Source organism: Acanthochromis polyacanthus, chromosome 11, assembly GCF_021347895.1.
Source record: "Acanthochromis polyacanthus isolate Apoly-LR-REF ecotype Palm Island chromosome 11, KAUST_Apoly_ChrSc, whole genome shotgun sequence".
NCBI classification, from domain to species: Eukaryota; Metazoa; Chordata; class Actinopteri; family Pomacentridae; genus Acanthochromis; species Acanthochromis polyacanthus.
The window spans coordinates 30,125,897-30,245,877 of record NC_067123.1 but is presented as its reverse complement, the minus strand read 5'-3'; the positions used below and the strand labels follow the sequence as shown (position 1 = coordinate 30,245,877).

The following is a 119,981-nucleotide window of genomic DNA, read 5'->3' as shown; positions in this document are numbered from 1 at the left end:
CGCCTTTGTGTAAACTCAGCATCCAGCGTAGTAATGAGCACTCATGTAAAATGTAGCCGAGACATCGATAGTCAGAGCATGTTTTATATTTTAGATTCCTCAAAGTAGCCACCTTTTGCTTTGATTACTGCTTTATACACTCTTGGCATTCTCTCCATAAGCTTCATGAGGTACTCACCTGAAATGATTTTCCAACAGTCTTGAAGGAGTTCTCGGAGATGCTGAACACTTGTTGGCCCTTTTTGCCTTCACTCTGTGGTCCATCTCATCCAAACCATCTCAACTGGGTTTAGGTCATCTGACGCAGCACTCCATCACTCTCCTTCTTGGTCAAATAGCTCTTACACAGCCTGGAGGTGTGTTTGGGGTCACTGTCCTGTAGAAAAATAAATTATGGTCCATCTAAATGCAAATGGATGGAATGGCATGTCGATGCAGGATGCTGTGGTAGCCATGCTGGATAAGCGTGTCTTCAATTTGGAATAAATCCCCAACAGTGTCACCAGCAAAGCACCCCCACACCATCACACCTCCTCCTCCATGCTTCACAGTGGGAACCATGCATGTAGAGACCATCCGTTCACCTCTTCTGCGTCGCATAAAGACACGGCAGGTGGAACCAAAGATCTCAAATTTGGACTCATCAGATCAAAGCACAGATTTCCACTGGTCTAATGTCCATTCCTTGTGTTTCTTGGCCCAAACAAATCTCTTCTGCTTGTTGTTTTTCCTTAGTATTGGTTTCTTAGCAGCTATTTGACCATAAAGGCCTGATTCATGGAGTCTCCTCTGAAAAGTTGATGCAGAGATGTGTCTGCTACTAGAACTCTGTGTGGCATTTATCTGGGCTCTAGTCTGAGGTGCTGTTAACTTACGATTTGAGGCTGGAGAATCAGATGAATGTATCCTCAGCAGCAGAGGTGTTTCTTGGTCTTCCTTTCCTGGGGCGGTTCTCATGTGAGCCAGTTTCTTCGAAGCACTTAATGGTTTTTGCGACTGCATTTGGGATACATTCAAAGTTTCTGCAATTTTCTGCACTGAGTGACCTTCAGCTCTTAAAGTAATGACGGACTGTCATTTCTCTTTCCTTAGCTGATTGGTTCTTGTCATAATATGGATTCTAACAGTTGACAAATAGGGCTGTCAACTGTGTGCCAACCTGACTTCTGCACAACACAGCTGATGGTCCCAACCTCATTAAGAAGGCACGAAATTCCACAAATTAACTTTGACAAGGCACACCTGTGAAGTGAAAACCATTTCAGGTTGACTGGCTCATTGAGAGAATGCCAAGGGTTTACAAAGCAGTAATCAAAGCAAAGGGTGGCTATTTTGAGGAATCTAAAATATAGAACATATTTAGAGTTATTTCACAATTGTTTACTACATATTTCCATAAATCTAACAGTTTACTTACTGATAGTGAGAAAATGTTGACATGCTAACCTTAGACGTTGAACAAGATAAAGATGTTTGTAAATATCAGCATGTCTGTAGACTCTTATAGAAGTATTAATCCAGAGAGACACAGTGGTCACGTCACATACTTACACTGATCAGGTCTGTGGGTTGCAGGGTGGAGTTAGTACCAATCGGACTGAGATTTGGGGAGTTTATAAGTCGGGTCAACACCTTTGCTTTTTTTGACATTAGCAGATTTTGTGTTGACGGTGCGCCTTGTTCAGCTGGGGGAAGCTGCTGAGATGAGGCTTGTGCTTGATCTGCAATAATGTTTAAGTAAGTAGGTGGAAAGGTAACATCCACAGGAATGTCAGGGCTGAGTGTTTCACATCACAACATCACATTGTCATGAAATCATGCATGTCATTCCCTTCACCCCTCAGTGGTTTTAACCCTTTGATGCACAACAAGGGTCAAGAGATACTCATTTTCCACTGAATGTGGGTCACTTTTAACCCATGTTGTGCATCAATGGGTTAATGTGGCTGTTTGGTGTACATCGTGGCTTTGTTAAACGCATTTTAAGTCACACAGAAATCCTCTATACTTGGTTATTCTTTCTTTCAAGCAGAAATTTCACACATTCCAGGAATGTTCTGTACGAGAAAAAACACTTCCAATCACTCCAAGGTCAGATCAAATAATGTAATTCATTGTGAACAGATGCAGCTTCTGGTTGTGCTGGCTTGAGATCATATTAAATTTGTTACACATCTGTCTGGTTAAAGCAAGAGACAGGAGAACGTAAGAAAATGAAGAAGATCCTTGTGATTGATCCTTGTGTGTGAACAGAGTCAATGCCGATGGAGAGCACTGGAGCGGTTTCAAACCACTGCAGCTGAAAACAATCTATCACACTACAATCCCACAAGCAGAAGCCTGAAACTAGGTCAAAGTAGTACACAAGATACAAAATGTTGATTCTCTGACATTCTTTTATCTTGTCTTTCTCCTTTCTAACAAACAAAAAGTCACTCCATGGTTTTGCAACCTTGACCACATGGGACATAACCCAGTCTGAGATCTGTGCTGCATAAAACCCTCAGACACCCACCTGACTTGAAAACATTAACTTAATATGACCCCTGGGTGGAGCAGACCCAGACGGAGAATTTCTAATGTGTGTTTGTGCGTTTTGGTCCCTTAAGGACTGACCTTGACAGCAACATTACGACTTGAAGGTCCTCAAACAAAGAGGTCAAGAGGCGTTTTGTTACCTTTACAAACAAAGACAGCTTTAATGGAGTTAACAGTTGACATGCAGGAAGAAGGTTGTGTGTGTGCTGTGATGTTCCCCAGTAGGTAAAACACATGTGTAAATGCACACAAACACACAGTAAGTGGCTCACTACCTCAGGATGTCACTACATTATGAGGATCCTGTTACGCTCACTTACATGTGCCGTGCTACACTTCCCATTTGTGTGTCAACTTTTTCCTGTGTGTGTTGCTTTGTCTGTATGTGTGTTATTTAAAGGATCTTCAGCTCCCCTACCCCCACTAAAAGAGTCGGCTTTACTCTCATGTCAGCTAAATGAATTCCCCAGATAACTACTGGAAACCGGATAGCTGTACACAATATCTGGAAAGGGATGGCCACTTGCTGCCATATTGCTTACAAATATCAGATTACATATAATGTGTAGACTCTTCCCGCTGTGGGGGAGCCAGAGGTTACTTCAGGGCAAGTGGGGATTGTCACATGACCTACTTATTTGCCTAAACAGCACTTTCCAAGAGCTGCTTCCAGTAATATGGAGAGACAGAAATTGAAATTTTAACTTAAATGCATGAATGTTTCCATAATGAGCTGTTGGTGGAGATGTGATTAAAGGACACACAGCTGGATGTCAGTCACTGTTTCTCTCCACTTCCTGTTGTGTCTGTTAGCTGCAGTGTGTGTGTGACTGTAGATGTGTGTCTGTTTGCGCTGTTGTCTCAGCTGTGTTTGTGCGACTTGTGTTTTTTGTGTTTCTTCTTCTTTTTGTCCTCTCTGTCATGGCTGTGGTCGTGGCGCCTCCTCTTGGACTTACATTCGTTGCTGCTGCTGCTGCTGCTGTCGCTGTCTGACTCCTTTCGCTCCCTCTTCTTCTTTTTCTTCATTTTCTTTTCCTGGAGGACAAACACACGAGAGGGAAAATCGTTTAGAGCGGCAACACATGGAACCTCAAAAAAAAAAAGATGGCGCTATACACAAAAAGCTGACAATATGTTTCAATACCTCCAAACTTAAGTGCCACACAAGTAATTGTTTCCATTATATCAGCACAAAATCACACACAATACTTTTAAGCTGCAGCTGCAGACATGCAGTGTCAGACAGAGATGTGTGTGGGCTGATGTGTCAGACGTTTCAGCCAAGAAGTGGTGAAATAGATGGTGAGAGTCACAGTGGGCACTATCTGTCATCTTCACCTTCTTTTTCTTCTTTTTGTCTGAGTCTTTCTGTGGTGCAACTGTGGAGGTCGGCTGCTGCTGTGGCTCTTCATCGTCCTCTTCAGGCACAAGCGCGTACTGCAAGCCCGGAGCAGAGAAACAGTCCTTTGTAAAGTGACCTGAAAGGAGAAATGATAAATTAAAAACTGCTGCACTACTCAACAGAATCTTACATGAAATAAATCCAGCATCTTGTTTTTGTTGTTTCTAGATTTGGCAGCTGTAGTACTTGTGTTGTTGTCGTACCCTTGCACCCGCACTTTGAACACGTGGTGTTGAGCACAGCTTCCAGTGTGATCCTGTTGCCGGTTTGATCTCTAAACTGCTTACGTCTCCTTGCGTCCTGACTACAAACACACAAAAATTATTATAAAACACACCTGTGCCGGTGCACACATGCACAGTGAGACTGTGAGCACTTACTCTGCCATAACATTGTTGGGATCTAAGTCCCGCCCTGTTCCTTGATTGACAGATTTCATGGAGAAGGACAGCTTCACTTTGTCACCCTGAATCTGACGAGCAGAGGACAGAGCTGTAATCATCCTGCTTTGACAATGTATGTACATACAGCGCTCTGTGTGTGTGTGTGTGTGTGTTACCTCTCTCCCAATGACTTTAATCCACACCTGTTCCCCCACATCCACAATCTCTGAGGCACTCTCAACACGAGAGGCTGACATCTCGCTCACATGTACCAGACCTGCATGCATACGAGATAATGTATGTCTATATTGATATAATCATGTAAAAAACACATTAAATCTAAGGAGAAATCTCCTTAAAAAGATTAAAAGACACAAACTTACCTTTGTTTTGCTGATAAAGGAAACGCAGATACAAATATTCCTTATTTCTGGCAATTAGAAAGCTTTTATGACATACAAGAACATTAACTAGAATTAGCTGCATTAATTTCAAGTATATTTCTCATTGACCGACTCGCACTTTAATCCAGGTCCACCTTAAACAAATTATTTCGATTTAAAACACTTTCAAAGCTACTTCTGAAACATCAGTCAGTTCGCCCTCCAGTGGTGAAATTTAGCCGCTGGTGTTTAACTGAACATTTAGGTCAAGGGCAATTGTGCCACAGCCCCAATAAATCATTCCTCATTATCAAAGAGGTAACCTTAGAGTAAATATAGACAGACATCCCACTTCATCAACCTGTCCCACTTCTTAACAATCTTTCTTTATTCCAACCTCCGCCTTTAAGTCTTGTCTGAACATGCACATCTTGTTCCCTTTCTAGGAAATACTTTTCATTCATACATCTTCTATTCACCTGTATTCTGTGGGGAATTATTCTGCATTAACTGTATTAAAATGAAAATTTGATTGTGCAGCCAAAGTCAACATACTAAAAACACGGGTTTGTACTGTAATATTTACTCTTCCACATTGTTTGTTGCTTTGTTATGTGTTCAGAATTGGAGGATGCTCACTACCTTACTGTCCCTTAAACAAAAAAACAACTCTGATAATCATCCAACATCTTCTTGTAATAAGAGAAGCAATTCTGTATACATGATGAAATCCTACTCGAGTAACAATATGCAGCTTTGGTGCCATACAGTCTCTTCTCCTCAGTCTGGCTGAAGCAGCACTGTCATGGACCGAGACAGACAGTATAAACTAGTCTTTAGGAATGAATCCTGCATTCTCTGCACACATTCTGGGTTTTTCCTGTGATTGTACGCCTTCTAATTCTCTTTGTGCAATTCCTCGAGCCTCTGCTACTCACTTGTGGCTTTTTTAGCATTTGTTTTATTGCAAGTGCTTCAAGTTCTACCAACCTTCCTTCTTGTATCCTGGCAGTCTGACGAAGGCTCCGTAGGTTTGCACAGACACCACCTCTCCTTTAGCAATGCTGTAGAGTGGAGGCAGACCATCTAGCCCAGCCGGCTCTGTCTGTCGGCCATCACGGTCAGACATCTTCTCACAGAGGTAGATCACACATACGAATTATTGGATCTAGAAGACATGTTTCATTATTTGCAGTATCATAAAAATACAATGAACTACTTTTAACATCCAAGACTGTTTTTGTAGAGAGCCCAAAAATCATTGTTTGTGGTGCAAAGTAACTGAAAGCACACGGAAAAGTAGTTTGTATCTATACTGTACATTTTTACCACCATAAATTTAAACAGAATTTAAAAAAAAACATCTTTAACCTTGTTTTTATCACAAAAAAAAATACACTATCCTGGTGCTTTTCCAAACAGCTCCATATCTGCCATATTCCCTGAAAAAATAAACTCTTGGTTGGAAAAAAAAAGCATCTTTACAACAACCTTTTAGAAGTTAAATAATTTTAGCGAGGACAACAAACATGGTTATCAGTTCAGTCAGTGTTTTCGGGATACTACTTGGTTGCAAGGTCTTCATAACCATATATTAGGTTCCAAACAATTTGGGGGAAATATCTAATTGTGATTTCTCTAAGAGATTTTGGAAACTGCGGTATAATTTTAAAAATTGTTCTATATTCTAATACAAAGATCAGAACTTCAAAATACAAACTGCTTCCAATAGGTATTTATGATATTTTAATAGCACATGAGATAGAAAATTAATATCACAAAAGCTGTAACTGTGTTCATTTAAATAAACAAAACAATAACAATAAAAAACTCAACATTTCCAATAAGGAAATAACAGGACCTTTCTTTAAACATTCCCTAGCACTAAAATAGGTAGGTCATTCAAGAGCAGCATCCAAGTATTTCACAATTGAAAAAAATGCACAATGTATATCTTAAGTCGCAGTCTTTGCAATTCTACTACTTGCATTGTTTCAAATAGTGATTTTCATTTGACATAAATTCATCATCTTATATGTCATCTGGAATAATAATATATGGGCAAGCTACAAAAAAATTACATCCTCATTACGAGGGTCATAACATGAAGAATTGTTAGGTTAAACATATATAATTTTCAGTGGTTTCAGTATGCCTCTTTATACTTCTATATTAGCATCACTCAAAACATAAAAATCTTTCATCTCTCCAACCTTGCTGGCATGTTGCAGAGTCCTCACACTACCATGTGGCTGGGCTTGACTGGTATGAGATTCAGGAGGCATGAATGCATGCAGAATCTTTTGGACAGAACAAAAGCTGCAGAAAATTCACTATAGATCTACTGCAACCACAGTCTGTAGCTTTAACAGAGAAATTTGTTTGTATAGCAGCAAACAGGCTAACGTTAGCTAAATTACAGCATTATCTCTATTTAGAACATACTCGGTAACCGGACAATAACTTCAAAACAAGATGATTTCTCCGCCCTGATGTCTGTAAAGAACAGACGGTGCATAATGTAACATTAATTCAGAAGAAAATATAAAACATTATTACCTTTCGTATTAGCAGAGTTCAAGCCATTTACTTCCAGGGCAAACCACTCGGACAACAAAGAGAACACCCAATCACCGCAGCCAGAGCGAACTTCCACCAATCAGAATCCTCCTAGTGAGCGGAAGCATTTCAATCTCCATTCTTCTTCGTTGGTGCTATCTTACTGGAAGTCTCTCATGAAAGACGTTCATTCATTTTTGTAAATTTTAGCATTAAAGTTACACACTTTTGCCGTTTCCTGTCTACTAAACCGGGATGATTGAACCTAAGAAGAGGGTGGCGGACATGGCGGTGGTTCCCGCCGCCGTGAAGCGGCCCCGGACGGAGCTGGTGGCAGCGGCTCAGTCTCAGCAACTCGTGGCCACGGTACGTAGAGTAGCTGCCGTTACCCGGGGACGAAAGTTATCCCTGAAACTAGCAACCAAAACATGTATACACAACGATAAATAATATAAACCATCATTGTCGACTGCACAAGTGTGTCCTTAAAAGCATTAAATGGAGCCGGAAGTTGTTTCCAGGTTTATAAACTGTACTACCAATCGAATCGGAGCGCACCCCCTCGTAGGTTGGCCCGCTGTTCGATTGTTTACAAACATTTTGTCCCGAAGCCACATCTACTTGCCGGCCCCTGCCCTAAACAGTGACATTAACCGTGGCACCTCTGCTGGCATCTCCAGAGGCCACTGGAAATGCCACTGCGGCAGTGGCATCTCGCCCAAACAGTGGCATTAACCGTGGCACGGCGGCGGTGCCACAAAAAGTGTCACTGCACAGTGGCATTAACCGTGGCACCGCAAGTGTCACTGCTAGCTGCCAGTGCCACAAATCGGTCTTGCCCCTACTGAACTCTGCAGAAGTTCAGGAGAAGAAAATACTGTTTAGTGTTTAAATCACTTTCAACCACTTCTAGCTAGGACTAGGAAAGGTATTGCATTTCAAAATCTAATGTCTGACGTGTTAAGTTTTGATTTAGTTTTATAGTCATTCGCCACGTCTGATTTCTACCTCTAGCAAATGTGAACTCACAATAATAAACTTCTGACTGGGTTATTCCATCTCAAATCATCAGAGCACTCCTGCACATTCATCTCTGATTTGTTTCTAACTTTGTTATGATAAGCAAGGATATTTAAAATGGTATCTCTGGAATCTTTGTGCATATACAGATAACTGTAAAATGTCAGGCTGTTATCTTTAATAGTTCCCGAGATATTGTCATCCAAACATATTCACAAATTTCAGTGTGAGGAAAAATTGGACTGAAAGCAAGTTGACGGGCACTGTAAATAATTTGATTTTGTGTGTTTAAGTATATCTCTATAAATATCTGTAATTTTTGCAATTAAAAGTTCATGCCAGTTGAAGATTGTCGAGCAGAAATATTTTTAAAGATTTGATGGTTTTATAGATGGAATGACCCTGTTATCACGCAGTCCATTGCAATAAACATTGACTAAATATTTGACCTACGGTAAATAGACATTAACGTTACATAACTTAGCATTGGTCTATGCTGGCCAAACAGTGTACAGATGACACCTCAAACAATTTTTTTTTGTAAAATGTTCTACATTTTTTTTGTCCATATACCATATATAATGCTGAAATAAGGTCTTGTGATCGTGTTACGGCAACTGTTTTGTATTTATATTAGTCTTAACATTAGAGTCGGGTATTGAGAACTGATGTGTCTCCCATAGGGCCCTCCACGGAACTCCAGCCTGCAGGCTCCCATCATGTTGATGTCTGGCCATGAGGGTGAAGTTTACTGCTGCAAATTTCACCCCAATGGAGCCACGCTGGCCTCTTCAGGATTTGACAGGCTCATATGTAAGTTATTAACACTTTACAATTAAGCCACTGCAGCCAAAAGACGCATCTTTGCGTCAGTGACACGTCTTTGTTAAAAATGTATTCAGTCTCCCAGTGACTGTGAATAAGTTGATGTACTCTGTGTTTCTTTGCTGCAGTACTGTGGAATGTGTATGGAGATTGTGAGAATTACGCCACTCTGAAGGGCCACAGTGGAGCAGTGATGGAGCTGCATTACAACACAGATGGCAGGTAAAGACGATTGTCTGGGATGCTAAAGATTAGAGATGCATTTTGCCCTGTAAAATTTTCGTAAGCAGTTTTTTTTAAGTTGTAAATCAACGGACGGTTTGTTCTTTGGATCAAAAACTGATGTTGTGTAATTGAGTCTGTCTTGAAGACCTACATACAATACATTAGGTAATTATTGTTGATTCTTTCTGACTTTAAACCACTGAAGCACCAGTCAAAACTTCTATTTAATGTTATTTAGATAAAGTCTCTTGTCAAAGCAGTGAATCTGAGGTGGAATTTGTGAGCTTTAGTTCATAAATGTGTAACGTAATCAGCCACTCACCACTCATACTGCTGTAAACTGAACTATGAAGCAAACCTAATTGTTTATTTGAGCTTCTGTTCACCACGGAGAGCAACTGACATTTCCCATATGGTTACCAGCTGACTGAGATCATTTACAAGAGACTGCATCAAACCTCTGCTTCTTAATTGACGTTTTCATCCAGCATCTTGATAAAGGCATGCCCAACTGTGATTCCTTACTTTATGTTTCAGCGTCCTGTTCTCGGCAAGCACAGACAAGACTGTAGGTGTGTGGGACAGTGAAACGGGTGAGAGGATCAAGCGTCTGAAGGGACACACCTCCTTTGTTAACACCTGCTATCCAGCCCGCCGAGGGCCCCAGCTAGTGTGCACTGGCAGTGATGATGGGACAGTTAAGGTGAGATTTCCAGCAAAATGGTTGTATTTATATAGCACATTTATATAGGACATGGTTTAATTGATGTGTGGCTCGCAGAGTTGTTTTGATAGGGAAACTCACTTATGGGGCACAACTGTTTATATGGTTTACATGTGTGTCTATGACAGCTGTGGGACATCCGTAAGAAAGGAGCGATCCACACTTTCCAGAACACCTACCAGGTGCTGGCTGTGACATTCAATGACACCAGTGATCAGATCCTGTCTGGAGGCATCGACAACGACATCAAGGTAATAATATTGCACTTCAGAAAATCTTCTACATAAAAAGACAAAATAATAATATATGAAACTCAAATCAGTTGTTTGTTACACATGTTGAATTTAATTTGAACGAATAAATTATTGATGTATCATCAGTGCAATTATTGTAAAAGTTTATTCCATTAACAGTAATTCACAATATATTTTCCGAGGCACATTTTTGGAGAACTGCCAAGCAAAGACTTTACTCTGTGTCATTAAAATACATGTACATGATTGAAATTAGGTCCCTCATTTAGTTCTGTTGCTGGTAATTGACATCATTGGAGATGTCCAGATCGGACTGACTACATGGTCAGGAGAAAGTATGCTTAGTAGGATTTATTTTGGACATAAAATGTTGTATTCTACACATTTCAAATGGGCCTAAATGCAGTATTTAGTGGCTCATTTTCATTAGACTGTGAAGCTACCTCACTCTTCTGCTGCATCACAGATCTAGCTGTAACCCACTTTTGTGTACAAACTCTGCTGTAGAGTCCTCTGTGATTTTGTAGTGAGTTTATGCATGTCTGTTTTCTGACCCTCTGACTCCAACCACATTCATAACAATTTCTCTTTGCCCTCTGGATATGAATACACACCCGACAGTGACATAGCAGCTCATGCCTCCACTTTGCTCTCGATACTTCCTTGTGGTAAACCCTTGTCAGGAGCTATTGTTTGTGTTGTGCAGGTGTGGGACCTGAGGCAGAATAAGCTGATCTACAACATGCACGGCCACGGTGACTCAGTAACTGGACTCAGCCTGAGCTCTGAGGGATCGTACCTTCTCTCAAACTCCATGGACAACACAGGTAGTATTTCCTTTTATTCAGCTGTCAGCAGAGAATTTTCTGTAGAAGAAGCATTTTCTTGACTTATGCCTTTGTCTCTGTGCAGTGCGTATTTGGGATGTTCGACCGTTTGCGCCCAAGGAGAGATGTGTGAAGATTTTCCAGGGCAACGTTCATAACTTCGAGAAGGTAACATAAATACCTCTGTGACCCTTTTTATGATCAGTGGAACATGTGCTTTACTTGCAGTGAAGATGCTGACACTGCTTTTCACTGCTGTAAACGCCCAAACCAAGAGGCAACAAGCTTGAAATTGAAGCCAATGCAGAAGTGCTTTGAACCTTTATTCTTTCTAATAAGCAGCATGGGTTGTACAGAGCAGAAAATGACCCTAAATCTCATTTATTTTATGACCCCAGTAAACATTTTCCTAATGACTTTATGGTTTCAGTTGCTGGTTTCATGTCTCCTTCGATATAGCGTGATGTTTATTTTGTTGATGATAGTCACATTTAGAATAAACAGCAGGTAAAGCAGGATATGTTTTAGGGCGTGGCTGTTCCAACCTTTCATTCAAATATGGTCAAGAAGTTGGTGATGACCAATATGTCAAAACTTGCATCTTTGAAACAGTAACCAAAGCCAACAAGGGAACATCACAGTGCTTTCTTTTACACTCCATGCCCAGACTAACAGGTTTTAAATATCTCAGAAGACATTGCAAAGACACCAAACAATCACTTTTTGCAGAAAAAAATACTATATTAATTCTCTGACTCTTAAACCCACCGCTGATTTGCAAAGACATGTTATCTAAAAAAAATTTTAAAAAGCCAAAATCACATCATTTATCTAAGCCAGCAACTGTAAAAAACAACAAAAAAAAAAAAGATTGAAATAGCCTTCTCATTTTCAACTTTTCGATGGCCCTTAAACCATTCCAACCAAAATCTGAGCCTAAAATCATCTTTTAATCAATCAAAGTCACATTATTCTACATGTCTTGTTAAAAATAAACTGTTTAAGTCTCATTTTGTAAAAAACAAAAATTTTGTACTTTTTTATGCAGCTGTGAAGCCATTAGTGATTCAGCAGTGACCAGCAGTCACTTGCCAAAGTTCAACCACTTTGGGGGCTGAACTAGCATGAACTGCAGGCCGTGTTTTCACAGATAATAGAGGAGACAAGTGTGAAAGCAAATTATAGCTATATTATGTGGAGTCATCAATTTTTTTTCCAGTCTTGGCAAAAATGTCACATGTATTAATTTCCATTCATTTGTTTTTTGTTTGTTTTGTAAAAAAAAGATAATTTAAGAAATTCACTTTTTGAAAAAACAAAAAGCAAATTTATGGTTTTATAGCTTTGTCATACAATACAGAAGACATTTTTAAGTTCTCTCTGCTTCATTTCCATAGATGTGCAGGACTTTATATTGCTGTGTACAAATACCCAGAAGCTGCTTTGGGTTAAGATTGTTTATCTGCGCTTTAATCCTGTCAAACTTATTTAATTCAATATGTAAATTTGTACATAAGTGCATCCAGCTGCAGTCCTGCAGGCAGTATTTACATCTGGTTACTTGTTGTTCCTCATTCATCACATTCTGATAACAGCAGCTCACGTGTGGAATAGTTGTACATTAATGCCGCTTTTCTTCTTGTTTAGAATTTGCTGAGGTGCTCCTGGTCTACTGACGGCAGTAAGATAGCTGCAGGCTCAGCCGACAGGTGAGAAGCAGACACATACATACACAATAAATAAACAAACTGACACACATTATATTTATTGTATGAGAGGTTCTTGCAACAGTGATTTTGTACAGACAAACTACTGACTGGCTCCTGCTCCATTAACTTCTGTGATTCAGTGCAATCTCCGCTCAGTATTTCTGAAATGCAGCTTTTTCCAGTTGTTTACTACCAAAGTTAAATAAGGATCACCCACAGCATGTGGTATCAGAGGGTGAAACTTTTTATGTCTTAGAATTAAAAAAGACTTAAATACACCTTTATTGTCCATTATAGGGTAAATTATTACTAATGCGGTAACAGAAAACAATTAATAGAGTAATAATCATTTGTTAAATGACTAATTTTCTTCTCCCATAAAAATTGAGTGCTACAGAAGTGGCCTTACTTATACCATTATTGTAACTCAAGTCTCATTCATGCTCAGAAAATCCACTAACACTCTCCTTTAATGGCATTTTCTAATCGCCTCGCTGTAATCTCTGTGCTCAACTCACCCATAGACTTTAAATCCACTGCGTTCTGTGACTTGTGGAAAATGCGGTTCATTAAAATGATAAATAAACAATATTTTCTTTTTACTAAATCACTCCTATTTAGTCAGATTTGATGAACTGTGTCACACTAGATTAAGTAAGGTTATGTTTCAGAGCTGAATTTTCTGGTAACTTGCATTGTCATAAATATAAATACTATTAGGATGGTGTGGATTTTTTTTAATGTCTGAATCAGGGATCACTTCTGTTAACTATTTTGTCTGTGTGTGTAGATTTGTGTATATTTGGGACACCACATCTCGTAGAATCCTGTACAAGCTGCCGGGCCACGCCGGCTCCGTCAATGAAGTGGCCTTCCACCCAGAGGAGCCTATAGGTGAGTCAAACAGCTGCTTTAGTGTGAGGTAACACTCCGTATTACTTCTGTTGTTTACTTAAAGAACACCAGAAATAGCTAACTCCAAACTGAGAGTAAACAGTTCTCACAAAATGAGTGTAATCATCTTTTCGTCTTCCACACAGTGCTGTCGGGCTCCAGTGATAAACGTCTGTACATGGGAGAAATCCAGTAGTGTGTGTGTGTGTGTGTGTACACTTGATTGTGTGTATGTGTGAGTGTCCTGCCACGGATGGGTGGCGTTCGATGGTGGGTCAGGAGTCTCTGGAGTTTCAAATGCCTCTGCTTGTCTCAGAACCACCTCAGGATGTGTGTTTGAGGTTTATTACGCTCAGTCACAAGAACCTTCTACAATGACTTGTTTTTTATTCTGACATATTTCTTTTTAATAAACTTCAGTGTTCCATAAAAAAAGAACAGTTTGGTCACTGTGATGCTTTGCCGCATTTCAGACAAATTTTTGCTTGATCTGCTTCTGGTTTTATTCATGAAACTAACAAACAGGAAAACCATTAAATCAGGTTATATCTTTCACCCACTACTATTTAACCCTGTAAAACCCACTGTTACAGAAATAAAACATCAGTTTTTTATATATGTTACAGGCCAAATTAGAATTTAGGCAGATTTTAAATCCGCCTCGGCAGAATTAGAATTTTGATTTCGCCTATAGGCTAGATTGAAATTTGAAGGGTTTTGAATATGATATGCTCTGTTAATATAATTATTTGTTTTCCCTAACATTATGTACCTTGAAATTTGGTTTTACATACAAGGTAAATAATTACTTTAGAAGTAATGTCAACTTTTGTCCTCAACACTTGGCAAAATAAACAGGGAAAAGATTATGTTGTCAAAGTAGTTTCTGGGTTGTTTTTCATATACTGTATACCAAAATCCTGTTAGAGGGTTTAGGGTTAGGGTTATTCTTTCTAATATACACTCTATTGATATATCAAGATTGAAATCTGTACAACAACCATGGTAGGATTTTGATTTTGTCTAGGCGAAATCAAAATTCTAATTCTGCCTAGGCGGATTTAAAATCTGTCTCTATTTTTGTTTTATAGATTTTTCTCATTTTCTTCTATGTTTGCATATATATATACACACACACACACATACATATGTGGATTATTTTTGTTTATTTTTTAAAAATGTTTTGCTCATTTTTTTCTATATTTGGGTCATATAGACTAAAACAAAAAAAACTGTACCTTGATGCAACTACAGTTTTGACTGGTTTTAACTATGAGAGTGCAGAGTTCTAAATATAATCTGTTGAATCCAGCAACACCTGGACAGCTTGTTTTTAGAGGTTAACACAAGAAGTTGAGCTTTTATTGGAGGCAAAAAGTGAAATAGGACAACACTATTTATTTAATTTCTGCCAGTATGTTCAGAATGTTGGTGTAGATCTGTAATTTTCTGTCCTAATTCTCTAAGGATCTGTAAATAGTGGAATTTAAATAATTCAAACACACTATAAACTGCCTCTGGCCATTTATGCTACACTGCAGCTTTTCTTATTGGTTGCAGTTTTCTAATAAACTTTCTACAGCTCCTGAGAGACGCTGCAGTTTGCATATCTTTTAATGCTTGATTGTTTAACTGTTTTTGTATAGTTTATTTTTAAAAAATCTGACTACAAAAATGTGAAATTGACTCATTATTTTAACACCCTGCATTTATTTCTTTAAAAATGCAGCTTTATTTATATTTTGGGCCTCATGTTTTCCAGTGTGTGGTTTATTTTCTCTGTAGTTGTGTGTGAATTAGGTCAGACTAATTAGCATTTTTTAAGTTACAGCTGTTCCAGTTTTTTTCTTCAGTCTGATTACATAATAAACCTGGATTTATTGCATAAGTGGAGCTTTAATTTTAAGTAATTTCATCCGTTCCATCTCTGGGTTTTTTTTTAGTTTTGCTCTTTCGTATGCAAAGTTAGTTTAGCACATTTCAAACACAAGTAAATTAAACATTTTTAACACAAAACCACCAGTGGGGTAATAAAACAGGTGGTTAAGTGGGAATGGTGACATTCTTAAAGGATGAGGCTGGTAAGTGTATATTTTCATTAGCCAAATATAATCCCACGATTAGGGCCAAAACCATCAATGTGTACTCTGTCTCTCTGTGTTTCATCAGCTTCTCTGTAGCGCTCGGCCCCAAGGCTATTTCAGCAGTTTTATTTTTGAAAAAGGCTAAACAATCTCCCATGACAGCTGGACACTGTAGTTTTTAGCAAAGGTCACACTAGCAGCAGTAAATAGAGCATTTGTTGGGACTATTTTTAGCAGCGGATGGAGCGCTTTAATGAACGGATGGTTAGTCCATCATAATTAAATAATTTTGAGCTATGCACTGTAAGCATGATTCAAACACAGTCAGCTCAAAGTAGCAAATAAATGTCACCAAAAGAGATTGTTAATACTTTAGATGTGTATTATTTTCAATAAAATGCCCCAAATAAGGGCAAAAAACTGTTTTCTGTCTCTCAATATTTTCCAACAGCTTCTCAGCCCCAAGGCTATTTATTCTTGTTTTATATTTATGTATTTAAAGAATATTTTAGAATTTTGCGATATAGAAAGAAAATTAGGTTTAACTGTAGCAACTGTCAAACAAATGCAGCTGAAAATGCTTTACATAAGAAACTAGTAAACAAGTTAAAGGTGACCAAACCCCCACAAAAATGTTCTTTCAGAATGAATAAATTGAATTCTTATTACTTTGACTAGAATGCCATGCATTAGGTTATAACCATCAACATGTAGATATTCTGTCTCAATACTTTCCAACGGTTTCTCAGCCTCACGGCTATTTATTCTGCTTTTTCCTTTCTTTTCAAAAGTGAATTAATTTCCGACATTAGCCGGACACTTTAGTTTTGAACAAATGTCACTCCAGCTGCAATAAATAGCACATTTGTTGGCACTATTTCCAGCAGCGGATAGTTGGTTGGCCCATTTAAACTGAATATTTTTGAGTTTTTTATTATAGATAGCAAAGAAAACTTAGGTTGGGCACTTTTCAAACATAGTTAGTTTACATAATTCATGAACACAACAGTTAAAACTGACAACAGAACCTACTAACCAACAACATGGACTCGAACAACAGTTTAAGTATTTAAAAAAAAACCACAAGTCCAGCAGGGGAATGTGCTTTGGGCAAACTGCTTGATCAGTTTTATTATTTAAGAGTGAAGTGATGGTAGGACAGATAGCAGTAATTCTAACAAACCATAAAATAAAGCGTCTTGATGATTGTCATATAGGCGTGTGATAACAGCCGGAGCGGTCTTTATCTGTCTTTTAATCTCTGGTAGTTTTATGAACTGATATGAAGTTAGACGGGCTCGTGGTAGCTGAGATTAAACAATGCTGTTAATTGTACTAATTTCCGCTCTCCATAACCGCAGGCTGAGGAGCCGAGCAGCACCGCAGGGCCGGTGGAGGTTTGAGTCCGCCCTACCGGTGTGGTGAGGCGGTCACACTCCAGCTGCTCTCCCCTCAGTCTGCCTGGACCTCCTCACCCTGCGCGAGACCCCGTTTTCTTTTGTGATCCTCTCGAGCGCCTCGCGGTGTGCTGCTGCCGCTCGGTCGCGCGCACTCTCGCACGCGCATCTGCAGAATCCATGCAGCTCCTCCTTAAGGGGTCGCGCGGTGACTGAGAGCCCCCAGCCCCTCCTCTCCCTCTTCCCCCCCCCCCCCACCCCCCGGCTCCTCCTGCGCTCGCCCCGGCACCGATTGTTGACAAAAGACGGTGCGAGACGGAGCGAAGGAACCCAGAGCCCCGGTACCGATGAGCAGAACTCCACGTTAACTTGACTCCTCTTCCTGGAGGAGGACGGGATCCAGACGGCGGCGGCTGAGGGAGGACGAGGACTCTCCCGCTCCGAGAAAACCGTGAGTCACAACGGGCTGCTTTGTGTCCGATCGCATGTAGCCGAACGTTAGCAGCACTGCGGGGTCGGTCCCCTCCTCCCCGCCGCCCCCGTGTGATCCGGTATCATATGATGCTCATTTGTGTGTGTAGCCCGGGGCACGTTATGACAGCTTTCCGTCTCTCTTTGTGTCTTTGTGTGTCCCCTCTTCGGAAGGTGTGGCCGAGGTGATTCGGTGGTGGTCGGACCGCAGCAGGCCGGTGTGAAGTGGACCCACTCCTCCTCTTCCTCACCTCTCTCCTTCCTGAAAACCGCCCGTATTTACCGACTAAAGCAGGGGCCAAGATGGGTCAGTGGCTGTGAGAACCAGCGCCAGACCAGCGTCGCTGGAGGAGGCGGCGGCCTTGGCCAAGTCTATTCAGCCGGGAATGGTGTGAGCTGAGACGACCAGGCAGTCTGGATCTGACCGGGGATCCATCCTTCCCCCGGAGCCTCCGCGGCTCCAAGCCGCGTCCTGAGCCCTCCAAAATGGGGAAGTGCGACGGAAGATGCACGCTGCTGGTGATATGTTCACTGCAGTTGGTAAGTGTGCATGTTTGTGTGTGTGAGCACGACTTTACTCACTCACCAAGAAGATATAATTAGAGCACACTACACTTTGTAATCAGACATTTTTGCCCAGCCTTTCTGTACAGTCACTCTAAAAACAGCAGCTCTGAGCTGCAGCTGCTGGGGTCCATGTCACATTACAGGGAGAGTGTATGTCTTTGAAGCAGGGGCCACAGGGCAGGGGGCGCTTTGGTGTCAGGGTGGTCTATGTTTGTAAAGAGAAGGGTGATAGTTTAATTCAGGCAAAACCATGTGAATGTTAAGCACAGACAGGACAAGGAGGCCCTGTTCACCATCTGGTCTCCATTCTGGAGTTAAAGTTAGATGTTCTTTGTGCTCTCAGATAGCTTGAGACTACCCCTGTAAAATGTAATAAGTGTGTAATAAGAGTCGGCATCATCTGTTCCTGCAGTGATTGTGATGCAGGTAGAAACAGCAGCAGGGAGAGTGGGCTAGTAGTCGAAGCCATTGTTTGCTGGGCTGATGAGTTGTTGTGCAGCAGGGGGATTTGGCCCATAGATTCTCATTCGTTTGGCGGAGCTTTTTGGGGGTGCTCCTCTTTTTACAGTCTCTGGACTGGCTGGTGCTCCAGGCAGTTACCATGGAAACAACTGCGGCAGACCTGTGTATGTGTGTCCTTGTCACTGTCTGTGTGTGTGCGTGTATCTGGTGTGTGTGAAACCTTGATTACTTGTGTGTGTTGTGTTTCATTTGCATATGTGCTCACTTACGCGTGCTGGTTCTCTAATGTGCAAATGTGTGTGTATACATCTGACCCCTCCCCCCTGCCCCCCAGGTGGCAGCCCTCCAGAGGCAGGTGTTTGATTTTCTGGGCTACCAGTGGGCCCCTATTCTGGCCAACTTCCTGCACATCATGGCCGTCATCCTGGGCATGTTCGGCACCGTGCAGTTTCGCTTCAGATACCTCATCTTTGTGAGTATATCCATCGCATCCCACTGTGGTCACACTTCCTGTTTACTAACAGCTTTACTTAACCATGTGTGTAGTTACTTTCACACAAATACTGACCCCTGTTTCGCAGTATGCAGTTTGGCTGGTTCTCTGGGTGGGTTGGAACTCCTTCATCATCTGTTTCTACCTGGAGGTTGGAAACCTGTCTCAAGTAAGTTGTAGTATTTGTGCGACAAACAGCACTTTTGCGCTTTTTCTTTAGTACTGAAACAATAAGTCAATTCATAGCTTTGTCAGTCATTTAACAATCAATTAAACTTTCAAATGACTTCTGCACCTTTATGGTTTGTCTTGAACCAAAGCTGTGTTTACTTGCAACTTCTCATTATAGCCTGCATTTTGTCAGGCTGGTACCAGGTTATTGTAAAAGTAAACTCTTTGTGGCATTAATTATTGTTTTATTTTGGCATATTTTAGAGACCTGAGTAAGTATGTCTTTTCTGTAATTTTACCCCCAAATTTACCCAGCAGGTCCTTATTTAGGGACTGCTTTTGTCCAATATTCCGCATTTTTCTGATTATCAGTATTTTATTTGTTTGTTTATTTGACCAATTCATGATGAATGAATTCATAAATGTGCTACTTTGGCTCTGATGCATCCACTATGCTGAGACAAATCCCTATGTGATTGGGTACATGTCATGGGTAATAGCCGGTCATTACTGAGTGGTACATCTTTACTTAAACATGTGCAAAACATCACTAAACAAAGGCATTTTGAAAAAGTTTTGTGGTAGAGTTAATTGATTTTCATTTTCGCTGCAGATGTGTATTTGTTCCAAATATTGTTTTCCTTGACTACTAATAATCTGTATCATTATTTGTGCATTCATGCATGTGTATGTGTCTGTGTGTTATCAGGACAGAGACTTTCTCATGACTTTCAACACATCCCTTCATCGTTCGTGGTGGATGGAGCACGGTCCCGGTTGCCTGGTAACGCCAGTGCTGGACTCCCACATGGCCCCTGACGACCACCATGTCATCACCGTATCTGGGTGTCTCCTTGACTACCAGTACATTGAGGTGTTGAGTTCAGCCATTCAGGTCCTTTTGGCTGTACGTATCTTAACACTCAAGTAACTTTCTGTTGCATTGATTTTTGAACACCAGCACAGCACTGAAATTTTACAAACGCTGTATAAGACACAGTATTGTGCTGACCCTCCACAGTGCGCTAAAACATTTCTGTGAAATATCAGACAGATACTCTTAAGTCAGCAGTGACTCAGCTTATACAACAACAGTCATCTTATATCTGACCATCTCTTCTCCCCGACAGCTCTTTGGCTTCGTATACGCCTGCTACGTAAGCAAAGTCTTCCAGGACGACGAGGACAGCTGTGAGTGCTTTCGTCTTCCGCCTAAGAGCTTGTTGATTGTCTTCTAACGCCTTGTTTAGCTGATTAGGTTTACTTGTCATACTGCCGAAAGTGCTTTTGTATTAGAGATCCGTGGCTCTGGCTGTGAGTGATGCTATCGCCTCGTTTCCTCCTGCATGAGTCATGCCTAGCGTTATCTCTGCAAAGGATTCCCTCTGGGTGATCTGAGCTCTCCATCTGCGGGGAGTATTAGAGACGAAATTCCCGCCATGAGATTGTCCGTCTGTATGCTGGCTGGTACTTGTCTGTTGACTTGGGTGTGCCATCTGTGTGTCTGAATGATTTTTCCCGCGTGTGTTTTACTTGCAGTCAATAGAAGAAATTAGGTTCTGTAACAAGGAGCTTGATGAAGAGGAAGGCCATGCTGTGTCTGTGATAGCAGGCTGTCATAATCACATGCATGTGTTCACATAGTGGCAATGATGAAGTCCAACCAGTATTGATTTTTTAAGGCCTTTATCAGTCAAGCATCCCTTAAATTTGTTATTTTGACCAACCTATGTACAAAGTGAGACATTACACAGTGCAGAAAAGAAATTGTTAGCACATTTTAATGGAAAAACCTGCCTTTCTTGCTCCTTATCAGCTGACATACAGTATACACCGCATACCAGTATCTGTGCAATAAGCTAGTGACAGCCAAGGCTTTGACTTAGTTTTCTTAATCTGTCTTGCATGCTTTATTGCAAAACATGTGTAACGTGTTGTAAATTTAGCAAATCCCGGGGATATTTTCACTGTGCTTATATTTCATCTTAAAATATAATGCAATAATCCAACATTTCTGGAAAATATCTTGCCTCTGGAGAAAACAGTGTATCAATGTAGACAATCTGGACTGTTTTCTTTATCAACCGGTTTCTCGTACATTTGTTCCCCGAATTGATTGAAAAAGATTAGAACAATGCATCAGTGATACGGAGGCAATGACAGAGATGATGTATCGGGGGGATATATTGGTAATGCATCTCTGCAGATACTGATGTCACAGTAGGTTTGCAGTATTATGAAGCTACACTGAATATTTTAGATGATACAATCTGATGCCTTCAGGTATTAAAACACAATCTGTTCTCGAAAGACAACACTTGGAATGATGTCATCTCTTTTCTTTCTCTCTCTCTGAAGTTGACTTCATTGGTGGGTTCGACTCTTATGGCTACCAGCCTCCTCAGAAGTCCTCTCATCTGCAACTGCAGCCTCTTTACACGTGAGTAATAAATAAAACATCCTCCAAATTAATAAAATTTTAATGTCTTTATTTTTTGATCTTGTTGTTTGTCTTTAAAAGGGCACTCCAAGAGTTTGGTACTGCAATTTTATAAAGTTGGGCGACTCAAAAGAGACTCATTTTTAAAAAATCATTTTAATTTTCAAAGTAGCAGAGGTCAAAATGTCCTGACGAGATGCTGTATGGCAAACACTGGACCCTATATTGCCTAAAATACAACATAACAGCATCTTTGTCTAGTCTTTAAAACTCCAAATCTCCCATTTTATACCACAGTTTTTCTCTTTAAAAAGTTTCTCTGTAACTACTGATTATTTTCAATGCTGAGAAATGTGTTGATTGTATTCTTGATTAATTAGTTGGTTGTTTGGTCTACCAAATTCCAGAAAATGATGAAAAATGTTATTTTTTGGTTTTCCAAAGCCCAAAATAATGTCCTCAGATGACTCTTTTTGTTCACAACCCAAAGATATTCAGTTTCCTGTCATAAAGAAGTTAAGAAACTGGAAAATATTCAAATTTGAGAAGCTGGAATCATTGAATTTTGACTTTCTCATTCCCAAAAATATACTTCAACTGGTTAATTGATTGCCAAAATCAAAATATTTAGGAATAAGTTTAATAGTCATCAACTGATTGATTGATCATTGCAGCTGTAAAATGTTTACAAAGCTTCTTACACAGTCACCTAAAGATATTATGAAAGTGTTGATCAGTATGATGGCGAATAACTCAGCGTCATGAGTAAAATCGATGGCGCGTCCCTTTTATGTAGTCATATCAAAATGCAGTATATTGTATCATGAATGTCTGGCTGTAAATCCTCCTCATGTCCTCTCTGCATCCCAGGGCTGGTTAAACCGTTGCTAGCGCCCCCTTCAGGCCAAACCCTGATGGTGTCACTGTGGATGGAAAGTGGCGGTCGCCCTTGATTACACTCACTCTCTTTGTCACAGTTTACCTGAGGAATGGACTTAAAACCCCACCCAGAGGGACAGGTGTATGTGCGTGTGTGCATGTGTGATTGTGTCTGACAAATACAGCCCTGAATAAGAATGTACAGAGCTCAGGGAAGAAACCAGCATGCCAGATGGTGCGGTGAGATGAAGGAGACCCGGCGGAGGGCAGAGGAGATGCAGAGAACAAGAGCTGGGACACGTCTGTCAAATCACCGAAGACACAGTTCACTAAACTGCCAGCTCTTAACACTCCCATTCGCGCGCGTGTGTGTGTGTGTGTGTGTGTGTGTGTGTGTGTGTGTGTGTGTGTGTGTGTGTGTGTGTGTGTGTGTGTGTGTGTTTGTGTGTGTGTGTGTGTTTGTGTGTGTGTGTACTTGTGTAACTCCACAGGACTAGCTGGTGCTTTGTGGTTGCACCCTGGACTCTTACCACTTGGTGCCCCTGTGGATATTTTTCTTTTTTTTTGGGTGGGTGCTCCTGTGTGTGTGTGTGTGTGTGTGTGTGTGTGTGTGTGTGTGTGTGTGTGTGTGTGTGTGTGTGTGTGTGTGTGTGTGTGTGTGTGTGTGGGGATGTGGGGATGTGGGTGGGGTCACATAATAAAAAGAGGCACAGCTCGTACCTGTTGTCGTTTTAGAATGTGGTGATGTCGAACTAGAGCAGTCTTATGATTCCCGTTCCCAAAGCCATCTCTCCTTCCTGCCGTGCTATTAAAACCCACTGTTGACATTTAGGCTTTTCACCTCACAGCCCGGGCCTGTGGAGGTAATAAACCGGTGGCTGGTGGAGTGGAAAGGGCAAGGACAAGGCTGGTGATATATATGTTTATTACTGTCAAAAAATCCCATGAAAAGACCAAAACAGTCAATGTGTTGTCCTGTCTGTGGCACTTGAGCCCATTTGTTCTTTTTTATTTTTTAAAAAAGAACAAATTATTTCCTACAGCAGCTGGACACTGTGGTTTTTTAGCAAAGGTCACCCAGACAGATGTAGTGATTGTAAATTTACTGGGACTATTTTCAGCTACGGATATGCTGAAGTTTTGAGAAGCGGGCCGGTCGGTGTGTGCGATTGATTCAGAATAAACTACAATGTCCAAGTTTCCTGTAACAAAGGAGTGTCATCCAGTGCAACGGTTCGGCTGATGGATGGGTTTTTAATAGCTTTGGACAAAAATAGAGCGGTATTGCATAGAGGGAAAAGCTATATCAGGCTTTGGCTCTGGAGATGGTATCAATTCCTGATTGGTTTTGGTTTTTACATAAGATTTGATCACAGTTAAATAAAAAGAACAACAGAATATCACCAGCCTTATCCCTCAGAAAATCAAGTCAAATATCCAGGTTATTTTGTTTTCAGGTAAATAAATTCAGCCTGTTGTACATGTGCCACTTTTGATTAGGGATGCAGATGGCTTTGGGATCAGGCATTAGTGTGTCTATGGGGGTGGGTGGGAGCAGTGGGGATACTGTGCATGTAAATAACCAGCCAATGATTGTTTTGTTGGTTCCATTTAGAATAAAAGGGGGTTGCATTAGTGGGCGGGTGGGAGTCGGGGGAGTGGGTTGCACAGCAAAGTTTTACTTTGTACCTGTTTCTCTTGTTCTCTCTTTTTGCGTATCCTCACGCTACTTTGTTTTAACCCATCTGCAGCTAATATTCTCCATTATCATCTCACTAACGACATAGGCCCTGAAGCTCATTCGCTGCTCAGAGCATAGAGATAAAGGAGGATAAAGTGCGTACATAGTGAAACGCCCTGAGTGGTTTTTGTAGATGTAACTGGAGACGTGAAGAGGGAAGGAGGGAGACAGGTATGATGAAGACCTTATTGGGTGTAAGATGAAGTTTGAAATAATAAAAATACACTTTCTACATTAAATTCTGCTGTCATCTGTCACTGAGAGTGTCCGAAGGTTTATTAAATTGAATGCTTTCATTCCTTGATTACATATTAATATTGGGATTATGAGGTACAGTATTTTTGCCAGATTAGTTTAGAGGATTATAGAAATAATGCACTCTAGTGAGCTGATTTTCTACAGTGAGGATTAGTTTGTCAAACAATGTGATAAATGTCACAGAAAAACAGTAAAATATTACAAACAGCAGTGCAATATTCATGAAGGGAGTTCTTTTATCACTGCAGTGGTAAAGAGTGACCTTTTACTTCCATTAATTTTTAAGTGTTAAATTGATATTCTGCGGGGATGATGAAAATAATGTCATGATAAATCCATAGAAAGATCACATAGAAATAAAGTGCTTTTTGTTTAGAATTACAAAAAAAGTACCTGCAGTCCCTTTTGCCAAAATGTTATTCTGTGTTAATAATAACTAGCAAAGTATTGATCGAAATTTAAAATGTTAGATTACGATTTGGCATATTATCTGATAAAAGGGCAAAAAAGTGAACAAAACAGTACAACAAATAACCAGTAGTGGAAAGTAACTTTGTACATGTATTTATAATTTTCAATTACTTAAATTTTACTTCAGTATTTCTATTGCCTGCTACTTTATACTTGTATTTCACAACAATTCAGGGGCAAATATTGTCCCTTTCACACCACTACTATACATTTATTTGATAACTTTAGTTACCTTACAGATTCAATACAAAATATAACAAAATAGATCACAATGTAATATTCTGTGTTAATTAATGAATTCCCAATGGAAAATTCCCAAGCTATACCCAACAGATAACCCATGAGTCTATCCCAGCTTACTCGGGCGAAGACAGGGGACACCCTGGACAGGTCACCAGTCTGTCGCAGGGCTACATACATAGACGAACAATCCCACTCGCATTCACACCTACGGGCAATTTTAGAGTAATCAATTAACCTCAGCATGTTTTTGGACTGTGGGAGGAAGCCGGAGTGCCCGGAAGAAACCCACGCATGCTCAGGGAGAACATGCAAACTCCATGCAGAAAGATCCCAGGCCCACCCCCGGATTCGAACCAGGGATCGTTCTTGCTGCAAGGCGAAAGCGCTAACCACTACGCCGCTGAGCAGCCCCAATCCAGTTATATTAATCTGAAATGAGCCATTCTGAAGAAGGTGCATTTTACTTCTCGTACTCTAAGTACATTTGGATTTTATCTTGTGTGTAATTTCACTATAGTACACATTTAAATTCATGTGTATTTGTACACTCATTCGGATATATGTACTTTTACTGTAGCTCAAGATCTATGTCCTTCTTCCAACTTTGCAAGTGGCACATGCAAGTTTCAAATTTAGTATTTTAACGCTGCAAATGTGTTTAAGATGCAAAAAAATAGATTGGTCTTGTTTTATATACCTTGTATGTCTAAAAATAATATAAGACTTCATATGCATACTTCACAGATAAATAAATTTGTGTGTGTTTAGTTCAGGATGACTGGTCTATGCATATACAACAGTCCAAGGACTGTCCACATGGTTGCCATAGATTTTCATTAAGGGCAGCCATTATCTCCTGTATCCGCATTACGTCATACACACACCAGTTCAGGACAGTTTTCCTCCCGGTCTGCAGCCTCGGGGTCGCCGTTGGCACATTCCCAAAGGTCCGCTGGGGTATTTTGGTTTTGTGGGCCACACTCTCTCCACCCTGTTCACACCGACCGCTTACATTCCGGAGGTGTAACAGAGCGTCCAGCAGACACACACACACACTGGCCGTGTGGCGCAGCACGTTGCCATGGCTGCCAAGCACCCCGTTACCGTAGAGACCCCGGTACACTGTGGACAGCCCTCCGCGACAAAATCATATAATATCCCCGTATAATAATGTATAATATCGTCATTTTTGCACAATTTTACCACTAAATAGCATATATACAATTTTAAATATTTTTCTTGTGATATTGCAAATGTATGTTATTATAGCTCTTTTCACTTCCATTATACAGCGAATATCTGTTTACTTATTATATAGTTTTCTTCAGCTGAAAAACATGCGAATTAGGTCAAAACACAACCCCTGATAAAAACCCCACACAATACAAATACTCTACACACACATAACAAAGGGACCGGTCCGGTGTGACCCTCCCTCCTCTCCCGGTTGGCGCAATGAACCGTACGCTCTCGCTCATCCTTTCCCGTCATGCAGCGCTGTTGCCTGCTCCTCCGTCGAGCCGCCATGTTGTCGGAGTGAAAGCCTGGGGTGTCAGAGAGAAACTGGGGCCGAAATCCGCGACCATCCACCCTCTCCGCCGGTGAGTATCGCCTCGTCTCCGGTCGCGGTAGCACGGGACATGAGTTATCCACCTACCGGTGCCGGTATTGTCGCTCTGGCGGCTCTGAGAGCAGCTAAACGGGAGTATTTTTGCGAGGCTGTAGCGGCTGCCTCCCTTTCTGCTGCCTGCCTCCTTCCTCCCGTTGTGTCGGTCTTCCGCTCCAGACAGCTCTCGGGCCTTTGTTAGCATCCGCGTCACCGGGACCTGTGGGGCTCCGGACTCGGCAGACAGGTGGAGACCTCCGGGGGTTTATTAATAACATAATAATGATGTTAGGAGGCTGCTGCCGCCGTTAAAAACATTGCGTGAAGCCTGTGTTTAGCCACCGGTTCGCCCGGGCTGAGCTTGTGTCGGGAGGCCGTGTTATTGTTGGTAGACATAGGCAGTGGACCCTCCATAACAGATCCCAGGCTGGCGTGAGTGGCGGCAGATGCATGTATAGGAAACCCCCGGTAATTGTCACTACCGTTTTTCCATCACATATTGTGTTTGGTTTTGATGTGTCATGTCTGCTGGGGGAGAAGTGTCTGTCTGTGTTGAGACACCTAACGTTATCTCCTGCTAGCTGCAGGTTGCCTGCTCGTATTGTCACACCCCTGTCTGTGCCCGGTATGCGGTGGATTGATCCCCGGTATTGAATGATTAACCCAGTTAGACTATGGAACAGTGTGCCTGAGTTAAACTTGGAGCACACCGAGCCGTGTGCGCCTCTCTTAGGGGAATGGCCGTGCCGTGTGGTGGATTTCCGGGTGTTTCTCAGCCGGATTTCGAGCGCTAGCAGAGGAATAAAGAGCTAACATTTCCTTATTGCTGAATGAAGAGTGCAGCAGGAAAACAAAGGCAGCACTACACATGTGAACGATCAGTTGGCAGGCTGGTTTGTTTGTGTCTTATGGGACTGTTCAGTCGGTCAGCTCGTGGTTTTGTCTTTGTGCAGGGGGGTGTGTTGCATAGTGGTTACAGCAGAGAAAGCTGCATGTGTTTGAGGATTCATAGTGTCAGTGTCTGGCACAGGTAATTACTGTATATGGCTCAGTGTAAAAGGAACTGCTTGTAATTTCCTCATGGCCTGTAGGGACACTAATGTGAAACTGCTAATTTTAACAGAGATTAGAGATTGTTGGATAAGAGAGGCTGTAAAATACAAATTATATCCCTCTGACTGCTGCAAACCAAATGTTGCCCATGACCGCCAAACAACTTGCATATTTCTTGGGTTTACCACTTTGCACTTAATGACAATCTGCCCTTCAGTCATGACCCAAGTTGAATAAGAAGGTTCTTTTGAAAAAAGAAAGACCACCAGTTTGTTCATTTCTTGTCAGGCGAAGTCATTGACCTCCTCTGTGCTTGCCTGACTATTAAAGTCCCGCCATTTATGCAGTGCAGGTTTCAAAAGAGCACCTAACTTTGACCAACACAGTGTAGGCGGCTGTAGTTAATGACGCTATTAAACTTTATTGGGTTTGATTAAGTGGTGTGTCAAAGTTTTTATTAAAATAAATATATTGGATCTGATTGTAATTGTTGGACAGCAAATTGTAGTTTTATGACTTGATACATCACTGATTATATTTATGTTGCTACAGCATTACAACAAGGGGTTTGCATGCTTAAGACCAGACTTAGTTACCACTTTATTAGGTACACTTAAAGTCATGTAGTCAATACAGCAACCCGGCCCTAAATTGAACCTTTACAAAGGTGGTCATTTTTTGTGGGAGCTGTTATGAAGAGATGTGATTTCAAATTGTGGCCAATTTGGAGGCTGTAGATTGTAGTGCTGTGTACGTGTATTGTAATAAGTTTCTCTTTCCATTTTTCTACTTAAGGACCATCAGTTTGTCTTCACATCTTTGCAAATAAAGTCACTAACCCCCCTTGTGTAAATGGAACTTTATAGGTTCACTTATGCAGCTCAGTGTGTTGGAAAATGTGTTTAGTTAGCTTACACCAGTGCCATCTAATACAAGGATGTTGTTGTTTATGACACCGTTGAACTTGATTCTGTTGGATTAAGTAATGTTTATTATTTTAATAAAATAAATATATGGAATGGATAAAATATTGAACTCATACCACAAAAATTTTAAACCAAGACTGAACTTTGTGATCTTGAAAGTAGGATTTTATTGCACGACTCGTGTATGAAATGAGTGTACCCAATAAAATGACAACTGAATGTGTACTCTTGTGATGAGGCTGCACCCATGTGAACTTCTGTAGTGAGCAGCAGGATTGATCTGCCGCCACGTTGCACCCAAAGCCATGCTTTTTTGTGGTTTCATAGCAAACACATGTCTACAGAGAGAACACCTTGATCCAGAGAAGGCTAACTAATCAGTGACCTGTAGTATATTCAGATTACTGGGATGTTAGTCTGAATACTGGTTATGGGTGAGAAGTGTGTAGAAGTTTCACAGGTTTCCTGTTCTTTTGTCTTTGTGGTCCATGTGATGGCAGTTCATACAAGTCTTTGGTTTCAGTAAAAGTACAGAGTGGTGCAGTGAAGTTGACAGTATGTCACGCTGCTGCAGATAGGCAGGTCAACAGTTAACTCATCTGTTGCCAGGGTTGGCTTGTAAAGCGATTCTCTATTTTATATCTGTATCTGTTATCCCAGCTCTTGTTCTGATTATCGGCAATTAAGTAGCTTTAATAATGGGCTGCCACTTGGCCCCAAGACTGTTAGACCTACAGTATGATTAACATTGGTGCTGTCTCTTATGTGGCTGCAGTCCACAAACTTGAGCATGTACTGTACACCATTTTCAGGGGAGTCACAGATTTAATTAATGGCTGTTAAACTATTGAAGCGAGTTCTTGGTTCAACTTTTATGGTTATTGTGGCTTGTGGTGCTGTTGAATTGTACTGCGTTATACTGAGATGTGTTTCCAATGTTTGGCCTTACTGATTGGAATACAAATATATTTTGGCCTTCATGAAGGTAGTTTTTATTGCAGTGCAGTTGTTTGATTTAGCAAATAAACTGGCAGCCAAGTGTGGCTTTGCATGCAGTAGTCGATGTATTTTTGCATCTCTGTTGTGTTGTCAAATGTGGGAGGCTGCTCCTATTCTAAAATCACTGAATGAAATTTGGCTCCATTCAAATGTAAAAACATGACTTGGTTGTCTCATTAATGTAGGAATGATTTATGAAAAGAGCTACAGAACTGTGGCCCTGACTTCACAAAATAACACACAAATGATGAGATTTCTTTTACACTGTTTGTCTGCATCCACCTCTGTTTTTATAACCTTATATTGTTAATGTATAGAAAGTGGATCATAGTTTGTCTTTGTCAAAGTTTAATTGCTGTGAACTTTAGCTACTAAAGTACAAGTCAGCATGCTGGCATAAGACCTTAAATAAAAGTTCACTCTATAAGTGCTGTTGTTTGATATTGATTTTATTATTAAGACGTGATGCATCGCTGACTGTTTGCTGCTGCAACACAACAAAAGGAGGTTTGCATGCTGAAAACCAGATTCACCTACCAGTTTATTAGGTACGGTTCAACAAATGGAGTCAATGCAATGGTCCTTCATTAAATGTATCTTTACAAAAGTGTAATTTTTTGTGGAACCTGTTATAGAGAGGCGAGATGTGGGTTCAATATTGGGATCATTGTGGAGATTGTAGGTTGTGGTGCTGTGTAAGTGTATTGCAATAACCTTGTCACTTCTCATTTATGTACTTGGAGCAGATTTGCTTTTAATCTACAGCCTCCAATAAAAAATGAATATTAGAATCTGCATGATGGATTTATTGCAGGGGAATTGGTTTTTAGACTGCATTATTTTTAGGTAGGTACACCTTTTAAACTGTCACTTGTACTTGCAGTCCACAGGGCCTCTTATGAATAAATTCTGCATTAAACTGGTCAGAACTTATCAGACATTTTATTTGCTCAATGTCTTTACCCGGTATGCCATGGATTGTGTGTGACAGTTGTATCTCTCTCCGGACAGGCTGTGGTGGAATGAGCAGTGTGTGTGTGTTGAAGAGGAAAGCAGTGCTCTGGCAGGATTCATTCAGCCCCCACCATAGAAGTACATCTCCCAGCATGCCCGTGGTGCTGAGCAGCGGAGGACATGCCCCTCCAACTGGGCAGACCCCTCAGGCCACACCCCCCAGCCAGCAGGTAATACCCACCACCCTGACACCCTCACACCTTTTATTCATTCATGAACAGATGCATCTGTATATTAATGGAGTGTTTCCACTGTTGGGGCCAGGAGGGTTAGTTGCACTGAGCCTTGTTGTAAACAGACATGATGGGTAGAGCTGCAATGCACATATGGGTAAAGTTGTTTACATGAGCCGCTAATGAAGCTCAGCTAACTCTGTGATAAACACATTATAGTTAGTCAAACTTTCTCACAATAGAGGCATCATGCTGGTTCGCCAATGGAAATATCTTAGTGTGAAGCGGCAACAGCAGATGTTCAGTTTACTGTAGCAGTAACTTAACACAGATGCAGTACAACTGAAACAAACAATGAATGAAGAATACAGTAAGGCACACTGGAGTGAGACGAAATTCCAAACAACACAAATTAAGGCAGAACGTTTAAAAACAAAAAGTACTGTGAGCTTAACACAGAGAGAATGTACAAACAGAAATTTCTCTCTTGTATCCAGTTAGTATCCACAATTTAGACGTTGAGAATTAAACGGGCACAGGTTGGCTGTGTTTGGCCCAGCTACTTAACAGCATCATAGTTTGGCATGACACGGCATTGGTGCAGTGTGGTAACACAGACTACTAGAAACACTGTATTATAAGAAAATCTCAGTGACTATTTGGCCATTCAGTCAGTGTTTTTGGTTGTTATTCCACAGCTATCCTGGTGTTGATAATGCTGTTACATTCCCCTGATCTTGTGAGTCATTGAACTATCCCTGTGCTTTTAGTTGCATTATCATACAATAGTTAATGGCAAATTGTCGAAACATATTAACCCACTTAGTTCTGAGCAAGTTTAACGTGTTACCAAGCTTCTCATGATGTCAAAGTACTTAAAAAGGGTTCAAGTGGGCTGAACTCATGCATCAATTCAATAAAAAACAGCCAAACAATGATTACAGTGGGTACATTGGTAAGAGATGATGAATCTGTAAATGTCCATCTATTTAACTTTACTAATTAGACCCTCCAGAAAAACGCGGACAAAAATCCTTGATTATGCAGGCTAAAATCCTTGATTATGCGAATAAATATGCAGGGTTTTTATGCCATTTTATGCGGGGAAATTGCGGAGAGTTGCACAGTATGCGAATAGTTGTGAAATATGCAAAAATATGCACGATTCACCTGCCGTCTGGCTGCGGAGGGATGTGTCCTCTAATCAGACACTGGGACTGCTGCGGGGTTACTGGACTGACAGCTTGTGCTTTGGGAGGGGGAGAAGCTCACAGCAGCACCTGCTGCTTGTTGAGGACAGTAGCTGCAGAATGACCCGAGTTTTCCTGTCAGTCTCCAAAACGGCAGAAAAAGTCGTTAGATTTATGGCTAGTCGCTTTAGACAAAAAAAAAGTCGCTAGGACGCTTTGGAAAGTTGCTAGATTTAGCGAGAAATTCGCTAAGTTGGCAACACTGGCACCACGCTCCGCATCAGCTCGTGCTTCTAGTGTGTGTGTGTGTGTGTGTGTGTGTGTGTGAATGCGCGAACTGATGACGTCAGGCCGGGCGTCACATAAAAACTCGCTCACAACTCCATTTATATTGGTTATAGTTTTCTCATTTTATGCGGAAATTGTGAAATGAAGCGGGACCCACATATTTCTCTTTTTTTTTCGTGGAAATATGAGATTCTTGCGGGAATTATGCGCTGTTTTGCGGGGATTATGCAGCCTTTTGGGAAATAATTGACCCCCGCATAATCAGCGGCATTTTGGTGATTAATGCGGGAATTCATGCGATCGCATAATCGCGTTTTTCTGGAGGGTCTAACTAATAAGCAACTGTTAGCAGCTGTATTTGTCTCATTCAGCATATTACAACAATAGAAAGGGTGCAGTCTGAAATAACCAATAAAGGTATAGTATTCATTCCAAGCTTTTTGGTCTTTGTATTTGATTCAGAACAGCTCATGAAATTATTGGAGCCTTATCTTACTAGGCTAAAGGCTGTTGCAGCACGTTGGCTGTTATCTGCTAACCAAACGATGCTAGTGAGGTCAGCCCTGCTTATATAGCTAGCATTGCTGGTATAATTAACACAGGGCATAATCCAAACCGACAAGAGCCTACTTCATCACTTCGATCCTCTGTTTGACAGCATTATGGCTTCCAAATAGTAACTTCTATACACACAGTGGTAATATTGTTCTACAAAGTTTGTTCTGTTTCTGGAAATAAAGCACAAATACTGTGCCATCTTAATAGAGACACCCAAGGCTGGCTAGTGACAAAAATAATCAGAAAATAGAAGTGGATGTCCTTTTCCACACTGACTGCCGAGTCATGCTGGAACAAAGCAATAATGCTGCAGATATGAGACTTGCTTGGTCAAAAAGTATGTCTTCACTGAGCGACTGCTGGCTGTAATGTTCAATATTTAAGTTGATTATGAATATGTTTCTCATGTCTGGCCTTTTTAGAAGATTGTTTTGTGTTGTATTTGTGAAATGCAGATTAGATTTTTCTTGGGTTTTGTAATTATAACAGAGTAAAATTGACAATAAGTCAGTGACCTAAAAAAAGAATGAATACCTGCTTTCTTATTAGATAGTAAATATATTAAGTATTTGATGGGTGTGGCTTCCTAGACAAGAGCATTTTGCATATTCCTGTTTTGTATAATTGTAGTCTCTTTTTTTTGTACTGTCTGTTAGAAAAAATAGCTGATTGATGTTGAGCTCTGGTTAATTTGGCTGTCATCTCTTAATATTCATGTATATTAGTTTATCTACATATTGCAAATGAAAATACTAAGTCATTGATTTAGAAAATATTTGCTAGATTATAATAGTTGTAGACATAATGGAATTACAGTAATACTTAGTAGTCAGCTAGCAATAAGTCTGTCTTTGTGGTTGTTAGTTGTTCTTTGTTAGCAGTTATTAGTCTTTCCAGAGTTATGTACTTTGTGTGATAAAACTGATCTGTAGTGTCCTGTACTAGCTGAATGGTAAACCGTGGGGTCATCTGAAATGTGGTGCCTCATTCTGATACCATCCTGCACTGCGATAGGCCTGAAGAATGTGGTGCTTCTGCTTCGACGGTGTGCGATGTGCAGTGGTTGCATAGCAAAGGAAACATTTTAAGGTCCCGAGATAATGTCAAGTGATAGTAAACAGTTATTTCTTGATAACAAGGTTAGTATTTTTCATGACTAATCCTGAAGAAAACCTTGTAGGTTTTCTGATAAGTAGCAATTTAGTCTGACTGACATCGTGGTTATGTCTTACTGCACGCTTTGCGTGTACAGCGAATGACTAAGCCCAGCTGTTTCCAGTACATGTTGACTGGCAGTGTTTTGTGGGGAAGTTTGTGTTTACCCTCAAAATGAGTAAGAAGGGAAGGTAATTTAAGATTTTCTGTTGAAAAGAAATTCTGCCTCTTATTTTGAATTTTAGAAAATAGGATGTTTCCCTAAATACCTTGGTCCACATCATGTTTTGTTGATGATGCAGAGTTTTAAAAAATGCACATTGTGATAAACTGAACCTCCTCAGTATGTGGTTTTACGGTTGGAAAGATGTTTGAATGAATAGTGTTTAATTAACTAGCCGAAAACATCGGATTGTTTCCACATGTGAATTATTGTTTTGATTTTTTTTTAACCTCCTGCAGATGAATCACGTAACTATTGTGGCAGAGATGTTGAAGAACTTGTATCCACTACTTATTCTCCATTCAAATTAAAACAAAACACTTCTTCATTTTTGCACAGAGACTTGAGTCATCTTGCTGAAAACAATTAATAGAGAATTTTGTTGTGTTGTCAATGTTTACATTTTTATTTTTTCACCCATAATGTTTCTACTAGTATGGATATTTGACTTTTCAGTTGCAGATTTCTGATGTGTTTAATCCACACGTATTTGAACTCAGATATGTTCAAATCTGTGGGTGTGTGTATTTTCCTGATAATCAAGTCTATAAAACGCTTGTGAATAATTTAAATCCTGCCTATACTTTTATTTCTCCAGTAATATCAGTCTGTGTGTGCTTGTGTGTCTCTAAGGGTGTGGCGGGCGCTGGACGTTCCCAGGATGATGCCATGGTAGACTATTTCTTTCAGCGGCAGCATGGCGAACAGCCCGGCAAACATCGCTGGCCCACTGGAGACAACATCCATGATAGCCAGGTTAGTTAGTGCTGCACAAATGATGACCGATGCAGCTGTAAAAGCTTCCTTCAGACATTAAAATGAATACATTCTCTGCCTGCAAAATACCGTTGTTGCTAACATGGCATAACATATGTGATAAAGAGAGAGTCTTTATTAGTTTGACTTTCCTTTTCATAGCCACTCAATTACATAGCACAGGTTTTAATTGACACCATTTGAACAATCTTTTCAGTGCAGTTTTGGCTTTTGTAGTGTTGGGGGCAAATCATTTCTTAAGATAATTACTAATTAACTTTGGTAATTAAACTCACCTTTAATTACCAAATTATTATACCAAACATTATGTTATGTTTAATAAATTGGCTGAGTATGTCAGGCATTTTTCTAATTCTTTTTCTTGTCTTACTGGGGTCTCTGTCTGCAGGTGCGATCCATGGACGAGCTGAACCATGACTTCCAGGCTCTGGCTCTGGAGGGACGCGCCATGGGAGAGGTAAGACACAGAAGCTGATGGTCTATGTTGTCAAGAAGATGACTTTGTAGCTTCAGTGCCTGAGCTTTTTAAAGGAGTATTTGGGTTGTAGTTCCTCACAGTATGCCACCAAAGTTTTTTGATTTCGAAATGTAGATTTAAAAGACTACTTTTAATGAGGCCAGATGCAGTATGTCAACACTTGACATGAAAATGGCTTCCCTGTATTTTGTAGCTTGATTTAATGTGTGATTGATGACCTGAAAAGAGTCAAACTTGAAAAACAGGAATTCCAAGGAAAAGGGAAAGAGTTTATTGTTTACCGGAAGACTTTTCACGTGAACAGATTGTTTATCCAGAGTATGGAGGTCTGAAAGACAAGAAGAGACTGAGCAGAGGTGCTTTTCTAATTTAAGCTGATTGGACTGACTGGTGTGGGTATTTATTTGATGACACAGGTAATGTTGGGTCATAGCTTAACATGTTTGTGTTTCATGTTGATTGAATATAGTTTTGCTGCTTATGAGGTTTAAAAAATTTCATTACAGTTTCACAGCTCCTAAATTTTCAAGTCCTTGTGCAGCCAAGAGTTTTTGCCCCCTATTACCATAAAATAGTGGTCACATTAGAAATAAAGTATTTTTACAATGAAAAGGGTGCTGAGTGTAATATAGCGTGAAGGGAGAAACTTACCCACTGCTGATAAGAGGCCATAATCTCTTTAGAGTGCATACAGAAGTTAAAACTGTTCACACCCATTAATGCCATTTTAAGTATAGTTGTAAAAATAGTTGTTTCAGCCTGAATTGCTGCAGTGTGATATTTTGTTTTTGATTCACTCATACAGCTAGAATGGTCTGTACATGTTTGTTTGGGGTTCAGCCAGAGGTCAAAGTACTTTCCACAGATGTCTGTATTACTGGAAATTGCAATGAATCACTGACTGCTTGACACCAAAAATACGGACAAAGCAAAAGTGAAAACAATGTACAGGTTAACCTGTGAGAAAGCACCATTTTAATTACCTTTCTGCTCACATGGCTGGTTATAGAAGCTTACTATTTCTGTATAGCTAGCGATGGGTCCTGAAACATAGCATTAAACTACATGCCCTGAAGGTAAATACTGGAGGATCAATAACTTCTAATGCCATCCGTTCAGCTGCCAGTGGTGGAGATATTAGGAAAATAGATTTCCTATTTGTTATTGCTAAATAGATGTTATCGTGCACATATTGTCTCACCAATTTTGTGATGCGTTTCTGCTGTTCCACCCAGTTTGACTGCTGAGCTGCAGTTGACCTCTTGTTGCTTTTATGATGTTATGTGTTCCGTTAGCCTTCAGCCCTCATGCAGGGTTAACTGAATTATACAAACATGGGTTAAAAATTAAAAGTAACCATTAGCCAGCAGCTTGTTTACCTACAACTGGATTAGAAATTCAATCTGAAAATAATCTAGAGGTTATTCTTTGAACTGTCACTCACAAATTCGTTTGCAGGGCAGCTGTGGCTATTTGGGCACTGCAGGCAAACTCTTGAATCATTTACATCCTTTCACTGACTAAGTGTTTTTGTTGCAAGTCATAAAAGAATTGAAAACTTTTTTCTTAATCAAAGCTATGAATACTTCGTAGTAAGTATACTGTCAAAGAAAAAAATCTTGGATTACATATTTTTTTATTAAAAATAAAGAATAAAACAATTGATAAGAGGAAAATTTAAACAATGCTAATTATTTTCATAATTTGTTCGTAAAAATAACTCAAAAAAAAGATATGAATACTGTTAAAGTACCAAATTGATAAGCCAATTCTTATTTTGTCTCCTCTTTCAAATGCTTTCAGTATCCACACTGAAAGCATTTCAGTGTAACCACAATAACCTTCTCTTTTTTCCCTGTTTCTTCTCTCCTCTGTCTCTATAGCAGCTGCTAACTGGTAAGAAGTTCTGGGAGACAGACGACTCCGGGAAAGATGGACCAAAAGGGATCTTCCTGGACCAGTGGAGGGACAGTGCATGGGGCGCTTCAGGTAAATACCAGTCTGGAGATGTGTTTGTGACACAGTGGCAGACAGCAGGCTGTTATGAGTGCAGAAAAACTTGCAAAATATGGCAGTTTCTTTGCAAAAGCACATCACTAAATCTGCACAGTAGTCACTGTCTGAAGTTGGAAAATATATATTTAGATTCCTGCCAGAATCAAAAGATGGTGCCAAAGTGAAATCACTCTTATGTTCTTCCAGGTAGTGATGAGGTTTGAGATTTCTGCTGTATCAAGTTAACACATTGTAGTTATTTCTGTAGACGTGATGACAAAAGAAATGTCAGGGCATTTTTGAACCAGTCTGACACCACTTATGTACACACGTGGACAAAATTGTTGGTACCCTTCAGTTAAAGAAGGAAAAACCCACAATTCTCACTGAAATCACTTGAAACTCACAAAAGTAACAATAAATAAAAATTTATTGAAAATTAAATAATCAAAATCAGCCATCACTTTTGAATTGTTGATTAACATAATTATTTAAAAAAACAAACTAATGAAATAGGGCTGGACAAAAATGATGGTACCCATAACTTAATATTTTGTTGCACAACCTTTTGAGGCAATCACTGCAATTAAACGATTTCTGTATTTGTCAATGAGCGTTCTGCAGCTGTCAACAGGTATTTTGGCCCACTCCTCATGAGCAAACAGCTCCAGTTGTCTCAGGTTTGATGGGTGTCTTCTCCAAATGGCATGTTCAGCTCCTTCCACATATGTTCAATGGGATTCAGATCTGGGCTCATAGAAGGCCACTTTAGAATAGTCCAACGCTTTTCTCTCAGCCATTCTTGGGTGTTTTTGGCTGTGTGTTTTGGATCGTTGTCCTGTTGGAAGACCCATGACCTGCGACTGAGACCAAGCTTTCTGACACTAGGCAGCACATTTCTCTCCAGAATGCCTTGATAGTCTTCAGATTTCATCATACCTTGCACACTTTCAAGACACCCTGTGCCAGATGCAGCAAAGCAGCCCCAAAACATTACTGAGCCTCCTCCATGTTTCACCGTAGGGACAGTGTTCTTTTCTTCGTATGCTTGGTTTTTGAATCTATGAACATAGAGTTGATGTGCCTTACCAAAAAGCTCCAGTTTGGTCTCATCTGTCCAAAGGACATTCTCCCAGAAGCTTTGTGGCTTGTCAACATGCATTTTTGCAAATTCCAGTCTGGCTTTTTTATGAGTTTTTTTCAGCAGTGGTGTCCTCCTTGGTCGTCTCCCATGAAGTCCACTTTGGCTCAAACAACGACGAATGGTGCGATCTGACACTGATGTACCTTGGCCTTGGAGTTCACCTTTAATTTCTTTGGAGGTTGCTCTGGGCTCTTTGGATACAATTCCAACGATCCGTCTCTTCAATTTGTCATCAATTTTCCTCTTGCGGCCACGTCCAGGGAGGTTGGCTACTGTCCCGTGGGTCTTGAACTTCTGAATAATATGAGCCACTGTTGTCACAGGAACTTCAAGCTGTTTAGAGATGGTCTTATAGCCTTTACCTTTAAGATGTTTGTCTATCATTTTTTTTCGGATGTCCTGGGACAATTCTCTCCTTCGCTTTCTGTTGTCCATGTTCAGTGTGGTACACACCTTTTCACCAAACAGCAGGGTGACTACTTGTCTCCCTTTAAATAGGCAGATTGACTGATTATGAGTTTGGAAACACCTGTGATGTCAATTAAATGACACACCTGAGTTAATCATGTCACTCTGGTCAAATAGTTTTCAATCTTTTATAGAGGTACCATCATTTTTGTCCAGGCCTGTTTCATTAGTTTGTTTTTTTAAATAATTATGTTAATCAACAATTCAAAAGTAATGGCTGTTTTTGATTATTTAATTTTCAATAAATTTTTATTTATTGTTACTTTTGTGAGTTTCAAGTGATTTCAGTGAGAATTGTGGGTTTTTCCTTCTTTAACTGAGGGGTACCAACAATTTTGTCCACGTGTGTATCAGTTCAATTTGTGAAGAAAGTGAAAGTTTTAACATTGAATAGTGCATTACAGTACAAGATAAATTAAATTTCCATCAAGGTATTTGAACAGTTTGCTGATAACATAAAGCATAACCTTCTGAGCACAAAGCAGTTTCTGGGTGTTTTCTGCTCTTGTCACATTTTTACTTATAGTAGGTTCATTTTTCGTTGCAGTATAAACTCAACTAGGCTCCTGGTGTCAACGGCTGAACAAAATCTGTTGGAATGTGTAGGCATTCTCAGCAAATTGAAGAAGATACCATTTGCAACACTGCACAGATGAATATGCAGTTATTCCTGTGTGATCATCTAAGTGCTTGAGAAGTGTAAACAGAAGTACACTTCCCACCGTAGACTCATGTATTGGAAGTAGGGCTGCGCATTTATTCTAATATTATTCTCAATCAGGGTTTGGCTTCCCGCAATGAAATGAACCTGATCAGCTGCGATACTGACATTTAAAAAGTTCCCTGCTCTTGGAGAACTCTGCTGCATATCAAACTAAGCACCTTTAAAGCTAACTGCCAGCCACTGGGGAGCAACAGAGATGTTTTGGTTTCACTTTTGGAAAACTGTCATGCCGCGACAAATGCCAGCCTGCAGTGGCAACCTGTGCAAAATTTTCCTTCAAGTTGTGGCTGCAGTCCAGAGACGAGCAAGATGAAACTCGTATATCAGGATTTAAGGCAAGAATTTGAAGTTGTATGTGCAGCGTGTCAGTGCTGCAAAGCAACACAACCAACTTGTTCAACCAGATGAAAAAACACAACATACAGCAGTACGAAGGTGACAAAGAATCATTTCAGTATCGTTATCTCATCGAATTCCCACCCTTGTCCAGTGTCAATTTAGATATCCTAAACACCAATGCTCTGCAGTGTTCTATTGATTTAGTTTTAATTTAAAAAATTGGTTGCAGTTTATTTATATTTGCTTCTTGGGGGGTCCACTATGAATAATCAGAACCTGTCTTATTTTGATGCATAGATTTGCAGATTAGCAGGAATGTAACACAACATATGGACGAAAATGGTGCTGTTTAAATGTTAAAGTCAAATACAAATATAATGTCCCTAAAGCAGAGGCTAATACTATTAATTGTGATGATCATTTTCAGTCATAATCATGCAGCACTAGTTTGAAGCAGTCACATTTTAATAAGCTGCACATTTTGAGAATCATGCATAATGTTCTTTTGTGCATGAATGTTATTTATCACACCCTGTCCCCCTTATGACAGATCACTCGGTGTCTCAGCCAATCATGGTGTCCCGTCGACCAGGGCAAGGTTTCCATGGCGGAGGTGAAGTTGGGGTGGGCTCGGTGATGTCACCGCGGTCTGAGAGTGGAGGGTTAGGCGTTAGCATGGTAGAGTACGTTCTCTCCTCCTCGCCGGCTGACAAACTGGATTCCTGCCTCCGAAAAGGACCCTATGTAAGTGTGGAAATATTTTCTCTTTTCCTGTCCATAGGTGTTATCACAGCCTCTTTAGTCAGACACTTGAATTCTTCCCTCCATCTCAATTTTCCCATTCATGATAACTGTCGCTTTCTGTGTAAGTCTTTCAGCAAAAATCATTGCTGCCATAACCTCAACACACCCAGTCTGTCATTTTCTCCCGCTGTTTGTCCTCCGTTGAGAGGCGAGGAACCTTGTTGTCTGTCACCTTGTCCGTGTCAGTCTGACCTTCAGGCTCCTTACCTCCATGTGTTTGTCATTTATCACTGTCATGTCATGAGCACCCCTGCACTTCTGTTTTCTGTTGCATCAGTTATATTTCTTGTTTTTTCTCCTTCACACAGGGACAGAGGGATGGAGAGGTGGAGGAGGAGAAGAGGGAGAAGCCAAAGACGACATTTGAAGGAGAGAAACTAAAAGAGTTAACAGAAGGTGAATCTGATGTGATTAGCGACGTCATCAATCCTAATGGGCTGCCAGTGCAGAACGGCCTCGACGTCGACGTCAAAGAGTTTGGGTAGGACTCCGTGTGACACAAGGACACACACATACACCTCAGTAGAGAAAGGATTATGTTACTCTATAGACATCCTTTAGATGTAAACTGAACCTCTGCTTCTTTCTCGCCCCTGCAGTCGTCCCCCAGGCAACATGCCGGCTCCTGGCCCTGAGAGTGACCTGCTGGGAGGTCCTGGGGGTGTAGGGGCTGAGGGCTTGACACCCCTGGGAGGTGGTGGAGGCCCCAAACCTCCTGAGGACTTCTCTGGTGTGGAACAAGGTGGTGTTACCATGGACCCCATGGAATCGGTGATGGAGCCACTTCAGTTTGACTACAACTCTCAGATGCCCATGGACTCTGCACCCACTGTGGGCTTATTTGATTACACTAACCAGCAACAGGTAAGAGATACAGGCTTATATTCATTTGTCATTAGCTGTATGAGATTAGGCTCACGTGACATTAAACTATGACTCACCTGTCCTTATGCTGTTTGCAGCTGTTTCAGAGAAACAATGCCCTAGCAGTGCAGCAGTTAACAGCAGCCCAGCAACAGCAGTACGCATTGGCAGCTGCACAGCAGCCTCACATCGGTAAGAGTGTGTGTGTCTGTGTGTATGTTTGTGGATATACAGGGACATTTGTGCAAGAGACCTAAATACCAACAGCTTATTATTTGAGATATATTTTACATTTAGTTCACACATTTTCTCTCTGTCAATGTGCCCTAACTTGCATGAATTTAAGCTTCTTTTTTTACCTGTCTCATTTTTGTAGTGTTTATCATTCCTATCAGTTTAGGAACATTTTACCCTTGATGGGAAGGTAGTAAATCACTACATAGCACTTCACAGAGCTTTACAACAGAGTGAAAAGCACATCCATGGGATCTGATCATGATCTGAATCATAATTATATCCCCACAGAGTTGCTTGAACTTATGTGATCACAGGATTATTTATGCCTATCGTTTCCTGGAAGCCTGTCACTTCAGCTCAAGGCTAAAGGCTGGTTTGACACTTCTTTAAGGATGCCGGTTCAGTCTCTGCCGTTTTTCATCCACCATGCCGTCCTCTGTTTCCTAAGTAACTTAACAATCCAAGATGTGTAGTGCAACCAATGCATTATCTTTTGATGCATCACCACAAAGCATGCGGTTTGTATTTTCAATTGAGTTGGAAAGTTTTGAGGTCACAAATGTTCTTTTTTTATTTGCTTTATGTAGTATTTTATTTTGAAAACCAGCTAGCCCTGTCCAGTCAAATGTTTCTGTCTCAACAAATCTGTGTAACTCCTAAAACTGACGCTCTGACTTTTCATACCCAATTCATACCATCTTTAGCCAGCTGTATGAAGGTGGGAGTAGTCAGGCATCGTACATCTCATTCTCACTGTTTTCATTTGTTCCTCAAATATTTATGACCCTTTTCCTGAGTAAATCAAAATGCAACACTGGCAATATCTCCATGAATAGACTACCTGTAAAGCAACATTTTTCACTGCTTTTAAAGTATATCACATCTCCCCCTCTATCCTCTGAATGATCACCAGCTTTTTCCTGGGACTTCCAGTGCGGCTGTTTTGAAAAACTAATAAATACATTTGACTTAAGGCAGATGACACATCCTAAGAAATACTTTTGAGAGGCCATAACTCTGTCCTAATAATGGTTTTATAATAATATTTTTGTAACAGTTTATTATATACTAACGTTTTTCATTTTGGAAAAAATAGACAGAGTAGCTATATGCCTTGAGGAAGCATTGGTCGTGTACCAGTCTTAGAGATTTGCAGAGTATCTTTCCAGGTTTTTCATATGATGAAGCTTAAGTCCAGAAAGTTTGTTGAATTTACTTCATGTGTTATGTAAAACCCTTTGGGTCTGGCTCACCTTTCCCCTCCATGTGTCTTCCAGGTCTGGCCCCAGCATTTGTGCCCAATCCTTACATCATCAGTGCGGCTCCACCAGGGACAGACCCCTACGCAGCGGGACTAGCAGCAGCAGCTACACTCGGTGAGACGTGTGTTTGAAACACACCCACTGCTCAATTTAGATGCTGTTGATCATATACACTTAAACACAGTCAGCCTCTCTTACAGTTATTATGTGTATTTGTTTGTGTCTAGGGCCAGCAGTGATGCCTCCTCAGTACTACGGTGTGACCCCCTGGGGGGTCTATCCTGCCAACCTTTTCCAGCAGCAAGCTGCTGCAGCCAACAGCTCGGCCAATCAGCAGGCGGCAGGCCAGGGCCAGCAGAACCAACAGCAGGTCGGTCGGCTACACGCCAAAAATCTGATGCACTGATTGACCCTGGCTCAAGATGTTTCTGTCAGAACTCTTCTTATGTGCCAAATAAAATGTGCAGGCAGTCCTACTGCTGCCCAGGTTAAATCTATAGACAGAAAACCCTTTCCAGCTCACATAGATTCTCAGCCTTTGATGCTCTTAATGTCCTTGTCCTTCATACATATGTAGTTATAAACATGTGGTCTCATCCTGCCTGTTACATGCCACTATGTCTTAACACTGACAACATTAACTACAAGAGTCATGCATGATAAACTCAGAGTACTGTGTGACTTCAGTACAGCAGGTTTTGCATAAATTTGCAAATCGCTGAAGGCAATTCAAATGCATGTTTTCCTTAATTTGCAAAGGTGATGCGTGCCGGAGGAAGCCAGCGACCTTTGACCCCCAGCCAAGGTCAGCAGGGTCAACAGAATGACCAGCTGGTTGCAGCAGCAGCAGTCAACTCAGCCCTCGCCTTTGGCCAGGGGTTAGCAGCAGGAGTCCCTGGTGAGTGCAAAACTCAGCAAATAGGTTTTCCATTACTTTGGAAGCAGTGCCAACAAACCCAACGACATTCCCTGTTACAGCATGTCTTAGTTGTGAATCAACATGAAGGGAACAATATCAATTTAGGTCCACTCTCAATCTGTCTGCTGTCTCCGTTTCAGGGTACCCAGTCTTAGCGCCTGCAGCCTACTATGATCAGACAGGGGCCCTGGTGGTCAACACTGGGGCCAGGAGTGGCCCTGTCCGCCTCATGGCCCCTGCCTCTGTCATCATATCTCCTTCTGCAGCACAAGCAGGTAACACACTGTATTTGCGTTAAGCACATAGAAGACTTGTCTGTCTGTGTTATTCACTGTAGGCAGCAGGACAAAGAAGATTGTTATGTACACAAAACAGCAGATTACATATTGTGGCCTTAAAAACATGTTCTGAATGTTCCATTTAGCCAGAGCATGCAATTATGAGATTTCGAGGCTGTACCTTCAGGTCTGGGGTTAGATCAGTACAAGTGGTTCCCATGAGTCACTGTTGTTTAGTATCAGGGAAAGCTGGGTTTGCTTCAGTGTTGTTGTTGACTTAAAGCATTGTTGGGGAGCTACAACAGAACATACTTCTAAATTATTGTATTTGATGCACACACATTTATTCATCCTGACTGTTTTAAGATTATTTCCTCAGATTGGTTTGACAGGACACTTCATTTTACTCCAAGTTAAAACTCTGAAATTACTTTGACCTTTTACTGTACTCTTATCCTCCTCGTGCTTCTGTCTTCAGTTGCAGCAGCAGCAGCCTCTGCAGGTGGTGCCAACGGTGGTCTAGGTGGGGGTGCTAATGGTCCCTTCCGTGCCATGACATCCCAGCAGCCTCAGCAGCAGGGTGGCCCTGGTGGGGCTCTGGGAGGAAGCTCCTTCTATGGATCCTCGTCCCTCAGCTCCTCCTCCCAGAGCTCCTCTCTTTTCTCACAAGGCTCTGCCCAGCCTGGACCAGGGTCTGCCTCCCTGGGCTTCAGCCAGCCTGCCTCATCCTCCCTTGGTGCCACTCTCGGGGCCACTCTGGGAGGCTTTGGCACTGCAGGTAGGAGTACATCATTTTCACTCTGTCGTAGCTTCTGTTAAAATGTAGCTGTGTCAAGTTTAAACAAACAACACAGCAGGTGATTAATACTTAGATGCTGTGCTGAAATTCACATCTTTGTCTCCCTCTAGTGGCCAACTCGAGTGGTGGCAGCGGTTCCAGGCGGGACTCCCTGACAGGCAACAGTGAGCTGTACAAACGCACACCCTCCAGTCTCACCCCGATCGGCCACGGAGGCTTCTATAACGGCACCTTGGGCTTCAGTCCATCCCCTGGCCCTGTGGGCATGCCTCTACCCAATCAGGGGCCCTCCCATTCTCTCACTCCTCCACCCTCCCTGTCCAATCACAGCTCCTCATCCAACCTCAATCTTGGTGAGTCTCTCTTTGATTTTGGTGAGTGCTTACCAGTAGGGTGTTGTGTGCCTTGTTATTGCCCGTGAAATACCTGTTGTGATTTTATAGTTGGTTTTTAGCAGTTGGTTTAAGTTGGTTGATGTGTCGCTATTTATAAGAACATTGGTTGTGTTAAGTAAACATGTAAAACCTTCATGATTCAGACTTCTATAAGCTGAATTTATTTTTAGATTTACTAAGCTTTATGTACGTAATGGTTTTGAGCAGGACTTGAACCTATGTAGGGTTTTGATGTAGACAATGTTGGCAAATGTCCAGGCATGTAATAGCTCAGTATTTGGTGTAAACTGAACATTTTTGTACATTCCTGTTTTGTAATCTTATATCCTGTATATAGGATGTATGTAAATGGCATTTAGGCGCTTGAACTTTTTTAAAATTCAGATGTTAAACATGTCCTGTTTAGCTCAAAATCAGTTGCTGTTCAGTGATTTTTTTTTTCCCAAGCCAGAAGACGAAAATGTGACAGTAAACTTGTAAGGCAGCTTGTTTTGAAGATTTAATTACCCACCAAGGCTTCTGTTGCATCCTCTGTGTTTTTGCATGATTGACAGTTGGCAAAGTGGAATGTAATGCAAACAGTCAACTCAAGCCTGATGAAACAACAATCAGATAAACTGACAGCCAAGTTGAGGCTTCATTATCACCATGATCAATTGCTTACCTTTGGTTGTTTTCAAGTATTTGTAGGTGCACACTGTTCCAATATAAACTGCGATAAATGGTGTCTTTTAAAAGGGGGAAACTTAGCACCGGAATTCTCGGCTACACTGAGTACACACTCTAAGTGGCATATTTATAGTCTGTATAGGGTTTGACTCATTCTCCTCCAGCAAACATATGACAAGTGTTTAGTTACCACCTGGCTCACATGCTGCTTGAGAATGCTCCTTTATGTGCGTACGGATTTCTTTTACTTTTAAATATACAGCAGTTTTGACTCAGGTGTCATGAGCACTTTAATAACATCACCTACTGCAGTTGTATAATACATGAAACCTGCAACAGAACTCATAATTTTTCAATAAGGCTATATCAGAGAGGTCAGTAATTTTGAAATAATAGTATGTGGAGTCAATAAATTTAGTCGGGATATTGGACATTCTTTTTATGGGCAGCTTCATATTTTAGGCGGTGCTGCCATCCAGTGCTGTGTTTCTGTGCTGCAGAGCCCAAATATAATTTTCATAACACTGTCTGAAAATTTTAATACTGCAGTACCATCAATTAAGAAAAAAATCCATCTTAACTAATGCAATGAATCATCATTGCAGCAGTGTTTGATGTTGAGACAAAGATGGTTAAGTTCATGTATGTCTTGTTTTTGCTGCTATAGCACATTTATGTGTTTGTGTAGGACAAAACTATACTTTAAATGGTTTTCTTTGATATATGCATGACAGTGGTTTTATGTTGATAGTTTTTGCTCCTGGTCTTGTATTAACACGCAATTCAATATAATCTGGCAGCTTGTCTTGAGCCTGGTAATTATTTTGTTTTGTGACAATCACTCTCTATTCTCTCTGACACCTCAGGAGGCCTGACCAATGGCAGCGGGCGTTTCATCTCTGCAGCTCCAGGAGCGGAGGCCAAGTACCGCAGCGCCGCCAGCTCAGGCTCCTCCCTCTTCTCACCCAGCAGCCAGCTGTTCCCGTCGTCACGGCTACGCTACGGCATGTCAGACGTGATGCCATCGGGCCGTAGCCGCCTGCTGGAGGACTTCAGGAACAACCGCTACCCCAACTTGCAGCTCCGAGACATCGCCGGCCACATCATGGAGTTCAGCCAGGACCAGCACGGCAGCAGGTACGCAGCACCAAATCACTTCAGCTCCAAATATCACACAAAGCACTTATGAACTACCAGTGTCCTCCAAATCTGTCCCAACTCGATTAAAGAGCCTCTTAGACAAGTCAGAGAACATCGCAATAATGTCTGTCAATCCAGCATCAAAATTTGGCCGCTGAAGGCCCCAATATGCTGCAATAACAGCTGTCCTGTAGCTTAACTGAATATCACTTGGGAGGACATGGGTCCAATAAAATGCTAGTTGCAGTCTGTGTTTTACTGTACACTGTTAGTTTTTAGTTATTGTACAGTGAATGTGTGTTAAACTGTAATGAGGCTGCAGCTAATGATTATATGCATAGATTAATATGCCAGTTACTTTATTAATTAAATGTTTGTGGTGGATTATATTTCTGATATTCAGAAAGTCAGTTTCCATAAGCTGATGATGCTGTCTTCAATGTGCTTATTTTGCATGCCCAAGCGTTTACAAATTACAAGTAGCAAATCCTCACGAATGAGAAGCTGGAACTCTTAAACTTAACTGAATATTTAATTAATATTCTGCCAATCAACTTAACGACATTTTGGCTAGTCTTTTGATCAATGAACATCCATCATCCATCTGTGCCACTTTATTTTGAAAATTTAGTGTTACAGCCCTGCTACAGCTTTGTCTAATGCTCTAGTTGGTGAGTAAATGAGGGCCACATTCATCAAGTCTTAAAATCAGGTATTGGTGGATGTGTCCCACATTGTGTGAGTACAGCCATATTTCTGGTTGATGAGGCTTTTTTTCTCTCATAACTGACCATTGATTGCATGTGGGATGGAGTGAAACGTTGTGCTGTGTAGGAGCCTTAAGGCAGTTCTGGAAAACAACCCTGGACAAGTTGCCGGATCAGAGTTCATGTTTCTTTTTACGCTCAACAGATTCTGTGAACAGGCTGGATTTGTTGTTGAAAGGCCTCCGGACATTCCTGATTATCCTTCACTGACAGAACTATGCTTCCATATTTTAGGTTCATGGTTAGTTAATGCTGGTGAAGGCTATGAATAGCTAAGAGTGTGAAAACACAAGAAATGTGCAAGATATGGCCTCTTTTTTTGTGTTTTCTGATGCTTTAACCTGTACATCTAAATGACTTTTTTTTTAGTTTTAACAGTTAAGACCAAAGCATCATTGATCTGGCCCCATCTCTGCCCTGTTCTGTGATTCAATCCAGTGATGTGCTAGTTTGGAGACTGGGGGCCCTGGAGACCACTCTGGGGTCCTGGTTTCTGGGTCTGTTGGGGTTTAACCGGCCATGCCTCAGATGCAGACATTTCCACTGAAATAGTCTAAAAATACATCAAGACGTCCAGTCTGCACATTCCAGACATTTTCTTTCCTCAGTTTCTTCAGCATCTCTGTCCTCTTTATCTCTCTTTCGTCTGGCATCCATCACGTCACCTCACAGGCTGCTCGGTTCCTTCAACACCATTTTTTTTTCCCACTCTGAATTTCATCTCCTTTTGTCTGACTGTTCCCTCAGGTTAAGGATATAGGAGCAGCTGTCTCACTTTATTGCTCTGTCACTCTCTGATGTGTTTATTTGTCTTCAATTTCATCCAAACTTTCTAAATCCCCTTTATGTACTAAGTGGATTTTAAGAAAGTGGTCTGTATACTTTCTCATGAGGCTTTTATTGAACGAAAATAAAGAATAGGAAAACAAAACGAGTACAAAAGACGTCTGTCGAGCCTAATTTAAAAGATGTCTGCAGTCAATTTAATTCTTGTCCTCTTTGCCTCTTTAAGGTTTATCCAGTTGAAATTAGAGCGAGCAAGTTCAGCGGAGCGCCAGCTTGTCTTCAGTGAGATACTCCAGGCGGCCTACCAGCTCATGGTAGATGTCTTTGGAAATTACGTCATCCAGAAGTTCTTCGAGGTGCGTATGACAAGCTGATGTTTCTCACCAGTGAGAGTGTCATGTGTGATTTGAGCCAGCAACATTGAATACGTGGGAAAATCCCAAGTCAGTTATTCTCTAGAACTACACCAGTTAGTTTTTTAGGTCTGGATGTGTTAAATGAACTCCATTTTGTGGTTTATCATCAAATGGATTAGAGGAGTTATGAGCTTGTTTTGTGTTTTAGTTTGGCAGCCTGGACCAGAAGCTGGCTCTGGCAGAGAGGATCCGAGGTCATGTGCTGTCTCTGGCCCTGCAGATGTACGGCTGCAGGGTCATTCAGAAAGCCCTGGAGTTCATCCCCTCAGATCAGCAGGTCATTGTAAGTACACCTGTGTCCGCTCGAATGTGTGAGTGTAAACAACGGAAACAGACTGTACTTTTGCACTAAAATGACCTTAATTAAGCATCCTGTCATAGCCCTGCTGTGATTTGGTTTTTACTGAGAGAGAGAAAATGAGCAAAATATTCTAGTGTTCCAATTTCAAGCATATCTGCTACATATGCTCCTAATTCAGTTGTGAATGAGCATTTATATTCATAGATCACAACTTTTTATCCAGCAGAATGTCTCATCAATGAAGAGATGCACTTCTCGAGCTGAAATAGCATTTTTCATCTACTTTATTTTGTTGCTGTCTTGTCTAACAGCAGGTTTCTTACAAGCACTCTAGGCTAATGACACCACAGTTTATATGCAAATATTGAACTGCGGGTACTAAACTAAATCTATATTCATATCAACAGGAAATAATTTTGCTTAAATTAAATGTTTTTGGAAAAGGTAAGCTTTGTGTGTATGTGAGAAAGAAAGTTATCCATCTTTTCTTAATGGACCCTGGTAGATTTCTCCAGGGCACCTGTTAAAAACCCAGTGTTATTTGTTGGGCTGTGAGCCACAGTGAAAAATGACAGAGTGTTTGCAAAATGCCTTCAGGTAATATTTGATTCCTCATAAACAATTACATGTCCCTCTCCACACTCTGCCTCCCTCTTGCTTTGCTCTTTTTCTTCCTCCTCCTCCTCCTCCCTGCAGAGTGAGATGGTGCGGGAGCTGGACGGCCATGTGTTGAAGTGTGTGAAGGATCAGAACGGTAACCACGTGGTGCAGAAGTGCATTGAATGTGTCCAGCCTCACGCGCTGCACTTCATCATTGACGCCTTTAAGGGACAGGTAGGTCCCTCTGTGCTCGCTCAAAAAATATTTCCACTTTCAATCACTGACGCCTGCTGGTGCTTGGCTGACATCCACATACGCATTCACTGTCGCTGCCTTGAGGCAGCAAGCATATTGTCACCGCCAAAGTACATAGACACACATACTCAGTCCTTTTCAGGGACAGAGTACGTTGCCTTGGCAACAGAACCTCAGCCCAGTGGCAACAGCCATCTTCTACCCACTAGCTAAATGTTACATTAACATAAAGTGCTAAAAGACAGATTTTGACTATTTGTGCATTATCCTTTTGTTAAGTGCGCATGAAAGGGTTCAGTTTTGACAAGTCACTTAAGACGCTCTGACAGTAAATCTCACTGATGTGTGAGTGTTTAGCTTCTCGGGCATTTGCATGTTGTGTAACTGCATGTTTTCCTCTTGGTGGCTCAGATTTGTTTGTGCAACTGAAAGCATGTCAGGAATTTGTTTTTACCTTCCCTGCAGGGGTGGGCTGGGTGTGTGAAAGTATTCCTCTGATAATTTGGTTCTGCTTTTCAATGTGCACTCTCACCACAAGTGAGAGGTGTTTGAGTCAAAGTACATGACTGCCATGTTCACCTCACTGTTGCTGTGTGTTCGTCTATGAGACGACTGATAATGTATATTGCATGTGTCTCTCAGGTCTTTGCCCTCTCCACTCACCCTTATGGCTGCCGAGTCATCCAGCGCATTCTCGAACACTGCCTTCCTGAACAGACGCTGCCTATTCTCGAGGAGCTCCATCAACACACAGAGCAGCTAGTGCAGGTAATACATAAACATACAAACAAGAACTCTGTGCTGTCTGTTTTTACCAATCTTGACACCTCAAGTTGGCTCAAATGAAGCTCCTCTCAGAGCTTCCAGATTTTTGAAGTTGGCTGTGTTTGATGTGACGTCAGAGGCACCAGCTGTCCTCCTCACGTTTTAGTTAATGTGTCTCTGTGGCTTGTTTTATTTAGGACCAGTATGGCAACTATGTGATCCAGCACGTTTTGGAGCACGGTCGAGCTGAAGATAAGAGTAAAATAGTGGCTGAGATCAGAGGCAATGTACTGGGACTCAGCCAGCACAAGTTTGCCAGGTAAATTCCAGTGCAAACACACACACACACACACACACACACACACACACACACACACGTTTTGGTATCATCGTATTCCATCTTCTTCTGTAAGATAAGATTTAAGGTTTTCCTTTGGTTTCCTCTCCACTGCATCCAAACCTGGAGCTGAGTTTTTATTCTCTTCATATTTTTTTGAATGTTCTCCCACCATGCTACATTTCATGTGGGATGCCATGTTGTGACTCTGAATCTGTAGACACGTTTTTCAGAGCATAATTACTTCCGAGTTGTAAAGTAGAAGCTTCATAGTTCCATCACAGGTACCCCATATGGTGTAAATGATGTGAGTAGATTCTGGAACTTGTTTCTGCATACATTTGCACACTAATGAGGAGCAGCACATCTTCTGAAATTGCTTTTAACTGTAGGCAAACCGCTTCAAACTGGTTACAGGTATGTCGCATGCAAAGACCAACACATTGGTGTAAAACATGTTTATCAAAAAGCTAATTGTCTGAACTGAGCGGAAACAAAAGCGTTTTCTTGTGAACATGATAAACTATAACTACTAGTAGTTTTCTTATGAACTTGATGTGCCTCTGGTTAAATCCACCTCCTTCTGTCTGCAGTAATGTGGTGGAGAAGTGTGTGACCCACGCATCACGGGCAGAACGGGCAGTACTGATAGATGAAGTGTGCAGCCTGACTGAGGGCCCCCACAGTGCCTTATACACCATGATGAAGGACCAGTACGCCAACTACGTGGTGCAGAAGATGATTGATGTGGCCGAGCCAACGCAGCGCAAAATCGTAATGCATAAGGTTGGTGGAGGGGCAGGAGCTGTTGTACGTGTCGCATCAAAATGCTGGGATAAAGGATGTGGGGTCCAGACTTGTTCAAGTCCAAAGTTTATTGCAGTTGCTCACAAGCCTTGTGGTATTCAGCGAAATTCTCCATTATAATTTTGCCATTATAGTGGGCCAAACATTTGTGCAGATTCTGACCACCGAAGCTGAACCTGTAGAGCCTCTTTCAGGGCTGTTTTCATGGTAGAAAATACTCTGCAAACAAAGAAAAAGTCGCACATTCTAATATTTTGCTGGACTGCGTTTAGCTTCGAGTACAGCACACGTTTGCTGTGGCATCATTTCGATGAGCTTCTGCAGTGTCACAGCATTTATTTCTGTCCAAAGATACATTAATTTTTTTTGCCAAGATCTTATATTGATGATGGGAGAGTCGGACCGCTGCACAACGTCGTCTTCTCCAGAACATCCCATACATTCTCAGTGGGGCTGAGGTGTGGACTCAGTGGAGGCTGATCCATGTTTGAAAATGACGTCTCTTGCTTCCTGATCAACACTGTGAGCCTCAGGAATCCTGGCATCATCATCTGAGAATATGCCCATGCCATCAGGGAAGAAAACCTCAACTGATATAAAGGCCTGGTCATTCAGTATCTTCAGGTAGTCAGCTGACCTCATTCTTTAGGAACATAACGTTGCTGAACCTGACCAACCCCAGATCATAATCCTGACCCCTACAGGCTTGTAGGCACTTGTCATCACTTCATCTGCCTCTCTTCCTACTCTGATGTCCGCATCACTTTGGAACAGGGTAAATTTGGACTCATCATGCCACATGACCGATCACGTTTATTCATCGAAGATGATGGTTCACTGTTTTCCTTCCAGGTTTTAGTAATGCGTTGGAAGATTCTTAACCCGATTTTAGTAGTCTCAGAAATCTCCTTAGTTGTTTTCTTTACTTAACCAATAATTTGACCCGTCTGAGACAGCTTAACATCCTTTCTATGACTACAGGATGTCTTTCAATGTGGTTTAAGAAATGAGAAGCTCCTCACTAGGGCTGCAGCTAACGAAGCCTCGAGTAATCGTCCGAGCACGATACGTCATCAAAAGCGGAAGTGAGCGTGCAATGCAACAGAAATCGGTGTCCCACCGGAGTGCGGAACACAGACGGACATCGGCGCTGCATCGTGTATATATTATGTATGCACGATGCAGCGCAGATGTCCGCATTTAGATACAGCTGTATAATAAACGCTGACATCCGTGTTTACGATAGATCGCGGATGTCCGCGCTGTATCGTGCTCGGACGATTACTCGAGACTTCGTTAGCTGCAGCCCTACTCCTCACTGCATCAGCTAGAGTTAAATATATTGTTGCAGCTGAAGCGTATTCACAACTGCAGTAATTATGCAAAGAAAGGCTCTTACCTATTTGCTGAGCTAAATCCAGGTAGCGACTTTTTCTTTCTTTTCCTGAGGTACATCTCAGTGGCCCTGAAAAACTGCTGTTCAGGTCTCGACACTGACTGGTTAAATTCGTAGAGGACTGTGAGCACTATCTTTTTCTGCCATTTCAATGTCCTCATTAAGTAGCAGTGTTGTCCTGTCTTACATCGCCATCATCAAAGTAAAACTGACCACATAGTTTAACATAACAAACTTCTGGTGTTCTATTTCCTCAGTGCTCACAGAGCTGGAATTGCATCCAGCAGCTATTATTTGTTGTCGCTTTGGCGCCCTCAGAGCTGATGTCGCTGTCAAAGCTGTTGGATCCGACACTATATGGAAACAGAAGGATTGTACGGGCTGATTACAGGGCAGTTTCTGTAAAAGTTCATGCCAACGTGCACTGGAAAGCTGCCTACACAGTTTGTGTCATGCTGAGAGATGCTGTATAGACATGATTAGCTGTGATGGGCCTTTTTAAAATACAACATCTGAAGAGGAGAGTTTTCAGGCGTGCAGACGGGTCAGTGTCAGCTTTTGAATATTTTACTTAAATGGCATCCCAGAGACTGTATGTGCTCTTGAGTGCACTAAAGCCATTACGGTGCCATTGCTCTTCCACAAAAATATATATTTTAACAGAAAAATACTGTTAATCTAGTTTATTTACATAAACTACTGTTAAAGTGTTCAGGAACAATCGAAACACATCATGCATATCAAAAAGTAATTAAAATTGCTTATTATGACTCATAAATGGAAATGGAGCAGAGGTAAATAAATTAGTTCTTAAAATGAAATGAATGAGCTCTTCTCAGATTTGCAAATGTATCATCGCCGACTGGATTAATATTCAGTCTTAAATGACCGCTTGTTTCATCTTCGGCTGTTAAACCCCCAAAGACATCAGCAGGAGAAACAGACCTCCTCATTTGACTGCACATCAATCGATCTTCCTCTGGTCAATGGTGTCAATGGTTTCCAAGGCAACGCAGCAGAGACTGACTTAAATACAAATAAATGGGTGTTTGATGTTGGCAAAAAAGACACAGATTGCTCTGACAGTATGCGATTTCTGCACAAAGAAAGGGGAGAGGCAGAAAAAAAGAGTGTTGTGTATTGTGCGTCCGTCCATTTTTGACCAACCTTTGTGTTCCTGTGCAGATCCGGCCTCACATCTCCACCCTGAGGAAGTACACGTATGGAAAACACATTCTGGCCAAGCTGGAGAAGTACTACATGAAGAACGGCGTCGACCTGGGTCCCCTCTGTGGCCCTCCTAATGGCATCATGTAACCCCCCCACATGTCCCACCCTGAAATCATGTCTACCCCCGACCTGCCCCCACCCTTCGACTCACCTTCCTTATGCCATCCCCACCCCACCGTCCCCGTCTGACCCTTAAAGAAAGCACCCTGCTCACTTTTCCCCCTCCGAATCCTACCCACAGAGGACGTGGAGTTACCCCTGTACCACTGTTTCCATGACAACCCATCAGGAGGAGCCTGTTGCTACAGGCAGCCTTATTTTTTTTTTCTATTATGTCAACCCTTCCCCAGCCGAGCCCAGCCCCGCTGAACTGGGTGAAGGAGGGAAGGAGGGCAGGGGGTGGAGAGAGAGAGAGATCATTCACTCATCGCTTCACTCCCTCTTTTTTTTTTTTTTATTTCCTCTTTTTGTTGTTTCTGATAAACTCAAAAATCATTTCACTTTTTTGCTACTGCTGCACACACAATCCTGGTGTCCTCTCTCCTCCTCCCATCCTAGCTATTTACCACTATGAGATGGAATGAGTATTTAATTTGTCTGACGTCACAGAATCATAGACAAATCCACACACGCCATCAGCTAACCAGCAGACAGATCATTTAGCATGGGAGATTCGTTTTCTGGTCTTGCTTCTATAAATATAACGTGTATACTTGGTGTAGACCTTTGCATATATATATAAATATATATATAAAACTTTGTAGTTTTTCTGGTTTTTGATGTTGAATCTGTATCTATAATGTATCCTAGTAGTGACCACATACTTCTGACTGTATAATTGTACATTTGTAAACCCTTGTAATGTAAAAGTGCTTTACCACCCTTTTTGGTATGAGAAGAAAAAAAGAAAAAAAAGCTCACTCTGGAAAAAAAAACCCTGTGCATTTCAGTGTATATTCTCACTTCCTTGGTTGTGACATATGAGTTGTTGTATATTGTAAATTGTAATATCAAATTTTTGTTTTGAAAAGCCCTTTCTATACAGCGTAGTACTTGTACAAAGATTCGCCACGCTTGGTTTTATCTTTATCTTGTCACTGCTTAACTTAAGACGTCGATCTCCCACTGACTCCCAATTGGACACGTTCTGTTAGACTTAGTGGTGTCTTCTGGTTTATGTTTAAAGCTTTTTTTTTTTGTTTGACTTTTTGACCTTTTTTTAAGATCTTTTTATAGGATTGCTTTACCCCATGAAATGTGTCATGCGGTTGGGTATGCTGGCCGGGTGGGAGAATTAACTTTTACTCATTTAAACCCCACCGAAACCCCCTCAATTACCCATGACCGTTTTCAGGGGTAAACCCATGGATTGTACAGAGGAGATTCTTGTGTTTTTTGGCATTTCTCTAGTGCTGTAAGTGCTGTATCATACTGTCCATGTCCTTTTGGGTGAGAGAGGCAGCCCGCCACAGCGCGGTGTACATTTGGAGCAGCCTTGTGTATATTTACTACGAGCACACCTGTAACCATATGTGTATAGTTAACAGAACCTGTGTATGCTTATTGCCTGGGCAACTATTTTTTGTAACTCCTGTTGTAGATTGTCTCTAAACAATTGTGTGATCTTTATTTTGAAACCAAACTGAACAAAAAAAATCTTTGAAAATTGAACCGTCTCACGTGTGCGTCATTGTTTGCTGAAAAAACTCAAAATCTCACCAAGTCTGTCTTATTTTTAGTCGAAAGTCTCATCCTGATCGATTTAAGATAAATTGACTTCACAAGTGACATTTCAGCAAGATGGAGGGACTTTTTTTTTTTAAGACGGTGCGTCTTAAATATCTTGTTTCGTCAAACAATCTTGGAATTACCTTGTTTTAACCCTGATGTCGTCCTGCGGGTGAAATTGACCCATCTTATAGTTTAAAAATGTGGGAAAAAATATTTTCACAGTGAAAACGTTCACATTTTCAATTTGTTGGGGAAATGTTTGAACATTTTTTGATGGGGAAAAAATGTAAAAAGAAAATGTTTCTTTAAGGACATTTGGGGGAAAAAACAAAATCCAGTGAAATTTGCTGGATTTTGGTTGATTTTTATGTGAATGTTCTTAAAGAAAATAGAAGTTTTACTGATTTGTATGTCACCACTTTAGATATTTTAGGATTTTTTTGGAAGGTTTTACTCATTTTTTTTTTCATATTTACAAGAATTTTCTTGCCAAATTTGGGGGATTTTTTTAAAATAAAAGTTTTAAGGGAAACTTGTAAGGAATTATTGGAATTTTCTTCCGGAAGGTTTTGCAAATTTTCCAGAAATTTGGGGATTTTTTTGCTGATTTTTTTATTTTTTTTTGCAGACAAGGAAATAATATTTGTGATGCCCATAAAAGCAGACAGCAGGAGGGTTAATACATCTCAAATTAGGATGTTGCATGAAAGCAAAAATCTATTTTTGAGTGGAAAAACTGCTTTTTTTAAAAGCATATCTGGCTTATTTTGAGACACCTAAGCTTGACAATCCTGGTAAAATATAGCTTAAAATAAGTTTTCCAAGCAAAATGTAAGATCTCAAGATTCTAAATATATCTTATTTCAAGAAATCTCACCAAGCCATTTTCCACTTGTTCTCTTGGCATTTTTTTTTTAACTTATTTCAAGGTAAAAGTTCCTTGAAATAATTTTTTTTCCTTGTTTTGAGAGGGGCATTTTTTCCAGTGTATGTTTTATCCTCTTTTGCAGAGATGAAGGGACATCAGTATTTTCATTTTCTAATAGGCAGAAAACTGGATCTGTGCCATTGAGTCTGTTCCACTCATCTGAATGAGTGTGTCTGCAGTGATGAGACTGCTCAGCATGAGTCACAGAGGGGACCAGGGAGCCTGCTCCTGATGCTCCACTTTCTCCATAAATGCAACTGATTAATGAGGCTGGCACCTTAATATGGCACCGCTCTAACTGACAGCCAGCAATGCCGAACGGGGCCGACTGCACCCGCTAAAGAATAATTCAACTCGTGTACCGATAACAATGTGGCTATTATTTCTACTCCCTGGACTGACCATCCAGATAATTACATGATCACGATTGGAGGAGCAAGAGTGAAAAGTTTCTGGGGTAAAAGTAAACCCATGGCTGCCTCCATTCAGTAGCCTAATACACTGGTTTTGACATGTGTGACGGGAGATTATCAGGCTGCACTGCAGAGTTTAGCAGGTGTCTGTCAAAAATATCCATCTTGTGATCCTCCGGTTGCATCATTTCGAGAGACTCAAAAGACAAAACCTGTTCTCGCCTGTCCGGCTTTTACCCGAGCGGATGCAGCTGCGTTGGATGTTGCTTTGAAAACAAGTCAAGTTGGGTGTGATGCTGGTGGCGTTAATGCCGTGGCTTTGTGGATTTCTTAAAAGAGACCGTAACAAAAGCCTGAGAAGAGAAGTGGGGGTGCATTACCTGCGGTGTTCTTAAACCGTATGAAAGGTCTTCTAAGCTTTAGGCTGTGGGAAAGATCAGTTAGGATAAAAGTGAGCAGCTCCTCTGGACTCTGACACTAGTGTTGGGAAATACACCTGAAAGTACAAAGCTTTAAGGTGGACCCTGTATTACTGCTTATCCTGTCTACTACAGATGAATTTTCCAAGACACACATTCCCTTAATTTGTCGGTAATGGAGTCAAAAGAGGCACCTCTGCTCTGTTCTTTTAGCTTCCTTTAACCCTGTGTTGTCCTGCAGGTCAAAATTGACCCGTTTTAAAGTTTGAAAATGTGGAAAAAATATATAATTTCACAGTGAAACTTCTGATGTTCACATTTTCAACATTTTGGGAATTTTTTGAACATTTTTTGGTGCAAAAAAAGAAATGTTAAAAATGTTTCTTTAAGAACATTCACATGAATATCAACCAAAATCCAGTGAATTTTGCTGGATTTTGATTGATTTTGTTGTGAATGTTCTTAAACAAATATTAGAAGTTTTACTGATATGTATGTAATCATGTTAGATATTTTTTAGGATTTTTTGGATGATTTTTGTTCATTTTTTGAAAATATTTGCAAGCATTTTCTTCCCAAATTTGGGGGATATTTTTAAATAAAACTTTTAAGGAATCATAGGAATTTTCTTCCTTTTCAGAAATTTGGGGAATTTTTTGCTGAATTTTGGTATTTTTTCAGACAAGGAAATGAAGACAACAGGAGGGTTAAACTCTGCCATCTAGACAGGACTCTGCTGTTTGACTTACATGTAAAACTAATTCAGAACGCTGAAGCCAATGATCCTCTTGCCCTTATTTGGCTGATTTAGTCTCACTTCAAACAATATAAGAAACTTCTTTTAAGTCTAGTCCAGGGTGTCCCCTGCCTTCACCCGAGCCAGCTGGGATAGGCTCCAGCACCCCCCGCGACCCTAGTGAGGATAAAGTGGTGTACAGAGAATGGATGGATGGAAGAAGACTGCCCTGATGCCCCTTTTTCTACACATTTTCCTTCATGTTTGCTGGAGAAACCGACCCTCAGTCCCACCTGCTCCTTCTACTGCAGCTCGTCATCATCTGATTAATTACAATAAATCTAAAAATAATTACTCATCAGCTCATTAGGCAAATGAGAAGATTTACATCACCTCAATAAATTATCAAATCTTAAGAATATAATTAGCCATCAGCGCAAAAATAGATCCAACGTCATGCGCAAACTTGGCGATGATCTTATAAAACAGCAGCAAATGTATCACAGAAAGTCTTTGTAAGACTTTAAAAATGTTTTTTTAAATATCTTGTAAGGCATTATTGATCACGGATGTTGTATAAATAACCTGCTAAATCACTTGATGCACAGTTATGGATGAAACAGAAAGTCATAAGTTCATTATGCTGGCAAAAAAAACCACCCCAGTGGATACAAACCATGAGAAACTATGCTGATCATCCTAAAAGATATGCTGCTTTTTTGTCTCTTTTACTCCAAATGGGACCGTAACTGACCGGATTTACACCATGATGCATTCAAACAGTCTTGAAAGTAGACGACATCATCACAAACTTATTAAGAAAATGCTTACTGAGATAACAAATGAAGAAAGAAGCAGGCTAGTTTGCTTCAAAATTCCTTCTATAAACAGAGGTGTCGCCTCCTGCTGCTATTTTAAAGAATGAACATTTACAGTTCTTTCATGGTGGCTTCACTTTTCATCTGTTTTTATTTTAAACTGCCTATGGTCTATGTTAGTGTTATCTATTTCTTGAAAGTTCATAACAACAAAAAAAATAAGTTTGATTGCATGAACAAATCCCAGGTGTGCTTCTTCCCTGATTCATGAACAGACATCATATTCCTTCATAATGGAGCCCTTTCACCCTCTATCGCTCTCCTTGTTGGCTTCCGTGCAGGTCACCCTAGGCAAGATGCAGTCCTTTTTCATGTTTTTTTTTAATTTGTTGAGGATTTGGTGGAGGCTCTGCTTGTACCCGGCTGCAGACATCCCCCGCTGGATCCTCTCAAACACTGGCGTGGTCTGAAAGGCTCCCTCTACCTTCACTTGGATTTCAGCAGCACTGGGTCTACTCTTCAGACCACTGCTGCTTGGTTTTGTTGTCCATTTGTAGATGCTACACTGCACACCAACACAAACCTACTACACACTACCGCTGCTTTCTTTAAAAAAAAAAAAAAAGCAATCCTGTAGCCTAGCCGCACTAGACCCAGGTCTGAAGACACAAGGGTCTAGGAACTCTCGACAGGGAGGGAGGCGGGCTAAAAGGTTGTCTTTCAAATCACTCTGCTGCAATTGGGTAGGTATACAACCAATCAGCGCAACGAATAGGCTGACGTAGTTCCTAGAGCGCTGGAAATCAGAGGATGAGGTAGTTCAGTGAAGCCTTATTTAGACAGTCAATGGATGAAGCTCAAGCATATTACAGACATGTTAACAGAAAGATTATTCTGAGTCGGTGCTAATGGAGCTCAACGACTGTTGTCGTTTTTGTTGTCGACCCTGGCAGAGAATTAAATTCGTTGCCGTGGGTTGTCTAGCGTGGCTAGGCTAGTTCTTTCCGGTTGTTTCTGTCAGAATCGTCGCTCCTCTGTCGTCACTTAGTTACGCCCGCCTTCTGACTCTACACTTCATGGTGATTCATCGGCCAGTTTTAGGAGCATCCAACCTCGAGACTTACCGAGGGTAACTAGACCCACCCTGGCAGAGAATTAAATTTGTTGCCGTGGGTTGTCTAGCGCGGCTAGGCTAGCAATCCTGCATTTTCACCGTTGATCATTGGTTACCAACTCCTCCAGCCCGTGACGTACTCGGTTCATAACTCTGGCCCAGCAAAGTGTTGGTGCCTGAAAAGCACCACTTTTTGGAGCCTGGAGTTGGTGCTTAGTTGGTGGAAACACAAAGAACTGGTGCCAAATCAGGCACTGGCTCCGAACTAGTACTGGAACCAGCTTGGTGGTCTCGCCACCTTGGTTGGCGCATGCAGACATGTACTACTGGACTCCACAGCATCCAGCAGGGAGCAGAGGTTGCTCTTGATGGAGTGAGATCTTGCAGTAAAAGCAACAACAATCCTGTTTCCCCAAACACCTCACCTACCTCGAGTGATGACATGAATGAGGGATTTTGGACGGAGCGAAAAATGGATTCTCTCAAAAAGCAAAAGTGTCACCTTACCTCCTAGTCTGGGCCATTTTCGGTCCCATGCTGCTCGCATCATGAGCTCAGAGCAAGAAATATTAACTATAAGCTTGAATTTTGTTGGGTTTTGATATTTTATTTGAAGTCATGGTTAAAGCAAGCCAGCAAAATCTGCTAAGCTCCAGTTATATTTGTAAAATTGGGGGAAAAAATGAAAATAAATGCAACGTTCTTTCTCTCATTGGAGCGAGTGCTGAGCGATGTGTGGCTGTAGCGGTGTGAAATTTGAGATGAGCTTTGAGCGTTATCGAACCGAGCGCCATGGAGGGCCTATGAACACTGAGGTCTGATGGACTTCACATTGAGGTCGAAATGAGGTTTTCCAGCTTGTGTGCAGCAGCTGGCTCTGGATTTGCCTTGCTCTTTTTATTGAAATGTTGACTTATTTGTATTCATGCATGCAAAAAACATGCTGTCGTTGCCAAAAAGGCTTTCACTTATGAGGAGATTGACTTTTTTGTGAATCGGTGTGCTAAATTGTAGTAAATAAAGTAGTTCAATTAATAGTAAAGTGGCTAAATTCAAATTAAGCCTCTTCTCTGCTAGCCTTCATAAAAACAGCCCATTAAAAATGATTATAATTATTGATATCGACTGAAATGAGCACTTAATCGTGATAAGTTCTGTACCATTTTTGACATTTTGAACAGTCATTATTTTTCCAGCCTGGCTGTCGAGCAGGTAGCTACAGTGCAGGGTTGCTAGGCGACACAAGTAGGCTACAGCCCCAGTATGGTGTGACATTACTGTTCTTGTTTAGGTAGGCCCAGGTGTGAGGTCACAGTGACCCAGCCAATCACAGCGCGGCGCCGCAGCTGAGCGCTAAAGGTGTGCGTGAAGAAATGGCGTGCATCCGAGCGGAGGCACCTGAGCGCAAAACAAAAGGCAGCGAGCCAAGAGCAGCAGCAGCATCAGCCACGACTGCCCGGTGTGTGTGCGTAAAGCTGGCTGTGGGGCTGCGGGTGTCTAACCGAGCTGCAGGGGGCATCCTCGCCCTTGCTCGCGTATTGGAGATTCCCCCTCACCTCCCCTCCAATCCTAAACCAACCAGTCTCTCTTTAACACACACATATATTCGCTCTCACACACCCCTCCTCCTGCCAAACTCCCAGGCCAGGCAGCGTCGCCATACGGAACATCCTGCCCTCAGCGGAGAGGGGGAGGAGAGAGAGAGCGAGAGAGCCTGAGAGTGTGTAGAGCGAGAGAGAGAGAGAAGGGGGGAGAGAGCCCGAGAGTGTATTGGGAGAGAAGAGAGAGAGACGAGGTCTGGCGTCTCCTGGTAGTAAATTATCAGGTTTCGAGCACAAAAACTCGGAGAGAAGAAGGAGAGGAGGCCTCGTGGAAAGCTCACTGCTCCACTGGTGACCGGGACCGGCAGCAGCGCGTAAAGCCGTGGATTAAAAAAAAAAAAAGAACCCGACGAGAAGGACGGATGGTCGTGCAGACGGGCGACGCGCTCTGAAGTTGGACAGACTACCGAGAGACACCGAGCAGCGGCAGCAGCTTTTTGTCCGTCCACTTCCTCCCCCCCTCCTCCCAAAACCCTCCCGTGAAGGCAGCAGCAGCAGCAGCAGCAGCGGCGGCACCGGGAGGCTGTGCCCGCGCACCCCGATCATGAAGCTGCCGTGGCTCCTGGCGCTCACGGCGCTGCTTGCTCACGCCACCACGGTAAGCCTCGGATCCTTTGTTAACGTGTGCGCACGAAGGGGGGGCTTTTTTTTTCTTTTAGCTTTATCTTTAATGGTAGGAAATCCTGCACTCGACCTACATATCAGCCCTTATTGGCCGTCCCCGACTCCCCGTGCACCCCACCCCCCGCCTTTACGCACACACACACACACACACACACACACACACACACACACACACACACACACACACACACACACACCAGCCTTTGTGTCTCAGTGTCGGGGTTTATTGTGGCCTGTGTGTGTCCCCTCCACTCGGGGGGTGTGTGTCTGTACGTGTGTGTGTGTGTGTGTGTGTGTGTGTGTGGGGGGGTAATTAGCGGGTTATCTGTAATTGGGCTTGATTACGGGTCTGTGGTGTCTGTGTCACCGGCTCACATCCTGCCGTTAATTTGGGGGGGCTCCGCTCATACTGCGGCTTTAACGACTTTATTACCGGGGGTCGGGACGGTGAGTGCGTGTGTGTGTGTGTGAGAGAGAGAGAGAGAGAGCGAGAGAGAGAGACATGGAGAAGAGGATGATTGAACCTGTGAGGCTCCTTTAATTGCCAGATAAACGGCGACCTCATTGTCCCGATGCCAGAATCCAACCTGGGGCATCCTCCCGTGTGTGCGTGTGTGCGCAGCGGCGTGTGGTGAGAAGTGGGTGGGGTAACGGGGAAGTTTAACGGCGATGCGGTGCGCGAACGAACGCCAGGATGGAATGATGTCATCGGGAATCGCGAGGAGAGGGAAGCTGATTAGGAATGCTAGAGCCTCCCCCTTCCTCTCCCCCATCTCCACCTCCACCTCTCCTCTCCGGAACCGTCCACGCCGAGATTCACGCGTCCCCAACAGCACGCCCACACCTTCCGCTGCCGATTAATCCAGATTTATCCTATGAGCAGCAGGAGCAGGAGGAGGTGGTGGAGGAAGAGGAGGGAGGAAGCTCGCTGAATCATTGAGAGAAAAGAGAGGAAGGGAAAAAAAAAAATCAAAATGCACATCTAATTTTGGACGTGAAAGCCCCAGGAGCGACATCTCCGTAGGCTAATATCCCCCCAGAGTGTTTTACTGCAGCTCTGTAGTGAGAGTGGAGTAATTTTTGGAGGGCTGCACGTTGTTTTTATTTTCTTTAGAGTTTTTTTTAAACCTTCATTCATGGCTGGATCATCCTGCTAGGGGCCCCTGATGTTCCCTCATGCCCTCTGTTTAACCCTCCTGTTGTCTTGCAGGTCAAAACTGACCCGTTTTAAAGTTTGAAAATGTGGAAAAAAAAAAAAAATTTCACAGTAAAACTTCTGATGTTCACATTTTCAACATTTTTGGAAATGTTTGAACATTTTTTGTTGGAAAAAAATGAAATGTTAAAGATGTTTCCTAAGAACATTCACATAAAAATCAACCAAAATCCAGCGAAATTCGCTGGATTTTGTTTGATTTTTATGTGAATGTTCTTAAAGAAAATATTACAAGTTTTACTGATAAACATGTAATCACTTTAGATACTTTTAAGATTTTTTGGGAAGATTTTTACAGATTTTTAAAAAATATTTACAAGAATTTTCTTGCCAAATTTGGGAGATTTAAAAAAAAACTTTTAAGGAATTATTTGAATTTTTCTTCTCTTGCAAATTTTCAGAAATTTTGGGGGATTTTTTTTTTTTTTGCTGAATTTTGGGATTTTTTTTTAGACAAGGAAACAATATTTTTTGGTGCCCATAAATGAAGACAACAGGATTGTTAACACACATGGAGGCACCAGGGGCCCATTAGGAGCAGAGCAACCGTCAGACATGCTCAGATATAGAACTTGATGTGTCCCAACAATTTGTGTGCAGTTATCCAGCATTCCTTATCTGTACATATCGACAGTTTTATCTCTACTTTTTGTATTTTTCTTCATCTTGTTCCTTCGTTGTTAGTAGCTGCAGTGAAGTGTGAATTTCCCTGGTTTCTCTTATATAATCCTCTTTCACTAGCAGGCTATTTTTTATACTTAATTAGTTTCCCTGCAAAACAATTCTTAATTTGTGGTGATTTAATTGAGCACAGCTTCATCCAGGCAGAAGTTTTTGAGCAGAACATTAAAGTAAACTTTTTAAAAAATGCCTTTAAGTTTAAAGAACACACATCATAAACATAGATTCAGACTTCAAGGCTTTCATTTAATGAATCTAAAGAACCAGTAGCGCTTGAGCAGAGGTGAGCTGGTATGACAGAGTTGTAGTGATGTGTAAAGATCAGTGCAGAAAAGAGGCCAAACTTCCCAGTTCCACATCCTCTAGAGGAATTTTAGAGTTTCATCTTAGCCATTTTAAGGCATGAAGGGATTATGTTCACGGAAAAGCTTTTGAATCTGTAACTTTGATGCATGGTTTTGGGTTTTTAGGGGTTTAACTAGTTATCAGAGATGGACTTTAAGCTGTTTTTAATGTTTAAAAAAGGCTGCCTTTGCTGATATTGCATTTTAGTGGTGCAGATCTTTGGCTAAATCACCAAAATCAGCTTCCATGCAGTAATTGTGGAGGTTTTTGGGGCCTGTTGAGTAGAGCAGCAACAATTGTTCAATTAGTTGTCAACTATCTGGATCATAAATAATCAGTTTGAGTACTTTTTTAAAGGAAAAAAAAAATGAAATTCTGTTATTCCAGCTTCTTAAATATGAATATTTTCTAGTTTATTTCCTCCTCTGTCACAGTGAACTCACTATTCTTGAGTTGAGATTTTTGGACAGCATCTTGGTGGTTTTTGGACACACTGGTTGATATGTTGCACCATCTCCTGACTTTTCATAAATGAAACAGTAAACTGATTAGTGGAAATAATCAGTAGTTTTCTTTGGCATCGCCTCGGGTTACTTAATTCCAGCCTTTGCTTTCATTTCTTCACTTGGATGCAATATTTGTATTGTCAACATCTTGGCATTCTGTTTCGCAGTTTCTGCTCTGATGTTGCATCGCTTTGCCAGAGGTTTTCAACACCTCGCACACACACACTTACACACTCGCCCCGATGACACTGATTACTACTGGGTCAGTCGGTTGCCATCCTTGCCAGAGATCCTTGGCCTCTGACCGACCTAATCCGTCTTTAAGTGTACAGATGGAGACAGGTGTGACACACATATACACACACCTTTAAATACACACTGAGTTTGTGGCACACAGAGGGATTTCAGGTGCCGCACGAAAGGTGGCAGACACACATACATCAACGATTTAATAATTACAAGACTCACCTCAAGCAACCCAGCCCTTGAACACACACAAACGCACACACGACCAATGACTGCGCGCATTTGCTGACAAGATCCTTCTTCAGTTGCTTCTTGGCTTGAAACCAGCTCACTGTGTGTGTGTGTGTATGTGTGTGTGTGTGATCCCTGGTGTTGTGTCTCTGTGGGTATTTCCACTTATTGGGGCTGTGACATCATATCCGGGCGACTATATTTTACATGGGAGATTGGTTTTCCCACAGACATCTGTTGTGTCCCATGGATAGCTAGTTTGTGTGTGTGTGCATCCGTTTGCCTTCATGAGAGCCCTGACTGTCCATCTGTCTGTGTGGGCTCAAAAATAGTGAATATGCGCTGCCAAAAGCTTGTTCTCGCCAACCCTCTCCCTCTCTTTCTCTCTCTTTCGCCTTGACAAGTGTGTGTTACGGTGTGTGTGTGTGTGTGTTGCGGAAAAGTGTTGTGTTCTTGAAGATCATGTTTAACTCGTGGAATGAATCAGTGTTTTGTGCCCAGCAGACAAAGCCCCCTATAGAGAGAGACGAAAGAAAAGAGAGAAGGATCAAGAAAGAGGAAAAAATAGCCCGAGCGAGGCGGATTGAGGGAGAGTGTGGAATGTGAGAGGCAATTTGACACAGGAAGTGGGTCCTTCTTGCTCTCCTGGAGGACAAAGTCCCCTCACACACACACACATGGATGACAGGTAGAAAACAGTGGCGGGATGGAGGAAGTCTTTCAGGTGTGTGTGTGTGTGTGTGTGTGTGTGTGTGTGTGTGTGTGTGTGTGTGTGTGTGTGTGTGTGTGTGTGTGTGTGTGTGTGTGTGTGTGTGTGTGTGTGTGTGTGTGTGTGTGAAAGGATGGGCGAGGGTGTGGGGGTCACCTTCCAGTCGATAGAGGAAATGAAAAGGATCAGGGTTCATATCCGGAGCTGTGTCTGCAGGTGAGCGTGGACACGGTGAGAGAAAAGCCTCTCAGTAGGAAAAATATCTCCCACCTCTCCCCCTCTCCTCACCCCGTCTCCTCCCTTCTCGATGTGAACACACACGGCTCGCTCCTATCTGAAAGCAATTTCTTATCACATGGGGATGGACCGGCATGGGCAGATGTGCTGCATTTGACCGAAATTAGTTTTCCTTTCTCATGGAGGGAGTTTTAATGTTTGATTCAGCTCAGAAGGAATGGAATTTCCCATTAAAGTGATAACAGCATGTGGGGACGGAGAGAAACCTGCCTCCACAATACCTGTTATTTTGAGACGTCCTCCTCTGAGCTGAGAGAACAATGCGAGCTGAAAGTCTGCAGCCAAGTCTGGAGTTTTACTTGCTAACTAAATTTGCAAAACTCGTCAGTTGAACTGAACAAGGACAGCCAGTACCGACACCGAGAGCGCTCCAAATTCCCTGCAGCAATCTCCAAGACCTTTAACCTCTAATGTCAGACAGCAGACTAAGAATTTAGATGTCACATTTGACCCACGTCTGGATTCATGTTGAGAAATTTGTTCTTTTTCCAGTCACAAGTGTGCTTGTTAATCGAACAAAGGGGACACAGAGAGGCTGAGAGTCCTCAAGCAGAAGAAAAACAAAGCTTTTATATAGTACTAGAACAACTCCATTTCGTAAATAAGAGAGATATTCGATAATATCAGCCCACCGATATTGTCAGCCTGATATTGGCATGAAAATGTAATATCGGTCAATATCGTTATTGGTTTTTCTGCCTATTATGAAAACCAATAAAATAATACCTGGATTTTGCCGGCATTTACTGTCTCATAGAGGGAGGGACAGAGGGAGAGAGTGAACTGTGATTTGAGACAGTTAAAAATATATATTTATGGTATTTTTTTATAACTTAGGTTGAAATCATTTTCTTATTCTGCACATACAGTGTTTACATTTGAAAAGCCTTATTACATTTGAGAATGCATCCAGTGGGGTATCACAATAACATTAGGCGTGATGAGTTAATCCCAGGAAAGGAGACGTGATGTTACCTAAAATTCGTAAAATAGCCCACATGTGTCGGTATCAGTAGATATCGGAATCGGAAATTGAGAGTTGGAAAATATCAGTTATTGACAAAAAAGCCAATATCAGACATCCCTAGTAAATGCCATAATATAGTTAGATTTGTCACTACATTACCATGATAATGGTGATACAACAGCCAAAACCCCCCAAAAAACAAATTTTCATTCCATAGTAAAATGTAACAAAAAAAAAAAAGTGTGAAAATCTGTCAGGAAAGGTACCAAAAAATCTTTAAATAATGAGGTTTTTAGAAGATTTAACTACAGTCAAAATGAGAATCAGTTTAATTTTACATCTAAATGCCTACCTTTTTTCCTGTAATTTAAACAAGAAACATTTGTAAAACAGTAAATTGGTCAAAAAATAGTCCTTAGTTCACTCATTGCTACTCTTAAAGTTGGGCAAAGCAAAATTCTTTTGGTGTCATTTGGCAACCATTCCACACTAACCTTTCATCCAATTATTGTTTTAATATGATCTAGTGTGTCCCAAAACACAGTAGGTCAAATGTACAATGCAGAAAATGTCCTATGACCAGTTAAATGTTGCAGCATTGAAGCTATTCGCCATTCGGATCTTCAAAAGGTTTTCAGCAAATGCTTTCAACTGGGCAGTATGTATTGAGTCTTTGATGCCAGCTGGTTTTGACTGCGTGTCATGAACTCCAGAGACAAAGAAACAACTGATGAGGCTAAATGTTCGCTATGTCACAACTTGATTGAAAAGGCTGTTTCCATTTCCCTTGATGCATGTTAATTTAGAAATAAAAGTGAAAAAGCATCTAAATTGAGAGTAAAATCTTCTTAGTGAATTGTTTGCTTTGCCTAAAACCATAACTGCAAATACACATAAAAATATAATATGAAAATGTGGTTATTGGAAGTAGGATGTGGAATCCCACTTCTGAGGTCTATTGCAGAGAAGGCAGAGCTGTATTTTTAAATTCTGTCTCTTTCTCTCTTTTTTTTCTCAAATTCCTGCCTACTGCTGCTTTAACACTTAACTGCTTTGTGCTTTTGGTAACAAATGAAGGCGACTCAAATGAGTATTTGAGTTGAAAGTGCTGAGAAATAAATCCAGGCTTTTGTGTCTTCACGGCTAGATTATTGCAATTTATTGTACTCTTAACTCAGCCAGTGAAGCCGCTCGGCAGCTCATCTTCTAACAAAGACAAAATGAAGCCCCTGAGCATATGCCTGAACTGCTGTGCCGGTACAGCATCTTCAAGTCAGTCAGGTCGCTTAACCAGTCGCCTGGCATGAAGGGAGACACAGAGCTTGCCATCTTTCCTTTAAGTCATGGATGGTTTAGTCCCTCGCTCTCAAGGCATTTTCTTGCGTTTTCATATTTATGGCCTTTTTGATGTGTCACAATAACTTTACAATCACACCCTTCTTCGAGAGGTTTGGGAAATGTGAGTTTATGCTGGGATGAAGTTCCAAACATACATTAATGATACACAAATCATTTAGAGAAAGCCGTTCTGCATCTACATCCGCACCGATGTATAAAAAGATTCACATCAAGATAAGCGTTTTCGCACCATTTCAGAAATATTCTCTGTGAATACTAACGCGTCTGAAAATGCATATCACATTAGAATTTGCATTCACTGGAGCTTGTGGATGCAAACGTTAAGGCGAGGGAGGGAGAAAAATACTACAGAGAAAGAACAGCAGCGGTTTCCTTAACTGCACAACAGTTTGCCAGCATTGACGATAAGGTCGACAACGCCTGTAATTCATTATCCGTGTTTAATAACCACATGAGCCACCGAGGCTGACTTCTTTGTGCTTTTCTTGAAAAGGTCACATGAGAAAAGCGTAGTGAATCAGGGAATGACATGTTGTGACAGTACAGGAAGTAAACATGGGCGTCATCATTTTGTCAGAGTGTGAGTTTTTACAATGCAATTCCTACATTTTCTGACTCAAAACAGGCTCAACACAACATCCGACTGAAGACACAAGTCAGGACAAGCAGAGTAACAGGGTCAGCTGCTATTAATGAGGTCAGTAGTTTGAACTGTCCTTGAGCAAGACACTGAACCAAGTCAAAAGGTGCTATTTAAGTTTGAACCATAGCAGGGTTCCTAAAAGTCTGTTTTATGGCCGATTTCCATTAGCACCTATTCAGCTCGACTCTACTGAGCCTGTGAGGTTTTCCATGAGGACATAGACCAGGCACTATTTTAGTACCTACTTGGTCAGAGTTCCAAGTGAGCTGAGTGGAGTCGATAATGTGACGTCTACGAAGTGCAGGCCACTGATTGGACAGGGAGTGACGACACACGAGAGCAACCCCTTCACGAAAACCAAACCCACCATTTTAAAAAAAAACTGGCAATAGCGACGGTGCTTTCTCTGGCTCTCTTCTTTTACTTTGAATCTGACCAAAAAGCCATAGACCGAGCAGCAAGTATACCATTGCCTCGATGTCCTCCATTGTTGTTGCGTTTGTGTCACACACAAATGACTTTAAGGGACTTTCGGGCCACCATGCTCTAACAACTCCACCCACGATGAGGTGATACTCAGTTAGTTGGATTATGTTCATTTTGTCGTGTCTTGCTATAAAATTACGTTACTTTTTAACCAACAATTCAATAAGGTAAGTATGGTTTTACCTTGTTGACATGTTTTGACTGCATCTGCAGTCTTCTTCAGAGCGTCATTCGATGTGTGATGATGTGCCCTTTTATATCATGTGACCGATCTGACAGATCTATCAGAATGTGTCAGATCCCCCCGCCGTCTGGTGGTCTCTGGTGGCTGAAATCCCAGGTATGCGAGAGGGAGTTCATGGAACTGCTCGAACGCTTCCTGATCTCGATCCATCGTTTGATTCTTGCATACCTGGGATTCCATCCTCCAGAGACCACCGGACGGTGAGGGGGGATGACCAATGTGACAGATTCTAACTGATCTGTCAGATCGGCCACGTGATAAAAGAACACGCCATCACATGTCGGATGACGCCCTGAAGAAGACTGCAGATGCAGTCGAAACATGTCAGCAAGGTAAAACCATACTGTCTTTATTGAGTTGTATTGTTAAAAGTATGTACAGTAAGTACTGTTAAAAAGTAATGCTATTCTTTGATACTCAGTTGTAATGGAAAATTACCTAAACTGAGTTGAGCCGAGTAGGTGCTAGTGGAAAAGTGCCTTTACACGAAATCGGCAGAGCGTTGTGGATGTAAATGTAGGAGACGTTCTGCCTCAGATTGTAGAGCAGCTTGTCCAAGTTCAAGGCAAAATACAGTGACATAAAATTCAATAAGCCTTGGGGGTCCACCGTGGAGAGGTCACGGATGCAGCCCAAATTTTATATCCATACAGCGAGTTGGAGCATGTGCAGAATATACAGATCTTGTACTTGTGGAACCAAGACTTTAACTGGACTAGAAAGCAGTATAATAACAACTGTGAGTGTGTCTGCAAGGGAGTATAATCACTGCTTAATGCCTAGCTTGGTGAGTCAATCCCTGACTCTTCCACATGCCGAAGTGTTCCTGGCAAAACACTGAACTCAACATGGCTTCTAATGGCAGGCCTTGCATGGCAGCTTCCCCACCACTGGTGTGTGTGTATGTGAATGGTAAAGCATTGGAGCAGAACGGTAGAAACCAGTGTATAAGTGCAGACCATTTATAATTTAAAATGAAAACATATGGATGGATTCTTAAACCGTGTGGAAATAAACACAGAAAGTATTCTCCAGCTATGGAAATACCAATATTTTAAGACTTAAGTTGATTTGTTCTTGTTTATGTTATTTCTTTTGAATCACATCGTGGCTTCTTTTTACGACAATTCTGCATTCCAAAACTAAATCTCGAGTTATATGCAGCCTGATGAGCCATATTGTTGGACTGTTGTTGTATCACTGATATGAATCTCTGCTCGGTCACAGTTTGGAAAGTAGTCATTCGGCCCCACATTGTGCAACCCTAAACTTTCCCCGGCGGAATGAGCTCAAGTCATCCCATGTATTAGAAAGAATGCAGCTATAGCCTGAATTCATCCAGCTGGAAACTTTGGCTTCTCTTTTCGTTTCATGACCGGCGACACACACGCACAAGTGCAGACACGCTTGCTCACATACATGCGCTGATGCACATTAACGTCCGGATTATCTTATACACACTGCGTTCTCCCGGCGAGCGTGAATAGTCGCAGCGTCTATTGTGTTGATTCAGTGAGTCAGAGGGAGACGGAGAACGCTGGAGGTGTTTTAGGTAGGTCAAAACAGGCGAGAAACGCAGCTCATGTAGATCCTAAACACACACACAGACTCCCTTTGCAGTAATTGGGCAGCACTGCGCAGACATATTCACATACATATTCTCTGGAGTGGGGGGGTTAGATGAATATAGAGACCAGAAGAAGGAGGGTGGAAGGGAGAGAGGAGTGGAAAAAGGGAGGTGTACAGAGCACGAGTTGATGAGAAGGAGCGAATGAAGGGAGGGCATAAAATGGAGAGAGGTACGGATGGAAAAAGAGTTAATGTAATGGCAAGGATGGGGATGTTAGATAGCAGGAGGAAGGAGAGGGGGGCAAAAACAAGGGAAGTGAATCGAGCACTGAGCGATCGAAAGAAGATGAGAGTGAGGAAACAGAGGGGAAGTGAAAAGGAGGAGTGGAAAGAGAGAGTGATGGAGGGAGAGAAGGAAAGAAAGAAGGACATTGAGGAGAGGAAAAATGAAGGCTGGATGATGATGTGGAGGGGATGGAGCGAGGCCAGACCGACGGAGGGATGGAGATGGGATGGAGGGATGTCGGCAGAGAGGGTTGGGGGAGGGAGGCGTGTGCTGCTCATTCCCAGGAGACTGTGCTCTACCTGCTCTCCGCGGCCGTCGCCATGACAACCAGCATGGCTGCCGCTGTCACAGCTTTATCGCCCTCCTCTCCTCTCCAAACCGTCCCCTCTGTTCCCTCTTTTTCTTTCCTCATCTTCCACTTTCTTCTCCTCCTCCTTCCTTTTCCAGCTGCTCCACTACAATGAGTTAAAAACATGGAAATGGCAGTTGTGTTTCACCTTTTACAGTGTGTGTGTGTGTGTGTGTGTGTCTGTTGCTGCTATTACAGGACTCTAAATTAGAGAGCATAAACGCAGCACCGTCTCCCAAAACCACAAAGCATTCTGGGATCTCTGTGTGTTGGAGCTTTCGCTATAAATAAAACCCCCAGAAACAGGGCGCCTCCTTCCCACTAACAAACCCTCGTGTGTGTGTGTGTGTGTGTGTGTGTGTGTGTGTGTGTGTGTGTGTGTGAGAGAGTGAGAATCATAAATGCCTTCCAGCAGCATATTAACTATACGCCGAGATGGTTATTATCGTTTTTCATTCTTAATATCTGTGTGTGTTTAGCACCACTCTCTTCCCACTTGCGTTTCCGTAACAACGAGGTAATTGCATTAACGAGTCAGCCGGATGGGTGGGGTCATGCGAGGCTGTCCAATGGAGCAGCTGGAATGCGTATTTCCTGGCAGGCGATTGATAAGAGCGACCTGATAAAGTCGGCCTTCACACTCCCGACCGGACCTTGGGTAACATCTCCGAGAGGTTGGCCTCCCTCTGACCTCCTCTACACGACTCCCTCCATCTCCCTCTCCATCTGTCATCCTGTTTGTCTGTCGGATGGCCACTTTTTGTCGGCAGTTTAGAATTTTTCAGCCAGCAAAAACTTCTCTGCAGTTGAGAGGGTTTATATCCGGAAACTTAGTCTGTCGCTGAAACAGTCTGGTGCTTAATTGGCGAAGAGGAATTCATCATTGTTTGACAAAGCGTCTCTTCTTCTGGACCTTTTCGCTGCATCACAAGGTCTTCATCAGTTCGTTGCTCACATGTTGTGTAGATGAATCTAAACTTTCCAAACATTCATCACAGCACTGATGGTGCTCCAACATCATCCAGTTTTTACTTTTCTGAAATGAAAATATGGCTTAATTGATTATGAAAGTAACCGTTAGTTGCAGCCACAGACTGTATTTAGTAATAATTTTGATAGATCATTAATTGTTCTAGTCGTTTGTCCAGAAATCAGCCACACGTATGGTTCACCCTGAGCACCAACTCTCGCAATGGGGAACTTTCCTGCTCAGTGCTTCACTCCCATCATCTCCAGTCATCACTCTGCTGTCTGCTTGCTAATAGTCTGACTCACCGGGGGTAGACTCCAGGTATGAGCTCTCTGCTGCATATCTCACACGGCATACTCCTTCCCTTCTGTTATCCGCTGTCTAAATCCCCTCTTTGCTATGGAAACGACACCCTCTAAGCAGAAAGCTGAAAATGGAAAGTTCTGAAGAAGATCTGAATCATGCAGTAAGGCAGAGAGGGTGTTCATTTGCTTTAATTAGCCATTTTAATGCTCACCTCCCTGCGTGCAAATGCTCCATAAAAACAAATTTCCATCTGACACTGTTTTGCAGGGACACCACCACTGTATCCTGGGCTTAGCACCACCCTAAATCACTGTGACTGATTTAAAGGAATACAAACTGTAACAAATTATAATGAGGTGCAGCCAGACCATTCTCCAGGGCTTAAACAGTATGACTTTGCATTTCTAGCTTCTTCATAAAACCATAAAACAACCCAAAAATGCCTTGAAAGTAGTCTAAATCTAAAAATGAATGTTTTTTCTCCAGTTCATATCTTTTTAAAGTCACATTTCTATGGATTTTGTGAGACAAAAGTCACTTTAGGCTTTGGATCGATGTGATTTTATGGATTAACCAGTCCTCCACAGACATTGATTAGGCTGTAAAATACCGCTGCATGTGATGACCGGTGCAATTTTTCCACCATATACTAAAAAGGCAAATGAGAAAAGCCTTGGAGTGTCGCCTCCAGGCTGTAGCTTTCTCTTGCTTCACTTACTGATGGCAGCCGTGTTGTGGTCGAAGAAATTACAGCCTGTCTTTTTCTTGACCGTGATGGAAGATGTCATCATGACTTCAAGGAAAGATGTGAAGGAGAGAATTCATGAGGTCATAGAAAACGATGGCAGATGTTGTTGACGTGGATCTGCAGAAGACGGTCTACTGTTTCTTTTGCTAAAGGAGATAAAAAGAGGAAGCACCTTTCCTTAGCATTTAGAGGATTCAGACAGATCTTATCTCATCTGCCACGTAAATACTAATAGGTCATTTTACTCAGTTAGGAACCTTTTTACCTGCATTTTAGATCTCATCTAATATGTTACAAAGACTCTCTTTCCTTGGCTGCATGCTTTTGCTTTTTGACTTCCCCTGACTGGAAATGCTACCGCTGCTCCTGTGGGAGTTTGTCTTTGAAAATGGCCACTACGGCCACTCAGATATAAGGTTGTTTGCACCGAATAGCAGTAGAGAGTGCACGTATATGAGGACTCGGTAGAAAATAGAGAGAGCGTCCTCCCGGGGGAACGTCTTCAAGGCACTACAGGAAGAGATAAAGATCTCGTAAAATGAGTAAGACATCAGTTACAAATCGAAACGTGAGAGATTTTTATTTGCATCAAAATTTGAACGGCAATTTCTGAAAGTTCTTTACGTTGTCTACCAGCTTTTTTTTTTAAGTGGCTCAGATCCAAAGAGAAAAGTACAATGAAACACAGATTTTTCAAGATTCACATGAACGTCGCCCAATTTGTCATGACTTGATTTGTTTTTTAATTAGCCAGCGTCACACTTACTTCATTTCATCTTTTTTATTTGATCACAAAGAGATTTTGTCACTTTTAATCTACAGATATTCATTTCTGATCCACCAAATTAATCCCAGCGTTTTATTTTGATTAGTTTTATTAATTCCCTCTCATTCGTATTGATTAGGGGGCTTCTGACGGTCACGTTTCATCACAGCTTCATTAAAATTCACGCTGCAACAGGGATCTACAGATGTTTGTGTTTTAAATGGCCATGAGGTTACAGCGTGGACACAGGAAAAGGAGTATTTATAGATCCGGCCTTCAAGCTCCGAATCAAGAGGGAGCTTCCTGAGTGGTGCACAGAGGGGAGGGTTGGGGGTTTATATAGGTGTCTGTTTTTACGTCTCTGTGTGTGTTTACATGCTTTAAAGGGAGGCAGAGGAGGAGCACAGGGAGGCCGCTTGTGTGAAACGAGACCGAGAAAATACTGTGTGCGAAAGGCATGTGACTGTTTGAATAATTTAGCCCAGCGTCCCGACAGAGGAGTGAACGAGGTCAGGAGCTCATCGCTGCAACGCTTTTTTACCCCCTTCATCCATCCATCCATCTCTACACCCACCAGCCCCCCATCATCATCCTCCTCCTCCTCCTCCTCCTCTGCTGCAGAGCTCCCTCGTTTAGTCCGCCCGTCTCGATAAACAGGAACTTAGTAACAAAAGGCTTCCCACATGTTACTCACGTCCCTTCAATTATCAGCGAGCCATGAGGGAAGAGCATTGATCCAATTAAGAGCCAGACACTGAAACTTGCTGTTTGTGTGTCTTTGCATGTATGGACCCTCTGAAGTAAACCTTTGAACCCCCGGTTCTTTAAAAGGCTCTTTCAAAGGCGTTTGCAGTCTGAACAAACCACTGAAGCTAATGAGCTGTGTGTGCGTGTGTGTGTGTGGGACTGAAAAACGTGAGTGTGTGCATGCGGTTGGGAGGTTGGGGGATTCTGTAATGTTGCTCCTCGGTTGCAGCAGGTTTCTTTCCCATAGGGCCCTTCTATAAACGCCTCCACGTGCACGAACACACACTTACACACACACTTACACACACACACACACACACGTTTGCAGAAGCAGCAGCAGCAGGTGATTCATTCTTAATCTTTCATTCCAACAGTTGCGGATTAGCCCTAATCTTAGCCAGCAGAGACTCAGGTCTGAAAGGCTGCCTGACACCGAGAGCAGACGTGCATGCGTGCGAGCATGTTTGTTTGTTTAGCTACGTGTGACGTGATAATTGTTTCCCTTGTCGGACCGAGTGGGGCGTCAGTGTGACAGGACATGATACGACGGAGGCAGATACAGCAGACAGACTGACAGGTCGCACAACACAGAAACATTAGACGCAGCAGGTGGAGGAGGAGAAAGAGGAGGAGGCGGCTCTCGTAGAGGAGACACATGACTTCTTTGTGACATTCATTCCCTTTCATGACATTTTTTAAAATTAGCCCCCTAATGTGAGCTGCATTTAGATGTAATTTAAGCATCTAATATTCATAAAAAATGGCTCTGTCACTCATTCTCTTGTCTATGAAACACCCGTAATCAATGAAACTCAAATACTCTGGGTTAGTTGCAACATAAGAAGAAATTTCAGCTCTGCGAAACAAAATTAGGTTCATGCATAGGCACAGATTTAAAGAGGGATGAATCATAGTTTTAAAAAGGTGCATTTCCCCCCCAGTACAAACATGAAAGAAGGATTTTATTATCAATGTCCCCAATAGTCTTCTTCTAAATGCGTTTTGAATACGAGCCGAAATCTCGCCGAAGCACATTCGAGTAAAGTCCAGGGGTTTATTTATTAATTAAAATGTATTAATGCACATTTAAAGCGCTTACCGCCCCCCAAACAAAAGACTCAAAATAGGATAGAGGCGTAAATCCAGCCTATATATGCTTGTCGACTCAGCAGGGATAGTATTAAATGAGAAAAGTTGATCTACAGGACAATAAATATGTAAAAGCAAAGCAGAATACCTCCGAGTCTTGCTGCTTTCTATTTCATTATATTTTGAATTGTCACCTGGTGTTTGGATTTTGTGTTTTCTTTCCCACAAATAAAGACAATTCTGCCATAAAACTGATGCAGGAAAGCCACTAATTGGTGCATAAAAAATCACCAGAATGCACTAATGCGCCCTCCCAGTCTTCAAACAAACCCACACCCACGGGTTTATGCGTACCAGCTGTTGTCCAATCCTTTCTTTGTGTGGAGTTTTGGAAGCTGCGGTGCTCAGTGGTGAAAAGGCAAACCGTACGATGACTAAAATGTCACCGGTTTCGATTCTTTTCGCCCTCTCTGCTCTCATTTCTCGCCACCTTCAGTTGGATTTCCAATACTGAGCTGTGCTACCCAACACTAATTGTGACACAGAACATTTGGCCCAGCTATGACTGGGGATAAATCTGATCTTAACACCTTTAATAACAGACGGGAAATGTTGGCGGTTGAACATGCTGCCAAGGTGTGGCGACAGGAGTGATTAGATATTGTGTTGAGGTGGAGGGAGGGGAGGTTTGAAGAAAATGAAAGGGGAATAAGGTCAGCGGCAATCACAGACAAAAGTGATATGAAAGGACGGGGTGGTGGCTTAAAGTGCAGCAGGAGGAGGGTATAAAAAAAATAAAAGATGGGTGAGGAGAACGAAACGAGCAAAGGGTGAAACTAGACAGAGAATGGGATTTGTTAATATGAAAAAGTGCTACAGAAAGGATATGAGGAGCTCATCAGAAAATAGAGGAAGAAAGGGGAGGGACCGGCTTTAGGTGGAGCGAAACGGTAAAAGAGCAGAGAAGCTGACGAGGGAGAAAAACGAGAAAATGAAAAGGGAGATGGATGGGGTGGATTGGTAGCAGCAAAGGAAGAGAGAGGGAGAGGGACTGGTTGTTAACGCAGGCCTGTAAAGAGCTTATAGCAGCTGAGACGGATTGAATGGAGAGAACAACCTGGACAGGATTACAGCGAAGACAGAGGAGAGAGGAGGGCCTCGAGAGCAAGATGGTATCATAACCCATATATTTCCTTGTCCTGCGCTAACACATCTCCTCTGGTTTACACAGCGACTGACCACTTTGCCACTTTGCGAGCGGCACAATCACACTTTAATTAAGTAGGAGCCCACAGTACCGAGCAATTACTGATCACCAATTGTTATACCAAGCACTGCGCAGCTAATCTATGTGTTAGACAATCATTCTCGAGCCATTAGTTACTTAAACCCAACTCTTAATTAATTAGTCAGTGAGTAATGCTGCCTACTGGGAGATGAAGCTATCTTTAACCGCACAGAGCAACCAGAAATAAACGCTCACACCTGGAGCTTAAGATGATATTTATTTTGGATTTAACGAGGAACTCTTACCAGAATAATGTTAAATGCTGTGCTGCATATTTTACCTGTTGCTCCTTGCTATCTGTTTCTTCACAGCTACCTGCAGCATGCATCTGTTAATACTGTTTAATATGCCATGTCGCAGTGGTCCCCAATCGTTTAGGTCTTTTAAAGGATTAGTTCAACCTCTGGGGAGACACACTCGCTGCTTTGTACTGTGCATTAAAGTCTGTGTAGACCCGTGAAAAATGTGTTGTGAGTCTGCCGCATCACGGAAACCTGCGTTGTTCACCACCCAGCCTAATTTGAATGAGCGAAAGAATCAGCAAGGAGATAAAATTAGGGTTCAAAATCAGACAAATGCTGTGTGCTTGTAACTGTAGTCACTGTGCAAACTGACCGGAGTTTGTTTTAACTGAATCAAACAGATTAGATGTGAAGTCTTTTTGTCATTTTGGAGCTGTGGACAAAGTTTCCTATTAGAAAAAACTAACCACTCAACCTACGCTTGATTTACACCTTGATGCTACATCTGTGCTGTAGGGGACCTTCCCAAAAACATAACTGCACTTGATGTGGCATGGACTACAACAGCTGTGATTGGTCCATTTGGTTAGATAATGTTTCAAAGGAAAAAAAGTCGAATATCTACTTGGATGTAATTGTACCTGATTTGCTTATAATTCAAACACAAGAGTCACGTCTTCTGCCAAAAGTAGCTGTATGCAGTTTGTCTTGTTTTCATAGCTCTACCAATGTATTTATAAAGTTCAAAGATCTTCTATTTTTGTCTGTGTTATGGTATTTTTGGTAAAAGTCAAGATTTATTTGCTCTCGGGCTGATCCCGAATATTCGTTCGCTACGGCACTATCCGGATATTAATTTGGTATCCGAATATTGCCCCCCCCCCCCCCCCCCCCCCCCCCGCCGTCGGACGTCACCAGGCGAAAAGACTATGCAGCGTTACTGTCTTCCCTCCGTCTTCTGCCCACATCGGCTCATCTCGTCCTGTGATCACATAAACATATACACATATGTCTATAACATGTACACATATGTCGATGTGATCACCCCTTCCTCCCCCAGACGAAAATATTCCGAGCTCGTCTCTTCCCTGCGCCTTTGGCCCATTTCGGCTCATTCCGCCGTGTTCTTCGGCTCATTTCGGCTCCTCCATTCGTGTTTGTAAACACCACCCGAATGGCCGGGTGGCTGCCCACTCTGACGTCACGCTTCACTTCGTTGCATAAACACAAGACAAGATGCTGAAGACCTGTGTTTGGGAATTCTTCAGTTTAACTAAAGACTAAACGAGGGCAAAATGTGGACCCGGGAGACCAGACGAACGGATCTGGATATTTGGGCCGTCTCCGCCGCTGTATAGGATCATATAATCCCTGCACTGATGGATTAAACCCTCTGTTTACACACACACCACAGAATGTAACACCCACGTAATTTAATAATTTGAATTGTCCATGAATCTGTTTAACAGACTTCAAATTAATTAACTAATTGCTTCGTCTATAAATGGTTCAAAAACACTAAAAAATCTTCAGTAGTCTAAAACCCAACTATTTCATGTACTTGGTGTTCTTTTAAAAAATGAACTTAATTGTAAAAATGATCCAGGTATAGCGTATCATAATGTACAGCTCTGTAAATAGGATGTCTTTGACGTGTGATTGATAAGGTTGAACATTCAGTGACCCCTGTAGGCGGATCCTGACAGCGTGTGAACCGCTGCCATATAGAATCTGTTAAACTCAATCATATCACATGATGCAACATTTAGATCTACCGAGGCAACACAAGAAGCTTTCATTGGAAAACAGAATGAGGACAAAGCAAATGTCTTCATCCCCCTGCTGGCGCTTGTTTTGTGGAAGTCTTCTGACATTGATTTGTCAGAGCTAATCAGTATCTCATGATAAATATCTGATTAGGTCACAAGCGTCCGGTCTGTGCGGCTCATTAAGGAGGAGAACATATGTTGGCCTCGCCTTATCTCGACTTCATTCCACCGCCAGATCTCACAACCTGCATAATTAGTGTTCGATATCAAGGCCTGATATGATACATGAGGAATCAATCGACTGTCTGGCTGCGCTGACAGTCGCTTGGCCTGCACTCGGTGGCTGGATGCCGCTGCGAGGCTGGAGATTGGCTGTCGGCTCGCCAGAGTCAGTCGACCAATGGGAAGCAGCCAGGAGAGCGTAGCAAGGTCAGCTGCTCGGGATGCCCCTGGAGCTGCAATTTGTTTACCTCCTGTGCGTGCGTGTGAGAGAAAACGATAGGTTTGGCCATGATAATAATACTCATCATGCCCTCTGCGCACACACACATACACACTCGAAGGTGCATCTTTCCATTCCAGATTGAATTACACAAAGCTGATTGGATTTTTCTCCCCTGCATCAAAGACAAAAACACTCCTCTCTCTGTTCTCCACCTCCTCTGCCTCTGGGTCCATCCGTCCCATCATTCCTCAATGCTGTTTTTCTCTCCTCAAGTATTCTCAATTTGTGCCTTTCCTCTGTGAAACTCGTGCATCGATTTTTCCTCCTCCTCCTCCTCTTCTTCGTCGTTGCCTTCTCTGAGTTTGTATAGTTGCATGACAGTCATCAGCCTGATTACACGGGCTGCAATTACGTGAACACACACACACACACACACACACACACACACACACACACACAAGCAGACGCTGCCTCGTGATTCCCATCAACTGTATATCGGCAGGAATGTGATTCTTGTCATCGTCGTTTGTGTGTGTGTTGAAGTTTTTCGATTTTGGGCTGAGAAGAGACCATTGATTAACGTTTCTGTGTGTACTCTGAGTGCCCTCTTTGCTCGTTCGCTGCTGCACAAAGGCATCATGGTCCGCGGGGCGCTCTCTCTCACGCGCAGCCACATTTCTGAGCCCTTTTGAAAAGTTCCTTAGAAACACGAGAAAAGTTCCAGCCACAGGCGCCACGCCCTCCCACTGGCCCTGCAGAAATAGGCCCATTGAGCTGGGCTATAATCACACACACACACACTCACACAAACACACACACATAAATCCGCATTCAGCCTCACTCTCTCTCCGGCACTTCATAGAAGCAGCCACAAAAACGCAGTCATTGACCCACCAGCCAACCAGCAGCAGCATTCACTGTTCCCTGCAACGTTCCTCCAACCAAACATCAATACACTCGATACACTCACCGACACACACACACACTCTCTCTCATTGGCACTCCCTGAAAAAAAAAAATTCTAACACACACCATTGGAAACACAACAAGATACACTATTGTAGAGTGTGGGAGCAGCAGTTGTGTCAGAATCTCAAGGCATTTCTGGCAGCAGGACAGCGACACACACACACACTCTCACTCGGAGATGCATGTTTCATAAGGTCATATATAATGGAGGAAGATTCCACACAGAGAGGCCTGTGTGTGTGTGTTAGCCTTGAGATGTGGTCTTTAATCCTGTTGGATTGTCAGATTAGTGTAACAGCTGGGTCCTACATACAGTTATACATCTCCCTGCCTCAGAGTGTGTCACCCCTCCTCCCATCCTGCCACCTCCCCCCTCGTGGATCTGTGCATTAGTGTTGACCGGTCTGTACGTGTGCGAGTGTGTGTGTGTGTGTGTGTGTCAGTCTCACAGCTCCAGTCCATTACACGGTTACAGGCCAGCTGATGTGTCACTATCCAGTCACGTGACCCGTGCTGAGACCGTGGCGAGCTTCGGTGTCAGCTGCTAGTTTTGTCGGAGAAACTGAGACTTTACAGGTTAAACACACTCAGCCTCTGAGGGACCGAACGGCTGCCCTTTAAGGCCCCGATCAGCTGATCAGGTCCAAAGCAGACACAAACAGAACAGCACTGTTCAAAATGCAAAGTATTTTAAAGTAATTTAACCCCTCTGCATAAATAATGATAATAATATCTACTTAGTAAACTGAATGTATTAAAAATCAAAGCCAAAATTATGATTAATAGTCAATCAATTGTATATCTTTTTAATATTTTTAATTATTCTTGTCAAACAATCCAAATTAATTTGACTATGATTCAGTGTTGAAAAACAATAACTTCCAAAGGGCACTTCCAAGACACCGCTTGTTTAATATATATTTCCGACCACGATATTGATGTTTACGTTGCGCTTCACTTATAAATAATAGTCCATGTGGATGAAATGACTTGTTTTCAATAAGGCTGGACATGAATATTCGAATATTAACTTTAAGATCCGAATACTCGGATCCATGTGAACAAAACCAGTTCACTCTGCTGTAGATGAGCTCATCTTCCTGGCACATAACATGAAGAGAGTGTAGGTAGGAAACCAAAATATCCGTTCCTGTAAATATATGACACTGTTTTAAGCTGAGATAAGATAAACTTTATTGATCCCACAGTGGGGAAAGTTCACAGTTACAGCAGCTCTAAAAGAAAAAGTATAAAGTTAGAACAAGAATAAATAGGAAAAAACAGAGAACATTATATACAGATGATTGTTTTGCACTACCGGTCTTATTTATTTATTATATATGCATATATTAATATTGTTAATATAATTCATTAGCTAAATATGTCATTTTCCAAATTAGTATTTAATTTGTATTTCAGTTTATTTATATGCCCTTTACCATGTTTATAATTAAAGAAACCAATGAAATGAGTAATATTCTGTCACTCTCTCCGAATATTTGGATAATTTTTAATCAGCACAGAAATTGCCATTTGGACCAGCCCAAGTTTTCAACTTCAACAGCTCATTTCAGTCTTTTTTTTGTTATCACATGGCTGTATGAGCTGCTTACAGTCACTCAGTGGAGACTAGAAGCTTCTCCGTGTACTGTCGGCTAGCTTGTGTGTGAGGTGTTTATGGAACATCTTTAGATTGTAATGTCTACTAAGCAGATGTTTTATTTATATTTTGCCTCTGAGAAATGCAAACCTAATTTTAAATCTTGCTCTGACGCAGATTTATACATTCCAGGGATGTAGCACAACGTAGAAGTGAAAGTAGTGCTCTGTTTATTCACATGTCAACATGTCAAAACAGTATTTGGTTTATGATTTTGTTCGTGGTGGTTAACAGAAAGTCTGGTCTACACACTTTGAAATCTACTTTATCAAAAATACAACAGAAAAGCAACTTGTGTGTGCCAACCAAACGTTAGTTGTTCCAAAGAACTGAATTGAGCAGTTTTGCACACAACGGGACACAGTGAAAGTACTCGGTTACCCTGCTGAGGAGGCCACCTGCAGCTCTTCATCCTACAGCCGGCTCCTTGTTCTGTAACATTTAGAAATTACACCCCCAAAAAAAACTATTATTCCGTTTTGTAGACACATTTCAGCTTTGTTAGTTAGCACTCACCTCTTTAAAGAAGTTTCCTGTGACTGTTTCATAGAAAAGACAGCCAGAGATTAAAGTCCAATGTTTTTAATGCTGGTTTTACATTAGCTGTAACATGATCTGACGCTGTGGGAGAGCAAACTGCAAACAGTGGAGCTGATATCATTGAGATAAAGTTACGCAGCTCGTGCATCATTTCCTTAGAATCACTCATGCAGAGTCATCGGAAGCCTACGTATGAATGGCACAACCTGCCATTAACAATGAAAACTACTGCATAGAGAAAAAACACAGCGCAAAAAATCTATATGCAGTTGGCAAGAGGTCAGAATGTTCGCTTGTGATGGAGATCAACATTGAAGTAGTGGTGTAGGATTGATGCAGGGCAGCCAGATTGTTTTATAATTTTTTTTTAGGTTAATATTTTAATGTGAACTGATGCTTTTCAATTTGAATTCCTCCTCAATCGATCGTAGAAAATGGGGGCGGCAGGCCAGGCAGCCTTCCAGCTAATGAGGATTAACTGTCAAGCCAACAACAAACGTGTTTGACTGAACACTGAGGTACACTGAGTGGTGCAATAAATTGATCTGACTCCATTGTTTTGTGACAGATATACGAGATAAATACTAAAAGTCTGCGCATGAAAATGGGCTTAAATTGCCACTCAGTGATGCAGATTTATGATTTTTTCCTCCACTGTGCACCTGCTCTGTCCAGTCACTGTACCATATACCATATTTAGCAAATGCATGGCTTTCCATAGGGGGCATTCATCACTTAGATCATCTTTGTCCTTATAACTCAGTGGAGAAGGATAATATTAGTGCACAGATGCTTTTCAGCTGTGGTTCCGTGGCGCACTGAGACGGCTTTAAGTCCCGAACAAGCTGGAATAACAAACTGGAGCCAGTGTAACGCCATCCTCCCTCAGGTTTAGTGCGAGGAATGAATACGGCCGCGATCGGGATCAGCCACAGTAGCGCTATCAGGAATTTGATCAGCAGAAAGGACTAAAAATAGTCGAGAGGAAAGGGAAAAGTGTTTGAGTGGTTTTTCCTGGCTGTTGGACATGTTTATAGTTTTTGCTCTGTGGTTCACATTGATTGGTCACAGCGAGCGCTTGTGTGTGAAAAAACGGAGACAAACATGTAGGAAAAGATCAGAAATGTGTCTGGCAAAAGAAGGAATGTCTCTGCTTCCCACTCAGCGCTGCAGACAGAATCATGTCCGCAGCACTTTTTAGATTATTGCATATTTTAAACGACGCTGACAGCTATAAAAGTCAGACTTGATTTTTATTTTCAAATTAGTCGAAATAGTGACATCTAATGTGCTTTCTGTAATGAACCCCATGCCGTCTGGTTTTGCACAAGACTTCCCATCTTTTAAACGGCTAATAAGTGTAAAATTGCTCAGTGGGTTCCTTTTCACAAACAAAAAGTGATGCCTGCTCATAACCCCCCGCTGCAGCTGTTACTGTAAAGGATCTCTTGACACTAAATGATAATTTGACTTTTAAATTGGGAGCTGTTTTACTTAGCTTACTGCCAAAAGGGCCCTGGGGGAGCAGAGATTAGTGATTATTTTGCAGGCGACATTTGTCACAGACACTAAAGCCACAACAGTAAATGTACGTAGCAGGAACATAGTTGGGAAATTACTTTGATTGCAGCTGAATGGTTTCAACCCACAGGGTGAACGCTGCCGAAATCAGGCCTGACAGCACATTCTGTGTAAAAACAATCCTACGTAAAGGCGTAAACTAATTTTTTAAAATGTTCCCCAGTAGCTTGTTAGTTTTATTTGACCTCAGATAAAATTTAAGGCACAATGTTAATGTATTTCTCCACTGGCCTTATACAGTCTATAAGCCTTGGTGAGCTCAGTACATAAATCTTTCATTTCAAATGCCACGTCTTATCTGATATTTTTAATTATGACATTTTTGTTCTCTTTTCCCCTCATATCTGCACATTGTGTACCAAGTTCAGTAATGTTTGACAGCTGAATTGTCCTGCTTCAGGAAATATAACCTGCGTCAGAAGTTTTATTGATGGTTCACTGTAATATTCAGGCCTCTTCCACCGTAATATGGATATTCTTCGAGACAGATATAAGACAAAAAAGATTACAAAGACTCTAAAAACAATGCTGGGTGTATGTAGGACTGTTATTTCCTCATTTCTGGCTAATTTTAAGTTGTAAACTTGGAACTGCGAGTGCCAAAATATTAAAAAATTGTGTATATCCTCTATAGATACCACTTAAAGATCTGCGTTTTATAGAAAAATCTCTGTTTGAGTGAACCAAGATGGAGTTATTTTTGCAAAATATCCTAATATTACGAAAGACAAGGCTTCAGTTTGCAGGCTACAGCATTTTGGATGGTTTCTGTGGAGACAATTGAGCACTTTGTATCTTCTTTTTTTTAATGCACATTTTCAATTTGTGCTCCAAAAAAACCCAAAACATGAGTGGAAATAACGGAACAAAAAGCACTGCAAAAGTTTTTACTCCCGGCTGAGAAGGAAAAATCGTGTCTGCTGCAAAATGCAACAAAGTGTAATGATAGCGTGGCTCACATTAATCATTTGTCAAACTTCCACTAAATAAAGAGTGCTGGCAATTTCTGTGGAATAAAGTAGTCGAAGTAAAGACGCAGACAAAACAGGTCAGAGCGAGCTGAGTGCAGTGAGTGAAGAAAGAAGGAAAACAAAGAGGTTCTTTTTTTTACAGTCAAGGTTAGTGTGACACAAGTTATTCGTTGCACTTAGCTGATCACCAAAACAGCATCCTTGAAGACCCTCCGTATGTATCATAGTCTCGTCCTTGCCTTGAAAATAGAGTAAATTTGACAGAAACACATTAAAGTGTTAGAGCGGTAAACTGAGGCTCCTTTGGGAAGATGAGTATGAATGTTACTTACATTATATGTGCACTGATGAAGCTTTCTGATTTGATTTTGATGAAAACATCAAGTTTGCATGGACAGATAAGGCGACTGCAGGTAATGCATCAAACAAAACATGATGACCATATTTACATCATCCATTGCATCATCTGAGGCTTGACTGAAGCTCATTTCATAATTTATGCTACCCGAGCAATATATATATATATATATATATATATATATATAACAATATTTCAATGCTGCGTTCGTCATGTCATGTGGTAGGAATGTAATGACGATCCAACCTCTAGGGTCAGCTGGATGCAAAAAAAATCACCAGATATTGTTGGTTCAGGTAGAGGAATGTATTGCTCAGTGGCAAATTAACTAGGGCTGGATCCAAATATCCCAAATATTCGTTCGCTACGGCGGTATCCGGATATTAATTTTGGTATCCGAACCCCCCCCCACCCCCCACCCCAGACGTTACGGGGTGGAACGAATATTCGGATATTCGTCTTTAATTGGGCCCGAATATTCGGAGACCAGAAACCACTATTCGGGCCAGCCCTAAAATTAAGACAAAAGAACAGTGATAATACAAAGAAAAGAGGGCTGATGGGTGCTGCTGAACCAAAGAAGCAAATAAAACTAAACGAAGGCTAACAGTTCACAAACTAGCTTAACACAAAGAAAACAAACTTCCTAGCCAAAACCAAAACACAGTAGCAACACCCACCACCCAAACACTCAAATCACGAACAGCATCTCATGAAGTTGGCAGACTGATAACTGGGGCCAGAGTCTCCACTAAGACTGGAGGCTCCACACCAAATCAGCAGCCGCCAACAGAAGTTCTAAATGTCCATAGTCACCCCTCAGTAACTACGGAACCAGCGGACCGTACCAGAATGCAAACAAATCACAAAAGAAGAGGCACCAGGGCAAAGGGTTAGGGATGGGTTAGGACCAGGGCTGGGAGGAGGTCTGGAGCTCCAGGTTAATCACTCCTCATGAGTGCCAAGTGGGATCTGGAGCTCAGTCTTTAGCCAGGTGCAATTAATCCACTCCACACGCTATCCAAACACAAAGGCTGTATAGTGTTCATTTCCCAACACACAGCCACCACATGCCGCAACATCCTCGTATTTACAACTTCTGAGAATTCACCGCAAGACGGCAGCTTTGCCATTCTTCTTGTGGTGCTTCTGCTCCAACCGTCTAAATCAATAAATACAAACAAAAATACTACAAAACATGCAAACCTTAGCAACCAATGTACGCAATGAATAATGTAACACTGCATCCAATAAACATCATCAGGTACTTACTCATGTGAGATGTCCATGTTTCCATGTTTCTGTTGACAGTTTAATATTTTTGAGCATCAAATCTGAAATACGCAAAAATAATTTTTTCTAGTTGACATGAATGCTAAAATGGTAACATGTTTAATTACCAAGTGACAAAAAAACTTGCATCCCCCAGCTTTAACTACTAGCACACTGTTAAAAAAAAAGTTTAAAAATTGAAAAATCCTAAAACATTTTTTGATCAGTTTGCTGTTGCTTTGCATGTTTTCCCTGTTTTGTTAAATTACAGATAGTAACTGGTAAAATAGAATAGAATGTGCTTTATTGTCATTATATAGTGTATAACGAGATTGGAGAAAATAACAGAAGAAAAGTATTAATTTACATATTAACTGTAAAAGAAAAAACACTGTGGTTGTGCATAATGTCCACATTAAGAGTATTTTTTTAACAAATAATAATTTGCTCTTTTATAATGTGTGACCATGAAATTACAGTCTTACAGTATTTAAATCCACTAGAAATATAATTATTTTGCAGCTATTTTTGGTTTTTGTATTCTAGTTTTTAAAGCATTTTTTCTGGGGCCCTTGCTTCCAGATTTTCAGTTATTTTATGGATTTTTTGTGACAGTGCAGTAGAGTACAGCAGTGGATGAAAATACACATAAATTAGAATTTTCATTTGCAGATTTTCTAGAAACTCGGTCTCTCCGTTCAGATGAAAAGCTGTCCAGTGGATCTGCTTCAACGGGAAGGTCTGAGATGAATGAGACGGCCTCGCTTTACCTCGAGCATGATTAATTTAGATTCTCCAGTGCGGAAAGGTTTTCTTTAGTGTTAAAATTAACCTGCACGACACCGCAGAAAAACAGAGAAAAAAACAACTGCGAGGGGGTGAGAAAGAGGTCACTTGTGTGTGTCTGTGCCCAGGGGCCTGTTGTGTGTCCATGAATAAAGGAGCATATTTCAGGGTTTTAAATCACCTCGGTAGACGGAGACAAGATTTCTCTGTCCCCCTTGTCTTGTATCGCGCAGGTGTTAGCTGTTTTAGGTTCACGGGAGTACACCTGACGTCACCGCTACAAGATACCTTCGAGACATCCGACCGTCTGTGTGCGTGTGTGTGTGTGTGTGTGTGTTAAGGTGTCACCGAGTGTGCGTCGAGCAGCATGACTGTGCAGAGGCTTTCTGTGCTAATCTCTGCTGAAGGTGGCAGGTGTCTTAACCAGGCCATCACCTGGTAACCTACTCATACACACTCGCAGGCCGCCCGCCCTCTATCTCGCTCGCATCTTCTTGTCTGACTCTAAGTGTGTTAGCGTCCACATTGGCCGCATGCCCAGCCGGTGGAGAAGGAGGAGGAGGAGGAGGGTGGAGAGTGAGGCGAGGCAGAAAGGCAGGAGATGGAGGCAGAGATTAGAGGTCAACGCTGACAGGGTCGGGGATCCACTCCGGAAAGAAAAAGAAGGGCGTGGAGCAATACAAACAGTAAACAGGCTGCAGTTTTTCCTGCAAGTTGTGAGCGGTTTGGAGGGCATGTGCCAAGCAGTTTGACCCCTTCCAGGTGGAGATACGGTCTTGTTCTGTCAGCGAATGGCGTGAGTCGAGCCCTCCGACTCTTATCGGTGCGGGTCAGACCGCTGTGGAGAGCAGGAGACTGGGAGACGGCCGTGAATCAGCAGCTGCTTTACGAAGCGTGGGCTCTCCACCCACAGTGAATTAAACTGCAGGGAGGTTTGAAATGCGGCCCATAACAATCACTTTGCTCCGTTTTTTAGGGCTGATCTGGGTCTCAAATTTTCACTAGACGATTATTGCTCTTTTTAAAGCCAGACCTGTCATGTTGTGTGCAAGCGCCTGGTTGACAAGTTTGACATCCAGCACTTGAGTTAAGTCAGGACACCCACATGGAGGTTTAAAACATTCATTGCAAGAATAATGCACATTTAGTTCTCTGCTCATGTAGACAAATGCACTCCTTACAGACTGTCTGGGCCTGAAGTACACATTATTATAAGACTATATTATTGTATAATATTTAGCGTTCCCATGTGATTAAATGCAGAAATCAGAAGTGGAGGCTCGGGGTAGGTTGAGGGAGTGAAACTGTTGGAGGTAGCGAGGACACCGAGCCAAATGTTTGTTTGTTAGAGATATGTCATCAGAGTAAATGATTGGATGTTTCACCGAGCATATGATTACCTGAAGAGCCACACGGCGCCATGAATCAAGACTGCCTTGTCTGTGTAAATAGGAGGGGCGGCAATAAACGAAATGAATCGGGCAAACTGAACAAACACGAAACCCAGAGGCAATTTGTATTCTTTCTTCAGGTTGTTTTTCTACAGTTTTGCTTGTAAAATGGAACCTAATTTTACCTTTACTGATCTCTAAAAAGCAGGGCTGTCTACATCTGATTTTCTCTACATAAAGCAGACTTTATGACTGATATTTTCCAGAATATTAATAGAAAATTTAATAAAGTTTAAGTCAAATTCATCTTTAAAGACCTCATCTGTTACAAAATCTGTTTAAAAAAAATCTTGTTAGTCTGTCCATATGGTGTTTTTTATGTGCTAGAGGATGCATGATTCAGACTTCTGTGGTTTCATATTTAAGAAACATAACCAACCACTCCTGTGGACTTGCACAGTGAAGCTTTCTGTATCTTTATGTTTCTTCAGAATCGGTTGTCTAGTTGGAATGTGTACGGTGGAATCACTCCAATTTTAAAATATTCTTGCAGTTTTGCAGTGTTTTAGCCGAGTTGTAGGTGAGCTGGTGTGCTCGAGTTGTGGGGAGAGTTATTTCTCAAGCATTTTGAAGCGAGATGGGGTTATTTTCATGGAAAACCTTCTAAATATAGTTTGATACAGAGAGATGAGTTTTAAGATGTTTTTTCCTCTTTTTTGGCAAACAAACTACACTCACATCTGTATACTGTGTGTCGCTCCAGTGCTGGAATGTCAACCATATAGTTATTAATGTTGGATTATTTACAGTTTTTAATATGATATCTGAAATTTGAGCATCTTTCACCACAGAAGTGTCCCATATTTTCCAAGAATCTTAATATATAGGCAGAGTATAGCTCCAAATACATTTTAAACCAGACTTGATGCTTTCTTACAAAGCTGAAAGCAACACAGAATCATGCAAAACAGCATTTTCTGCTACAACTGGGATGTATTAGTCAAGTCCTGGTGGGATCTCAGAGTAGAGCTGTTTGGAAATGTGTAAAACATCCAGAGGCAACTCTTTGCGTTGGTACAACAGCGGAGGTTCAGTCTGTAACAGATATTCACATGAGGAGGGAATCTGTTTTATATCATGCTTAAGATTTCAAATTCAGGTTGATCCGGAATTAACGTCGCAGTTCGAAAAGAGGACATGACCTCTGAGTCTTTCAATTGTATTTCTGTCCCCTGCTTTTTTTCCACTCTGTGGATGCAGTAAATGGAGGGACAGACAGTCTATGGGACTCACAGATGGTGCCACAAAGCAGAGGGAGTATTCAAATTATTCTTCACAGTTTGAGAGCTCGGAGATGCTGCAGAACATTTGCTCCGATAAAAATCTCGCATATTAAAAAGCACAATTAACGATTATTTCTCCAAAGCAGAAGAGCGGCATTGCGTGTATTGTATCAGGAGCTTAAAATGCTTGTGTGTGTGTGTGTGTGTGTGTGTGTGTGTGTGTGTGTGTGTGTGTGTGTGTGTGTGTGTGTGTGTGTGTGTGTGTGTGTGTGTGTGTGTGTGTGTGTGTGTGTGTGTGTGTGTGTGTGTGTGCCAGTCATTGCAGCAGCAGCCTCTCGGGTTACTGAGGAATGCATTTGAAGTCAATCACAATGAAGCTCTCTATCTGCACAGTTAGCCTGAAGGGGATCTCCAAACCGAGCTGAACCGGACCAGCCGGAAAAACAACCCAGAAAAATCATCTGTGGGTCGCAGTTAATCTTCATGTGGATTGTTTGTGTGGATCGGTGCACCTATGCAGCCACTGTAGCCCCGTCTTCCATTGTTATCTGACTTCCTGCATCTTGACGTGAGCCGAGCGGAGAACACTCATTGTTCCAACAGACAAAAACACACACACACACACACACACACACACACACACACACACACACACACACACACACCTCAGTCTGTTTGTCCCCCACGTGCTGCCGGTATTAATCGCACAACCCCCATGCGTGCTTCCTCTCATTATCAGGTTGCTCAGTTTACATCAGAAACACTTCTAATCTCATTCTTTTCACTCCAAATCCGAATTAAAATGTGGAACATGTGGAATATGAATATCTGTGAAGCTGCAGCGTTGTCAGCCCAGGTTTAAAATCCAGCCTCTGTAGCTGTAAAAGAAGCTGACACACACACACACTCTCTCTCTCTCTCTCTCCCGCAGAGAAGCTATAGGATCAGATTTATAGCAGATCAAGTTTCTACCTGAGTCACCGCAAATGTTGCAACACCTAACAGAGGACATACTTGTGTTTGCTTTGTGAAAACATCACATCACTCCCCTTGCAAAAAGCCGATTCCTTTTCTGCCTTTCTGGTCTTTCACTCCCTCAATTTTGATGTTTTTTTCCCCTTCTTTCTTTTTCTCTTTTTTAACTGAAGTATACATAATTATATATTCCAAGCTCCCGGATCGTTTTAAAATGACTCCAACTGGCACCGCACGTCTTACAATGGCAGTGCTTCATACGTTGCCAAAAACCAGGATTGCATTCAGTCGGCGGATCCCTGCCGAATGTGGCTGTCATCTTACAGTTTCCTTTTATAACGAATGGGAACAAAATGCAGTGGTGGAAAGGAAATTGAGGGCAACATACAGATGATTCTGGCCCCGGGTGATGCGTGCGGTGGAGGGGAGCTCGTTGCGTCTCGTTGTGGTTAGTTAGCTATGTGGTGCAGACTGAAAGTACAGCTGTTTATAGCTCCCGAAACAGAGGCAAAATGCAGAGCTGGCTCGATTCGACTCCTCCAAAAATCACGTAAAAAACACACACGAGTCGCTCCCACACCGATGGGTCTGAGGGGCATTTGTGTCTGCATGTACACCGCAGACAAAACCTGTGATTATACCCATGCACACACACACACACACACACTGTAATTACACAGAGTGACGCACAACTGCCCACCATACCTTGAATTCACACGTATAATATTGACTCATAAATTAAACATGTCGAGGCACAGCGGGTGATTATATACTACTGTTGGGACAAACATAGATGATGCACATTTAACCCTCCTGTTGTCTTGCAGGTCAAAACTGACCCGTTTTAAAGTTTGAAAATGTGGAAAAGAAATATATTTTCACAGTGAAACTTCTGATGTCCACATTTTCAACATCTTTGGGAAATCTTTGAACATTTTTTGGTGGAATAAAGAGATGTTACAAATGTTTCTTAAGAACATTCACATAAAAATGATTTTTATGTGAAAGTTCTTAAGAGAATATATTAGAAATTTTACTGATATATATGTAATCACTTTAGATACTTTTAGGATTTTTTGGAAAATTTTTACTCATTTTTTGGAAAAATTTACAAGAATTTTTCTTGCCACATTTGGGGGATTTTTTTTAAAAAATAAAACTTTTAAGGAATTAATGTAATTTTCTTCTTGAAGGTTTTGCAAATGTTCAGAAATTTGGGGATTTTTTTTACAGAATTTTTGGATATTTTTTCAGACAAGGAAACAATATTTTTTGGTGCCCATAAATGAGGACAACAGGAGGGCTAAACACACACAGAACCGACTCAGATGTGCAGATACAGTGAGTCCTGCAGGTTGCTGTTCTGTTGTGTGTGTGTGTGTTCTTGGGGGCCCCTGAGGTGGGCTCTGGTGCTGCCTCGAGGGGTGGGGTGTGTTGATTTAAGCATGCATGTGTGTGTTTTTTGGGAGTCACGCTAAATTTAAGGGGGGGCTTCGAGATAAGAAATGGAGTTTAAGATGAAAGGAAACCGGGGCGAGGACAGGGAGACACTGGCACGGAGTTTGTGGAACCAGAGGGGAGGCAAAGGGAGGAATAGATAGAGAGGAGGGGAGGGTGGGGGAGACGGGGGGGGGGGGGGGGGGGAGCCAGAGGAGCAGACTGTTTTGATGTTGTTTTTTGGGTTGTTTATTTGACGTTACGTAACACCTTTTTGCTTCTGTAGTTAGAGCTCTTACGTGTGTGTGCTGATGGACTTGTGTGTGTGTGTGTGTGTGTGTGTGTGTGTGTGTGTGTGTGTGTGTGTGTGTGTGTGTGTGTGTGTTTGTGTTTGGTAGCTTCTCACTGGGAGACGGGAATTTCTGTGGAAGGCAAAGGTTGCCCATAGCAACGGCCTTCATTGTAAAACCGTTCCTTGGAATACAGCACACACACACATACACACACCATGCTCGCACTGACACGTCTTTTCAGTATTTTTCGGCACTTCCAGGGTTTTGACATCAGCAGGCCTTCACACACACACACACACACACTTTTCTCTCTCGAAGCGTGAAGCTCCCTCTCACACACACTCTCAAGCCTCCTGCTTTGTGAGGCCCAGTATCCTCGGTGCGTTCGGGCTCCAAACAACTTCAAGTCAATTTCATTTTCAGGAGGTACATATAGCGTTTCAGCTCCGCCTCACGCTGTGATGTGATGGACTGAGATGCTCGGGTTTCTAGATTCCATTATGCTTTTATTGGCTTTTAAAGGCATCAGGTTTCCTCTGTCTGGAGCCGGGGAGGAGCTTCTACTTCTGTGTGGGTTTGTGTGTGCGTGTATGTGCCCACAATTAGCATCACACAGGCTAGCAAAAACAGCTCTGCAGGGCCTCAGGATGGGCTTAAGATTTGCTGAGGAGATAAGTTTGCTTTGGTCAGATTTGCAGCAGCGAACCGAGTGTTTTCCAACACCTGGAGCAAAAATATGACCCTCTATTTTTCGGTTGGCAATGAAACCTTGTGCTGCTTATCATGTACTGAGCTAGATCTGTGCTCAGAATAGACAGAGCAAAATAGAGGAGGGATTGTTCAGATAGTTAAGGAAAAGTAGCACTTCAACACTGCATTAACCCTGCTGTTGTCCTCATTTACAGGCACCAAAAAATATCGTTTCCTTGTCTGAAAAAAATCCAAAAATTTAGGAAAAAAATTCCCCAAATTTCTGAACATTTGCAAAACCTTCAGGAAGAAATTTCCAATAATTCCTTAAAAGTTGTACCTAAAAAAAATCCCCCAAATTTGGCAAGAGAATTCTTGTAAATATTTTCAAAAAATGAGTAAAGATCTTTCAAAAAATCCTAAAATGATCTAAAGTGATTACATATGTATCAGTAAAGTTTCTGTTTTCTTTAAGAACATTCACAAAAAGATTTTGGCTGTTTTTTGTTTAATTGTTCTTAAGAGGCATTGTAAACATTTCTTTTTTTCCACTAAAAATTTTCATAGATTTCCCAAAACTGTTGACTATGTGGACATCAGAAGTTTCACTGTGAAAATCTATTTTTTTCCCACATTTTCAAACTAAAATAGGTCTATTTTGGCCTGCAGGATGACACAAGGGTTAAAAGTAGAAGCCCTGCAATCAAATGTTTACTCGAAAAAGCAGAATCTTTATCAAAATGTAATTAAAGTTTCTTTTGTAATCATTTTTATATCAACCATGGGCTGACTGACAGCTCAATAAAGCATTTTAGCACCTTTCAGCTCACTGTTTTGGTTTTCTGACCTGCCGTTTCCCTGCTCAAGGTGATAACCACCCCAACATCAAAGACATACAAGTTCGTTAGTGACTTACTGCCGAGCACAGGGCCGCATTTAGCAGTAGAGATGCCATATAACTCCATTAAAAGTCGATAGAGATCAAACACAACGCCACAAGGAGAGCCGGCATTGGCCCGAAAGTCACACTGCTGATGTTGCTTCATGTCTGCTTGATGTGTAAATAAGCAAATGTTTGCTGGCAAGTTGAGCGTGTCGACTTTATAAGGGGATAAAATGTCAGTGTTGTGTTGACTGCTTGTTCAGTTGCTCCCATGTGGCAAAAATCAAAGCACTCTTATGCAGAATAGCTCCCTCTAGTACATACATAGTGTAGTATATGTTTAGGTTGGTGGAAAGGGATAATTTTAAAGCCGAGGAAAAGAACACCACAATCTGAAAATACAGTTCTCCTCCTTTTAGAAATTTCTACCTGCACAAAACAACCAACCATTACAGAACACTTGGACATTACAGGTAACTGAAGTTAACAGCTTATCTGTCCAGGAAAGTAGCAGCAATTTAAGGATGCAGTAGTTGGTAGATGCCAGGTCTGTGCTTCATCACTACTGACTCATGTTTGTACATTTATTTCTAAACTCACTTTTAAACTCTCTTCCTCAATTTTCCTTATTTTTCTGTTGCATTGGCAGCTGTTACCAATGCTGGAATAGTAGCTTTTCTTGCTGGAGTTTGTGCCATTAAATCAGGCTTTCCAACATCTGAGCACACACATCTTCAATTGTAAAGAAGGAAATGGAAACAGCACCCTCTCTGAAAAGATTCCTAAAGCCTGGAGATGGAGCCAAGAGGAGGTGCAGGAGTCTAGTCTCCACTCAAATCACTTGAAAAACAATATGATGAAGGTTATTATAGAAATTTTGTCCAATTAAGCTGGTCTACTATTAAGTCTTTAGAATGCTTCATAAACAAAAACACATGAATATTTTCTCCATGTAAAATCTTTAGAAGTACTATGGAATGCAGTTCAGATATAATTTGGCAATCTGAAGTACTTTAGTTAAATACAGTTGTTGGTAAATGTTTGTGCTCAGTCAATACAGTTTTTCAGTTCCCGAATGCCAGCAGTGATAACAGAGCATCAATGGCTGATCGAGAATGCTAAAATTGTGTTTTTGTTGTTTGTTTCCTTTTGCATCTGATAAAATGCAGCTATTTATTAATGATGCCAAGTGAGACTCTAAATTGCCAAACTTAAATAAACATCTGCGTTGTCTCTGATTGCTGCTGCAGTCTGTCTGCAGGGCATCCATTTGCTGTAAAAATGCATCAGTTCAGTAAACATCTAAAGATAATCTAATTAATAACTTTGGTTAAAGAAAGCTTTGTGAATGACAGAAAAGTAAAGTTTGCTTGTGCACTTAACAGCAGCATTCATCAGCAGATAGCAGCCTCTCCTACAAGCTGTGGTGACTTTTCAGTCCAATCCTGGAGCTAGTCAGTGTCCTGCAGCTTTCCCCTGGTAATCGGCTGGTGCCAATTTTCTCAAAATGGTTATTAATCTGCCGGATTAATTTGCCTAATCACTAATAAATGCGCTTAAATACGTTCCATCTTCGACAAAGTAGCAGAGGATAAATCGGTTAGTGTATTGATTTAAATCAATAAGCAGGACACAGGAGTTTTTTGTGAAATGACTGCGTGTATCTTCGGCTCTCGGTATAATGAATCACAGTGCAGGACGAGCCCTCTTTGAAACCTTTCTTCAAGCAAATTGTAATGTCTACTGTAGTTTGAAATTTATCTTTGCTCTGCAGTCTGTGTGGTATCTCCTAAGTGCATGCATTTGATAGCTGTATTAGTTGACCCTGCATGATGGGAAAAGCCTCTGAGTGCTAAAGTGTGTGTTTAAACATCGCAGCAATGTGGGATTGGGGTCAAGAGAAAGAGAGGGAGATGAATGAGGAGAGAGGAGGGATCAGCCTCAAAGTGACCGAAGCCTCAGGTCATTCACTTCACAGGTTCAACCCCTGAACGATCCATGACTAATCTCTCCTGCCTGACCCTGACAGAGGTCGGCAAGCTTGCGCTTTTTCTACTCGGAGGCCTTCGTGAAATGGGTGGATTAAAGTGGAGTGATGAGGAGGGAGGATGCTGTGAAACGATCCATGAGAGACAGTTACAGACGTATTACAGACAGGGAGCCTTCAGGGCGCTGCTGGAAAAGCTGTAATGTAGCAGTTAGACAGAAGAGATGGTGATATTCTCCACCTCAAAGCCACACAGGGAGTTTAAAATAGTGATAAGTGATTTGTAGACAATTCTCATCATCAGTTATTCATTCAAGGCCTTTATCAAACAGAACATTTGCTCGCTGTGGGTTCTGAAATGGGAGGATTTTGGAGCTTTTTTTCCTCTCTTTCATCCCTGTAGACTGAACACCTCTTTGGCCTTTAGACTGCTGGTCAGACAAAACAAGCAGTCTGAAGATGTCAGCTTGTGGGAAACTGACAGGCAGTTTTAACGTAGCTAACAGTGGAGATGTGGAGGAGCTTTCAGTTGGCCCACTGCTTCTGTTCAGACTAAGATAGTTCAAGAACTTTTGAATGATTTGCGATGATATTTAGTATAGATATGCATGAACATGTCGGGTGAAACTGTAGAGACTCCGTGGTCACTTAAGGACAATAAAAGCCATGTTTTGTTTGTTGTTGTTAATATGTCCAGAATATGTTTTAAATATGTTAGAAGGCACTTAATGAGTGAAATAAGCAGTCCACACCATGGTTAAGTATATAAACCTTGAAGCTGCAGTGTACCGATGACACAAAAACACAAATGCAGACTTCTGGGGTAGATTTTGAATGGTTCTACTCACACTACAACAGGTACACATCTTTCTGCCACAGAAAGCGCCATCGCACCTCAAATCAGACACAGAAGAACATGTTTTTAAAAGGCTGGCCGTGACTTTGCACTTTTTACAGACTATAGCAGCTACTCAGACTTAGCTGTAGCACCGTGTCAGTGTGATTATTCCTGCAGTGGACGTTCACAGCACAGGACTTCTGGAGAATTTCCAAACTTCTCACTGTGTTTGGGAACCACTGAAAGCATCTGCACATCAAAGCACTGATTCCATTACGACTCTTATAATGCTGACCTATAAAGATGTGGATGAAGGAGTATCTGCTCACAGTCTCTTCTCCAAACAATCAGTGGTTCTGAAGCCATTTGTTGACAGCCGACAGTTCATGTGGTCACAATTTTTGGGCTCTACATTGACAGGGTGGGACTTAATGTTTCCTTATCGGTCTTCAGAACTGGTTTTGGGTCCACATATGTATGGCTGAATTACTTCAATAACACAACTTGCTATTGTGTAGAGTAGTTTTATTGTGTTTGTGTAGTTGTAGGTGAGCTGGTGTGCTTGAGATCTTCACACTCTAGAGGAAGCAACAATGTAGAGTTACGTCTAAGTCATTTGAAGGCAGGAAGAAATTACTTTCATGGAGAAAACTTTTAAATATGTCTGACTGATACTCGGGGATTAGTTTTTATGGGTCTAATCAATGACCGGAGACGAACTTTAGGATTAAATACATGCTAACTCAAGGCTCTGTACAGCATCACACAAATGCTATAAGGCTTCTCCCTTGTTGAATTAGTTGGTTGATCAGTTGATTGATTTAGCAAAGAAACATGTCTACTCTTCTCTTGCCCCAACTTCTTTAAATTTTTGTGCATTTATAATCATTTTGAATTTAATGTCTTTGGATAAAAACAGACAATTTAAAGAAATTACATTCACTTTGTTAATGTAAAACAGACATTTTCTAGTAATTTATAGACTAATCCATTAAATAATATTGAAAAACATGATCCTATTAATTCAAAATGAAAAAAAAAACGTTGAGTTCAATGAGCCTCAGTTCTGAAGCTAATTGGTTTCCTTTGCTTTGCTGCTTTACAGTCTGCAGTCATCGCCTCCAGTTGACACATAGGCAGAGACTAAATGAAACCCCCTTCTCTCTTTAAAGGCTTTGATGTTCCTCTAACAAAATCCCAGCTTTAGATCAACTCATTAAATATGCTCCTCCATAGAGTCACAGACTGACAGATGTTACCCTGTCCGGCATAATGCAGGATCCTCTCAGACAGTTGTGTGCGTGTCTCTGTGTGCATGTAATCTGCCAAAGTGGTTTCTCTTTCAAATGAAATGACAAATAGCTCAGTCATTCATGATGAATAACTCTAATCTCTGTCATCTGTATGTTGCTTTCCCTGCGTCTCCTGCAGGCACAGACGTGGTCTCCGTCGATCGACGACGAAGGCTCGACAAGAGACGACTTCTACGACGATGAAGACCTCTACTCAGGCTCCGGCTCTGGCTGTAAGTGTGTGTGTGTGTTTCGTTGTGTTGTGTGAGGTTACACACTCACGCCCTGGTTCTTTCAAACCCGACAGCTGCTGGATTTCAATCTGCTGACCTTATAGACCCCACCCCCCACCCAGTCCTCCAGTTATGGTCGCTTTATTCACCAGGCTGCCGTGCACGGAGGCCACGCACACACTAATCGCACCGAACAAACATGCCATTTGGCTTGACAGACAGGTTTGGTGCAGATTTATTGAAAGCATCTTAGACACACCCTTGCAAACAAGCACTAACGCAGGCTCGATTCCCCCAGATCTTATTTAGTCTAATCAGATTACAGTCCACACAGATTAGATGATCACACACCAGCAGTTGTGTGCACCTATCTGTAGCGTATGTCTGCGTTTGACTGAGCTGGCTGTCTGTGTGGTTAGGAATTACCTACTTAATGTAAATCACATTGGTGTAATTCGGGTTGATTTTCTGATCTGGCTGTTGAAGTTTGAGCGCCGCTCTCCTTATTAAGCATGACTCATTGAGGACTGCCCTCGGTTCAGGCACTGCGCTAGTGGCGAGCACGCTCAAAATAAATTACAATTCAGAGCAGGAGAGTGTAGCAGACGCACCCCCTGTGGTTGAAACAGCAGCCTGGCAAATTGCTTTATCTCAAACGGTGATACGGAGTCGTCTGATGCCGAAGAACGGACTCATTTTTAACAGACAGATGTGCATTTTATGCCGCTGTCGCCTCAGAACAAGTCATTTTGTGGCATCTGGTATGTTTAACAGAAGCTGCATTGTTGAATTCCATATTTCAGTATCCTTCCCAGTTCCTTGTCAGCCTTCATGTCTTTGTGCCTGTAAATTCAATTTGTTTCTCTTTCAAGCCAAGGAGCTTCACTGCTATAACAGAATGAAAGGTGGAATAATACTATTATGAGATTTACAAAGAAAATGAGTCACCCTTCTCTTCTCCTTCTCTTCTCTTCTCTTCTCTTCTCTTCTCTTCTCTTCTCTTCTCTTCTCTTCTCTTCTCTTCTCTTCTCTTCTCTTCTCTTCTCTTCTCTTCTCTTCTCTTCTCTTCTCTTCTCTTCCAAATGAAACATATTCAGAGGCCATCTTCCTAAAGATCTCCATCCACACCAAAGGACCACAACAAAAGGAAAATGATTAAACATCAGAGCCAGCAGACGGGTGGACAAACAGCTCGGCTGCTCTGCCTTTAGTTCTGCGTTAAACCTCTGCTCTGCTGCTTTCTGCTCTCCAGGTTTTATTACAGCTAAACTCACATTTCACTGTAGTTGTTCTCATTTACATATTGTTCACTTTCTGTTGTCAGACAGCTAAATGAGCAGAAAATAGAGATTTAATTGTGGCTCTGATTGCTGTGCTAAGTCGTCATTAAATTCAGTACTTTATAAGTAATTTGGCAAAACAAACATAGCTATGCACTGTATGTGTCACTGGGTATGCTGACATTTAAAATGTCTGATCCCAGAGAAAATTAGAGCGAACAGACACTTGTTTTCTTAAAGCAGAACGACACATAAATCTCAGTTCGGTTAATGGCCTGTTTATGCAGTTTGCTGTGGTTCTGGAGGAGCTTTGTCAAGTGTTTTCTAAATCAGTTGGTTTTTCGTTTAGTGTATAATAACTCTGAAAAGTTAAAAAATGACTGGAAACCATCCAATTAACCAAACAGTTGCCATTTAGCTGTATATCTGCTAATGGACTAATTAATTATCAGCTAATGGTAGCAAGCGGATTTCTTCAGGGTTTGGAGACCTCAAATGTACAACAGAAAGTCTGTGTCACAAACTGGGGCTGTGGAGGTTGAATATGTAGACATTTTCAGGCAAGGAGCATCTTACAAAAGGATATGATCAAGTTGTGTTCTCAGAAGTGGAAGATTCATTGTTACTGGAGCTTGACTCATATTAAAGACTGAAAGTGAGGTTATCCAGGCCTCTCTTGCAAAAGGTTTTGTGACCCTTCCATGTACCGAAGTGTCCCTGGGCAAGACACTGAACCCCAAACTGCTTCCAGTGGCAGTCAAACACCCTGCATGGTAACTCTATGAATGGTTTCTTTGTGAAACTTAGCTAAGGTTCTAGGTGCTATGTAAGTGGAGACTATTTAACATTTAACTTTATATAATTACACACAATACTAAGTTGCTGCAGTGCCACTTTGATTTCACTAATGCACACCTTCTAATCAGGTTTTCTAAACGCTCAGTTTTGCCCATAAAGACTGAAATATGAACATTGTATCCATTCAGGAGCTCCATTTGGACCATCTCTGTTGAGGCTGAATGCAGTGTAAAGGCCTAAATAAAGAAAGAATAAGCCAAATGTAACCATCTTTCGCATAATGGATCCCCAGTGGTCTAAGACACACAAGTAAATGCATCATCCCCAGTTTGAATACAGAGACCTTGTATATCCTCATTTCTTTGCCTTCATATGTCTTGTGTGTTTCTCAAAGGCAAGAATTCCCTTCAAATAATCTTCTATTTACTATATTGTTCTACTGTAGTATTATATTTGAGTGGGAAATTTATGTGCATATTGTATCACTAAAAATCTGCGCACAAGTTTTGTCAACTGCATATACACTGCTTCATTGTAGGTTAAGAATCCTAGAATGTTTGTAACAAAGCAGCAGCACTGCAAATGACTAAACAAGACTAGTCACTTTATGTGTTTGAATTCTCCAAGTAACTGAAATCTCAATCTACTGTTCACAGGGGAATAGACTACTGAATGTGTAGTGAATCAGCCACCCGCAGTCAGTTCCGTTCTGGTCAAGGTTACCAGTGATTTATTGCCTGCAGTCAACAAAAGTCTGGACTGCATTTTTATTCTCCTTGACCTCAGCCCAATCTTCAAAGCAGCAGACCACAATGTCTTTGTTGGCATCACGAGGCTCTGGATTGGATCATCTCATGTCTGTCTAACGAGTCTTCCTCTGTCAAGATTTGAGATTCCTCCTCCTCTTTTGCTCCTTTCTTCTGAGGGATCCCCCAGGGGTCTATCCTGGGTCCTCTATTCATCATATACATGGCACCTCCGGGGCATATCAAGTGTAGACATTGATTTCCAGTACTATATAGATGCCACCCATTTTTATGTCTCAGAAAAGCCTGGAGCCACTATTATGCCCTGCATTGTTGAAATTAAAAACTGGATGTACATGCATTTCCTGCAGCTACCACCCTAACTCCAGTTCTAGCAGCATGAACAGTTCTAGTCTAGTCTGCCTCCCTTATCAAGTAACGCTCGTAAAGAGGGTCTGCGTTATATCTGAGTCTTTTGATGCTTAAGTGATCAAAGTGGTGCCGTCTTGTTTTGCCCGACTCAGACAGCCAAACGGGTTCAGGTCATTCCTCTGCAGACTCAGAAAAGGTCACCATGCTTTCAGACTTCACTTGTACTGCACTTTATTCTGGTAACAGCAAGTGTAACAACCCAAACACTGCAGTTAATTCAGAATGCTGCTGCCAAGCTTTTAACACCCACCGAGGGAAGCGACCGTTATTACCCCAATCCGGGCCTTTGCTGTTAAGTGCTTGTGTTTTAATTTGTTGAGTTTGACACTGCTTGTTGTCGAATAATTAAGTCATTAATTCTAATTTCTCTCCTCTCTTCAGTTCCTGAGATCAGTTTGAGGCCGACATCGGTGGCCGTATCCTTCACCACAGAGGAGCCCCTCCTCCTGTCCACCACCCAGGCCACAGGCCCCGCCCCCTCCGCCTCACCTGCGGCCGAGCCCAGCCCGAGCCCCGAGGACCCCACCGCCACCCCGCTGCCCACCGAGGTCGACGGAGAGAGCGGTGTATTCTGGGACAGAGACAAGGAGCTAGAGAAGGAGAGAGAAATAGAGATGGAGAAGGAGCAAGAGAGGCAGAGGGAGCTGGAGAGGGAGAGGGAGAAGGAGAGGCAGCTGGAGAGGGAGAGAGAACGAGAGAGGGAGAGGGAGCGGGTGAGGGAGATGGAGAGAGAGCGGGAGAGAGAGAGGGAGAGGGAGCGAGAGAGGGAGCGTGAGAGAGAGCGAGAGAAAGAGCGAGAGAGGCAGAGAGAGCGTGAGTTGGAAAGAGAGAGAGAGCTGGAGAGGATCCGAGCCGCTGCTGCCGCCCAGACTACTGCTGCCCCCCGGTCACCTGCAGCCGTTCCCATGGTGACCACCAACCCGGCAACCAGTCCTTCAGAAAGTGCCGCACCCTCCGCCGGTTCAGATGACCTGAGCACCACAGAAGAAGACGACGACGTCTACCTGTCACCTGAACCCACCTCGTTTTACCCCGGCTTCGACATGGAAATCACCACAGAAGAAGAGACGTCCACCACAGCAGAGACCACCCCTGAGCCCACAACAGCCGCGCCCACCACCACCACTACAGCTGCCACCACCATCAAGACCAGGTTCTCCTTCAGGCCCAGGGTTCCCATGACGACGGCCACTCAGGCGGTGCCAGCAGAGAGGACGACCCGCCCACAGCAGCCGGCAACAACACAGGTAAGATTCACCTCAGGTGACTCATTCATGCTGTTTATACTGTTGACATTTGGTGTCAGAGTTTGTGCTCATCATTCACCACAAAAAAAACAGGAAGCTCAGCACGACACAAACAATAACTTCCCCCTGGAATCCTTCAGAAAATGGCTTCATATAGGCTGTTTTCCTCTGCAGGGTCATTTTAAAGTGCACTGAACTTCTTTCAGGGCTGTTTTTCAAGGAGAAAATAGTACCTTCTCCAGCTTAGGTACACCTCAGCAGCAATCAAAGCTCTGTGTGAGTCTCAATGCTGATAGCTGAAACTCTGAGAGGACAATAAGCATCATTTCTCTTCTTAATGTTCATCTTAGACATAAAATTCACCATATAGGCTACTATAACAAAACATCCATTGTTCTATTTCCTAGATGCTCCTTTGAATTTGAGATAATTCTAGTATGGCTGCAATAATGGAGCTGTTTACACCGCGTCCTGCCTGTCCTGAGTTCTGTAATCGGAAAGCCACTTTATGTTGCTATGTGCTGATAAAGACACACTATTTAGTTAGCTTTAGAACCAGTAAAGGTATTTGTGAGCTTTGAAAAGAACCATGCTAGGTGTTTCCTACTGTTTCCAGTGTTTATGCTAAGCTAGGTTAATCACCTCTGGACTCCAGGTCGGTGAGTTAAAGTACAAACAGAAGAGTGGTATCAATTTGCTCATCTTATTCTCAGAAGAAAAGCATATATTCTTACATATTAGACTTTAGCAAAAGAAGCCAAATTCCTCCTATGTCATTCCTAAATTTTTTGACCAATATGTAATAAAACCTGGTGTTTTCTTTATACTTTTAGACTTGTCTGTCTATGACAATCCCAAGTCAGTTCATTTACAATGATGTGTCTTCCACAAATACATGTATGTGTTTCTATTTAAAATTGAAAGCTCTGTAATTTCCTAAAACAGCTGAGCACAGTGGTTTTCAGCAGACACTGAACAAAGAGTTTCTTGTGGACTAGTTTCTCCAGCAGATCTGTACGCATTCGGTGTAATAAGAAGTACTTGCAGCAGGACAGAGTATGTGGGACTGACTCAGAACAAACTGCAGTGCCCTTGTCCATGAATATGTGACTTTTTTGTGTGTGTTTTTGAATGGAGCACGCAGAAGAATAAGCGACATTAGGCCACTTGGGCAATACTTATTAATACGATCGACGTTTTTACAGCTTTACGGTACTAAAAAGAATATCATCAGCCTTGACATTAGCTGTTATCTCAACCCAAGCAGACTTAAATTAAATTATAACGAGTAAAATCAAAGAAAACATAGTGAAGATAACAAGCCAGACTGTGGATTCATATATTAACTGTTTTGATGCTCCGAGTTAATGGACTCATTTCTGTCAGTCCCAATAAAGCATTGAGGTTGGATACCCAGCCGTTCCTCTGACCGCCTCGTTAACACTGACAGCTTAATTATTTACAGACCAGAGTCATTTCTCTGATTGTGGTGCTTCTGTTTGTGTTCTGCAGCCTGCATTAAAGTGTTTAGATTTGTCCAGTTTTCCACATTGTCATTAAGCTGCCAGATTTTATGAAGGGTGTACATGTGTTGGACAATATGCAACTTTCCACCAACGGGAAAACACACAGAGGCTCATTGTTTGAAAGGCCAAGTTGGTGCCATGGAAAGTTCTCCGTGTTTAAGTTTCAGTGCTCAGTGGAACAAATGTGATTACATCGAATGTAAATTTCCTGTCGTTAGTCTCACTTTTCTTCCGCTGTCTCAGGAGGCCAACAATGAGGTGGGAGCCGCGGGACCGAGCGGAGATTTCGAGATTCGTGACGATCGCCGCAACGGTCTCGGCCGGGGCGTGATGCCAGTGGACCCGGATCTGATGGGAAACACAGTGGATGGAGGGAGCTCTGCCGCCCAGCTGCCACAGAAGAACATCCTGGAGAGAAAAGAGGTCTTGATAGGTAAGAATATGTCAGCAAAGGTCATGCTGATGTGCTCTTGTGTTCATGTCACGTCTGGATTCTTGTCCTTGTCGTTCAGCTCTGTGTCTGTCCGTCTAACTGCGTGTTTCTCCGTCTCTCTGCTTGAATAACTGTAATCACCTCTTAGATTGACAGAACACTTCCCCCCGTTGCCTCCTGTGTTCTTTCCCTGCTTCCAGCGAGCTGCTAAGACAAACCTGGCATTACCTCGCGTTCACGTAGTGCGGATTCATCACCATAAGTGAATGTGCTACTTAGACCAGTTTGACCCGTTGAGAACAAGCAATCCTCCTCTTGGGTTATCCAGCCCCTCCTCTCTCCCCCCCTTTTTTTCTCATCGTTTTCCCTCTGGGTGAATCCAATTTCTTTTCAAGTGCCCCCTTCTCCTCTTCCCAAAGAGCTGCTGTAGAAAGCGAGGGAGCAGCCAACTTGCCTGACCTGACTGGCTCTCTGTCTCTCCTTCAGCTGTTCTGATTGGAGGACTGCTGGCGGTGGTTTTCGCCGATTTCCTGGTCATCGGTAAAGATCAGGAGGCAACAGATTTTAGACTAGACTGTGTGATAGAACCAAATCGCAGCCTGTCTGGCTCACACATTCATAGGTAGTGCCGCAAACACGTAGTCACCTTCCTTATTTTCATCTGTTAAAGGAATATGTGAAAGAACATGCAGGTATTTATCATTTTGATGTTTCAAACTAATTTAGAAATCTTAAAAAAAGAACAATTATTTGAAATATAATCAACATATGACCAAGTGCAGTATTCAATTTTCATTAAGGTAAAATATATCAGAGCATACCTTCATAAATAAAGCAAAGTGGTGCTGCAAAGATGCCCCTGGCTACGAATCATATTCTCCAGATGTAGCCAAAAAATCTAAAGTCATGTTATGATTTCATATTTGCTTCGGTGAAAGAGAAAACCAAAAATTACCATCCCTGCTAAAATTCTGACTCATGTTGCAATCATAATCTGTCAAAGTCATCCAGTGTGATTTATTTATTTATATATTCTGCACATCGTTCAGCTCTATTTGCTTGTCATCAGAGCAAAATAGAAATTCTGTATTTTTTGTTGCAAGAAACAATTAAAAAAACCATCCCATCTGTGCCTGTCAATTCCCATCTGGCTTATTTTTCCTCCTCAGCTATATGTTTATATTATACTTTGATCACAGTTGCTTTTCATTAAAGAATCATCTTCAAAGTCTCTATCATGTTTAACACCGGTGGTTGAACTAATAAGAGTCTGCAGCTATGGTGAGATCAACAACGCTTTGAGCTAAACCGACCAAGACCCGAAGCAGCATGCGTGTGTTTGGAGGGCAAGTAGGTCTGAATGGGCTAATCAGCATGCTAAATATGTCACCATGCTCCTAGTGACAAATATTTGCATGCTAAAATGTGTTAATCAGAAATAAATTCTGTGGAAAACAGCCGAGACTGATACTAATGCTTCAGAGATTTTTGTTCAGAAACTGATTTCTGAATTGTTGATGATGATGATGCCCGAGGAAAAATAATAAGCTCACTAACGTTGTTAGAATTCGTCCCGAGGGGAACATTAATATCTGAGCCAGATTTCAAGGCAATCCATCGAACAGTTGCCGAGATATTCAAAATCCTTAATGAGGATTTGATACTGTGGATTCACAAACGTGTACAGATGGATGACGAATTAAAGGAAAAACCCAAACCACATAATGAAACATTTCTGCTCTGATGGGAATGGTTTCTTCAAGGATGCCTCCTTCTGTAGGACATGAAGAGTCACTGGATGGTTTGTTGAGTGAAAATGATGTGAATTATATGTTATGGTCTTCAGTCAGCAGTTCTCAACCATTTGAACCCCTATAGGAGATTTTGGACCAAAGTTTTAGACAACTCTCCACCACCATCATCAAAAGATTAAAATATTTAGTCAGAATGGATTTCATCCCTCCAGTAGAGTTCCAGACACTTGGAGAATCAATCTTGAGGTGTATTTATGCTCTTGTGGCAGCTGTTTTTTCCTTTGATTTGTCACCCATCTGTTGCTCATCGTGTCTCTGTGATGAGAACTTCAAATGATAGAGATAATTAATTTCTAAAGTCCAGTATCACATCTGTCTTCCACGGTGAAATCAGAGTAGGTAAATGGAGTTTTTCACTGTGTGATTGGACCACAACATAATGGTGCCCCGAGTCAAATAGCTGAATACATACGCGGTGACAGTGTTATTTTAAATCCCCCTGCAGCAGTGGGATAAACAAAGTAAACAGCCCCAATACAAAGTGTTCTTTAAGCATTTTGGAAAATAACAGTTTGTTTTCTGCTTTGGCATCAATTCCAAGCACTATAATGAGGGAGTCTTTAACCATTTTGATAGCCGCACACAGCAGGAGCTCATTAGTGATGTGAGGAGGAAGGTGGAAAAATGCAGCTGCTGCCGATTGGTTACACCAGCGCCATCGGGTTGAACTAGTCTGAAGCACTGCAGGGCTGCAATTTAGCTGTTGGCAGCGCAGAATGTGTGTTGGCACATTCAGGCTCATCAGTCTTCACTTAGTAGCAAGGTGATAGTGATGCTGTGATAGATTCGCTCTGCTTTCAGTACTAGAAGTGTCTTTTTAACCCTCCTGTTGTCCTCATTTACGGACACCGAAAAATATTGTTTCCTTGTCTGACAAAAATCCCAAAATTCAGCAAATTTCTGAAAAAACAAAACCTTCCGGAAGAAAATTCCAATAATTCCTTAAAAGTTTCCCTTAAAAGTTTTGTTTTTAAAAGGTCCCCGAAATTTGGCAAGAAAATTCTTTTAAATATTTTCAAAAAATGTGTAAAAATCTTCCAAAAAAAAATCCTAAAAATATCTAAAGTGATTACATATATAAAACTAAAACTTCTAATATTTTCCTTGAGAACATTCACAACCTTCGTGTTGTCCTCCGGGTCAAAACTGACCCAGTTTAAAGTTTGAAAATGTGGGAAAAAAATATATTTTCCAAAGCAAATTTTGCTGGATTTTGGTTGATTTTTTTGTAAATGTTCTTAAAAATATATTAGAAATTTTACTGATATATATATATATATATATATATATATATATATATATATATATATATATATATGCAATCATTTTAGATATTTTTAGTATTTTTTTAGAAGATTTTTACTCACTTTTTGAAAATGTTTACAAGAATTTTCTTGCCAAATTTGGGGGATTTTTTGAAATAAAAATTTTAAGGGGAATTTTTAAAGAATTATTGGAATTTTATTCCTGAAGATTTTGCAAATTTTCATAAATGTGGGGGATTTTTTTGCAGAATTTTTGGATTTTTTTCAGATAAGGAAACAATAGTATTTGGTGTCCATAAATGAGGACAACAGGAGGGTTAAAGCAGCGCATGTGTGTCGTGTTGTTGGTCTGATGCAGGACGCAACAGAGGCTGTAATGGTGTTTTAGTGTTTGTTTACGTGTGTGTGTTAGTGTGTCGTAGCAGCTGATCCACAGCAGATTCTGGACTCACTGATGTTCTGTTTGTGTCTCGCTCCAGCGGTGATTGTGGGAGGCGTGGTGGGCGCCCTGTTCGCCGCCTTCCTGGTGATGCTGCTGGTGTACAGGATGAAGAAGAAGGACGAGGGCAGCTACACGCTGGAGGAACCCAAACAGGCCACCGTCACCTACCAGAAACCAGACAAGCAGGAGGAGTTTTACGCATAACACTAGTACGCCAGAGAGACAACACCGCACACCGAGGGAGAGAGAAAGAGCGAGAGAGAAAAAGAGAGAAAGATACTCTAAAGCCCTCCCCTCCTCTTCCTCCTCCTCCTCTTCTTCCTCCTCTTCTTCTTCTTCTTCGTCGCTTCCCTCCTCATCCCTCTCTCCTCTCGTCCTCCAAAACACTTGAGAGCGCCTTTCTCTCTGCGGACTTTGGGACTTTCTTTTCAATGAAAATGAGAAAAAAGAGGAGAAAAAAAAGGAAAAAAAATCCAAATATATTCAGAAAAAAATAACACGTACACACGAGATGTTTTTAAAGTAAATGTTGTTATTAATATTCTACAGATGCTCCTGTTCTGTATGTAATGATGATTATTTTGTAAAAAAAAAAAACAAAGAAGAAGAAAAAAAAAAGCAAACGAACAAAGCAAAACACATAATTTGTGTTTTCCGGCACACACACAAACAAAAAAAGAAGTTCCTCTTCTGTTTTTAAAATGAAAAAGCTTACAAGAGAGAGGAGAGGAGAGGGGTGGAGCGGGATGGGGGGGAATAAAAGAGCGATGGGCTCGACTCTGCCTCCTCAACCCCCCTGAACAAAAACCACACAAGAGGGTCTGGTTGGCCGCACAGAGCCGAAGGGGTCGAAGGTGAGAGGAAAGGTCTCTTTTGTGCCTTCCGTCCTTCTGGTGCTCAAAGCAAACACGCAAACACGCAGCCACATAAACGCACACATACACACACAACGCTCGAAGGTGGCTCTGACCTCGCTCTCTGTGCTCGGCCAACCGGAAAACGGTGCTCAACCCTCGGCGTGTTTCACAATGTCAAGGAGCCACTGTGGAAACACCGGCCCCCTCTGCTCCTCGAAAGCTGTACAAAGACTAGTTATGGATAGTAATAATAATCAATAATATATCAATGTTTCTGGGCTGGATGGTGAATAATAATGATAATACCATAATAATAATAATAATAATGATACTTAAACAGGAGGATGTGTATTTAGCAGTTTAAAAAAAAAAGTTTATATGTAAATATCAGCGTATCCTTTCTGGCGTCACTAACCATCTGCATGATCATTGAAGAGTTTTTATTCATCACTTCATCACTTTTAGATGAGCTGTGCTCCCGTCACACGCACCAACAAACACACACACACAGCCTCAGACGTGAAAACTTTTGCTGTGCATTTGAACACACCACACAGACTCTAAATATACTGTAATATCATATCATTCAGACACATATCAACCCCATCCTCATCATCCTCATCATCATCATTGTGGTAGTCATCACTTGTGATTGGAGCGCGATCAGGTGGTTTTTCGGTATGTTGTTGATTAGTTGTGGAATCGGTTGCCGGGTCGGTTTAGAGTTTGGTCTGTTTGTGTAAAAGCACAACTACATGTCCAGTCATTTATGTCCCTCCCAACACCCCCCACGCTCGCCCCCTTTTTTGCATGCCTCACTTTCTTTTTCTTCCACCATTGGCTCTCTGTTCGGGGGTGGGAGGGGCCTCTGGGAAGCGTGAGGGGCTTTAATAAAAAAAAAACGTCCACGCAGGGAGTCGCTCCTCGGTCGAAAAATCACAACATTTATCGGTCACGAGAGGAATTGGCGCTCAAGAGGTCGACTCCAACCTGCCGTCGGCGCGTTTTGTGGGGATGGGGAGGGGAACGTGAGGAGACAGGAGGACTGTGCTTCTATCTAAGAGATTGTAACAATAACCACACCAGTGCGACTGGGCTAGTAGCTTCTATTATACTCAGTACTGTAGAAACAAAAATGCATGGGAGTCAAAACTATACTCGTCTGGGTGTGCGCGTGGATGGCCCGTGTGCGTTTTTTTTTTTTTCCCGTCCGTGAGTTTGAACGCGAAGACGGGGCGAGTTACAAGTCGGAATGTACTGTGGTCGAGTGTGTGTTTACCTACTCCAGCAGTTCTCACGCTCTTCCACAGACAGGTAACACACACCTCTTCCACTGCTGTGTGTTTCAGTCACCTGCTCGCCCTCACCGGTGTGAGAAGAGTGTGTGTGTGTGTGTGTGTGTGTGTGTGAGTCTACACCTCCATCCGAACCTGCAACCTGTGTATGTGTGTGTATGCATGAGTGCTTCACCTTGATATTTCACAGCAGACTCTTGTGTACACTGACTAGCCTGTCGACGTGTGTGTGTGTGTCTGAGTGTGTTTAGTCCGTTCACTGCTGAATGTGGGGCGGCTTCGTCCTTCACAGTGGCTATCACACACACTTGACTGTGTCTTCTCACCGTCTGTCTGTCTGTCTGACTTGTCTACCTGTCTGTCTGCGGACAGACGGACAGACAACACGCCGCTCTCTCACAGGCAGGAATGATCTTAACACGTACTGTCTTTTCTAAAGTGACCGTCAAAAGTGTAAACATGTGCGTTTGTACCCATCTAAGCCTGCGTAGCCAAATAAGACGTGTGTGTGTGTGTGTGTGTGTGTGTGTGTGTGTGTGTGTGTGTGTGTGTGTGTGTGTGTGTGTGTGTGTGTGTGTGTGTGTGTGCGTGAGAATGAGGGTAAATTTGTATGTGTGTGTGTGTGTGTGTGTGTGTGTGTGTGAGAGTCTGAGTATGTGTGTGTGAAGCCCAGTGGAGGCTACACTACTCTATGTTTGCTGTTCCCATTCCTGTTTTTATACATTTGCATTTTTTTAAGGCTGAGTTTCTGTCATTGGCTGAGTGAGCGAGAGGAGGCGGATCCTCCACGCCACCGCCCTGTCACTAATCTGCCACTCTGTTCCAAATAAAAAAAACCTGATTGGGTAAATCTGTCCTCTCTTGTCTTTATTTTTCTTTATTTTTTTTTTTAAATAAAATGGGTCAATTAAGTCACCTTTAATTATCTATTCTGCACTTTGTCTGAAGAAACAAAAGAAAAATTGTGCTTTTTCGACTCTTCTTTGGACAGTCTCTATTTATGTCTGCACTCATTGTCCTCGCCAAATCAACCTGTTAACCCTCCTGCGGGTCAAAACTGACCCATTTTAGTTTGAAAATGTGATAAAAATATATTTTCACAGTGAAATTTCTGATGTCTGCATTTTCAACATTTTTGGGAAATCTTTGGTGGAAAAAAAGAAATGTTAAAAATGTTTCTTTAAGAACATTCACCAAAAAAAATCAACCAAAATCCAATTCGCTGGATTTTGGTTGATTTTTTTTGGTGAATGTTCTTAAAGAAAACAGATGTTTTTCTGTTATATGTAATCGCTTTAGATATTTTTAGGATTTTTTTTTTGGAAGATTTTTACTCATTTTTTGAAAATATTGACAAGAATTTCACACAGTGAAATTTGAGGCTATGTTTTAACAACAATGTCTCAGGAATATTAATGATACAAGCCTGAAAATTGTTTCTCATGGTGCCACTGAGTCAGAATTTACAATATTGGATAAGTAATTTAAGAAATCTCTGCTTATGGGTGAGTTGAAATATGAAAAAAAAAATGAAGTCGTCATGGAAATTCCACTTCTCTAACAAAAAATCTATAATGCATTGTGTTCAAGCAAATCAGAAATGGTTAAATAGAATGCCTCTGATTGGAGATGGAATAATCCAGTCTGAAATTCACAGATTACAATTAAATGTCTTGTTTGTTCAAGACATCCCAAAATGTAGTGGAAAAAAGTGACAAATTGTGTTTTTCCGGGCTATTACGTGCTGAACTATTTCCTTGGCCAGGTGGATGCAGTGAGCTTTAGAGCTACAGGTAGGTGGATTTTGTTACCTCTAAATTGAACAAGATGACCTGTTTCCAGTCTTTATGCAAAGCTAATTGGCTGCCGGCTGTAGCTGCCCTCTTCTAATGTCACTTTCAGCAAGAAATCCGGTTATGTCCAACTCCTTTATTAAACAGTTCACACACCAAACTACACTGCACTGCTTCATTATTTTCCCAGAAAGTCGGAAACCAACCGCTGCTCCTGTCATGCAAGATGATAACATATCCTCGGATGTTCTTTTCATACAGGCTTCCCCCTGCCAAACAAGGCTAAAACATGAGGCACCAGATCCACTGCAGCTAATACTGTACTTCAGCTGTGCTAATTCCCTGACAAACGCACCATTAATCAAATCACCAAAACTAATTAACATGCAATGAACCTGGGGTTTTTGGAGCCTCTGGGCATTAAGGTAATCCAGCTTGTTAATGTAATAATGCATCTTTTTCCATATACACACAGTCTTTGTGTACACACCGCAATCAGCAATTCTGCTTTCACTTAATGAAGTATTGTAATTAATGACTTTCAAATGCGTCTCGCTGCAGAAAAGGTCTGGGAGCTGAATCGACTGAGTTGGCGGGGCCATTTCAGGTCGTATGTTCTCCCAGTGACTGTGTGGCTTTCCTCAGTGTGTTTTATTTCCTCTCACAGGCATCTACTTTAGATTATCTTTAGAACTTCATGTATGTGTGATTTTTGCATGCACCACAGTCCTCCTACCTGTCCAGTGCTTACATCACCTCTAGCTCAGTGTCATCAGGGACAGATTGCCTTCCCTGTGACCCTGCTAGAGGATGAAAGGGTGTAGATAGCGGATGAATTCATTTTTATAATGGCAGAAATTACATAATAAATGATTCAACTGTATAAATATTCCATTTTAGAAAGCTTAAAATAAAAATCGGGAAAATCAGGGCAGCATGAGAGAACCGGAGAGGAGGAGCATGTGTTGATCAAAATATCACCAAATGTACCTGCTGCTTGGAAAAGCCTCCAGAAGATGCACTAATATATTTAGAGTTGTGGTTTTTAACACGGCTAATCCACGTTCTACAGGGATAATGTTTAACTGCTTTGACTTATTAATAGTACTCTCTCAACCCCCTAATCAAAGCTGTAGTTTAAAATATTTCTACAAGGTCGAATGTGGCCAAAACATACATTCTGACTATTTTTTATATTTGCAGGCTGAGAGATTTCCATCTCAATTTGAGGTGCCAACAGCGATTATAAAATACATTTGAAAACACCTCTTTCTAGATAGAGTGTCCGGGTTACTCTTCTAATCCAGAGATGAAGCCATCAACATAACTACTACTCTTAGCAGAGAGTCCTCTGGTTCCAGGGAGAACTGCAGTCATTGTGGTCTGAGGATTATCCACCGGCACATTGTTGCTGTAAAGACATGCTGCTCTTGAATTATTTAAATGTCTTTTTTTCAAAGCAGTGTGCATTACAAATGAAGTTCCATTTGTATCCATTTCACTGCGGTAGAAAATTTCGAAGATGGATATCTGAAAACCTGGAAGTATAAAGTCAAAACTGTCAGCGTGGCTCGATGAGATCAGAGAGAAACTGTTTTGTAATGTGGGTAAACTGCTCCTGTATATTCTTGGCCTTCACTGTGGCCCAACTCTGTCTGGGTTCCTCAAACTTGAGCTCGTGCTCATGGCTCTGCTCAGCAGTGGAAGGCCTGAAGCAGTAGATAAATATATTTTAGCAACATACATTCAATAGAAGTTGCATGCAGACTCCAAGTCTCTCTCTGTGTTATCACACACCAGCAGTAGCTTGGCCTACATACCATTTCTGACCCACTGACATTACACGCAGCTCTGGTCTCCTCGCTGCTGCATCTGATAGAGATACTGTATATGTATATGTATATGTATGATCACAGCCTCTTAACACTCTATTTACACTTTCTTAACTCCACAGACCCTCAGGGGAGAAACAGATGTTATAAAAATATACTTATGCTGTGAAATAATTAGGTAAACTGTCCGTGGGGATTTGTGAACACACAGGAAAAGAAAGTATTCTTTGGTTTGTATTCTTAGCGCTACACCAGATGAGACCAAGGTCACCTGAAGTGGAGGAGTAGCTGGCTATCCCTGAATCCAGTGAAGCCAACAAGCTGTCCTGGCCTCGGTAAGTGGGCTGCTGATGTGGAAATGTGCTTCCACACAGAGGCTGAGGGGGGGGGGGGGGGGTTGTCTATGAGCCTCCTCTGGTAGGGAGGGGAACAGCCGAAGAGCAAACAGAGAGCTGGGATGGACTGAAGCAGGTTGATGAGCCTGGGGTCCAAGCAGCACCCCATCTGGTGGGTGAGAGAGGAACAACTGCAGCAAGACAAACTAACTTCAGAGCCTCATTTTAACCTGCATTTTAAGTTTAGCTCCTCAGTTCAGTCCTGCTTATTCTCACCTCCCAGCTGTGTCCCCTCTCAGTCTGGTGGTCTGGATGATCACGATCACAGGATTATTAACTAAAATGTAACACTTTAAGTATTGATGACTGGTTGAAAGTAGGTATTTATTGGTATCACAAACAATCTCCATACACTTCAGTCACAGAGCCCCTGTCTCAGCCTTCAGTTTTCTTCTAAAGCACAGTTTAATGTGTAAAAACAAATCACCAATGAGAGAAAGGAAGTAAGCACATCTAGTAAGCACAATTTTGAGGTATTTCCAAATTTAGATATTTCGCATCATTACATTTCAGAGGGAAATACTGTACCTATCCTTTTGGCAACTTTTGATGTCGAGCTCCCATTTCAGGTGTTTCTAATTTATTATAATCTCCCCCAAACAATGATTTTTTTTTCTATGAAAACTTCTCACATGGTTTCATTTCAATAAATATTCAAATGATCCGTTATCTAATCAAAAATCGAAGATTAGAGAAAAGTCCAAAAACTCAAAACACATTTGTGTAACAGAATTTTTTTTCTTCTTTCTCTGCCATTAATCATCTGACGGGGCCTCGGGTTTATCTGATGTCTCCTGTGTATAAAACTGTATATAAAGTAGTTCAAAGTAGCTTCACCTACAGTACATCAATATACTGATATGCTGATATACTGATGCTTCATTTTTAATAATCTAATAATGGAAAACACTTTTACTTTACTACATTTTGCTGCAGATACTTTGCAGACTGCACTATGCTAAAGCATGATGTTTTTTAATGCAGTACTTTTACTTGTAATTGACTATTTCAACATCTCTTTATTGGCGATCTCGATACTTCTTCCAATGATGTAAGTCTCCCTGAAAACTGCAATCTCTCTACATGTAGACTAAAATACTTTCATAATAACCTAGCCTTAATACCCTACAACAAATTTGATAGTGGTATGGTTCGCATAAGTGTGCTCATTTATACGATCACTGATTTATTATTTTAGCCCTCTCTTACAACAGCAACCAAAACGCAATAATCCGGCCGCCAGTTTTCTGAAAATGCTACATGTACTAGTTCCAACATCATGAGTGCATCTTATTGCTTTATATTGGTACCAAAAATGGAGAGTATCACACCTGCACTAGCATCCCTGCACTGACTACCTCTTAAATACAGGAAAGATTTTAGGTTTATTTTTTTTGTTCATTGTTTGTTTTCGTCCCCTAATCCACCTTCAGGCCTCTCAGATCCTCAGAACCACTGCTTTTAACTGTTCATGGCTGAGGCTGGTGAGTAAGCAAGTTCAGGCCTGGAAAGATTTGGAATGACCTTCTTCTTTGGAGCAAATGTTCCTCCGTTGTTGACATTTTTAAGAGAAAATATCATGTTTTAACTAGCTTTTGGTTGCTTGTAGTGGTCTTAATGTTATTTTATTATATATTTATTTTATTTCAGAGGTATCTATCTATCTATCTATCTATCTATCTATCTATCTATCTATCTATCTATCTATCTATCTATCTATCTATCTATCTATCGCCATGGCCATAAGTTTGGACACAAGTACCATAACGCTTGTGAATCTTAGAAAATACCACAAAATTGTCACTTACCAGTCATAGCCATCAACCAAAAATGAAATACAGATATTTCCAGTGCATAAATTTGATGTTTCACAGCAAATATTGTCATTGGAATATTAACTGCAAATTGTTGCACAAATTTTGTCATTGACTGACGAACGTTT

At 41.7% G+C, this 119,981-nt stretch overlaps 5 protein-coding genes across 9 annotated transcripts; 4 read left to right on the top strand and 1 right to left on the bottom strand.

The window, feature by feature from the left end:
* Positions 1–2,092: 2,092 nt before the first annotated feature.
* On the bottom strand, positions 2,093–7,381 carry zcchc17 (zinc finger, CCHC domain containing 17). 4 transcript variants are annotated; one of them, XM_022198675.2, is made up of 7 exons: positions 7,266–7,381; positions 5,697–5,835; positions 4,500–4,600; positions 4,321–4,412; positions 4,144–4,244; positions 3,877–4,016; positions 2,093–3,573 (listed from the first exon to the last, which is right to left on the bottom strand). In XM_022198675.2, the coding sequence occupies exons 2-7, from the start codon at positions 5,833–5,835 to the stop codon at positions 3,400–3,402; spliced, it is 747 nt and encodes a 248-aa protein (XP_022054367.2). In that variant the 5' UTR covers positions 7,266–7,381; the 3' UTR covers positions 2,093–3,399. The 4 variants fall into 4 exon arrangements, with proteins under 4 accessions (XP_022054367.2, XP_022054365.2, XP_022054364.2 ...); XM_022198673.2 differs by having other exon boundaries at positions 5,697–5,874; positions 7,266–7,361; XM_022198672.2 differs by lacking the exon at positions 7,266–7,381 and adding an exon at positions 6,920–7,199.
* Positions 7,382–7,404: 23 nt separating this feature from the next.
* snrnp40 (small nuclear ribonucleoprotein 40 (U5)) lies at positions 7,405–14,181 on the top strand. The gene is made up of 10 exons (XM_022198627.2): positions 7,405–7,631; positions 8,969–9,098; positions 9,239–9,332; positions 9,873–10,038; positions 10,188–10,310; positions 11,020–11,140; positions 11,226–11,308; positions 12,788–12,849; positions 13,640–13,743; positions 13,890–14,181. The coding sequence occupies exons 1-10, from the start codon at positions 7,521–7,523 to the stop codon at positions 13,937–13,939; spliced, it is 1,044 nt and encodes a 347-aa protein (XP_022054319.1). The 5' UTR covers positions 7,405–7,520; the 3' UTR covers positions 13,940–14,181.
* Positions 14,182–17,467: 3,286 nt separating this feature from the next.
* Positions 17,468–24,687, top strand: nkain1 (sodium/potassium transporting ATPase interacting 1). The gene is made up of 8 exons (XM_022198676.2): positions 17,468–17,675; positions 17,870–18,235; positions 19,059–19,196; positions 19,306–19,386; positions 20,098–20,295; positions 20,519–20,579; positions 21,747–21,828; positions 22,699–24,687. The coding sequence occupies exons 2-8, from the start codon at positions 18,182–18,184 to the stop codon at positions 22,706–22,708; spliced, it is 624 nt and encodes a 207-aa protein (XP_022054368.1). The 5' UTR covers positions 17,468–17,675; positions 17,870–18,181; the 3' UTR covers positions 22,709–24,687.
* Positions 24,688–26,881: 2,194 nt separating this feature from the next.
* pum1 (pumilio RNA-binding family member 1) lies at positions 26,882–57,228 on the top strand. Of its 2 annotated transcripts, none has more exons than XM_022198679.2 (23): positions 26,882–27,021; positions 31,016–31,188; positions 35,239–35,361; positions 35,771–35,839; positions 37,747–37,849; positions 41,081–41,274; positions 41,643–41,815; positions 41,934–42,198; positions 42,297–42,390; positions 43,713–43,811; positions 43,925–44,067; positions 44,457–44,595; positions 44,757–44,891; positions 45,373–45,672; positions 45,804–46,046; positions 47,624–47,894; positions 49,677–49,806; positions 50,015–50,149; positions 50,864–51,001; positions 51,665–51,790; positions 51,985–52,106; positions 52,718–52,910; positions 55,513–57,228. In XM_022198679.2, the coding sequence occupies exons 2-23, from the start codon at positions 31,027–31,029 to the stop codon at positions 55,642–55,644; spliced, it is 3,489 nt and encodes a 1,162-aa protein (XP_022054371.1). In that variant the 5' UTR covers positions 26,882–27,021; positions 31,016–31,026; the 3' UTR covers positions 55,645–57,228. The 2 variants fall into 2 exon arrangements, with proteins under 2 accessions (XP_022054371.1, XP_022054369.1); XM_022198677.2 differs by having other exon boundaries at positions 37,744–37,849.
* Positions 57,229–63,328: 6,100 nt separating this feature from the next.
* On the top strand, positions 63,329–114,873 carry sdc3 (syndecan 3). Its single transcript, XM_022198680.2, has 5 exons — positions 63,329–63,915; positions 101,791–101,884; positions 105,522–106,387; positions 108,157–108,346; positions 111,905–114,873. The coding sequence occupies exons 1-5, from the start codon at positions 63,862–63,864 to the stop codon at positions 112,069–112,071; spliced, it is 1,371 nt and encodes a 456-aa protein (XP_022054372.2). The 5' UTR covers positions 63,329–63,861; the 3' UTR covers positions 112,072–114,873.
* The last annotated feature ends 5,108 nt before the right edge of the window (positions 114,874–119,981 follow it).

Excerpts from the sequence above, each read along its gene's own strand:
- zcchc17 (XM_022198672.2), bottom strand. The coding sequence starts at position 6,991 with ATGCCTCCTGAATCTCATACCAGTCAAGCCCAGCCACATGGTAGTGTG. Across the intron at positions 4,413-4,499 it reads TTAAAGTCATTGGGAGAGAG|ATTCAGGGTGACAAAGTGAA; the intron begins GTAACACACACA and ends TCTGCTCGTCAG. Across the intron at positions 3,574-3,876 it reads ACAAAAAGAAGAAAAAGAAG|GAAAAGAAAATGAAGAAAAA; the intron begins GTGAAGATGACA and ends TTTGTCCTCCAG.
- snrnp40 (XM_022198627.2), top strand. The coding sequence starts at position 7,521 with ATGATTGAACCTAAGAAGAGGGTGGCGGACATGGCGGTGGTTCCCGCC. Across the intron at positions 10,039-10,187 it reads GTGATGATGGGACAGTTAAG|CTGTGGGACATCCGTAAGAA; the intron begins GTGAGATTTCCA and ends TGTCTATGACAG. Across the intron at positions 11,141-11,225 it reads AAACTCCATGGACAACACAG|TGCGTATTTGGGATGTTCGA; the intron begins GTAGTATTTCCT and ends GTCTCTGTGCAG.
- nkain1 (XM_022198676.2), top strand. The coding sequence starts at position 18,182 with ATGGGGAAGTGCGACGGAAGATGCACGCTGCTGGTGATATGTTCACTG. Across the intron at positions 18,236-19,058 it reads TGATATGTTCACTGCAGTTG|GTGGCAGCCCTCCAGAGGCA; the intron begins GTAAGTGTGCAT and ends CCTGCCCCCCAG. Across the intron at positions 19,387-20,097 it reads AGGTTGGAAACCTGTCTCAA|GACAGAGACTTTCTCATGAC; the intron begins GTAAGTTGTAGT and ends GTGTGTTATCAG.
- pum1 (XM_022198677.2), top strand. The coding sequence starts at position 31,027 with ATGAGCAGTGTGTGTGTGTTGAAGAGGAAAGCAGTGCTCTGGCAGGAT. Across the intron at positions 37,850-41,080 it reads CAGTGCATGGGGCGCTTCAG|ATCACTCGGTGTCTCAGCCA; the intron begins GTAAATACCAGT and ends CCCTTATGACAG. Across the intron at positions 44,068-44,456 it reads GCCAGCAGAACCAACAGCAG|GTGATGCGTGCCGGAGGAAG; the intron begins GTCGGTCGGCTA and ends TAATTTGCAAAG.
- sdc3 (XM_022198680.2), top strand. The coding sequence starts at position 63,862 with ATGAAGCTGCCGTGGCTCCTGGCGCTCACGGCGCTGCTTGCTCACGCC. Across the intron at positions 63,916-101,790 it reads TGCTTGCTCACGCCACCACG|GCACAGACGTGGTCTCCGTC; the intron begins GTAAGCCTCGGA and ends CGTCTCCTGCAG. Across the intron at positions 108,347-111,904 it reads GAGAAAAGAGGTCTTGATAG|CGGTGATTGTGGGAGGCGTG; the intron begins GTAAGAATATGT and ends GTCTCGCTCCAG.